Below are 144,179 nucleotides of genomic sequence, written 5' to 3' on the forward strand. Positions count from 1 at the left end.
CATATAACATACATTTTTTACATTTTATTATGCTGCTTATAAAACTTTCAGTCTGAGTTTATGTACTATATAAGACCAAACATATATTACGGTATATGTTGCCCATTTTGTGTGTAAAATAAATAGCCTTAGCGTGTTTGCATATAGTTTGATACACAAAGGGAAGGAACAAGCTATTTTCATATTCTGTTTAATTGAATTTTAGTTTGTTACTTCTTTTTGTTAATACCATTTGCAGGTGTTTCATTTTCCAGCATCCACAATACAAATGTGCCACAACTTCCATTTATATTTTGTACATTTTTTATTATGTAGCTTTTCTAGTTCTACTTAGTGGCAATTTTATGCTTTCTAATCTATATTCATCCATACAAAATCAGTTTTCTATTTGTGTGGCTTGTTTTAGCTTGTGGCATATATATATATATATATATATATATATATATATATATATATATATATATATATATATATATATGGATCGCTATCACATCACCGACACTCCACAAACCCGACACTCAAAACAACGACACCAAAAAACCGAAAATGCACAAAACCGACAACTCACAGAACCGAACACCATAACACCGATACACAAAACACAGACACAAAAAACGTAAACTACACATAACTATACATGCACTAACCCTAACCCAAACCCTAACCCTAAGGTCCGACACTACCGCACACTTACCCTACCCGCACCCTAACCCTAACTCACTTAACCCGCCACTAAACCTACATTCCTTCACTATCGCACACTTACCCTACCCGCACCCTAACCCTAACTCACTTAACCCGCCACTACACCTAAAGTCCATCACTACCGCACACTCACCTTTTCCGCACCCTAACCCTAAATCCCACACTATCTCACACTTACCTGTCCGCTCCCTAACGCTAAATCCCTCACTATCGCACACTTACCTGTCCGCTCCCTAATGCTAAATCCCTCACTAGCACACACTTACCTGTCCACTCCCTAACGCTAAATCCCTCACTAGCACACACTTACCTGTCCACTCCCTAATGCAAAATCCCTCACTAGCACACACTTACCTGTCCGCTCCCTAACGCTAAATCCCTCACTATCGCACACTTACCGACTCGCGCTCACACGTTGCCCATGTCGGTGTTTCAGCTGTCGGGATTTCACATTGTCGATCATCTGTCTCGTCGGTCTTCTTAGTGTCAGTGTTTCGGCGTGTCGATGAAGTCAAGGGGACTCATATATATATATATATATATATATATATATATATATATATATATATATATACGCACACACACATATATATATATATATATATATATATATATATATATATACATACAATGGTTCACTTTTACAAATACAAGACCCCTCTCCATAATGACTCACATTTATAAAAAAAAGACCAGCTACTGTGAGCTCTGCAGCAATAACAAATAAAGTGTGACACCATCAGAAAAACAAACAGTAAAACCCATTGGTAAGCTGTTTAAAGAATCTCTTCGGGGTGGGGGGTGCAATTTTCCTGAACTGTCAACATGGGGCTGTGTTCTGACACATTCAACTATTAATAATACTTCAAAGATGTTATACCTTGGAGTATAAAAATACTCTTGAGATACTGTAACCTCAGACTTAGCAAATACTCCTCAATACTCACTCTTAAAATCATTCCTGAGGATAGCAATTATAGATTTCTGAATTACAACGTGGACCTAAGTACGATGTTTATTTCACTTCTTACTTTTATATCCTTCTTGTTATGTTAGCCATTTAACAGCTTATTTCACAGATATTTTAACATTTGTAAAAACAAAGCACAAGCCATCTCTACACTGGTGGATGCACTAAGCATCCAAACATGCTAATGCATAATGTCTGTATGGGACTAACCCGGTGAGCTCAAGAAAGCGGGGAGCTGAATGTCACAGAAAACAGATGGACAGATGCACCATATATACAAATCCATGCTCTCATAATACACTGCATCACATAAAATACTAGAAAAAAAATTAGAAATGAGACAGACACAAGAAATTGCCATAAGCAGGCGGAGTGTGTGCTAGGTGACACACCAGCATTCACCAACACTCAAGTTACCAAAGAAACTGCTTTTTGCATTCATTGCTCATGTAAAGTGCATTGAATTATTTTGTGCCAGGATTCAGTTCAACAACACTGCTGCAAAGGTAAGGAAGTTATTAATATCAAAGACTATTTCGGTATACTGCCTCGGTAGAATCTACAAACGGCAGTGCTGACATCATTTTCTCTTCATGGTTACACTCCTAAAAAAGGGCAAGTAGTCTGCATTTCTAAGTGTGTGCTGTTTTACATTCCTCTCCACTGTCCTTCTTAACCCCTCCTAAAACCGGTCACTTTTTAAACTTAATAATGACAATGATTAGAATTACAGACTTATTTTACTTCAGAAAATGTATATGAATTCACGTTCATTTTTTCTGTCAATGTCTCAAATTAATAGTACTAGTAGTTTAAATCTGTCCATGTCTCTTATTTCTAGATTTGTCTCTGATTCGGTTGAGATTTATCCCTGATGTATTGAGAGCTATGCTGTTTTATTTATTTATTTACATTTATTTATTTTATTTTTCTTGTATATTTTTGTTTTGGGGGTGACATGCCAGCAAAGTCAAGTTAGGCATTTTCTGAAATTTTGACACGCTGAGCTAATGTTTGCCTGGTTTATCACATTACATAGCATGAGAAAACAAAAAAAATCCAGTAATCAGGATAACTGTATAATAAAAGAGGGTGGATGGACTTGGCAAAACACAATAAATGTTTATTTATTCATTCATTTATTTGTTTGTGTATTTTTATTTAGCTAGTTAGTTTGCGATTTGTTAAGCAGGAAGGTAGCACTGAGGTTAATACCTTTTACAGGGGAGGCCCATAGTAAAAGAGCTCCATATGTATATTAGTAATGAATACAAACTGTCAAAAGGAAAATACAGTGAAAAGACAACAATCTATTAGAGTATATTGCTACATAGAACCAGTATAGTACAAAGGAGGTTAGGATGAAAACATAGCAAGACACTACAGCACAGACTTTATTTTACAACACAGTGTACAGCAGGTAATGCAGTTGCATTTCCAGTGGAGGCCAGAGTCAGTAAAATGTGAATACTTCAAAATAAAAGCAAAATTCTAAGGATAAGTGGTAAAGTGAGCCCACATGTAACAATGTCCAGGAATTGGGCTATGAATAAGGACTAGACTGTAAAAATAAGAAGGAAATCATAGGATCTAAATGAAAGTCCAAAGCCTAAGTTATTGTAGACGTCTGACTGACGGAGTGGGAGATTAAATATGTCACTGACGAAAGGAAGAGAAAATAATGCCACTGACAGAAAGGATGCAAAGTGAACGAGTATACATGGGAAGCAGAGCTAAAACAGCTGAAGGAGATGTAGGAGTAGTATTGTTAGAAGAGAAATAGAGAGCTGGAGAGAGTGAACATATTCATTTATTTTGTTAAACAGGTAAATGAACAGGTCCCAACTGCAAGTAGAATGATCTAAATGAAGTCAAGGCCTTGCTGGAGAAGGAAAACCAAACCTGTGATAACGTAGTAGTAAATAATAATACAGTTGTGAATTCAAAAGTAGAAGTTAGAGTGCATCATAAAAGGAAAAGGAATACATGAACAGTAATACTAATTGTTTGTGGTAATACTATAAGGGTAGTGCTACTGTTGAGTCCAGAATTCAAAACACTCTGGGGAAAAAAGGTTGAAAGACTCTTCAGATCTTAGAAGAATAAGAAGCACGTTCCAGGTTTTAAGAATTTCAGCTGAGAAAATTCATCAAGTTCTCTCTGAGTCCAGAACATCTTACAGGGTGAGAATACTGGATTGCTGCTAGCACTATACCAGGTGATACATATGGCAAAAGGCAAGTAGTTTAAGGTGTATTTTTATGAACAATCAAATGCTGTTCATAGGATCATAGGAGGTTACTAGGCTAATGACCTTAAGGCCCTTAGAGACCTAGCCAAGTTTTACCCTTATTTCCACCGTCATCCAAGAGGGACATAGGTGGAACACCTGGGTGAACTTACAGTCACGCATCTAATCGTCCAGATTGCATTTGAAGAGGTACAATGAGGTGCTCCACTTGACATGAAGAGAGAGCCTGTTCCAAAGGTGTGGTAACACCTGGGAGACAAATCTGTCCCTCCAGCACCTTCTATTAATTTCACATACCAGGTTAAGGCCATTAGAGCGAGTAACCCGTGTACCATTTGACTTAAGGATATGCAGCATTTCCAATAAAGCAGGATCAGAGATTGCCTTATATGCAAGGCAGAGATCACCTCTGAGCACTCTGTATGAAACAGAATAAAGTGACACTGATTTCAGATGATCCTTATAGGACAGCTGCTGAAGACCTTGAATTTTCCTTGTGAGGAACATTTGTGGTCTCTCCAATTGCTGCAAGTGCTTGGAAACTTACATACCGAAAAGGGCATTGTACTTAATTACTGGCCTGATGAGGGAAGAGTACAGGGAGGTTATAACTTCTTTTTTTCTGGAGACAATGCCCTTATTTATGAGATGAACAATATAGAATGCTCTTCTTATCTCTGTGGAGACATGATGATCAAAGGTAAGTTTGCTGTCAACCTGTGTACCCAGGTGGTTTACCACCATTTAGCCGATGGCCACAATGTCGGCCGTCCGTGTATCGAATGCATGCAGCAAAGATGCAAAATACCGAACGCAAATGCATCGAACAGCAATCCCGCTCCCCCTTTTGGACCCATGTTAGCACTCGTTTTGGATGTAGAGTTGTCGAAAATGTCACGTTCAGTGTTCTTTGCATCATTTCAGCCATTCGACATGCAAAACTTCGAGATTATGACTCGAGCATTAGTGGGTTCAACCGCAGTGCATTTGCTTAAACGGTGGTAAACTTACCCAGGTCTCTCACCATTGTGCGTACATAGGGTGTTGTTATTGATGTGGTAGTTAGCAGGAGCATCACTCTTACTGAAAGGGAAGATAATACATTTTTTTGCACGGAGTTTAAGGCCATGACTTTGGCACCAGTCATTTGTTTGTGTAATACTCTCTTGTAGGATGTTAACATCATTTGGAGATTCTATGACTGCTCCTAGTTTGCAGTCATCAGAAAACTTTGTCAGCCACAGGCCTTTAGTTTGAGCTTGCACTTTAGAGAAATAGCTTGCAAACAGTAGAGGTCCCAGAACTGATCCCTGTGGAACACCACTGGTTACAGGTCTGCTGTTGCAGGTGGATTCCCCTATTTTGACTATATGGGTTCGATCAGTAAGCCAGTTAGCAACCCATCTAATGATATACAGGTTTATACCTAGCTGGGTGAGTTTGTCAATTATGCCTGAGTGAGGGACAGTGTCAAAAACCTTGGCTAAGTCTAGGTAGGCTGTGTGCGCAGATTTCTCCTCATCAAGGGCCTTGGTGACTGTCTCAAAGAAGTACACCAGGTTTAACAGGTATGATCTCCCTTTGACAAATCCAAATTGAGTAGGGTCAAGTGCTTGGAGGATACCAATGTCATTGTTGATAAGGTCCATGATGATTCTCTCCATGGCCTTAGAGATAAGCCTAGTCAGGCTAATAGGTCTATAGTTCCCAGGGTCGGTGGAAGCACCACCTTTGTGCAAGGGGATAACGGTGGCCTATTTCCATTTAGCTGGGATGAAGCCACTGCTTAAATTATGATTGAAATGAGTACCCAATGGCATTGCTATTTCTTGTCTGAGCCCATGTAGGACGCAGGCTGGGATGTTATCAGGTCCCATAGATGTTGCTTTTTGGACCTTAGAGAGGCCGTTCACAACCTGCTCTTTAGAGATGCAGGGTAGAAGACCACAACCTGCTCTTTAGAGATGCAGGGTAGAAGACAGGTGATAGGGATGTCTTGGGGTAAGTGTGGCAGGGAAGGGGGAGTGAAGTTTTCACAGAACCTGTTGGCTAACAGGTTAGCGATGTCCACAGGCTCAATACATGTGGTATCATTAAGTACCAGTTCTGCACTGTTATGTTTTGCTCCTCTTTTTGCATTCCTGGCCAGCAGTGTTTCCTAAGGTTATTACAGTGATGGGTATAGAATGTTGAATTTGTTGCAAATCTTGCAATGTGACCCTAAGTAACAACAAAATGGTGTGAAGCATGATTTGAATTTTTTTTATTTATATATTAATTTCTTCTTTAACCAGGGTAGTGATATGAACACATTGGTCACATTTTAGCCACAGCCAGGACAGCAGCAACATTTTTACAACACAAATTAGCAGTTAATAACATTTGATACCGTGAGACAGTGAGAATTATTAATTTATAAAATTTAGAACAAAGCTAAACTAGCAACAGTTATTAAAAACAGAAAAAAGTAAAAAAATGTTTGTGAAAATATAGTTGGACATTACAATAGAATAAAAGAAATGCCACAGCTTTGAGGGATAGATATAATAAACATCCATTACATAATTAAAATATATTGGTTCACATTTGATTATACTTTAGAATCTGTTTTACTGGCTAGGAAGGTATGTTTGGGAAGGTGCAGAATTATAAATATTGTGTGCATTACTGGGATGTCATCGTATTCTAACCATAGTGGATCAGATATACATAAAAACACAGATTTATTTTTGAAAATTAAATGAAGACACCTCACTTTGGCTTTGCACAATTAATCTTAAAGGCATTTATATAATTTACACAGTACCTTAGATGCAAGCTCACAGTCTATAAAGGTAAGTCCTCTAACTGTATTCCATACGGGCATACAGCCCTTCCAGCTACCAGACTTTAGGTTGCAGTTCACAGCTGTAGGCCTCAGTTAGGCTTTCATCCACTATCTGCACAAACTTTTTACATGATTTTCCCTCACATTCAGCATAGGCTCCAAATGGACCATCCAAATCCAGGAATCACAAAACTTCAGACAGAACTCCCTACTCTAACCAGCTATGATCTTCCCACTTGAGGAAGTAACTTTTTTAATTCCTGCTTTCAGGCTAAAGTCTTCTATACAACATTAATATTCATTTAGTTTTCCATTAACCTATTTAATGCAATCAATTACCTCAGTAATTAATGTGAGGCTTTTAGAGATCCAGTGGTGGAGAAGGGTAAAGCCTTTACTGTGACCCATACCCACTCACAAAGCATTCTTACACTCTAATACTTTGATCCTTTAATATAATTATGATAGGAAGAAGGTTACTTATTTAAATGTATTTCTGTAACATACAGGAGTTGGTTTTAAATCAAAGATTCACAGAAAACCCACACCCAGCAACTCATATTTGCATTACACTAGTTTTTCACAACTTTTCTTTTAAAAGAAATTTGGGAAAGGATCAAAGTATTAGAGTGGCAAGAATGACCTGCACATGTGAAGATGTAGATGAAGACATGAATAAATTAGGGTATATGTTTATTGAAAGGGGTTATCCCAGGGATATGGTGGCAGATATGGTTTATGAGCTTAAAGGATCCCAGGGAACAAAAGTTAAACCCCTTTTAAGAGTAGGATCCATTGGAATGGTGAAATTTACCCCTGAGGATGTTTGTGACCATGGTAAATTTGAAAGGGCATGTGTCGTGGGATTTAATGAATGCTCTAATGATGTAAAAATATATTACATAAAAACTGGAAGTTTATTAAGGGAAATAAGGAGATATACAGAATTTTGGGTAAATAATGTTTTCATATATAAGATTTCATTCTATTTTAAGAAATTACTAGAAACAACAAAGATGATGGGTGGTGGGGGAGAAAAGGATCAAGCACATCAAAATGCCGATATTGTAGGCAGCATTCATTCATTTTAGAGGATAGCTCCATTATTTTAAAGAATGGTTTGGATTCCAGTATATATTTTAAGGGTGGTGATTGTGTATCATTTGGACTAGTATATTTAGCAAAATGCTCAACATGTGATTGCTTCTATATAAGGAAGATAGAAAGGACTTTTAGAAAGAGAATTTATGAGGACAATTGTTACATATCTAAAAAGAATACAAATTATGCCCTTGCTAAACATGTAGGGTCATATAAATGTTTTAGTAGGTTTGAGTTTGGAATTTTGGAAATTTTAGAAAAGATTCCTAGGGGAGGGGAATGGGAGAATTTACTAGACTAGAAGGAATTGATATGACAGCTTACATTAAATGCTATAGCACCACCTAGCTTAAATGAAAGTGTTTTTATGGAGTCTGTCCTTAAAATGAGAGCAGCTAAATTGTAATTTTATGTTTATTTATAGGCTCAGTGGGTGTTAGAATTGATAATTGTATTAATTAATATTTTAATTGCATTAGTTTATAATTAAACAAACATATTTTGTGACTTTGAATTCCACAGGTGCTTATTACAGTATGAATGTATTGCATGTATGGATTTTTTACTTGAACTTTATTAATTGTATCTACACTGCTGCATTATATGACGTTATTTACCTTTACATTTTTAAAGATGTAGGTTTGGAGGCTTATTTAAAGAAGTGATGTGTAAATGGATATATATAGCCGTGGTGGTGCAGCTGTAGCATTGTCGCCTCACAGCAAGAGGTTCTCCCGTTCAATTCTCGGCTGGAGCGCCTTCTGTGTGGAGTCTGCTTGTCCTCCCTGCGATCGAGTGGCATTCGAAAGACATGCATGTATGGGCATGTCTTCGTTGAAGGATGGGCATTGGGGTGGCACCTCGGCACCGTAAAAATCTACTGCTAATCAGCAGACCGGAGTTCCGCTGTGGCGACCCTTAACCGGAAAAAGCCGAAAAGAAAGATGTGTAAATGGGTATCATTCTGATAAAGTCACCAGTGAGGGATGAAAGCTCAATGTTTGATACCTTTTTTTATTCATTATGATTGTTTTTGTGCCTTGTGGTGATTAAAAATTGATTTTTAAGATCTAGATGTTTCACCCACTCATTAACAATTTGTTAAGGTTATAGGTAGTTTTCTGAGTGCTATACCAGCAGTTTTTGTTTCATGAGTTGCTTTACTATTACCCAGACAAACCCATGTTCAGCTAGCAGCATGAGCATTGGAAGGGCCACATGGGGAGGGTGGGAATGAGACCCTGATGTCAACTTGCCCGTCCTGGAGAGATAGAAGCAGCCTAGGTACACTGCAATATCAGTAGTAAGAGTCTTGTGAGCCCTTTGATTGAAAAGTGGTTATGCTTCTGGGCCGGAGATTATGCACATGCAGACGCATGCATGTACCTACCAATGTAGGAGTTACTGTTTTGCAACGTTGCTGAAGACATACTGCAGGTTAGAACACACTTCCTATTAGCAATATAATACTAAATGAGCATCCTCAGTCTCCTCACCTACCCTGAACATGAGTTGGATTGAGCCTGAATGAGATCAAGGCAGGAGCAGTAGATCCAGTGAATGAAGAGAGAAGCTAGCTGATGGTAGATATTAGTCAGCTGCAGGAAGGAAAAAATATTGTAAGACTTTTAATGGAAAAAGTTACAGTGTAAATAAATGTAAAGACAGTTGTAGCACAGCTAGGGTGGGGCAAGAGGGGCAACTGTCCCAGCTGCAAAGTCTTTGGTGGGCTCAATCAGCCAATCCCAATATCTAATGCAATACTGGCTTGTAAAACTATTGTTGTATTTGCAGTCAAACTTGAGCACTATAGCACTCTGAGTGTAGTCTAAACTGTAGCAACTGCTTCTTATATTAAAGCAGGCAGTGTGCTACAGTTTAAAAGTAAAAAAGAAATTATTTTTTAACTACAACCTGATTGATGTAGTACTCCATTCAGCCTACTGCACCAGCTTTTTGCTATATTTGTAGCAAGCAGTTTGCTACAGCTTAAAAAAAAGAAATTTTGAAAAAAACATGAATGCTGTAGCACTCCATGCAGGCAGGATATAAACTGTAGCAAATGTTTGCTACATTTGTATCAAGTAGTTTGCTATAGTTTAAAAAGAAGATTTTTTTTTTAAGTAAAACATGAACATCATAGTGCTCTTTGCAGCCAGGGTATAAACTGCAGCAAGTGTTTGCTACATTTATAGCAAACATTTTTTTACAGTTTAAAGGAATAAAGTTGAAGGTGGGTTGGGGGAGGGGTACAGAAATGGAACTTGAATGGCTGGGGGCAGGGGGGTCATGCATCTGGCCACCTGGTTGGTGTTCCAGTATAAGGATTGTCTATATTTTTTTCTGCTTTTTGGTCTTGACTTGAAAAGCTAAGAGGGTGGGATGCTAGTTCATAGTAACAGCCCAGGGTGCTGGTTGAACCAGCTATGTTACTGAAAGATGTATTCCACAAACGACAAACAAGATGTCACAAAGTATATAGAGGAAGTGGGTAGAAGTTATACAGAGTTTGGAATGTATCTAAGATTAGCTGAAAATTGGAACAATAGAAAATCTGAATTTGATTAGGTGATGGTTGGGAGATACAGGACTAGAGGGCTGTTTCTTTGAGAAACACTGACAATTTACTTAAAAATTCAAAACCACTGTCACTGTTTCTGTGGGGAAAGGGCATCCCCAGATTTTTGGACCTAAAAAGAAAAAATATATGATCTGCAGAGATTAAGGGTACAAACTGTAGCAACTATTTGCTACATTTATAGCAAGTAGTTTGCTATGGTTTAAAAAGAAGAATCCCACCCAGTGGCCTCTGGTCTGCCAGAGTGGGCACACAACCCTCAGTGTGAGGTCAAAAAATGTTGTCAACATCAGATCCTGATGGTTCAACTGGGAAGTAATCCTCTGCTGTGCAGTCACAATGCAGTGTGATTAGGTGGAGGATTACATGGGTTATGGAAGTTGCTATCCTAGACTTGGATCAGGTACAGTCACTAATGCTGCATCTTGGGCCAATCTCTGTCTTGACTTCCCAGCATTCCCTATGGCTGCAAAGGATAGCTTAACCTGCTTCACAATTGGTTCATAATCCAGACTTATTTATTTATTTGCCTTTGATTGCCAGAAGAGTCTGCTGGCCAAAGCCCCTTTTCAATGGAGGCCCAGGGAGAAAAACTCCACATTACATACATTAATACAGGTAATTAGCATGAGCTAACATAACAAACATGCTATATAACAATCTCATCCATAGCCCCCTTTTTCCCATTTTTTTCACAAGGGGTAGGATGTCATATCAACAGTGACCGTCATCTAGATCCAGTGTTCACACTGCTGGGTGGCTTGCCTGCTGCTATATAGCAAAGAGGTCTATATAGTTTAACAGGTGATCACAATGTTAAGTATACTATATAGTATTCACAACATGCTAAAGTTACACGTATCTATAGAACAGTCAGCAGTATTTTAAAGTTTATGAATAAAGCCATATTGGCATTTAGTACATACACAGCTGATGAGGCATATGCGTTTGGCTAACAAAGGGGCTAAGAGAGAAGTTGGAATAGCAAAGAACAGGGCATCAGAGGCGCTCTACCAGATTCTGGAAAGTGACTTAGTAGATGAGACAAAAAAATATATATCAGGTCGCAAGACTGAAAGAAAGAAGATACTCAAACACTTTTCATAAGGGATGCCAGCAACAACCTGCTCACCAGTCCACAGGACATCAAATGAATTTGGAAGGAGTACTTCCAGCAGTTTCTGAATAAAGATAACTCCACAGAAGCTGTACTGCCCCAGATACAGTTTACTATGAGAGAAGAGGGGGAGCCCACCATAGAAGAAGCAAGAACAGCACTAAGGAAAATGAAGTCAGGGAAAGCATCAGGCTCAGATGCGGTTACAGCAGATATGATAAAGATGCTGAGTGAGATGGGGAGAAATGGCTCCTGAGGGTGCTTATAGCAGTGTGGAGAGAAAAACATATTACAGATAACATTCACAACTGTGGGCAGTAAACAGGTATCAAACTCCTATCACATTGCATGAAAGTTTTGGAGGGGGAGATTAATAAATGAATACAGAGTAGTAGAACCTAAGATGGGAGATGAGCAGTTCAGATTCAGATCAGTATTCAGCGCAACTAACCCAATGTTTGCAGTGAGGCAGACACTTGTGAAGAAACTAGAGCTGAGGAAATAGTCCAACAGGGCATTCCCAGACTTGGATAAAGCACATGGCATGGTTCCAAGAAAGCTAATTTGGGCAGTGCTGCAATGGTTCAAAGTCCCAGAAACATTGGTAGAATTAGTGCAGTCTGTGTACAAGGACCCAATGACTCAAGTGCAAATAGTGTTTTTTTTTTCCACAGGGGGATTCCCAGTGGGAGTGGGTGTGCATCAGGGATCAGCTCTGCTGTGCATACTGGTGATAGACTACATCGACAAACAGGTCAGAGAGGACAGATCAACAAAGTTGCTGCATGCAGATGATGTAGCATTACAGGCAAACTCTGAGCAAGAACTTCAGCAAATGATAAGGGAATGAAATGCAAAACTGAAGGCACATGGGATGAAAATGAGTACAGGTAAGACAACTGTAATGGCGGCAAATGGGAAAATCAGGAGAAGCTGAGAATTGAGATGGATGAGAAAACAGTGGAACAAGTTAACAACCTCAAGTATCTGGGGGGGGAGGCTAAAAAGGGAAATCTGAAACAGAAGGCCAAAGCTAGAATCAGAGGGATTGTAGACAAGCACAAAGCGTCAGGTATAATATATGACAGAAGAATGCCAAAGAAGGTAAAAATGAAGGTGTACAAAGCAGTGGGGCAACCAGTACTACTTTATGGTATAGAAACCTGGGCAGTAAAGACAGAGTAGTTGAGGAAGGTAGAGGAGCTGAAGATGAAGTGCCTGAGAAGGGTGGTAGGATGCACATTGGGGAACAGATGATGAAATGAGGATATAAGAGCAGAAAACAGTATAAAAGTTCAGCACTTCAAAAACTAAAGCCACCTGGATTCAAGCGCAAATGGAATAAGTAACTCGATGACCAGCGAGTGTAAAATAACAAAATTTATTATTATTGTAAGCGCTTTCGTAGGGGGTCTCTGCCCCAACTTCTTCAGACAAACGACTTTCAAGAAACCTTGCTTTTTATACAAAACCAGTAAATAATAAATCAATTATCCCAACCAATTAGCATATTAGATATAAGAGCAGAAGCCAAAGTAGCTCCAGTTTCAGAAAAGATCAAAGAGAACAGATTACAGTGGTTCAGGCATGTGCAGAAAAGTAGAAGACAATATGGTGAAGAAGATTTGGGGCAGACAGGAAGAAGGCAAGAGAAAATAAGGGCATCCAGTAAAGAGATGGATGGACTGTGTGAGAGAAGACTTGTGAGAGCAGGCCGTGAGTGTTGAAGATGGTAGGAGAGTGGCATTAGGGAGAGATGGCAACAGTTGACATGACACCCTGACCCCATGTACAAAATGGGAAAAGGGGGGTTGATGATGAATGGTGAGTCATTTCCATACTTGTTCACTTGAGACCTGTAAAAGGAGCCAAATTTTCAGGGTTTTATGATACTTATTTGATTAGGCTGCTTAAGGAGTGAACTTAGTAATTTTGTTGGTACAAGGGCATGACTGTTTCACTGACAGCTATGATTTCATTTGAACTGAAAAATATAGGTGGGATAAGACTGGAATAAGAATTGGGCTTAAAAATGTGGACATAACAAGCGCAAGACCATTTCACTAACAGCATGTTTTTAATCAAATTTTTAATTTTAGATGAGATATTTCTGATGTTTGCTGGGAGAGTATTCCACAGTTTTGCAATGTAGACAAAGTACAGGCAGTCACCAGGTTTAAGTTATCCAAGTCTTCAAGGTTTCTAATACCATGACAGGAATGGAACCCATTCCTACGTCAGGGTATGATTAAGGTTCATACAAGTAGTATTGTTTCAGTCTTTGATGTTAGCCAAAAGTGCTCTTAGCAGCAACCATGACATGCCCAGAAATGACTCCTGCAATTCATATAACGTTACATGTATTGTTAGCATATCTAAATAGATCTGTAAATTCTTTTTTTTCTTTTCTTTTTTTTGTAATGAGACTCATTGCTCCTACTACTACTGGAACTGTCTGGGTATTTTTCTTCCACATTGCTCTGGTTTCTGCTTACAAATCTTGATATTTTATGACTTTGTGCCTCTGTTTACATGAGAAACTGTAATTGCTAGGTATAGCAATTTCAATGATCAATGCTACTTTTGTTTTTTTGTTTTTTATGGACTATTATATCCGATTTTCTTGCATCTATTTTTTGAATTGTTGGCAATGGGTGAGCCCATGTGATGTAAACGTTATCATTCTCTATAATCATATCTCATTCGTTATGTCAGAATGCAAAAGAAGTGGTCTTTTGTTTCTAGGTTTGCCATAGTACATTAAAGAGTGGGTACACCAGCACACTGACTGGAGAGTGAACATTTTCCAGCAGGGTGTTAATGTACAGATAATGCCCACTGAATAACAAGTCTGCCACTTTATATCACCGTATTAATGTGTTGTGAAAATAAGACAGGAAAAATATTTACCTATTTATTTGTCTTTGCTTACCAGGAAAGTCTGACTGGGTAACATCCATTTTCAGTGGAGGCCTGGGGAAAAAAACCTTCATTTGCTTACATTGCATTATACTAAGTTCAGTCAAACACGGAGTAGCTACATTTCTATTTACACTTGTACACAAACAGTAGTTACATTTCTATTTACATTTATACACAAACAGTTGTCACATTTATACATAAACATTCTAAGATTTTACAGAGATGGGAGTAACTAAAAGGAAAGTCCAGTTGCAACTCAGTGGACTGTACATGCAGCAGTTATGTATAAAAATTGTTTTGTCATTTAAGTAAGAGGTCGAGAATTAAGGAGAATATTTGGATAGTACTGTACAATGAAAATGTTTTAACCCTGTGATGAGCATGTACAGGACCAGGATTGGTTAAGATGTTATTTAAACAATGGTTTAAAACTACTGAGTTTGCCAGCGAGTTTGATTTGCATGGGGATTCTATTCAAGAGTTTAGCAATGCACTGGGAGCACGGTGAGTCTCCTGCAACATTATTTAACTTATTTGTAAGGAATAAGAATTTGTTATTAGAACAGAATTCCCTTGCTGGACAGTAGGTAATGCATTTTGTAGTGCAGGGCATTTTTCTGGATGATGAATGAAAAAGAAGAGTGTGTGTGTGTGTGTGTGTGTGTGTGTGTGTGTGTGTGTGTGTGTGTGTGTGTGTGTGTGAGAGAGAGAGAGAGAGAGGTGCATGTGTTTGAGATTGAGAATGAGAGCGAGAGAAAAAGAGTGAGTCAGATAGGGAAGATCAATATCTTTAGACTGCAGCATGCAACCTATCAGTCAGTAAGCCTTAAAAAACAAGAAATATGAAACTCAAATGTCTACGAATATTGACTGACCTTAATCCACCATGATTTACTGTACCACCAAGACATCAAGAACTAGTCAGCAAAATCGGGGACAGTTAAGACATGAGGGAGGGGTTGCAACAAAGTGTCTGTAACTGTTGAGTGTGTGTATTTGTGTGCACATTAAATACTTATATAACTATTATTTTGGATGTAAAATACTGGCTCCCTATTGAAGAGTTGGCACTTGAAATGCCAAGTCCCGAAAAGCAGAAAAAAAAATCCCAGAAAGCCCAGAGAACAGTGAATCTTGAAAATTGCTCTTCTCCTTAAAACTTCTTTTTTTCAGATGCAGCATGCTCTCCTGCACCCTCTCCCATGTGGGCGGCAAGACCCACACAATGGCTGAACTTATATATACCAACTCCAAGATAGCCATACCTTGGAGAAAAGGGAATATTTTGAGAAATGGTATCTCAGACTTAGTATATGTAAGTCCGTTCTTTCGGCCATTTAGTCTCTGCATTTTGGAACTCATTCTAGTAAGTTTCAATATTTCAAATGTTTACCAAAACACTTTTTCTAACAATAATTAAATATACTACAGCAAGCTTGAAACATTAGGCAAAGGAATTATTTTACATCAAAAATATAACTAAAAACAGTATTTATTAAAAAATACAAAACAATTGTAATAGCTACCCCATTTTCTAAGTGCAATAATGCCTTCCAGGGTGAATGTTATCAGAGAATTAATACACTTCTGGGGGTGGTAAGGCTATTCATTTCTTGAAAACTCTCACTCTGTTGGGCATTATTGCTTGTTTGCTTTGCATTTCTCAGTACTAAATCGAAGTCCTGATATGAAAGCCCATTTAATAATGCCATTCAAATATTTCTTAATTGTGTCAAAATCCCTATAACTGCTAGCTATAAAACTATTTTTATAGTCATCAGTTCATACTTCTCAGGATAGAGAAAATCTAGGTTAAATAATACTGGACCAAGAACCAGGTCCAGTTAATGACAATATTACATCACCTGTAATCGATGATAATTTTATTTGTTTTCCTCTCCTCCGCTAAAGTCATCCGACCCTGACTTCTGGATCAAAATGGATAACTGGTCAAAATAAAGGGCAGATAGCAGGGGAGATAAAGGAGAACCTTGTTGTCTCCTGAGACAGCCATGCCAAATTTTTACTCAGTCACAGGAAGTGAAATATACATACAGATAGACAGAGAGATAGAAAGACAGATAGATTTTGTAAAGCAGTAGTATGCATTTCTCTGGGAATTACTTTTTCTGCATGACTGCAAACGACAGCCATTGCACCTGATCAAAGTCATTCTTTGCATTAAGAATAAGCAGAACAGCTCCTCAATCTAGATAAGCACGTTTAACATACTATCAAATGTCTAACACCCTCCCCACACACCCACGCTGATTCAAATGAATGAGATTTAGAAGTACTTTTGTGACCCTTGCCAGCAGAATTGCCATGAAAATTTTATAATCATGGTTCAGAACTGATCTGAGCTTGTAGGAGGATAATCGCAAAGGATCCTACCCCTCCTTAAGAATTACACAAATTATAGCTTCCAGGACATTTTAGGCAGGTTGTTTATTTGCACTAAGCATTTGTTTCATCATAACGACCCACTGAACCTATCAGTTTGCCCCACTGAGCTTCCATACCTCAGTTAGAATGCAGTTAGAGCCTAGTGATTTGTTGACTTTATGTCAGTTAAGTATAGTTTTAATATTCTCCCTCATAATAAGGGCTAGCAACAGTCAGATGTGAAGTGTTCCAAGACTCTGAAAGGGAATTTTACTTAAATACCATGATATGGTTCTTTATCTCCTAAACTTATCCCTCCAACATATATAATTTAGTTTAATGTGCTCTGCATGCTTCCAATATTCAAATTAGGAATTCAGTGAATTCCTTAGGTCATTCCTCCTTAATTTGTGCTACTCCCTTCTCACTCTGTTACTACCACACACTTAGTGTTAAACCCTTCACAAGTCCTAGAGAGCTTTTATATGTTCTGCCTGGTTGTTTTATTACTAAATATTCATGTAGTTCTTCCTTGCTTTTCTCCAGTTTATACATTTCCTGGACATTTAAGTGCCTGATCGTAACAACCCTACCTTTAACTTGCTCCAGCCTATTTTCTCTGTCCTAATTTCTATCAAGTGGTCCTGAACTTCCCTCCTTAAACACTCTCTTAGTGTCTCCCATTCAATTACTAACTCATCTGATATTAAGTCTTTTTCAAAGCCACTCTGGCACCCAGTCCTCAAATATGTATCTTTCCAATAAGGATGTAAGAACACAAGAGTGTTTTAGACTGAAGGACACCCCCTCATAGCTATATGCTAACTAAAAGAGGGATATGATCCGATGTTTCCAAGAGACCTACCATTAAATATTTTGGATTATAATATTTTTATCTTGGACCAAGCTCTGTATTTTGCAGAACAGTATATATATATATATATATATATATATATATATATATATATATATATATATAAATATAAATATGTATATCTATATATCTATGGGTCCACTTTGAAATCTCATAGCCCACAATACCGGCTTTCATATTCTCGAGACAAAAATGTCGAAAGCTGAGAATCACGAATGGCTCAAATCTCCCTGGGCAAATAAATGCTTGTCCAACAGCAAATGCAAACACATCGGCCAAAAAACAACCACCTAGGTGGGGGACCACACCCCCCCAACAATATATATATCAACTCCAGGATCGCACTACAATGGGGTGAAAGGGCATATTTCTACATGGTGGGCAAGCTTTTACTTGCCCAGGGAGATTTGAAAGCCGGTATTATGGGCTATGAGATTTCAAAATGGACCCATATATATATATATATATATATATATACATGTGTGTGTGTATATATATATATATATAAACATATATATATATATATATATATAAATATATAAATAAATATATATATATATATATATATATATATATATATATATATATATATAATATATATATATATATATATATATATATATATATATATATATATCACTAGGTGTCCTATAAATGGTAACCTTGCCTTCTTCAACCTGAAGATTTTACTATAATAAAATAAAAACCTCCTTAACACTTGTCAGGAGCAGGAGCACTGTTATTCCCACCCTGGGGATGCATTCCAAGATAGTCCATTTTTTTTGGGTGATTACCTGAAGCTGTATGCCAGCTGGCAAGATGAGAAAGAACAGCCTCTGGAGCTTCTTGGCTATGAGTCTGGCAAATTAGATGCCAAGGATTCTTTTCTCAAGGTCTCCTAACCCAACAGTGGTCTCTTTGGTTGGTTTGAGAGAAAAATGTTAAATCTCTTTTTGCCTGAGCTCAAGTCTAAAAACCTGGACACCAGCAGATGTAATTAGCATCTGCTGGGAGCTTGAGTTGGCAGGTTTGAGATATTCACGCTTAAGGCCAGCACTAGTCCTGGCACAGTCATCTCTACTGCATGGTGTCTTCAGAAGACATGCTATTGTGCATGGCATCCCTCCCACCAAATACCCAGGGGCTCACATGCTGCCCTATATGTGAGACCATGTGTGTGCAAACAACAGGAGGTAATAGAGGATGACTGCCTCATTGTCACACTTGCATAAGGATTCTGAAGATGCAGATGTGGTTATATTTGAGATGAGCAGTGACAATGAGTACTTCTTGCCCCAAGATGATCCCTTACTCACACAGACCTTGAGGCTTATGAAGTCTAGTTCAGCACACACTGGCTTAAGGCTCAGATTCCTGTTCCCTCCTCTTCTCCAAGAATTGTTTGCATGAATATCTATGCAAGAAGATGGAGTGTATCCATCACCAGGCACTCACGAACTAGCTCTTCTGTGACATTTTCAGTCCAGCACAGGTTCCAGTGGCCAATGTATTTTGCTACCTTGTTGCTAAAGAGTCTAAAGCCCAGTATAGGATGATGAGTGAATGGCTCCTCTACAACAATTGAATTAAGAACCCTCAAGTGTTTGCCTCACAAATTCCCATCCTTCTTAATTGAGAAATGTTTTTTGAAATGCTTGACCGCCAAAATTCTACGGTGTAGCTAAGGCCTTACTTATCCTAGAACTAGTTCTGACTCCTTGCAGAGGATTACCATCATAACTGGAGAGCTGCCACTCTACATTACTGTGCTGAACATAGGAAGTGCAGAATCCAGATTAAGATTTACAGCATCTTCTAAGTTTAGTGGCAACTACAGTCTTCATACTTTCATTCCCACACCATAGAATGAGGTTGTTGCAGTGGACTGTAGTTGACAGCAGCAGCTGCAGTTTCACAGTGTCACCACATGCATATAATCCTTGTTTCTGGACCAAGAGTTGGTAAACAAGTCTCATCACTGTTTTGGTGTGCCTCCTATTCCTTTAACCAAGTCCAGCACAGATCCTTCATAGATTCATAAAATGTACAAGACCACTGGGCCATGTGGTCATTTACACCTTGCCAATACCCACCCTTAGACCAATAGGCCAGACATACCAAGAGTGAATTTATGAATAGCAATCCAATTGTCTAATTCCTTCTCAAAGAAAGATAGTGTTACATTGCTTGACCTGGAGAGGGGGTTTGTTCCATAAAAGGTGTAGTCACTGCATAATTGTAAATGGCAACTTTAACTGAAGTAGTGAATATTGTAAAACAGAGAAATGAACTGAAGGTGTGATCTTTAAAAAGAAGAAAAAGTGCATTACACAGAAATAAAATAAATTTATGGGTGCAATATAAGTAGAATAATAATCACGAGAGGAGTGAGGTTTAAGGGAAGGCATATGTAATGTATAATGCATGCAAATGAAAAATTTTAATATGGTTTATTTTATTTTCTATTAATATATGTACACCTATGTCTTAAAGGATTAAAAAAAGAACAAAAGTGATGTTCAAACAAAAAACTACCATTCTAAATCAAAAAAAAAGTATATTGTCTGCAAGTGCAAATGGTGTTGTGTAGAGACCTACATCAACAATAACTAGATGAAAATGTCACAGAAGAGCTAGTTCATGAGTGCCTGGTGATGGATACACTCCATCTTCTTGGATAGATATTCACTCAAACAATTCTTGGAGAAGAGGAGGGAACAGGAATCTGAGCCTTAAGCCAGTGTGTGCTGAACTAGACTTCATAAGCCTCAAGGTATGTATGAGTAAGGTATCATCACTTCTGTGTCTCTGCTTGACAGTGGTACAGGAAAATAACTTTCTTGGGTGGCGTAAGCCATGGAACCTTGTTGGCTAGGTTTATATAGGCCCTTGGGCCGACAGCCTAGTACCTACCTATGAACCTATGAATGGGACTTCAAGATGGCTGCACACTGATTAACAGCTTGTTTCTTGCTATACCCAGTGTGAAAACAAAGTCTGAGCAGAGAAGGCCAGCAGACTTGCATTTATGGGTAAATTTCAGTAATTGTCTAGTAAGTGCAATGCCTGGATACCAAAAATAAAGAAATACAGAAGACCTGGAAAAAAATCAGCTACATAAAGTGAAGAAGAAACACTGATGGGGGAAGTTCTGCAGCTGTTCAGAAAACAGCAATACAACCTTCAGATATGACTTCCAGTAACTTACAGGAAGATATAAGACAACTGCATACAGACCTGGTTAAAATAAACAAAACACTGATGGAGTATATCAGCATAAACAATAAAAAGCTAGAAAAATGTAAGAAGATTTAAACAGATATTCAGATAAGATGATCTTTCTTTCTCCCAGCTCTAAGCTATTCTACTAAGAAATGCTCTCTCTAATCTTGTAACTATACCCTCCTCCCTATTCTACTGCTTACCTTTAAACATCCTACTGTATCCTGTCTTATTCTACCCTTTCCAATACTCAAGCTAAAGCACTACCTCCTATTATCTTTATGTACTTTCTTCACATTGTCATTATAATGCCCAAAGTATGTTCTGTGCTTAAAATTTTTTACTGTGTACATATTTTTCATGCTTTAATTTTTGATTTGTGTATTTACTTTTCCTCTCATGCATGTAATACCTTATGTATTTTGTAAAGACTGTTTGATTATCATGCTGTTAGATAGCGGAGCTTTTCTCCTCGGGCCTCCACTGAAAATGGACATGTATCCAGTTGGACTAGCCCGGTTAACAAATGTAAAATAAATAAATAAATAAAAATGATAAAGCTGCAAAAATCAGAGGTTGAAATGAAGAAAAGGCTGTCTGACTATGAAACTGCTCAGGAAGAGATGTTTAAAAAATAATAAAATTAGAGGACAGAGCATATAGGGAAAACCTGAGATTTTCAGTTATACCAGAGAAGCTGGAAGGAACAGACTGTATTAATTTTATGACAGCACAAATAAGAAACTGGACTGGTATTTCACAGCAGGAATTGTTAGCTGAAAGGGCACATTGCGGCAGAAGTACAAAAACACTAGAAGTGGCAGAGAACAGAGTGTTTGTGGAGAATGACTACTTATTTTCCACCAGGCAGAAGAGGAGTAAATTAATTCCACTATTCAGGGCATGTCAAGATGCAGGTGTAAGATTCAAACTGCTGTATCTGGTTGTCTTTACGGTATTCTTCCCTGGATAGACAAAATCATTTTTTGATGAAGTGCATGCTCAGGAGGAAATACAAAAGTCTGTCCAACAAAAAGTGAGCTGTAAAACAGAAGGAGATTCTGATTCTTGTTTTTTTGGTAATAAAGACCACAGAAAGACTGTACCTGTGAAACCTTTTCCAGTATTTCAGCAGAAAATATTGGAGAGAAGGAAGGGAGCATGGGAGTTGACTAGAAGAATCGGCAGTATGTTGGAAAAGAAGCAGAGACAAGATGGGGAAGAACAATAATAAAACCAGTAATAAAACCAGTAATTTACTGTGGGATTACAATGCAGTAATTATATTTGTGAAATATGACAGAACAAGAAAATCTGGAAATATTAGACTTTTTCAAAATTTGTTGGACTTGTGGAGGACTCTAAAGTATATGACGTACTTCATGTCATTAATGTTTGGAAGAATGCTTTGGGGAGGGGAAGAGAGGGGAGAAAGCTAGCTGTAAGTAAAGAAAACATTTTCTTTTCTTAATAGTACGGTATTTGTGGTGTATGCTTTTCTTTGCATGCTATTTGTAAGTATAATGGGAATTGTAAACAGGTGGTGTTTTTTTTTTCTCTTCGCTTCTCTCTTTCTTCTTGTACAGTTTTGAGAAATATAGGCAATGCAATGTAAAAAAAAGTGCCTGGTTAAAAAGGCACGACAAAGTAAAAAATAACGTGCCTTTTCTCATTCTTGCATGGGGAAATGACTGGATTAAGGACCTTAGTTTGATTAGTCTTAAGAGAGAACAAGTAAATGAAAAAGAATATTGAATATTATGAGTTTTTTATAGCAAAGGCATGTATGCTTAGTAGCAATTCTGCAGCTGGTCTTCATGTTTCCATGGAATTGATCCGATAAAGAGAAACTGGCTGGCTGGTTCTCATGTCTCCATATGACAATTTGCTAAAGAGAAACTGGAGACAGTCTGGTGGAAGGGGATTAGCTGAGGGAAAAAGAAAAGAGAAATTGGCTAGGACATAATGTCCTCTGAAAGCAATCAAGGATTTTCCCAGCTGGGACAGCTTTAAAGATAAGACAAAACCAATTAAGACTTGAAATAAAGTTTTCTCAGTTTTCTGTTTTTTAAATGCAATGGGGATACTAATATAAACAGGTGCTTTTTTTTTTTTTTTTTTTTTTTTTTTTTCTTTGTCTCCCTTCTCTCTTCTTCTTTGTAAAGTTTTAAGACATGTAGGCACTGTAATGTAAAAAACAAAAGGAAAGAGAGGAAGAGAAAGGGGAGAGAGGAAAAGTCTGGTTAAGAGAGCATGACAAAAGAAAAATCAGTATGTTTTTTCCCATGTTTGCATAGGAAAATTAATGGGTTAAGACCCTAGGTTTTATCCAGTAACAAGTTTATTACAAAGCATGTAAAATAAAATGAATATTGAATATTATAAGGCTTTTTTCTGGTAAACAAGATATCTTTAGCAGTTTTGTGTGTGGGTTTCTTGTCACTAGAAGACAATTTGATAAAGAGAAATGGCTTGGAGAAAGTGTTTACTAAAAGCATTCAAGTGTTTTCTCAGCTAGGACAGCTATAAAGATAGACAAAATCAAATAGCACTTACTAATAGCACAGGCTCCATGAATCTTAGCATGATTAACCTTTCTTTTTGGTTAACTCTAGCCTGTCTGTGTGGCTATTAATTTAGAACTTTTGTTTTTATTAAGAAGCAAAAACTTGAATATTTAAAGATGTACATAGTTTTGTGCATTAATATTAAAATGAAAGTTTTTTTTGGGGGGGTTGTTTGTTCTGTTTGAGGGCTTTCAAAAAACCAAAAAGTTATGTAAGTTGTGGCATAGGATCAAATGGATATGACAAGAAACAACTGTATAAAAGACCAACCTGCTGAACAGTCTATGCATGTAACATAAAAGTTGGAATTAGACATTTAACAAAAAAGCAGTTATACATAAAATGTGGTAATAATAACTATATAAGAAAATAATGCTTTCTGTAATGTCTTTCAATCTGAATGGTCTTACAGATAAATATAAAAAAGAAAGAATAATGAACTATATTAAAAAATGTAGAGTGCAAATAGGTATACTGCAGGAGATACAACTGGAAAAAACTGAACATGTGAATTTGATAAAGAAAGGTTTTCAGGATGGTTATTCAGTGGAATATCTGGAGCAAAGGAAAAGAGGAGTACTTATATTAATTGCAAGAGGAGCTCCAATAGTGATAGAAGAGGAAAAACATTGATAATGGAAGATATGTAGTACTACTGGGCTATTGATAAGGGAGAAGGATTACACTGGCATGCATTTACATTCCAACTAAAACTGCTATAATTGCGCTTAAGAAAATTCTGGGAGAAATAATTAGCTTTCAGCAAGGAATATTACTTGTAGGTAGAGACTGGAATTTGGTTTGCAACACTGAAGATGTGTCTGGGGCCCTAAAAGGGAAAATATAGCAAAGGAGGGTAGATTTTTGAAGAAATTTATGAACATGTTTGGCATGGAAAATGTACATTCAGTGCTAGGAGTTTGGAGTTAATTTACATATTATTCTCCAAGATACAAAAACTGGGCTAGGTTAGACAGAATTTATATCTCCCAGGAACATGTGCATTTAATCAAAGGTTTTGAAATGCACCCAATAACTATTTCAGATCACGTACCAATAATAACTAAAATAAAAATGCAAGATAATAAAATAAAAATGAGACGTTAGCGGTTTCTCACCTATCAGTTGAAAAGAGAGGAATTTAAGGAATGGGTTTTGAAATTAATTCACAAACTACTAGGGACGTTTGAAATTTCTTTTGCAAATGAAGCTAATGAGTGGGATAAAATTAAAGTGGAGTTTAAAACTAGGGTGGAAATAAAGGAAAGGGAGATATGGTTAAGAAGTAATGAGCATTATTTAGAGGGACTGATAAATGTTAAAGTACTACAAAATGGGGAATTTCTCAGAACAAGAAAAGGAGCAACTGTAGATGCTAAACAGAAAATAAGGGATTACCTTGATAATATACACAAATATAGAAATATTGCTGTTAAGCGACTGTTTTTTGATAATTCTACAGCACAAAACATTCAGCACAACAACTCAGGCAACAGAAAGTGAAAAGGGCTCCACCAAGCTTAGGGAGCCTATAACAAGGAAGACAACAAGAGATCCTGTTGCAGTATTAGAAATATTTCAAATATTTTATGAAAGTTTGTATAAAGTAGGGAAATCTGGAAATCAAGAAAAGGTACAAATGGAAATGTTTATGGAAAATTAAATATGCCAAGGTTAGAGGTAGATGAAGCTCAATTACTAACAGTTAGGATAAGAAGAGATGAGATAAACATGGCTATGTATAACCAATCTACAGGAAAGTTCCCAGGAATAGATGGTATTCTTGTGGGAGTTTGGAAGCTAGGAGGGAAAAAACTGATAAAGATCTGGAAGGTTTTGTTTAACAGTATTTTAAGAGGAAGAGAAGTACCAGCACCCTGGAAGAAAGTTGCGGTAATGGTAATACCTAAGGAGGGTAAAGATCCATCAGATCTAGCTTTATACAGGCCCATTTCAATATTAAACCATAATTATAAAGTGTTTATGTCTATAATGACTAAAAGAATGGCAAAAGTGATACCAAATTTGATAGATATGGATCAGTGTGCTTTTGTGGAGGGGAGGCAAACATTTGACAATATTAACAGACCACTGATGATCCAGAGGGAAGCAGAGTATAAGAAAATAATACTGTTATTGGTGGGTCTTGATGCAGAGAAAGCATTTGACAGCATAGACTGGGACTTCATGAGCATGGCAATGGAAGCATTTGTTTTCCCTGATACAATTATAAGGTTGATTAGGAGTATATATGAGGGATCAGAGGAGAAAATTAAAGTGGGTGAGGTCCTCTCTGATATGTTAAGCTTGAGTAGAGGAAACAGGCATGGTTGCCCACTTTCCCCTGTGTTGTTTGCATTATATTTAGAACCATTGGCAAACAAAAAAGGATTCAGAAATTCAAGGATGTAATTGGTATGGTAGTCAGGATAAGCTGGCCCTATTTGAGGTTGTTAGTATTTTATACATGATAAAACCAGAAAGCGACATTACAGCGTTCTGGAATATTTTAAGAACATTTCAAATCTTCTTGGGATACAAAATTAATGAACCTAAAACAAAGACAATAGCAGTAAATTATGTACTCACACATGAATTGGTCCAAAAATATCCATATTTATGGGGACATAATAAAATGAGGTATTTAGGGGTATGGATTAGAAATAACTCTGTTGTGGCAGATACGGATATATGGAAAAAGACTAAACAAAACTGAGAAACTGGAAGCTTTGTTATATGGATATGGATACTGTGACACCTGTGCACTGGCCCAGCAATCAAGGAGCTTCAATCCTCACTACTAACACCAGTGAGGTGCGTCCATATAGGGAAAAGATAATAAATGCACACACAGTAAAGTACAATTTCCCTTAAGAGCACACAGAGGTCACAGTCAGTCTGGGGCTGGTTTCTCCCTTTCTCTCCAGGTCCCCAATACGACTCCCCACTGGCACAGCTATAGGGTCAAGATCTCAGCCTAGTGGGCAAGTTAAAACCTCCAGCACCCTCTCTGTCCAACCAGTGCTTTGTGTCCCTGCCCAAGTAGCTGACACACACACACTTTAAGATAAGAGTTATATACCACCACACAGACACTCCTGAGGAAGGCTGACACAGGTTCTCCAACTGTGCCCCTTTTACCCAGACTATACAGTAGTACAACTTGCCACCACCCACTAATATTTATCAACTACCAAAAGGCCCTTATGAAAGGGTGTCAATTATACTGTGCAATATTATTATCCAAATGGTAAGTGCAACTGAGCAGTCAAGGCTTATTGGAGTACCTTGGCCAGTATCACTATATACATGCAATGTACTCTACAGCTTAAATTATCTCCACACAAAACAGCCACAGTTAAAAGGTTTAAAAATATTTGATAATAAATAATAAAAACACAAGACAATACTTCTTACTACATAGTGCTAGTCAAGAGTTTAGAGATCATAAGAAAATGCTTAAAATAATACAGTAGAATAGTTCTGACATCAATACAGAAAAACACTTAGTCTAATCTTACTTTTTCCTACCTATTTCTAAGAGAAACACAGTTCTAAGATAAACCTACATATAGAGCAAGACAGTGCTGGTGATGTTGGATGTTCTCAAGACAAATGCTCAATGCCCTCATTCTTTTTGTCTTTAAATTGATAACACAGTACCACTGATTCATTTCAGATTACATAATTTCTTAATGGTTCCCAGGCTACCAGACTCTCAGAGGTTAATAGTCCTTTTGATTGTGAAGCTGGTCAGGAAGCTAGAGCAATAAAAGAAATTATAGATGTAAATTCTAGCAATTAACTCTGGTCTCAAAACAATAGCCAGAATTCCTTCATCCAGACATCTCGGCTCCAAGGCCTGAGATCAAAGACAGTCATGACATGCTTGACTTATCAGCTTTCTTACAGCAGAGTGCACTGTTGTTACATTTTTTCCAATTCAACATCCAATACAGTCTTTTCACAGTTAAGAGAACAAGCCTGTGGCTTACATTAATATTTACAAATGACAGAATTATCTACAAAATTCTATCTAGCTAGGCTGGCAGCTTTCACCTATCTTCACACATCTCCCCCTGGAGAACTCAAGCAAGTTTTTCAAGTGACCCTTGAGAAACATTGCTTGAGAGGGTTAGGTCTATTTGAGTATACCTTACCCCATTCCCTGTCTTGAAAGCCCATCTACGTTGGCATTCCTAATCCCACTGCAGTGCTGCACTGACATATCATATGCTTGCAACCCTAGGTTCCATCTTAGCAACTTGGCATTTTGCTGGCTGGTTCTGTGTAACCATGCTAGGGGATTGTGATCTGTCACTACAGTGAATTTTCTTCCATACAGATAAGACTGACATTTTTGCAGTGCCCACACTATGGCTAGATATTCCTTTTCTACAGCTGCATAGCATTCCTCCCTGGGTTGGAGCCTATGACTGAGATAAACCACTGGCTGCTCTTCTCCCTCTGAAGAAATCTGGCTAAGTACAGTCCCCACCCCATGGTTCGAAGCATCCACCTGCACAACAATTTCTTTGCTGTAATCTGGGCTGGCTAACACAGGGGGTCCTCCCAAACCTTCTTTAAGCTTCTGGAATGTCTGCTCACATGCTGGGGTCCACACTACCTTATCTGGCCTGTTCTTCCTTGTCAGGTTTCCCAGTGAACATGTCCCCAAATTCCTGTAACACTGCTCAGATTTCTCGAACCTGGGTAGGAGATAGCTGCTGGGACATTGCTACCCCTTCCACTGAGGTGTCAGTCTGAGCCTCACTGAGGAGAGTAGACACCAGATCTCCCTCAGACTCCTCCTGCAATCCACTGCAAATGCTCAGCACAAGGGCCTCTCTGTCATGGTAAGGTTTTATCATGTTAACATGGTACAATTTATGCCCCTGTCTCCTGCCTACCAGTTCTACCATGTAGGTAACATCACTTACCTTTCTTACCACCTTGTAGGGTCCCTCCCAGGCTGCTTTCAGCTTGTTGTGTCTGACAGGAATGAGAACCATTACCTGTTGCCCTACAGCATAATCTCTAGCTCGAGCATTCCTGTCATACCATACATTTTTCTGTTGTTGGGCTTCTGCCAGGATTCCCTGGGCCAAACCCATGAGTTTCCTGATCCTTGTCCTGAGGTTTAGGACATATGCCACAACAGACTCATTGTGAGATTCACACTCATCTTCCCACTCATCTCGAATGAAATCTAGAGTTCCCCTCACCCTATGCCCATACAACAACTCAAAGGGTGAAAAACCTGTGGATTCCTGGGGAACCTCTCTGTAAGCAAACAGCAGGTGGGGCAAACCTTTGTCCAACTCCCTCTTAAACTGTTCTGGAAATGCCTGTAGCATGGACTTGAGTGTAGAGTTTAACCTCTCAACAAGACCATTAGTCTGGTGATGGTAGGGGGTGGTCTGCAGGTGCTTCACTCCACAGTACTTCCACAGACATGCCAGCAGGTCTGACATGCAATTGGCACCTCTGTCAGTCAGTATTTCTTTTGGGAAACCTACCCTGCTGAAAATCTCTAACAAAGCATTTGCCACCTTTTCTGCCTCAATGGAGGACAGAGCCACTGCCTCAGGGTATCGTGTAGCATAATCCCCTACCACTAGGATATACTTTTTCCCTGTGGAACTTGGGGTACTCAGAGGTCCCACAATATCAATAGCTACCCTCTGAAATGATTCCTCAATCACAGGCAAAGGTATCAAAAGAGCTCTCACCTTGTCTCCTGGCCTGCCTACCTTTTGGCATTGCTCACAGATCCTACAGTACCCTGTTACATCTCTGGAAATTCCAGGCCAATAGAAGTTCTGCATAATACATCTCTTTGTATGCTTTATGCCCATATGACCTGCAAAGGGAATATCATGGGCTATGGCTAGAAGCACCAGATGGTAGGCTCTAGGCACTACCAACTGCTGTACCCTCTCACCTTCTAGCCCTCCCTCAGGGGTCCACTCTCTATACAGTAACTCTTTGTCCCAGTATACAGAGCCCCCCCCTTCCCTTGAGAATCAGGTGCCTCACTAACTACCTGCCTCAGGCTTTGCAACGTAGAGTCTGAGAGCTGAGCCTGTCTCAGTTCCCTCTTTGTAACCCTTCCCAGCTCCCCTTCCACAGGAAATCTGGCATCCTCTGACAGTGGTGCCTCACTGTCAGCCTGGGTACTACTACTCACCTTTACCTTTGCAGTCTCTCTGTCCAAGGGAATATCAGTACCCACAAGCAGCTGTGGCTCACATTCAGTCTCACTGCTACAGAGTAGCTCCCTCCCTGAAGTAACCACCTCACCAGTCCTGGCTGCAAATGTACAGTCTGCCTGGATCTCTCCCAGGCTACCAGACCCACATGTTTGTCTCCTAGCCTGACTGCATGTAACTGCATAAGCACATGCTACTGCCTCATCCAAATCCCCCCTATCAGAGCATCTGCAGGATTGTAGTACAGTACCCCTGTTGCCTCAAGACAACCTATTATTGGCATTTTGTCTTAGCCACTTATTGGCTATCGCACATTTTGTTCCCCACCTTGCCTCTGTGGAAATCGGTATGGCACATGGCCCCACTGGTTGCATTCAAAACATTTAACCCTAGGTCCTGGACATGTACTTGGAATATTGGCTTCCCCTGCTACTGGCAGATTCTGTTGGGGGAATCTGTGCTGCCCACCATGGGTTCCTTTAGACCCATGAGCAGTGCTGGGGTCCCTTTCCTGTGCAGAAATACCCTGCTTGCTAGGTATAGGTCTTCTTATTCCCCAACTCATCTGAAGTAGCACACTGTCTATCAGCTAACCAGATCCTCATGTCCTCAGGCAAAGTGCTAAGGGCTTGTTCCCTCACCAAAAGGTCTGCCAGCCCATCAAAAGTGGTAACCTGACATCCACTCACCCACCTATGAAAATAAGTGCTCAGTTCAACAACATATTCACACACACTTTCATCTGCCTTGCGTCTATGCTCACACAAATTTTCCTATAAGTTTCAGATGTTAGCTTAAAAAAAAGTTCTTAACAATAGTATAATTAAAACAGTCAACATCAGACCTTTTGGACAACACAGTTACAGCTTTATCATGGAATAAGGGGGTCAGGAACCATACCCAGAGCCTTTGGTCAACATCATACTGTTTACATATCCTCTCAAACATATGAATGAAACTATCAAAATTATCACCCTCTGTAAACTGTGGAAGAAATTTACTGACCTTTTGTGCTTCTGGGGTCCAGTTACTCCCTTCCCCATTGCCTTCATGACTCTTGTGAAGAGTCAGCATCTCCTTTTCATGCTGCCTCTGCCTTTCCTTTTCCTCAGCTTCCAGGTGTAGCAGTTTCTCATTCTCCTCAGCCTGCAAACTTCACAGTTTCTCCTTGTCCTCACTCTCTAGATGCCTCAGTCTCTCAGCCACTTCTATTTCCAAATGCCTGGCCTCCAACTCAAGTCTCTTTAGCTCCAGATGGATTTTTAAGTCCTCTGCAGAAAGGTTGAGCTGTCCATTCTCTGAGTGTGGTACATCTCCACTGCCAGTCTGATCATCTTCCTGGTTGCTGTTTTCTGATGCAGCTGTGACCAAGGCTATAATCAGATCTGCCTTAGCCAGGTTTCCATGCACCAGTCCCCTAGCCTGGCACATCTCAGCCAGCTGGCTCCTTGTCAGCTTTCAATACTCCTCTGCTATTATGCTGCCTGCTCTTTCTGACTAAGCTAACAAAAGAAATAAAACAATTGTGATCTGAACTCTGAGTATTCACTGCATGGCTAATTTAGAGTACAAAAACACCTTCAGTGATCACTGAACACAAACTACAGGAATTTACACTGCCCACACCACTACAAGCCAATTAGTATTTGCCAACCAATTAATATGTGGTGTGGACATTTTATGACTTCCAAACAATTAATATGTGAAGCCCATGCACTGGCCCAGCAATCAAAAAGCCTCAATCCTCACCACTAACACCAGTGAGGGGCATCCACATAGGGAAAGGATAATAAATATACACACAGTAAAGTACAATTTCCCTTAAGAGAACACAGAGATCACAGTCAGTCTGGGGATGGTTTCTCCCTTTCTCTCCACGTCCCCAATAAGACTACACACTGGCACAGCTATAGTGTCCAGATCTCAGCCTAGTGGGCAAGCTAAAACCTCCAGCCCCCTCTCTGTCCAACCAGTGCTTTGTGCCCCTACCCAAGTAGCTGACACACACACTTTGAGATAAGAGTTATATACAATCACACAGACACTCCTGGGGAAGGCTGGCACAGGTTCTCCAACTGTGCCCGTGTTACCCAGACTATACGGTAGTACCAGTTGCCACCACCCACTAATATTTATCAGCTACCAAAAGACCCTAATGAAAGGGTATCCAATTATACTGTGCAATATTATTATCCAAATGGTAAGTGCAACTGAACAGTCAAGGCTTATTGGAGTGGCTTGGCCAATATCACTATATACATGCAATGTACTCTACAGCTTGAATCATCTCTACACAAAACAGCCACAGTTGAAAGGTTTAAAAATATTTAATAACAAATAATAAAAACACAAGACAATACTTTTTACTACACAGTACTAGTCAAGAGTTCAGAGATCACAGGGAAAAGCTTAAAATAATACAGTCGAATAGTTCTGACATCAACACAGAAAAACACAGTCTAATCTTCCTATCTCCTACCTATTTCTAAGAAAAACACAGTTCTAAGATAAACTTACATAATATAGTGCTGGTGATGTTGGATGTTCTCAAGACAAATGCTCAATGCCCTCATTCTTTCTGTCCTTAAATTGATAACACAGTACCACTGATTCATTTCAGATTACATAATTTCTTTCTGGTTCCCAGGCTGACAGGCTCTCAGAGGTTAATAGCCCTTTTGATCGTGCAGCTGGTCAGGAAGCTAGAGCAATAAAATAAATTATACATGTAAATTCTAGCAATTAACTCTGGTCTCAAAACAATAGCCAGAATTCCTTCATCCAGACATCTCGGCTCCAGCCCTGAGATCAAAGACAGTCATGACATGCTTGACATATCAGCTTTCTTACAGCAGAGTGCACTGTTGTTACATTTTTTTTCCAATTCAACATCCAATACAGTCTTTTCACAGTTAAGAGAACAAGCCTGAGGCTTACATTAATATTTACAAATTACAGAATTATCTACAAAATTCTATCTAGCTAGGCTGGCAGCATTCACCTATCTTCACAGATACTAAGAAACAAGCAATTAAAATTTTGTTAGTCCCTTTATACACAGTTCAGGCATATTTTTATCAACCAGAGGAAAAGCTGTGGATAGCAATTAAAAAAAGAGTTGAAGGATTTTATCTGGGAAGAGAAGACAGCAAGGGTCAAGTGGGATAAGCTGATTTTTCCAATAGAACAAGGCAGACTAAGATTACCCAATTTGAGGGGGTATTTTAGAACAACACAGTTAAGGCTCTTATACATAGCAGAAGCAGAAAACTATAATTCAAAGTGGAAAGGACTGATGATGATACAAGGGGAATCTCAAGAAATAAGGAGAAGTTGGTATTTTGAATGCAGGCTCCTAAGGAGAACAACAAAAACATACAGAGTATTATATTCATAAAATAGCAAGGAGTATTCTAAGAACTAAACCAGCACGAGAATGGAGGGAAGAGATTTTGCTGATAGGGATGACTGTGGTTAGGGATACAGATAATAGGCAAGATGGGGCTGAAATTCACTGGAGAAAACTGGCAAAGGAACCAAGGTACTGGGAGCAAATAACTAGAAAGGGAAAGGTAATTGAATGGGAAGAGTCCAAGAATTTATTTGTCCTGCAGGTTAGAGATTGCCTTTCCTAACAATGATCGATATCAGAGTATAGGCAAAGAGAAAGAAATAGGGGGCTCTTAAATGAAAGACCAGCACTGGTAGAATTTTTAATACAATCTAGAACAGAATCTGCCATTAAAAAAGGAATAATTAGTACAGCATATAAAATATTGCATGATAACTATAAGAATCAATCAGAGGAGCTTAGGAAGGATTGGGGAGAGAGAATGGATAAGCAATTCACAAAGAGACAATCGGGGTGATATATGTGTATTTCCCAAATATGCAACAAAGTCTAGAAGACATATGATCTTTGCCTGTAAGTGTTTATATAGATATTTTATACCCCATGTAGACTCCAAACAATTTTTCCTCACGTGGATAGCAAATGTTGGAGGTGTGATGGGCAGGAAAGAGGTGGCTGGGGATATATTTTTTTGGAAATGTAGTGATCTGGAAGACTTTAGGGATTCCCAGTGGACCGCTGTGTCAGAGATGCTGGGTGAGTGGATTGGATTGTCTGAGGAGATGATTTTTTTGCACTATGATACAGACTCAGAACTGCCTAGACATAGTAAAGCCTTGCTGAGTCTAATTATGATGTCTGCCAAAAAAGCAATTACTAGAAAATGGAAAACAAAGTCTAGACTAACTTTATTAGGAGTAGTGAATATAGTAACTGAGATAAAACAGCTGAAATTGGGATCTTTAGAAAAGGGAAGGAGCAAACTACATAGGAAAAAATGGGAATTATGGGAACAATAAATACAGAGAAGAAATGAGATTTAAGATGCAGGATTTGAATGAGCCATATAATGCTTAACTGACAATGACTGGATAGAGTATAAGTGATGTATAATAGTTGCAACTACAGTTGTTTCAGTGGTGTCTGTGATGTTATAATGCTTGCAACTAAACTGGTGTCAATGTTGTTTGTTTTTCATTTTTATAAATGTAAGATATCCTGTGTCATACATGATAATTTAATAAAAATGTTTATTGGAAAAAAAATAACTAGATGAAAATCTTTTTGGCAACAACAGCATTCCAAAGGTTGAATAAAATGCTTGTTGTCCCAAAAATAAAAGTATAAGCATAACTATTTAGGTTGTAATAAGGCATCTGTCATGCTGTCTAGTCTCTCTAGGAGACCTTACATTTGAAGGACATTAAACTTCTCTGATAGAGATATGAAATCCTTATTAATCTTGGGACTGCATCAGGAAATCAGTATATTAGGATTACCTAAAATCAACTTGTCTGCACATAACAGTCTTTCAATATTTTTTAATTTCTCCAAGGCCAGGATTCACGAAGGCTTGCACGGAGTGTAAGAGACGTGCAACACTCCATGCAAGCCTCGCGATCCAGGAACAGCCCTAAACTCCGTGTAAGAGACCAGCTAAAACGTCTCTTACACGGACTGGGCGTGGACATGCTAAATACCTCACTTGCATCTGAAAGGTATGCAAATGAGGTATATTAGCGATCCACGAAGCAGAAACCAGTCCATGTAGGAGACGTTTTAGCTGCAGAAATGTACTCAGTTGACAACTGAGTACATTTCTGCAAAATCCACAACGGAGCGATGTCAGCTCCAAAAAAAGGTTGCATATGATTCAGGCAGCATGCCAGTGGCCAAATATGTGGCCATTGGCAAGATAACCCGATGCAAAAATATTAAAAATATTATTTTTTTTTTCGGCGATCGCCCATGTTTAAACCCAGCGCAGCCCAGCAAGCGGGCTGCGCTGTATAAAACCATGAAAAAGAAGGTTATAAACCCACAAATGTGGGTTTCATGCAATACATGGAATGACAATGCAGGGACCAGCAGACTAAAACCAACATGGCCACCGTGTAGTGGTTGCTAAGGGGGGAAGCTGAGTCTAAGACATGTAACTAAGCATTAGTAGGCAATCTCATGTAAATGAGGGTTCGGATACTGAATCTCACAGTCACATACCAAATGAGCACAGTCTGAGTAGTGTAAGAGATACAAAAGGGGGAGGAATAGAGTAGGAGATAGGTGACATCACAGGGGGGAATGGTAGAAAGAAATGCAGTTCATTGGAGGCCAGTGTAACATGACAGATGACAGGCACAGATCATGGAAAGAGGTGTGCCACTAGATAAGTCATGGAAAGTCAAGAAATGGAAGGTGTGCACTGTAACCTACACCAAAGTTTCTTGCTGGCCGTGCATGCGCACGTGTGCACGCCATGAAGCACGAGTAGGACAGTGTGCGTGCGTGTAAGGCAGTGTGAGCATGTGGGAGCGTGTTGGGAGATGTTTAACACTGTTTGCACGGGTGTGCACGCGTGTAAGGCAGGCTGAGTATGTTGGAGGCTGTTGGCAGACATGTAACAGTGTTTGCGCGGGTGTACGCGTGTTTAAACCCGAATAAGTAGATTCTGAACCGTGTAAGCACGTGTGCGCGCGTGTAAGTCACTGTGAGCGTGTTTCAGATAGTATGCAAGTTGCTCCCCCCTGAGGAAACAGAGAGGAAAAAGGAAGCAACAGAATTAATAGGAAGCTAGCAGGGATAACTGCTGAAGCTAGCAGGTTAAAACAATTAGAAGCAGGCAATTACACAGGCAGAATAGTAGCCCAGCCCAGCACTTAAAACTCTGCAAACAGTAGTGCAGGATGTTTCCATTAAGATACACTGCAAGACAGGAGTAAGCTAATAGAAGTGAAAACTGAAAAAGCTTCACTCAGAGCAGAAATGTTAGGGGCTGCCATAGCTGTCATAATGAGACATAGGCGACTTGCTGAGGGTGGTGACAATGCAGATGGTGCCGGACAACCCACAGTGAGGAGACGGAGAAGAGTGCACAGGCCCAGGGTCACCTACCACGGGTTACATGAGCTGGAGATAGTAGAGCGCTATAGAGTGGACAGAGAGCTCCTGCAGCAAATTGTTGAGCTGTGCAGGCCACGCCTCACACACAGAACCAACAGAGGGGAACCCATCCCAGTGGAAACCAAGGTATGTGTTGGCCTAAGAATACTAGCAACAGGTACCTTCCAGAGACCAACTGGCGATATGATGGGGATATCACAGGCATCAGCCTCCAGGGTACTACACCAGTTCCTGGATGCCATATCAGCACATGTCGGTGATCATGTATATTTCCCCAATGCCCGTGAGGTATTGGCCAGCAATATGTGTCTCTTCCAGCAAATAGCGGAATACCCTGAGGTACTGGGTGCTATAGACTGCACACACATACGCATCAAAGCACCAGCTGGTGAGCGGGGTAGGGCCTACATTAACCGCAAGGGCTTCCCCTCCATCAACTGCCAGGTCGTGTGTGATGCCCAGGGCATAATAATGAATGTGTGTGCTGGCTGCCCTGGGAGTTATCACGATTCCCACATCTGGCATTTGACGCAGCTGTACCAGACATTTGCCAATGGGGACATCCCACACGGACACCTAGTGGGGGATGCAGGTTATGCACTGGAGCCATGGCTGATGACACCCATCAGAAATGCACACACACCTGAACAGGAACGCCATAATAAGGCACACGCACAAACACGTAATGTGATAGAGCGTGTGTTTGGGCTGCTCAAGTCACGGTTCTGGTGTCTGGACACATCTGGTGGAGCCTTGCAGTACACACCAACTACATGTACCCAAATTGTCATGGTATGCGCTATGCTACATAATATGATCTTGCGAAAACAGCTGCAGCAGGACCAGCATAGGGCCGGGCCAAACAGCCCCCCACCATTGCCAAGGCCATCACAGGCAGAGTGTGACTCGGAGGAGGAACAACCTGAGCCTGCCCCAGTAGGCAGAAGGAGGCATGCCCAGTATGCCCTGGCCTTGGCAAAGAGGCAACGCGTAGCACATACACTGGCTCAGTAGGAACCCTGGGAATGATACCCTCTCTGACTCACTCATATAGTAACAGGGATGCCTAACATGACACAACCTGCTCTCAAACATGTACAGGGAGTGTAGTATGTGCATCCGACAGAGGCAGCCCTGCAGCACCACCTGAGGCATGATTGCCATGTGTTAAGCAATGTAACACCATCTAGTATATGCAAACATGAAGACCCTGCCTAACATCTCACCCTCACCAAGCATGATGCCACACTATGAAGACAAGAAGATCAAGTACAATAATTGGCTGAAGTAATGCAGTCAGTCAAAGGGGAGCCAATGTGTTACAGGCTGGGAAGATATGCAGAGTTTGACATGATGCACCACCTGCTAGGGGTGGCATGCACCTATCATGCCATGCCCCATGGATACTGGCAAAGGCTGTCAGTACCCACAGCATGCCCTGAATAGGTAAGTCTCAAAACACAAACCCAACCTCATAGGTTCTACAAGGGATAGGAACCTAGATGTAATACTACCCCATGACAGATGTACAAACAGCAAGATGTGTGCAGTGTAAACGCACACAATAAGGAGAATGTAGATACCAGTCCTGTAATAGAGAACTGGGCAAGGCTCACATCAGCACCCTAACACTACCAGGTCACACCTCATACTGTGCTGTACAGCCGCAAAACATGGAACAAGCTACAAAAGGAGGGTGACTATCAAGAAATGGCAAGGATAACCACACCCCCATGTTGGTACCACAACAAGAAGCAGCATGGAATATCCATGGTCAAATACCAATGGCTAAAACTGCCTCGCAATATATAGCCTGCTGCAGACCACTGTCCTAATACCAGGAACAGCACCTGGCCTATGTCGGAATACATGAATATATCAAGCCCCCCAAACCACATTATATTGCTCGACTGAAAATACCCAGACATACACTGGTAGCATTGTACTAGCACCAACACAGTAGGAGAAAATTACCCAGATTCCATAAACCAAAATGCCCAGGAACAATGTACTACCCCCACAAGAGGGGTAAGCATACTGGATGTGATAATCAGCAACATGTGTACTGGATGGCAAGATGAGAAGTGTACCCCTCACTGGTAAGACCAGACCATAGAGTAAGCACACTGGATATACACACCCTGACCCCAGTCCCTGGCCAGAATACCACCGTGAAAAACATGTGTAAAGTATAGGTTGCAGCCCTCAAAACCGATGTTGAATCCACAAAAGGCCCTGTGCAAGTGCAGAATATGGGACACACCACAGAACATGTTATACAGGCATTCCATGAACACAGCCAGGAATGCTTGGAGTATGCAATCACAAATAACAACAACACACAATGCCATACACGCAGGCATCTGGCATGCTGGGCTCCAGCCATTACCAAACCATGCAAGAGAATGAGGAAGATACCACATGATAGAGCAAACATAAAAGGGAAGTAATCACTGACCAGTAGTATGGCAACAACATATGTCCACACATACAATCCACTAAGTCCAGCCACAACAAGTATAACCTATGAATCCAGAGGCAATGTGACGCCAGTACCAAGTACACAGACAACCACAACACCCCCCAATAAATACAAACATATGTGATAGATGCATCCATGTATCCAAAGCAGAGGTTGAGCTCCAACAACTCAGTACTGTCAGCACTAGTCAGGAGGAGAAGGTAACCACATACACCACAAACCCAGTCCCACATAGACCTACCACAACTGTAAACCAAACACATAAACACAGACAAATATTCCCAGAGGCCTTAATTACAAACACACCACACCAACAGACGCCTCCAAAGTAGATCACAAGCAACCACAACCATCAAACATAGCAAATGCAACGAATAGTACGCAAAGCTGGTGTGCCAAACAGTCACAGGCCCGAAGGAGAAACAACATGCCTGATACAGTCGTAATAGGTGTCTGTATAGGCAGAAACACAGCTGTCCCACTCACCAGACTGAACAAGGGAAAGGGTAGAGTAAGCTGCTTGTAGGTAGCCACAAAATGCCACTTAACACAAGTACGCAGGTCACCCCAAAGCAAGCAGACATATGATGCACTCAATGTCCATGCTGGTGTGAATTACCTGAGATGTACCTCCCTGGTCAACATCAAATGAGACATGGATGGTCCCTCTGAGTATGTACCCCAGGGCGGGATGACACTGGCTGTGTGCAGCATCCAACCCTCACCAAGAATGATGCCACAGTACAAACACAGAATGCTCATGTTTAACAGCTGGCACAGTTACAGCTGTCAGTCCAAGAGGGTGTAATGTGTGTCTGCTTGAGATGTCAAGCATGACAAGCCATGCTGCTGTTACAGGGGTGGCTGTCAGCTGTTACCCGTGTGCGTCTGGATACTGGATAAGGCCTTTGCCGCTTCCATAGAGCCGTATGTAGGCAAGGCCAAAAAGACTACCCACCACCCTAGAAAACATAAGTGGTAGGAAACATAAGGGTAATGCTGACCAATGCCAGTTGTGTAAACTGTAATATGCATGCCCCTGAGGCACTTCCCATTATGGAGAACATTGATGCCTGTCCAGTGACAGAAGCCTGCTGCAGGCCTAGTGATACCACACCAGCACTACTAGGTTATACCACATACCATGTGTTATGGCCCCAACACCTGCACCAAGACATCAAAGGAGGGGGAGTATCCATATGCAGCACAGACACCCATATAGCCAGGTAACTGACAATGCACAAAGCAGTGGACACCACCCATGTGCACATAACTGTAGTCAAAACTGCTGTACAGTCTGTAGCATGCGACAGACCACACTCTCACACACAAGAACCCCGCCCAGACATCCGAAGACACTGGACAGTATGGATGTCCCACCAAATACCAGACAAGGTACACAAAGTACCACATAGGTGTCAAACCATTATGTATGCAAGGAGTCATCAGGGACCTAGGGACACAGGTCGACATTAATCTGTCATTTGACAGCCACAATGCCAATGTGGCTATGAAGACTGTTGATACTGGACACCGTATCATGAAAGGATTCACACAAACATCAACAGAGGTCACTGTGCCGCTAAACTGTTCCCTTATCAGACCCATAATCTAGTACAATGACTCATATAGGATGTACCATACGTGACACCTGCAGCGGTTCGGAAGACCTCATAGTTACCCCACCAACAGGATAAAGGGTGTGAAATATATGTCATATGCTGCCTGGCTGTAGACACCCCAGCTGACTGCAGTCACACACTGCCTACACAGAGGCATTGCATGTCTGTTGTACCAGGCCATGTCCAACACAGGAGTAATGTACATGCTACACCACAGGAAATCAAAGCCATTGGAGCTGTGAGAGTCACAGATGTCAACCTCAACACATAATGAAATAAGATGTGCTGGAGGGACAGATACATAACCCATAGGCTCCCCACACCCAGAAACAGGATCCCAATCCATGGTAGGCAGAGCCCCTCACTGACACCCCTCAACAGGAATATTGCCAAGTGGATGGATGACCGTACATGTATACTGGGGGTCCCCACTGTGTCACGACCAGACAGAGGCACAGTGAAGAACCTCATAAATGGCCATAATTGAACATAGCAAGGGGTGGCGAAAGACACACACACTCTAGCTAGGCTTACTAATGGCCTAGGGTGTCTAGCCTACTATGAACCCATGAACCTATGAAGATACAACACGTACAGGACACTAAGGATAATCACAAGGCTTACCCAACTGATGGTAGGAACCATGTTGGGCATCCACAGATATGCTCCAAATCACACAGATATTACAAACAACATACCAAACACACACACATATTGCTAACATACAACCTGTCAGGTGCAGTGCAAACACCCCGAGTGCAAAATACCTATCCCAGCAGATGGTCCCCTGACATTGCAGATGCTGAGGTAACAGCCATCATCTGCAAAGCAGAACACACAGCAGCAAAGGTATGTGATGGTGTCCTGTGCTGAGGCCAACATGGACTCCAAGAGTAACAGAATGCAAAATCACACTACTGGCCAATGTCAGCCTTACCACAGGATATGTACCCAAAGAGCAGTGTACAACAACAGTGGTCCATCACAACAAAGGTGTTGCCTGAATGGATACTCCAAACTACCACCCCAGGATCCTGACAAGCTTGTTCTGCACAGCTATGGAAAGGATCAGTATGTACCGCAGACAGAAGGCTAATGTGGACCTACTGATACTGGAACCTACACACTGTGGCTGTTGTAACTGCAGAACCGGCCCATAAACATGTCTGACCAATTTGAAGCAGTCATAAAGGTCATTGATGAGGGCTATGTGGTCCACACAGCGTAGCTGGACCGTGCACATGCTTCTAGACAATACCGTACGTGTTCAGTATGGATATGTTCACCAGCTTAAATATACACCCCTATGTCAGTAGAGGGGTTGCAAAGCAGACCAAGGACAGAACTGACATGGTCAGACATGCCGCATCCATGTCAGACTACAAAGCGGATATGAGTGGCATCCCACAAGGCCTGGTCTTGGTCCCCCCCACCCCTGTTCTGTATACATGTCCCATAGGTATAGGCCAACATGGAAGGACTGTGACTGAGCATGTATGCAGAGGAGTACAAACAGCCCACCATATCTGACCCCCAGCTGACACAAGCAACCCACAAAAGGGCCACCTACAAACAGACAACTGTAGCCATAGCCATGTCAGCAAGCTAATCGCAGAACTGTGTATAGACAACCACCATGGATATACAGTAAGTGCCCACAAATTACCACACAGGTGTTAACCCATGAGGCACCTAACATGTAATGTGAGACCTGGGTACAAAAGGTGATAAATAACCTGCACTGGACAAACATGTGTCTGTAGTGTTTGCAGAAACATGTACCATATACCCACCCAAACATGAAGGCTGGCAGATGTAGATAAGGGGAACTCACTCTGGCTCTGCAGCCATCCTCCATCAGCATCACAACTGACTACAATAGCCCCTGTGGGATATACCACAGCAGACACCTCCAACAACTGTAAAGTCCACAACAGTACCCCATCAGGGGTAGCAAAGAGCCTGAACAGATGCCATGTGTTGCCTGAGTAAACAAACTGCAGCCCCACACACCGTCATCCTTCCCAGCTACAGGAAAGCTGTGCCTGATGTATGAAGCCATGTCCAACCTGGAATGAATGAACATGTTGCACCTTGTACAATCTGAATGGCAGTGAGCTATGTACATGAGAGACCTGAATCCCAGCACTGACATACATAGGACAAGCTGTACAGAATGATCCATAACACAGAAGGCACCCCCACACTTCAGTAAACTCCTGGTACAGGTCAGCCAGAGTGCCACATATCGACACCCCTCAAGAGGCATCCTGATGAGTGTATGGGAGATGGTAGGCTACCCTGGGTGTCACTGTTATGTCAGAGGTAGACAGAGGCACAGTATACCAACCATGACATATGTAATGGCAAACTCCAGTTACAATGTGTGTCGAAGGACAAACACACCCTGTGACTACCATCAGAAATGGCCTACGGAACATCGCTAGTGTTTGCCAATGTCCACCCATGTTGTGGAATACACTAGCAATGTTGGACGAGCCTGGTGTAGGTAGTCCATATCTGAATATATTGCAACATGGTCATATGTGCACAACTGGCCCCTACACAGTCTGTTGTGCTCACTATGAAGATGTCAAGCAGTGATAGGACTAAAGCCTAGGATACTGTCCACTAGAGTGAAAGTACCGAACCAGTACACTATACGGTACTACAGTGTTAGGTCATTATGAAAGTATGTTGAGAACTGTCTGCAAAGTATCCCATGCAATTCCTGCAGGCACAGTATAATCCCTGTTGTGGCAGACACGAAGCAGTTGGCCAGTTAGTACACAACATGACACCCAGCACACAATCATAAATGTGTGATAATGTCGAAGGTCACACACACCCAAATATGTGTTGGACTTCAGAGTACAAAATATGGAAAGCTCACACTTGGCATGCTCGCACACTTTGATAAATGAGGCATATGTCAGACAACAAGCCATGGAAAGACTGAACTGGGCATGCTCACACACTTAGGCCATACCTCCGTGTAGCAGTTGGCCACACATATCTGGCATTTGTACGTGTCAGTCCAGGAACCAACCACAACACAGCAATCAGCCCAGTGCACACAGTAAATGACCACAGAGACATAAGTGATATAGTGGATCGCCGTCATATGCAAACATCTGCCACAGATACACAAGTTGGTCATAGGAACAGGGAATGCTATGGCAATAAAGACCTGCAAACAGTAGAACAGCACAATAAATATTGTGCATCCGACAATTGAACATATGGGTGTAGAGGTCAATACTAGGCTTCTTGCCCCAGGGAATGGCAGCTCAGCCAGAGTGTGCTTGGCATCTGCATCCCCAGGATAGTAGGCTACCATGCCACTGTAAAGTAGGTCACAGAAGGCAACATGTGAGGCTAGTGAGCTGTACCTCTGTCAAGCAGGGGCACCGTGGAGGTCTCAGGGATTGAATGTGCTAAGCCACAGCATTGTTGTCAGTGTGTGCTGTGAGAGGGTTGCTGAGGATCTCTGACAGTAGGTGTCCGTCAATAACAGACTGAGGGGAGCCCTATCTGCATTCTCTGGACGATTCCACTGTCAACACTGTGTTGTAATGAGTATGTGTGAATGAAGTGCCGTGCTGGAACCATCCACATATGTCCTCCCTCTGTGGGCTACAGCTCTTCAATGTATTAGGTCGCTCTGTCTGTTGAACGGCGCATATATGGCCGGTGTACAGCTGACAGGTGTCTTGTTGTGGAGCAGTCATGGGTATATGTGGGATAGCATGACCAATGCAAACTGTACACATGCTCATAGGATGCAAGTGTCAAGGATTATGCTGAGTGGCCAGTATAGTCCACCAGCATGGGTCCTCTGAAGTCATCCACCTCAGTCTACACAAGTGTAGAGTCTGCTTGTGCTAAACACAGTTTGTGTGCAGTGACAACCTTGCCTGGGGGTGGAGATGAGATATGGATGTCCAGGGAAAGGTGGTCATGGTCAGATATCAACAATGGTGGTCTACCTCTGGTGTGGAACAGTGAGTACCCACGTTGCAGATGGACAGGTGCAATATGTATTCACCCATGTGGCTGTGGTGTGTGGTTCTGCCATAGCACATGGACCCACAAATTGTAGTGGCGGTAGGGTAAAGTGGTAGAGGCCTGAGTAGTTCTCACACACAATATGCCTGTACCTTATGTTAACAACTGGAATGGTGTATGTGAATACCTGCATATCCTGGCACTGTTCCCAGGGAAGCTAAGTGTGTGTCCTGGATGTGGGTGTGGTGTTCTGGACTGGTTGTGTTGTGTGTTACAGGTCCTGTGGTCCCAAAGCATGGTATAGAACATAACCTGCCAGTGCGATGTGCATATCTGACACTGACGTAGGTGGCTGCAAATGCATATATATGCTATCCCCCACCTGACAGGTAGTACTACATCTACATACCTCTGTGGAAATAAAGATGTCAGCACCCTAGAAATACTACAGGTGCAGAACAGATGCCCAGTAATTCGGATAGTGCACTCTGCTAATGCGTCTCCCTCAAGTGTCATAATATAGTTAGGTAGGGGTTCGAATGCTCAGTGTGTGTGTGTGTGTGTGTGTGTGTGTGTGTGTGTGTGTGTGTGTGTGTGTGTGTGTGTGTGTGTGGGTGAGTGGGGTTTGTGTGTGTGAAAGGCTGTGAGAGGGAAATGTCCCTTTTGGCAACTGGGAAAACACACTACAGGATGCACACACTGATGATGTCAGCACCCTATAAGTACAGCAGGAGAAGGAAAACCTCCCAGTATTGCGAATAGCGTGCTCCGCTAATGCGTCCGTCTCGAGTGTCATACCTGATGTCAGCACCCTATAAGTACAGCAGGAGAAGGAAAACCTCCCAGTATTGCGAATAGCGTGCTCCGCTAATGCGGCCGTCTCGAGTGTCATACCATAGTTAGGTAGTGGTTTGAATCCTGCAAATGGCAAGTGTGTGTGTTTGGCAAGTGGGAAAACACACTACAGGATGCACACACTGATGATGTCAGCACCCTATAAGTACAGCAGAAGAAGGGAAACCTCCCAGTATTGCGAATAGCGCGCTCCGCTAATGCGTCCGTCTCGAGTGTCATACCATAGTTAGGTAGTGGTTTGAATCCTGCAAATGGCAAGTGTGTGTGTTTGAATGAGGGGGGTTACTGTGTGTGTGCAAATATGTGTGAAGGAAATGTCCCTTTTGGCAACTGGGAGAACACACTACAGGATGCACACTCCCCTTTCTAAACACAGATGATGTCAGCACCCTATACGTACAGCAGGAGAAGGGAAGCCTCCCAGTAATGCGAATAGCGCGCTCTGCTAATGCGTCCGTCTCGAGTGTCATAACATAGTTAGATAGTGGTTTGAATCCTGCAAGTGGCAAGTGTGCGTGTTTGGATGAGGGGGGTTATTGTGTGTGTGCAAATATGTATGAGGAAAATGTCCCTTTTGGCAACTGGGAGAACACACTACAGGATGCACACTCCCCTTTCTAAACACAGATGATGTCAGCACCCTATAAGTACAGCAGGAGAAGGGAAACCTCCCAGTAATGCGAATAGCGTGCTCTGCTAATGCGTCCGTCTCGAGTGTTATAACATAGTTAGGCAGTGGTTTGAATCCTGCAAATGGCAAGTGTGTGTGTGTTTGAATGAGGGGGGTTACTGTGTGTATGCAAATATGTGTGAGGGAAATGTCCCTTTTGGCAACTGGGAGAACACACTACAGGATGCACACTCCCCTTTCTAAACACAGATGATGTCAGCACCCTATAAGTACAGCAGGAGAAGAGCAGCCTCTCAGTAATGCGAATAGCTCGTTCTACTAATGCGTCCGTCTCGAGTGTCATAACATAATTAAGTAGTGGTTTGAATCCTGCAAATGGCAAGTGTGTGTGTTTGGATGAGGGGGGTTGCTGTGTGTGTACAAATTTGTGTGAGGGAAATCCCCCTTTTGGCAACTGGGAGAACACACTACAGGATGCACACTCCCCTTTCTAAACACAGATGATGTCAGCACCCTATAAGTACAGCAGGAGAAAGAAAGCCTCCCAGTAATGTGAATAGCGCACCCCACTAATGCGTTTCTCCTGCGTATCGTAATGTAGTTAGGTAGGAGTTTGAAACCTGTAAATGACATGTGTGTGTGCTTGGATGTGGGGAGTTTGTGTGTGTGCATTTCCGTATGAAAAACATGTTAGTTTTGGCAATCAGGAGATCACACTACCTGATGCACATTACCCTTTCAAAATACTGATGTTGTCAGCACCCTATAAGTATAGCCAGAGAAGATGAACTACCTAGTAAACCGAATAGTGCACTTTGCTAATGCGTCCCTCTCACGTGTCATGACTTAGTTAGGTAGGGGAATGAATCCTGCAAATGGCAAGTGTGCATGTGTGTGGGGGTAGTAGGGTGTGTAAATGCAAGTGTGAGGGAACAGATCCTTTTGGCAAATACTACAATACACCAGATGCTGCATACTCCCCCAGTAAACACAGGGGATGTCACCACACTATCAGCACAGCCAAACAGGGCTAGTTGGCTAGTAATGCCAATAGTGTGCTCTGCTACTGTGTCTATTACCATTGTCAGAGTACAGATAGGTATGTTTTGGTAACCCACAACTGTCACGTGTGGTTGTGTCACACAGTATGACCTTGTGTGGGTGTTTGTACATAACAATGCATGCCATTGCCTAAACCAGCAATGGCATTGCACACATGATGTATGTGTGTGACACATACACATAAATACCTGTGACCTGCAGTAGTTACCATGTCTGGCACATGCTTCATGTGGATAAATGGTATTTGCAATGTATACCAATATGACTGTGTCTTACTGTGCAGGGTCCGCACGTGGTATGTCCCTATGCAGTGTGGGTGTCTATGGTGAAAGACCTACAGCAGGGGATACACATCTGGTCTGGGCCATATAGTGTACATGTAGTCGATGTACAGGTGCTGCATGTTCCCACCTGTTGTGGTAGTGGTAACATGTCATTCCACTGCAATTCGGTGACTACATGCTGTGAACTCTTCAACTAGAGTGTTGTAGCTACAGTAATGCTCACACACAATGTTTGGCTGGATGCAGTACGGCCTTATAAACACAGTTCATGAGACTGTCATATTGCCGGTGTTGTTATGGAGGATAGGTGGTCTTCCTGTGTATGTGAGGGTTGTGTGTGCCAGGCTATGAACCAGATGGCAGTCCGACACACTGTCAGCTGCACATGAGTAGGCCCTGATGGTTTGTGCTGTGCCAACAACCTGGAGGTGTGTGTATCTGTGTTACCTTGGGATACCACCCCCCAATCCATGTGTGTTACATGTGTAGGGGACGACAGGCATGGCATGGGGCATAACCTGTCAGTGATGGGTAACACCTGTGAGCCATGAATCATGAATCTGGTACTGCACAGACATTGCAGTTCACCGTGCTGAGGGCAGTGTCTGATGCATGCATCTTCCGGTGTACACTGCTGTTGTTGTGTAGCAGCACTGTTAGTGTCCTAACCTGTGTGATACCCATGGAGGTCACTATGTAAACCATGTCCTGCAGCATAAGGCAGTATGTGTGTACCAAGGAGCTTTGCCATTATACATCGGGCCATGGGTGTCACGTGCAAGATGACCCATGCACATCATTGTGGCTTGCTAGCATGTAAGCACGTTGACAGCCAGTGGATACCCTATGAATGACAGTGGAGACTGAGTATAATGTAGACATACAACACCCTTCCCACATATAGTGGTAGAATACCTGGTGAGGGTATGTTGGCAACCAACATCAGGCTCATACTGGCCTGTACCACATGCTGAGAGATCCATTCTATGTTCCCTATCATGTAGTCCAGGGAGGTATGTCTCAGGCAGTCACACTGGCATGGTCAATGAGTGAGTCATATCTGTCCATGCCTCTGACTGACCTGTATGCATGTGTGCTGTGGTGGACCATAGTGCCCCTGAGTCATATCACTATGACCTTCACCAGATACAGCCTGTTGAGCGGGACCCCAGTGCAGCACACAAGACAGGTGCCTGACACGTCTGCAGCAGGTGTGTTGTGTAGCCCTACAGGCTGTGTGTGGCACAGGGGATGTGCGTGGCATGTGCTCTGTTCCGACGGAACATATGCCTGTGTGCCAGCTGCGGAGGTGTGTGATGCCCAGGCAGGCTGCTAGTCTGAGTCCCCACGTATGCCCCAGTGTGTTCAGCATGCTGTCAGTGTGTGTCAATGTCTGACTGGTATTGTCGTCACTGTAATATATTGTATTGATTTATTTATTTATCCTACATTTGTTGACTGGGATAGCCCGACTGGATGCATGTCCATTTCCAGGGGAGGCCCGTGGAGACAAGCTACGAGGGTAGCAGATACAGCATTACATAATACTAGCATTACATATTACAAACAGATTATTTACAGAGATTACATAAGTAAGCAAGTCAAACATGTTCCACAGGTTAATGTTAGACCTGAGCACAAGTCAGGATTAAATTAAAATTACACAGTAAAGTGGTTCACAGAAGTTACACATTCGAGTTAGCCAGGCTTGATACATTGACATAGCCAGTTAAGTGACAAATGTTGTTTGAGTCTTCTGTTAAATTGACCTAAGGTGGACAGTAGGGTAATATCAGCTGGAAGTGAGTTCCAGGATCTACTTACAGGGTTTGCAAAGAGAGAATCACCGGCTGTGTTATTAAACTTGCTAGTCTGAAGTAGTACTTTGTTAGAGGATTGAAGCGGTCTAGGATTGTTATAGGGGGTGATAATATTTGAAGTGCAGGAGTATTGTCTGGATTATAGAGGATTTTATAGGCCATAATCAGTTGGTTATACTGTATTAGGCTGGGTATTGCAAGCCAACCAAGCTGATTTAGATTGATGCAATGATGTGTCCTAAAAGGCAGCCCAGTGGCAAACCTGGCAATGTGGTTGTAGCAAATTGAGTGTTTGTTAAGGACAGTCTTGTTCATATTCGAGAGTAGAGGGGATGCATACAGAAGGGTTGAAACAAGGTGTGAGCGAGCTATGACACCTTTAGCTGGAGGGGCTAGGAAGGCTTTAATTCTGTAAAGTGACCCTAGTTTTCTATTGATGGCTTTGCTAATCTGGTTAACATGTATGTCACATTTGAGATTATTGTCTATGATGACACCTAATAGTTTCGGAGATGGGTCAGGGGAGATTATTGTGCCATCAGTTGATGTTATGGTAACGGTGAAAGTGGTAGACCTACGTGTTGGTGAAATAACAGCAGTTTAGTTTGATTGGGATTTAGGATCAGATGATGTTCAGAAAGCCAGTTTGCTATTGTATTAAAGGTGGTCTGGGTAGCTGACCATAATTCTACTGGAGATGTGGCTGAGCAGATCAGAGTAGAGTATTCAGCATATTGGATACAGCTGACTTTTGGGATGACAGTATAACGGTCGTTAATGAAGATGGAGGACAGCAAGGGCCCTAGTATAGAGCCTTGTGGTACTCTGAGGGTGTTAGGTAGAAGGTTAGAGGGTTTGTTCTGCCAGAGGCCAGCCTGCTGTTGACCATGCAGGTAGGATTGACACCATTGGAAGGCTCCAGTATCTAGACAGGGTGTGGAGTACAAGTTGGTGATCAACCATATCGTATGCCTTTGAATTATCCAAAAAGAGGGCTGCGGATATATAATTATTGTTGCAAGTATGGCTTATGGTGTTAGTAAAGGCTAGGAGGCCTGATGTAGTGCTGTGATGAGGACGTAAGCCATGCTGAGTGTCTGCCATAATGCGAGTTTGGATTAGGTGGTGCATGACTTGTCTATGATGAAAGTTTCCATAATCTCTGCAAGTGGAGAGAGTATAGCTATTGGCCTATAATTGGAGACTTCAGTAGAGCTGCCTCCTGTGTGAAGTGGGATTACATATGACATTTTCCAGATGGTGGGAAAGTTAGATTCTAACATGGTTCCTTTGATTACCTTTGAGACGGGGTAAGCAATAGCATCATCTGGTTTTGATAGGTACTCGGCAGGGAGTTGATCAGCAGAAAGTGTAGTGGGTTTCACTGTTACAATCAAGGTTTGGAGAAGTGAAGTGGCGACTGGTTGGCAGCTGGACGCAAGTAGTTTTCTAGGGGTGCTACTTTCAGGACCAGGGGAGCTAGGAGGTAGATGGCTAGCTAGGGCCTGAAATGTCTCAGTAAAGGACTGGTCAAAACTATCAGGAACATCTTCAGGGGTATTATCAATAGTAGCAGCAGGGATTGGGGTTGACATTTGTCCTGGACGTAGTATATATGACATGCCACCTGACAGGGTATGGCATTACTGGGTTCAGAGAGACCAGTCCCCAGATTGGCTGTGTGGTGGCATCCCACACATGTGTTGTACGTTCCTGGCCAAGGGTGATGGTTGACTGCATACATGTGGCAGCTGTGACAATGACACATGACTCACATAAACCACAACTGGACCATAGAGGCAATTCACAGGTTACCTTTGCACATGCTACCCTAGTAGTGTGATTGCCATGGTGAGTACCAACACATAGGGCCAATGGGGAACAACATACTGAAGGTGTGTATGTGTGGGTGTACCGCTACTGTTTCATAGCACTGACATATATGACTGCACACGTGGGTAAATGCCAGGTAAGACGTGTGCAATGTGTCACAGGCAACGTACATGCGTACAGGACAGACAGTGATGTTCTGTCATGTGTAAAGTTGACATACGTATCGTACGCTATGCAGATGTCACTAGAAGTCTACAGAAGCACTGTAACTCTGCATTGCAGGTGTAAGCAGTGTTCCAGGGGACCCCAAGTGAACATGCATGCAAACAAAGCTACAGTAAACAGGGCTGGAAGTAGTGCATTATACAACAAAGAAGGGGTAACAATAACAGTAAGTAACAATGCAAATATGTAGGCACTATCAACTTGTACCCAGGAATACGCAGCACAGATGCCCATGGTAGAACCGATATTATGTCATACTTATTTGTGATTTGGATTACATTGGTACTGCACACATATCTACATGCGTGAACATCCACATGGCATAGTCGTTGTGGGCAACTTGACACCATTACTGTACATGTCCACCATTGCATATCACTACTTGCGTTAGCTTTCCCCCTGTGCTACCCATGTATGCGGCTATCTGTTGACAACCTTACCACCGGCATGCAGCTGTTATACTTTGGTATGTACTATGGGTGCAGATAACAATTCAGGACATTCATACAGTTACTGCAGCAGGCATGCTGGGATAAACACACAGTCATAGCAGCACACTGTACTGTTACCAACATGATACTACTAATACACTTCTATGTAGTCACCCTGTGCATCAGCAACGTGTTTACCTGTTCCCACAATGATGTTGGAGATTGCAGGAGGTGGCACAGTGTCATCATATGCACAGGGTGTGGATTAGGTATGCCTGAGTCAGCCACTGATACCACCAATTGACATGTGTGTGTATGTGTGTTGGTGAGGGGCAGAAGTACAGGGTGGGGCAGTGTGTGCGTGTATGTGGTTGCCCTAAGTGTTAACATTTCACATGTGTGTATGCACGCACACAGTTCCACCTCATGGCTGCCATATACAGGGGTTTGTGGACAGCCACAGACTGCACCTGGCAGGCCATACAGATCAGTGTCTGTGTGCACGGACATGGTACCTGTGCCTGGCAGGGGTGCTACGGACCGTATACAGTACAAAGCCAGACTGGGTACTGTCATCAGAAGTGGGAGTGTGTTGACTGGACACAAGTCCCTGTTGGGACTGTCCAGAGCCACATGCACGTGGTCTCCTGGGGCGTTCCGATGACAGCACAGACCCAGCATTGCTGGGGCTGCTGCTGGCACTATGGGGGCGTGCACGAGCCTGTTGTTGTCCGTGCCGACTGCCAGCTGCTGCTGCTGCCGGCATACAGCCACGTCGACGCCGCAAACGCCCACCATTGCCCTGGCTCATGGACATCTGGTTGTGGAACTGCTGCAATATGTCCCAACAACGTCTGTCTATGACATCGGTGACGTTACGGATAGCATCCGCAATGTCACGCATACTGTCTGTCATGGCTGTGCGACATGCTCTGAGCTCCCTCAGACCCTGTCTGGTGTACCTTTCCATACGTGACTGTGCCTGCATGACAGTCCGAAACATAGCTGAGGTTGACAGACCTCTTTGGGCACGTCGGCCAGAGGCAGTATGCCCACGGATGCTCCCACGAGAACCCATGGGCAACTGTCTGTGTGGTACCATCGGAGGACCCTGCCCATGGCTGCTGTGTGGGGACGCATGTGCCACAGGTACCACATTACCCTGGACTATGCCCGCTGTATCCTGTCCATCACCTAGGGACAATGGTGACAAAGGATGTACAGGCAGGATGACTGTGCGCAATGATGGGGTTGACAGCTGTGTACTGTCAATTGGCTGACCAATGGCAGACCCTGACACACCTTCCTGTACCATTACACAAATATCATCATTACCAGTAGCCGTGGCACAGGATTCAGGTTCCCTGCTGCAGGTCACCAGAGCAGCCCCAGAACCTGTGGGATGAAGACAGGAAACACAGTTTACAGTCTCCAGACATTGTTACCAGTGATGCACTTATACACACATGCACACATGCACACATGGACACATGCACACAGGCACACATGCACACATGCACACATGCACACAGGCACACATGCACACATGCACACGTGGACACATGCACACGTGGACACATGCACATATGCATACATGCACACGTGGTCACATGCACACATGGGCACATGCACACATGCACACATGCACACGTGGTCACATGTATACATGCACACATGCACACATGCACACGTGGACATAGGCACACATGCACACATGCACATGTGGACACAGGCACACATGCACAGATGCACACGTGGACACAGGCACACCTGCACACATGCACATATGGGCACAGGCACACCTGCGCACATGCACACCCCGCAGTATACACACAGAGCACTACTGAGTTACACTACTGTTACTAGCATTATCAGGACTATTATAGGTTATGTTAAACACACTCACCAGCATGGATGGCCTGTCTCGCTGTAACCCTTGAGGGACCTGCAGAAATGATGAGATTAATGTCAGTGGGCACAACTGTGCCATTGATATTGCATATGATACAGTGTACAGAACAGTCAGGTGTACATATGGCATATTACCTGCACGCTCCATGTCGTGCTGCTGTGTGGAACCAGCCTCCATCATAATGCAGGTGTACTGCTGTTGGTGTTCCGGGGCTGGAGCCACAACACTTAGGAGTAGCCCCTCCAGTCTGGTGAGGGGGGGATGTGTGGCCACCCCACCTCCTGTGGCGACCTGTTGCCTGTGGATATCTGATGCACGCTGCCGGACACTTCGGATTAAATAACTGCAGTGATGTCGTACCTGCTCATATGTCCTGTTATGCGTGCCAATATCATTTACCCTACGGACAAGGTCTTGCCACAGTGCGGCCCTCTCCTGCTGATTCTGACTGGTGCGGGAAAACAGGATGTCATACTCCCACAACAGGCTCTGGTTGATCTCCTCATCTTCCACCACAGAGTAGGCAGGGTTACGCTGTCACGCCATCTCCCTGGAAGAGAACAAAGACAGGATATCAGCAGACCATGTCAGCAATATATGGCACACATACTATACATGATACCCATGTGTAGTAATATACTACTACTCCCATATGTTGCACGTGTGTGTGTCGTGGTGGATGCACAGGTACATGGCCAGATATCAGTGCTCAGCCAACACCTGTGCAACAATACCTGCCACATTCCACACAACATAGTAGCATGCCCCATCGGTCAGCACACACTGACAGGTGCAATGCACAACCTCACTCTGGGGGTTCATCCCAAGGCACTGTATGTGGGACACCGTCCACTACTGTGATGTGGACAGACGTTACTCGGCCTGGATATACATATCCCACCACCACCACCAGCACAGTAGACTACTTTGATATGTATGTGATTAGACAGTTATTCACTTGTTGGGACTGAGATGGTATCCATGCAGCACACTGGGCCAGTGGAAGCCACAAGCCACACTGCTGACCCCTTTGCAAATGCTTACCACGGACATGCCACGGATTGCATAGAACTTGCACACACATGTCTAACCCAGACCCTATGCACAAAGGTTAGGCATCCTGTCCGGTGGACCCCAGACAGAGGCAGATTGTATAACAATAGCAGGAGGCTACTGCAGGACAGAGCACATTCACATTAAGGGAAGGCATCTGTGGTCAGCACTGGTACTACGCTACGGTCAGTCATAACAACAGCCACGGCCTACTCTGGGAGGGAAATGGACACAAACACTATGGATGACAACAAGGCCTTCTTCAGTTATGTTACACATATGGACCACATGCCTCAGATATGGTCTGTGTTAATCCACACCTACTTAACATTCACCAAACACACGGATATTGGCAACAATCCTGCAGACATGTTCGGTGCACATATCCCCCCTCCTTCTCCCCCACCTTTGAAATATTTATCCCAGCTGGATGTAACCTCCCTATCATCTCACATGTCCAGGTGAGGGCCGCCCTCAGCAGAGGAGAACACACAGCATCACTGTGACCTCGTGGTACCCCTGGATGTGTGCTACCGGCACTCTGAGAGGACATACCACCGCATATAACACTGATAGTTTATCTTGGCCATGCTACAGGATATGTACCTGGACAGTGGCATACAGCAACAGTGGTCCCACACCACTAAGGGGGCTCCTCGACTGACCCTGGGAATTACCACATCATATGCATAATGGGCCTGGTCTGCTAAGCTATGGAATTATGCAGTATGGGATGCATATGCAGTGACATCGGGTACCTGCAGACACTTGTTCCCAGCCAGTGTGCCTTTGGGATGGGCTGATCCTGACTTTTGAGCCTGGCTGACATTTCAAAGCAGTCACTACAGCCATTGCTGGGCCAACGCACAGACAAATGCTGCCAGGATCCTGGCCTATGACTGATTGACATGTGATGTATGGTCATCCCCTTGGTGGAACTACGTACACACAACATATCCCATGGACATACCTATGGATACAGACCTATGACACATTTGGAGGGTTCACAGTATGCACACTATTAACCTGCTACTTTGCATTACCTCTGTTTGTCGCAGCTGGTTGCGTTACCACAGCTTCTGCTTGCTGCTGCTACTGTCAGTGCTGACAGCTTCGGGTGACAGAGTCACAGTGTCTGATTTTTTTTTGTTCTCTCTCTCTCTCTCTCACTTCTCGCTCTCCCTCTGTCTGCTTACAGACAATGCAATGAATGTATTGCATGTGGAGAGTGTTAGCACTGGATGCTTTTGTAGGTATCTGCATAGGTCCATGTGATGGCCTCTGCACCAATTGTAAGCCAGCATTTGCTAATTGCATACAGCCAGTTGTGTACTGATTGCAGTTCTCACTGTGATTTCAGGTCAGTGCTATAAAAGGCTATGTGGGATAGGCATTGCCCTTTCAGATTGTGAGGGCGGGGACCATGCTGGTATGCTGTGGACAGTGTTCTGTGAGTGTAAAGGTTAGTATCTCTCTCATGCTTCAGGCTGTGTTGTATATTCACAATTCTCCATTCCTCTCTCATGTTCCCTGTAGCAAGTGTGTATGCACATTGACTCCTACAACTATATATATATATTTATATATATATATATATATATATGTACATATGCATACATATATCTATGTACTTTAACTGACCTTATTATCTACAAGCTGCCAACTAGCATGGCTGTTTCTGTTCACACACTACTATTATGGAAATCCAGTAGTTTTGACAGTAATTTTAAATGACATGCTTTGTGTACTACACATCCTATATTCCCTTTACATTCATCCCTACTATTACATGTTATATTTATTTTAGCATAATGTTTTTGTATAAGAGTCATGGCTTAGTGGTCGGTCATACAGACTAGTGTTTCCAAGGTCCTGGGTTCGGGACTGACAGTGGGATTTTATTTTTCTTTTGAACTGAGTACAGGACCTGTCAATCAAAGTGACTAAGGCACTTTTAAGCAGTTGTAACCGGGTTAGCGCTGGTTTGCGTGGAGCTCACGCATGCGCACTGGCAGTTAGCTCCGCGCACACCCGCTTACAACCGCTTAACTGTGCTTACTCTGGCGCACACCCACGCTATTTTCTTTGAAAGAAAAGAAAATGGGGAGACAGGAAAGTGGTGAAAAGGGGTCACAAAGAGGGTAAGACAGTAGGGAAACAAGCTTGGGATGTGCAGGAGGGATGTAGGTAAGGCCCATAGCTGCCCATTTCTTCATCAGCAACAGCTGTGCATATGTATGTAATTTGGTGTGACATTTGAAACCTTCCACCCCTGAGAGAGGTGTCAGGACAACAATAATACTTGTTGTACAGCCAATTGTAATTGATAGGTTCCATGTCCAGCAGACATGTGTGCGGAATGGGCAGCTATGTATGGGGCGTAATTTTTTTGTGGGTACAGAGTGCCCTTTTTTTTTTTTTTTTTTTTTCAGGTGAGAGTGGTATGTCAGGTGAAGGAAGTCGGTACAGCTGGGGAGGTAGGTTGGGTAGGTAAACAGACAAGACAAACAAGACGCATACAGGGGCGGTGTATGACACGTGTGGGGGGGTTACACAATTGACGGGGACGGAGGTTTGGATATCCAGAGCCCATGAGCCCACAGATGGCAACAGTGGAACTGATATCCCCAACCATAGGCAGTTGCCACTGTTCCTTCACTGCCCAGGACGGGGCTGTGCTGGGGGCTGTGTAGGCGGGGCAACAGGCATGCCCGTTAGTTGCGCCACCCGTGCCTCGAGCTGGCATAGGGGCTCAAGAACAGAGTCCTGAATCTCCCTACGCACCACAGTCCGGACGCTACGGAGGGTGAGTGGTGGTTCTCCTCCGGCCACACTTGCAGAGGGGGGGTGAGCCCCATCCCCTGCAGTGCTTCCACCCGCAGGTGGCACAGGGCCACCGGAGGAGGGTCTGGACTCGGCACTAGTGCCAGGTGCACTCGCCAGCTGAGGTGGGAGAGGTGGGTCCGCTGGAACCCTCCTTCCCTGTCGTCCTATGTTTTGCATTATGTCATGACAGTTTGGGTTAGTGACATATAATACCATTCACAATTAGTTGTAACAGCATGCATTAGTATTCCCATTAACCAAACACCCAGATATTCACATCATTGAACAGCGTGCATAACACATGCATAATTTGAACAGAAATACATAGTCCAACAACATGCAGGGTTAATTGATGGCAACAGGCCATCAGGTGCGGATGTATGAACAGGGCAGATGCATCAACAGACATGCAGATATATATGACCCAACAGGACAAACGTCCAGAGGTGTTAATTGTGATTGCACATACCATTTTCACGTGGAATGGGTTATATGTGGTTATAGGGTGGGGTAAAGAAAGTAATATTAACACCTTCGAATAACAATACATATGCTGTACATTTCTAATAGCTACAGTTATATACACACTACTGTTCTAACTACAGTTTCCTATATGATAACTATTTCACCTTGGTGATAGGACTGTTACTGCAACATCAATATACATTTTAGTGTTCTTCATACACATTCATATCTAGCTTTGTTCAGCTACATCATCTTGCTACATTTGTTTTATATAGCTGTAGACAAGTGTGGATGTTTGGTATATCAGACAATCATCCTATCTGCGTATTTCAGACTGAGAGCAACATATCCAGATTTTGGGATACACATTCCACATGCAGCAACACTTTGAACAGATTTTGCTGTTTGGTTTTGAATCTCACATGCATTTCATTCTGTCTTGACTGCAGTATACTTTATTCAGGGGTTATTACTACTGTATTGCTGGATTCATGACACTTTCTCACACTCTCTCACTTGCTTTCATTTTACTATTCAGGATGGTACTTACTTCTAAGCTTTATTGACATGTTTTACCTGTAGTTATTACAATCCTTTCCAGCAGTCTCACTTCTGTCATGTTTCAGTATTTCCACAGGGATATATTTCACACATGTGATTTCATCATCTTCTGCAGCTATACTTCTCAGCCTGCTGCAGGTTGTGTACTATTTTCTTACAGGTAGGGCATTTTTATTTCAGAATATATGTCAGACAGTTTCATTTGTCGGTTTAACTTACAGGCTGAAATACACTTTTGTAATCAAGCATGACTTGCAGACACTTTCACACTGTTACTTGCAGATTTTATTCCTTACTGACTACACTGCACTCTTTTGCTGACTGTCATACTTTTATATTTCTTTACGGTTACTGGTAGTGGATTACTGACCTGCCTGGTGGCGCAACCACACCAGCCTATCGCCATAGGCTTTGCGGTTCGCAGAACGGACACCTGCAGCTGTAATATAAATGAAGTAATATTGGAATACACATCTCCATAATATCAGCTAGTTTAATTTCTTACATACATAATTAAATGTTACTTACTCAGTAGTGGGGCGTTGGGTGTTTGCCAGGCCTCCTGGATCCAAAGGTTCAGTTGGTCCTGCTTGCATCTCTTCAGGTCTGCATGGTGGTGACGGACCTGCTCACCAGTCCTTGGAATCCCTGTGGCACTGGTGAGATCATGAGCCAACCGGTCCCACGCCTCAGCCCTGTATGCTCCCCAGAGGACCTGGCCCTGCATGAGTTGGGCCTCATGATTATGGACTAGGAGCCAGACCATGTACCTGGTCTCCTCAACACCCCACCTCTGTGCTCGGAAGCAACTACCCTCTCCTACTCCTGTCATTCTGCCTGCAGGTCAGTTCTACAATCGTTTATGTTGTGTATTCCCGCCTATGGGGCTTATATAGTCCGTTTTTCCCTCACATATCTGTGATTGGCCATTTTGGAATTGTATCAACTTCAGTAAACCTGCATTGTCATGCTGTAGTTTGTATTCATTCCTATATATTAGCTATTACTGCATTTCTAGGTACTGCTGTCATGGCTTAGTGGTTCTGTACCTTGACTATGGTGTATAGTATCCTGGGTTCGAACCTGGCCACTGCTTTTTATTTTTCATGACTGTCTAGACATGCTGAGGGGTGTGTCTGTGTAAAGGCAGTTTTGATACGGCTTGCTCAACGTTGCCCGTCGGTTAGCTTGTTTGCGCGGTGCGCAGCTCCGCGCAAACGGGGTACGCTGGTTTAAGCCTCATTTGGCTATCGGCACGCATATTATGCTCAGCTCAGTTAGGGGCACATAGATTTAGCGTGTTAGACCACTGCTCAGCTATGGGCACTCATTTTGCACCAGTTAAACCACTGCTCATCTACGGGCAGATGCACTCACTCTGTTAAACTGTAGCTCAGCTATGAGCACATCTGGCATTTTTTATTCTTTTGTTACCTCACATGTCTTCAATATAAATGGGCTATTTCATTACATTTTACATAAATTGTGGTTTTATGTGTACATATTTGTCAGGGACTTGTTTCCTGCTTATTTTGCAAAAAAAAAAATTGGTGTTGTGGGGGCTCGAACCATGAATGCCTGCTCTTCAGCCAACATCTCTAGCGCTACGCTATTGCTTCCTGGCTTATTTTGCATATTTAGTTCTTATATGCTTTCCCACTGACTGCTAACTCTAGCTGTGCTATGGGCACGCCCGCGCAAACGAGCGCACTCACGGTTAAACATTTTTACAATTTAAAAAAAAATATAAAACATGTTTATTTATATGTTTTCTGTTCATAGTCTGTGGGGGCATGTGTTGTGTTCTGTTTATTCACATTTCCGTGGACTCTGTCGGGGGTGTTTACTTTGGGTACTTTTCCTCTTCTGGGGGCATGTCCGCTTACAGGGCTCGGCCTATGGACACGCCCCCTACTGTCTTACACGGACCATGTTGGCCTTAAGTGTGATTCAGCATGCTCTCATTAATATGCAGAGCATGCTGACATCACTCCGTTTAACTGCAGCCTCCGTGTATGAGTTATAACTCTTACACGGAGGCTTCGTGAATCCTGCCCCAAATCTTTTGGGTTTCTAACACCATGACAGGAATGGACCCCATTCCTAAGTCAAAGTATGATTAAAATTCATGAAATTAGTATTGTTTCACTCTTTGATGTCATCCAAAATTGCTCTTTGCAGCACCTGCAATGTGCCCAGTAATGACCCCTTCTGCAATTTGTATGGAGTTACATGTATTGGTAGTGTATTTAAATAGGATTGTAGACTCTTTTTTTTAAGACTTGTTGTTCCTACTACTATTGGAACTATCTGTGGGGGGGTCTTTCTTCCACGTTGCTCTCATTTCTGCTTGAAAATCCTGATATTTTATGACTTTGTGTCTCTCTGTATGCAGGACACTGTAGTCACTGTGTGTGGCAATTGCAATGATCAATGCTACTTTTGCCTTCTTTTCCTGGACCACTATATCTGGTTTTCAAGCATCTGTCTTTTGAACTGTTGGTAATGGGTGATCCCATGTGATTTTCTATGATGCTTTGTAGCTCATATTTCCAGTGTTTTTCAGCCACTTCAGTAGCATAATGTTTCCACAATACCCAGTGCAACAGTCTCACCACATTATTATGCCTTTCAGTATACAGTCCTTCTGCCATTAGTATGTCACAACCAGCAATGAGGTACGCAACTCTTTCCAATTCTGTTTTACAAAACCTACATTTATACATTTCTTCCATATGTTCAATGGACTTTGTAAACCAAGGTGTACATAGCTCACTTTCTTGGGCCACCAATATTAACTTTTCATCTCTTGGTTTAGATTCACCTCTCCTTAGCCATTCCTGCATGCATTCATGATCAACATGATGTTCTTCCAGATATTTTCTATACTTGCAACTATATTTATGCTTTTTCCACATTTCTTGCCTTCTCATCTGGTCCTTCACCTTATATTCTTTCTTTTGTTTTTTTGGCACATTCAGTTGCTGCCTGATTTTTATCTACTTGTGGTTTGATTTCCATTCCTGCTTGACACTAATATGCTTCTGCTAGCCTAAGCAGGGAAGTCATCTTAGATTTATTCTCCTCATGTTTCAAAACTTTCACTACATTTGGGTCTTGTGAGGTCAGCAGATATGTGTGGAGCCCCACAATTGCAGATCTATACATGTAGTCAATTACAAGGAGGCCCATCCCTCCTTCAGAATGGGGAATATATAATTTTGGTACGCACTGATTTTTATAAATCATTTGGTGAGCATGAAGCATCCTTCTTGTTTTCCTATCTAATCTATCCAGCACGTTTTGGGGCCAGTCAATCACTCCAAAACTGTAAGTTAGGACAGGAAGAGCAAATTGGTTTATAGCTTGGATTTTGTTCCTAGATCTTAAAGCTGTTTTTAGGATTAATTTAAGTCTTCAGAAGTACTCCTTACTAAGTTTTATGCACATTTGTTCATGTTTTATTGTTGATATTTCATCAATATCACATTCTTGTCCCAAACTGTTTTCTTGGTACTGCAGTTTTCCTGCTTTAAAGGTTGCTTTTGCACATTTATCAAGACCAAATGACATTCTTATATCATCTGAAAAAGTTTTGACAACTTACAGTTGTGCTTTTCGTTCCTCATGTAATGAGCTAGCTATACAGTTTCAAATTGATGACAAACAGAAGATGAGAAGTCTTTGCACTTTGTTGTCTTCTAGAAGCCAAATTATAGCCATGACCTAAGCTGTTAAGTAGACAATTTAATGGATTAAGGGCAAGGCACAATAGCAGTGGTGACAGAGAGTCACCCTGGAATATCCCCCTTTGGATTTTTATCCCTGAAATAATAAGTTGCTCTTTATCATGCCTTAATTGCAAAGTGGTCTGCCACTGTTTCATGATCACTGTATTGTAATCGATCAGTGTAGGGTGTTTATTATACATTTTTAAGCACTCTTTTATCCATGAAAATGGGATAGTATCAAATGCTTTTTTGTAGTCAATCCAGGACATACTTAAATTCTTTCCCTTTTTACAGTTCTCCACCATGACTTTATTTAACAACAAATGATCCTTTGTTCTGTATGACTTCCTTTTATTGCCATTTTGTTCTGTTGCCATAATTGAGTTTCTTCTAAATGACTATAAACTCTATCGGCATCAATTCCAGTGTATAGTTTATATGTCGTCGGAAGACAAGTTATTGGTCTATAATTTTTAGGGTAGCTTGCAGGTTCACTCTTAAGTAGGAGCATTGTTTTTCCTGTTGTTAGCCAGATTGGTGTCTGTTTTGGAGTGTGCATATAAATAATTCTTACTCATGGCTAAATCCTTGTGCAAAGATGTTAATACTTTTAACCAGAAGTTAGGTACTGCATCTGGGCCTGGGGTTTTCCAATTAGAGGCTTTTCGTAACTTTGTTTCAATCTTTCTAGTTACTTTATCCATTTCATATCCTGTACCTTTAGACTTTTATTCTTTCTTTTACTTTTTCTATCCATTTATCATCTTTGTTATATTCCACAGGATCTTCATAGATACTTCTCCAAAATGTATCTATTTCTTCTTTTTTTGGTGGTCTTTCAATTCCTTTTACCTTATTTCCCAATTCTCTACAAAACATTTTTGGGTCATCAATAAATTGCTTATCTTCTACGTTTTTCCACCTGTGCTGAGATTTTTAGTTTATTATTTGCAATGGTGCATGATAGATCCTGATCTGTTCTAATACTGCGCATTGCTTTTATCACGTCTATCTTTGAGTATTTTTGTTTATCTGTCTTCTATACTCTTCTAATAGTGGTACTTCTTGTCCTAGTTACTTTATAGTTTTTTCTATACGATACTTCCATGATGATATTTGATTTCTCCCCTTCCTCTCCTTCACTACCCTGTGTTCTTGTGGTAGAACTTTATCAGTCATTAATTTAGCTGCACAGTAATATATCCTGTTTACTTCTGTTATATCACATGAATCTGTATGGACAGTCATAATTACTGTGTTCATTTGTTTTATCAGACTTCTGACTTTTTGGGGTTAATTGACCTTCTGCAGTTTATTTCTTTCATTGATCTTAATATGTCTATCTATTAAGTCAAGCAACTCTTCTCTTAGCTCAGTTTCTGCTAGACCGAGGGCGCATTTTTTTTGTTTTTCATTTCCTGAGGGCATTCTATAGAAAGTTCTATTACATCTCCCTGTGGCACATTCTCTTCAATTTCATCCTGTGCCATCCATTGCTCTGTCATATGAGAACTCGCTGACCTATCACTCCTCAACAATAACTGCATCAGAGTTTCCACAGTCTCCTGTTCCTTTCCTTGCTGTCCAGCTTCAAGTGAATGCTTATACTGGTTTTCTGTGGATGGCTCCAAAATAGCTTCATATGGCACCTGACCAATTGCTTCCCATTCCATTAGTTTCCCCTTAATTTGGAGTTCCATCGCTCTGTCCTGTTGTGGTGTTTTCTGAATTAGATTTTCCACACTGAATCCTTCACTTAGGTGCTTCATGACCTCAGTTTCTATTTCATTAACTTTAAATAAATAAGGTAACCTGGTCACCAACACGATAAACAACCTTGAAATTAGACAGTATGATGACCCAGAAGGTAAAACAATAAAGCATAGAACCGAAGCTGTCACAGGAAACAGAAGTTTAATCCACAAGCCACAAACAGTTCACATAAACGCCTCCAAATACACAGTACGTTTTCGTTTCTTCTACTTCATCAGATGTGGGCTGCTTCCAAAGCTAACACCTTTTATAGAGCACATTGTTTCAATTAACAAATCAGCTTTGCTAAGCAATCAACTTGTAATTGAGAAAAAGAGAAAAAAGTGCTTTTGTGCTTTTAACCTGATGTTAACATGTTATGTTTTATATGATAAAAATTTAAAGGTGTGTATCAATACATTACTAAATCACATACTCTTATTATAAATAACCATTCACTTTTAAAACTGTGTTAAATTTTGGTAAAATGCATGAATGAATTAAAAATACTAAATAAGTAAAAAATGAAATGAAACTTTCCTTTGATGAAAGAAATACTTCTGCAAAAACTAATCCATTTAGCACCATCTAGTGGCCATACAAAGATTTTGCAGGGAACAACAAAACAAACCATTCCCTTTTCCTTAAAACATAACTTACATAAAGTGAGTTCTAAAAATGCCTACTTTAATATATGCTTGGTCTATAAATACATACATATGTTAAAATTAATTTATTACTGTTTGATTAAAAAACTTATTAAAAAACATGTTATTAAAATTGCATTCAAATGAACATTAAATAAAAATTACTTAACAAAAAAGATGTTTAGTAAAAAGTATGTAGAGAGTTTATAAAGCATTTAGGACTCTTTATAAGTAAGGTTTGAGCAACTTTCTTGAAATTCCTATTAGACACATATTACAATTTGGCTGATCTTATTTTCAAAAGGGGGGCTATGGAAATATTTTCGTTAAGACCAGGGGCTTTGTTTGCCTCTAGTAATAGTTGCCAGAACAGCTCCCTATATTCTATTCTTTCTTCCCACAGCCCTCCCCTTTTATCTATGTCTACTCTCTCAATAACATAAAATGTAAATTGTGCCTCCGGGCATTCCTTAGTATGCTTATATAGTGCATGTGTTTCCTTTTTTACCTGTATGTCATATATATGTTCGTATATTCTCCTTCTTAGTTTCCTTTCTGTTTTTCCAACATAAAAACCTTGGCATGTCTTACACAATGCCAGGTATACCAAGCCTTTAGAATCACAATTATTAAAGTCCCTACTTTCTAGCTTTATGTTTCTACTTTCTATAAAAACTTCATCGTTGTTTATAACATATGTGCATTGCGAACAATGACCACATTTAAATGTACCTTTCTTTATTCTCCTATTAGGATATCGGGTATCTGTATTACCTTCCAATAGTTTTTTGAGGTTATTGGAATTTTTGTATACTACTTTTAAATTACTTTTCGAAATGTTGTCCAAATCAGTGAAAGCTATGAATCTATTCCATTCATTTTCAACTATTTCTCTCACTATCCTTGAACTGGCATTGTACTCTAATACTCTAATTACAAGTTGATTGCTTAGCAAAGCTGATTTGTTAATTGAAACAATGTGCTCTATAAAAGGTGTTAGCTTTGGAAGCAGCCCACATCTGATGAAGTAGGAGAAACGAAAACGTACTGTGTATTTGGAGGCGTTTATGTGAACTGTTTGTGGCTTGTGGATTAAACTTCTGTTTCCTGTGACTGTCTAATTTCAAGGCTATTTCATTAACTTCTCAGTTACTGATTTCCTTTTCTACTTTTCCTCTGTCTTCTTATTTTTTGTATTGTAAAGTTTTCTATGTCTGGATTCTTTTGCCTGTATTTCTCTTCAAATATCTTTGGTGCTGCTCTTTTTGTAATGATTAGTTTTGCTTTCTACTTTGCATAGATTTTACACCATATTAAATCTCTTTTTCTTTCCCATGTCCATATTTCTTCTTTAGATGTATCCTGATCTTCCTGTTTCTCCTTACTTAGGGGACTTGTTCCATCATGCTGTGATGTGATCTACGTTAGACCTTCTACATCAAATCCTTCACTTTGCAGGCATTCCATAACTTCAACTTCTATTTTTTTAACTTCTACTTTATGAATTTCTTTTCTACATTCCCTCTTTGTGATATTATTTCTTAATGTGAAATTTTCCATATCTGGATGCCTTTACCTGTATTTCTCTTTGAATATCTTTGGGGCTGCCTTCATTATGTTGATTAATTTGGCTTTGGTCTTTGTATAAATATTGCACCATATAAAGTCTATCTTTCTTTCTTATATCCATATTTCTTTTTTATGCTTTTCAAAAATATCTAGGTTTTGTTTTAACATTTTTGTACGTCAGATGCTTCTTTTTCCAAACAGATCAAAGTTTATTGATCTATATACTATTTTTCAAAAATATGTTATATTAATGACCCCACATTTCAATTTGAAGCTTCTGACAGTTTTTCTTGCAGAAGTATTTTTCTTCCCTCTAACTTATCTCTTAATCTTTTTGTATATCTTGTGTCTGGAAATTCTGGGCTTTTTGCATAATAGTAACAGTACATAACTTTTTTCTTATCCTCAATAGTCCACTCTATCGTCTTTATGGCTCTTCTTTGGCCTATCAATTTCTGTGATTTATGTGGACTGCTACTTCCTTCTACAACAGGGAGCCATCCTGCACTGGGCCTGACCTGGTCCCATTATATGAATGTTTCTGTATTTTGAGGATTCTACACTGTCATTTTTTTCTAGTCCTGGCACCAGTGCGCCTACCAGGATTGGGCACTTTTTTATCCTGGGTCTTGTGCACTCAGCTATCTTTTTTTAGCTTTTGACCTACATCTGTCCATGATATATGCTAGATAAATGCAGTTTATATGTCAGTGTCCCCTTGGTGAGATTTTGTGAAAAACAGGGTCCACTTCATGAAGGTACCCATCAAGACTAGAGGATGAACTCAATTTCAGCACTACTTGCTGACTTTTCATCTCTCCAGTCAGACCCCAAATTGTTTTTGCTCATGATCATATAAGTTTGGGTTGGTGGTATTTAATTGGTTGTCAAACTATTAACAAGTAATTCCCACAGAGATGTCAGTTCCTTTAATGCTTATACATCAGAGTGTGTATTTACCTTTAAGAAGCTTTCCATGGGCTTGCACATGTGTATAAATACTGAGCATGTGTAATCTTGACTGCCATTTTGTAGAGAGCTGTTGAAATGTAAGCATGCATGTATGTGTTTTCTGTCAGGTAATCAGTTTGTTTACATTTTGTGTTGCTGCTATCCATCCTGATGTGTTTCTGTGTAATAAAGCATAAAAATGAACTCCCCCACCTATTTGTCTTGTATGATAACAGAGGATGAGCAACATGGTGTCAGAAATGGGATCTAGAATAAAGACCAAGGCACTCAGTTAATGTTGGAGGAATATAGAGGAATGGATCATCCCTACTGCATATACGACTTACAAAACAGGTCAGAAATGAATTCCAAATATTAAAACTTGCTTAAATGATTTTTTACTCAAAGAATATAAAACAAAGCACTCAGAATGCTCAAAATGAATTTCTAGTTAAATGAAATGTCCGAAACTGCGACATATTGATAAAAATATTTGAAATAGTAAAATGTTTGAAACAATGTCCGAATCCCATAAAATGTATAAAACAAGGAAAACGACCACATTTTTTCACTATGTGCTACTTTTTTGCATTAATTAAAGCTATTCAAAATATCTGAAGTGTATCAAGTGTTTGGAAGTTTGTGTAATACTACAGTACAGTTATTTCACAAAATACAGCCATTTCAAAGTATATTTTGCAAAGAACAGTATTTTATTTTTATTGTGCATTTGAATATTATTTCAAGTACCTGGTGTATGTGCATATTTGTACATAATTACAAGGGCCATTATGCAGTATGTTTAAGCATAATTTGTAGGCATGGCAGAAGGCATTCGCAGACCAGCTCCACTTGTATTTGATAATAATACTGCAGGGAATTGGAGAGTGAGCAAGAGTATGATATTTTCATACAAGCAACATTTTCTGATAAAAATGCACAAACAAAGGCATTTATTCTGCTTAATTTAGCTGGTTCAGAAGGCATAGAAAGAGAGTGTTCATTTGTATATACACCTGCTGTGTATGCAGGGGAGGGGGGAAACAGCCATATAGTGGTACTGGCTGAAACAAGGTAAGACCCTGAGTGCTTAAAATGTAAATTTAGAGAAATGTGTAACCCTCAAATGAATATTAGAATGGAAAGGCACTTATTTTACACAAGGGGTCAAAAGCCTGGTGCAACTTTTACAGCATATATAACTGACTTGAGAAATAAGGCTAAAACATGCAGATTTAGTGATTTAAGGGATGAGTTGATAAAAGACAGATGTGTGGTATTAAAGCTGATGCTGTGAGAAAGATTGAGACAGTTATTTAACTTTGGATACAGCCATAGAGATTTGTCAGATACATGAGCTTACAGAAAAGCACACAAATATGATTATAACTGAGAAATGCATGCTTCCAGTATCTTCTAAAGCTAATGTTGATAGTATGGAGCACATGGTTAAAAGAAATAGGTCCAAGCACATAGCAGCTACTGTGAGTAAGCATTCCCTGGGAAACCCATAGCTTTCTAACAAATTCCAGAGTGTGCACAATCTCAGTAAAGCACAAGGGAGAGTCAGCAAACTCAAAGCATGTGCCATCACCTAGCCTCATAGTAAACTGTCATATTTGTGGTGGCAATCATGTATATAAAAAGAAAAAGTGCTTAGCTTTTGGACAGCAGTGCCACAGATATAAAGAGTGGAATCATTTCCAAAGATTTTTGTAAATCAAAAGGGGCACATTCTTTTATTAAAAGAGAACATTCAAAGAAACAATTGATCAATTAGAAAGCTGTGAGCCTACTTTTTATGTTGATGGTGTGTCTGTGCTTAATGAAACAGTCAATGCAGTAGATTTGCGGGCAAAGAATAAAGTATTTTGTACTGTTTAGATTAATAGGAGACCCATAGAGCTCAAACTTGATACAGGATCAAAGTACAATATTATGTCAGCAGAAACATTTGCTAGAGTATGTGCTGGCTTGATTTGGCAAAGTCTGCTAAGCCTGTTGCTTATGGTGGTGAAGAAATTCAAACTGAAGGCTCAGTAGCGATTTTATGTTACTCTGCTGGGAACAGTTATGACTTACAGTTTTACATAGTCAAAAGGTATGTACAGTCATCATTAGGCCTCAGAGACACTTTGAAAATGGGAATACTTTCATTTATTAAGGAAGTCCACCATGTAAGCCTAAAAGACAACTGTTCTAATTTTGCCCAGACTATTTTTTCTATCTATGCTGATCTTTTAGAAGTTACAGTAGGCAAACTCCCAGTTGTGTACTCCATGAAATTAGACCCTGAAGTCAGCTCAGTTGTCAGACCAGCCCAGAAAGTTCCAGTTTCTATACAGAACAGTTAAAGCCAAGATGGACAAAATGGTGCAGCAAGGTGTGATTTGTCCATTAGGTTCTTCTACCTCTACTGAATGGGTATCTTCCATGGTAGAAGTTCATTAAGAAAAGCTCAGATGATATCAGAATATTTTCTGATCCATGAGATTTGAACTAAGTACTAAAATGACCTCATCATCCAATGTGTACAGTTGAAAAAGTTGCTGTTATTAAGCCAAATGCCACTGTTTTTTTTTTCTGTCTTGGATGCAAAAAAGTTCATTTTGGCAAATTTTGCTTGACTGAAAATCTTCATTGCTAACCACTTTCAGTGTTCCTTTTGGCAGGTACACATTTTTGAGAATGCCATTTGGGATAAATTCTGCTAGTGAAGTCTTCCAGTGTGCGATGGAACAAATTTTTTTGGTTATATGCATGCTATTATAGTAGATAATATTCTTGTAGGAGGTAATGGTGAAGTTGAACATGATAGAAACCTCAAAAAAGTTCTGGAAAGAGCATGTGAAGTGAATCTTAAGCTGAAACCTCAGAAGTTCAAATTTGGGCCACAAGAAGTTACTTATGTTGGTCATTTGTTTACCAGTGTAGGCTTATGATCAGATCCTTCCAAGCAATCAGCAATTCTTGAGATGGCAGCTCCAGACAATGTTCAAGCCCTACAAAGTTTTCTTGGCATGGTTAACTATCTAGGCAAGTTCATTCCAGACTTGAGCCAACTTTCAGCACTGCTCAGAGAGTTGACACACAAAAATGTATCCTGGCCCTGATTAGAACAACATCAAAGAGCGTTTGATGTCCTGAAAGAGAGTATTGCCAGTCCACCTACTTTAATATACTATAATGCTCACAAACCAGTAACTCTTTCTTGTGATGCTTCAAAGTTTGGTTTTGGTGCAGTCATCCTACAAGAGGGTAGACCAATAATCTATGCATCCAGAACTCTACCTCAAACCAAGATGCAGTATGTGCAGATAGAGAAAGAACTCTTGGCAATTGTGTTTGCATGTTCGAAGTTCAATGATTATAGTCATGGTCGACCTATTCCGATCGAAACTGACCACCAACCTCTAGTCACTATTTTCAGAAAGCCTATGCATACAGCTCCTGTCAGATTGCAATGCATGATGTTGACATTGCAAAAGTATAATTTCAATCTTGTCTACACAAAAGGCAAACTTCTTTATCTTGCTGCTACTTTACCCCGTTTGCCCAGAAATACCACTGAACAGCATAAACATGAGAAACTTGATTTTGAAGTAATGGAAGTGAGAAATTTTTTCTTCCAGACATTGTGATGAGCTTATAAGTCACACAGCTTCAGATCCAGTTCTTCAGAAGTTCAACCACTTTATCAGTCAAGGATGGCCATCAAAGCAATCTTGTTTACCACAAGAACTACAACCATATTTTCCTTACAGAGATGAGATTTTGATTGAGAATGGTGTCACCATGAAAGGTCCAAAAGTGATCATTCCAAAATTCTTGTAATAAGAGTATATTACCATCTTGCATTGTGGCCACCCAGGAATTGAGTCTACCAAAAGGGTGAGAGGACTAGTATTTTGGCCTTCTATGTCAAAGGATATTGAGAGAGTACTTTCATCTTGTTCTATATGTAAGCAACAGAAAGAACCACTTCAACTAAACCAGATTTCTGAACTACCTTGACTGACAGTAGCTACAGACATTTTTGAATGGAATAGTCAACATTACTTGGTGTTAGTAGACTCTTATTCAAACTGATAAAACAGCTAGGATTCGAATGAAGTACAAACCGCTCAGTGGAAAATGTATTTAATTCTAGCGCCGCGGTGAAAACACCTTCTCAGAATACAAATTACACAAAACATTTCACTTATATACAAAATATATACTAATTAACACATAATTAATTCATTAAAAAATCATTGCCTTAAAGCAAACTTCTCCAGTTTAGCTCCCCATTAAGTCCCATAGGGACCAATGTATTAAACTTCAAAATATAAATGCTCTCTTTGTATAAAAGTTTCTCCTTCAATACATTATCACTCACAAAAAAACAATTTATTTGTTCCAAAATACTCCCCTTCAGCAATGAATAGTCATTATTATGTAACTTCATAAAATGTGCAGCAATCGTTTTTTTCTTGTTTGCAGTTTTTTATGTCCCTAATATGTTCCATAAATCTTACACGGAACATCCTCTTGGTTTCCCCTACATAAAACATATTATAGGGGCAGCGTAAAATATAGACTACCCCCTTAGATTCACATGTAAATCTATCTCTGGATGTAAAAGTAACATTGTTAATACACCCGAAACAGTTACTGTGTGGGCAAACCGGGCACCTCCCACATTTAAATGTGCCCGTTTGTACCGGGAATCTAGGTATCACTAAATCTGGTAGAGCAAATAATCCATGGACTAACATGTCCTTTATACTCCTACCTCTAACATAAGACCAAGAAGGATGCCTTGGTAGCACTTTTGCCAAAAATTTGTCCTATTAAAAATTTCCAATAATGCTCCAGCATTTTGATTATCTCTTTACTTTTGATGTTATACATAGAGACAAAATAAATCGGTTGTATTTGATATATATTGGAAATATCTATATCAGAAACTTCTTTGTTTCTTTTTACTCTGATGTTTCCCGTCTTATTATACACCTTATGTATCGCCTCTTCTACCATATCAGGGCTATAGCCTCTTTTTATAAACATGTCTGCCGATTTACATATTCCATTTTTTAAAATATGTTGACAATCTCAAAAATTAATTGTAAGGAAGGGCAGCTATTGTATAGGGTGGATGGCAACTAGATGCATGTAAAAACTGATTACCATCAACAAATTTTCTATGTATCCCCATCACAATTGTGCCATCCTCCCTACCTTCCAAATCTAAATCTAAAAAATTCACTTTACTACCCTGTTGTATACCATCAAAACAAAGATCAAATGGATTGTAGTGCATATCTGACACAAATTTATTAACCTTCTCTGACCCTCCTTTACATATGAAAATTAAATCGTCTATGTAACGAAAAAAAGAAGTTATGTTCTTACCATAACGTTCCATGTGGAGTGTTCATCTCGCCTTTGTTCTTACACACGGGTTCGGAGCCAATCCTCGGCTCTGAGTCAGCCGCATAGCAAAGCTTTGCATCTTAGAGGAGCTCGAGACCAGGCTATATCCCACAATCCTCCCTGCCATTACTCAGATCTAGTTTGCAAGCAAACCAGACCAACCATAAACCTCAGGTGCTAAGGCTACACACAGCCATAAAAAATCAGAGACACTATCTCACTGACAAATTAACTAAAGGGTAGCGAAATATACCCCATGAGGTAAGAGACAATATACCCGGAAGAGGTTAAGGCATGAGGACCAGACTCTAGTCCTACTCGTTCTTCCAAACACGTGAGGGAGGGAAGGGAGGGAATGTAAGAACAAAGGCGAGATGAACACTCCACATGGAACGTTATGGTAAGAACATAACTTCTTTATGTGAGAGTGTTCAATCTCACCATTTGTTCTTAGACACAGGTAGCGTCCCTAGCTCCGTCACCCCGAGTGACTCATGGAAGAACGTTCCTAAGCACAGTGGAACCAAAAGATGTCCTGTCTTTGGAGGCTTTGTCAACTCTATAATGAGCGATGAAAGTATGTGGTTTAGACCACGTGGCTGCTGCACAAATCGTGTCCAAAGGCAGGCGAGCTGCATGAGCCAAGGAAGTGGAAATGGATCTAGTAGAATGGCCCTTAGGTTTGGTGGGCAAGGCCTGATTCGACTTAGAATATACAAAAGCTATACAATCAGTAAGCCATTTAGAAAGTGTACGTTTTGTAACTGCCATGCCCTTTTTATTGTCTGCAAACGTGACAAAAAGTTGATCTGTTTTTCTGTAACCTTTAGTCCTGTCCAAATAAAATCTTAGCTGTCTGTGGACATCTAACTTGTGCAGCATATATTCCAACTTGCTGGTATGGTTTTTGAAAAAGGTAGGGAGTTCAATGGACTGATTAATATTTATGACAGAACATACCTTAGGAAGGAAAGACGGGTTTGTTCGTAAGGAAACTCTATCTGGGTGGAAAATTAAGTAAGGTGGTTTGACTGATAGTGCTTGCAGCTCTGAAACTCTTCGAGCTGAAGTAACCGCTACAAGAAAAATTGTCTTCCACGACAAAAACTTCAGAAGGCAAGAAGAGGCTGGTTCGAAGGGTGGCAACATTAGTTGTGACAATAACAAATTTAAATTCCATGGGAATAAAGGGTCCCTGACGGGCGGTCGAAGATGGAAGGAACCTTTCATAAAAGCCTTACAAAGCCTGTGGGACATAATAGAAGAACCGTGCTCACCAACATGGAAGTTGGATATGGCCGCCAACTGTACTCTTAGTGTGGAAGTAGAGGCTCCTTTGTGAAAAAGGATGGATAGAAATTCTAGAACTTTATGTAAAGGAGCTACCAGGGGGTCCAAGTGTTGGCTAGATGCCCAGTACACAAAGCGTTTCCATTTACTCCTGTAGAGTTTTGTAGTGGAAGCCTTATGAGAGGCAACCAAAATGCGTTGAACTGCCGGAGAAAGTAGATCAGACCTGGCTAGGCGGGGAAGTGGAGCAGCAAGCTGCTAGTTTGAGGGATAGAAGAGACGGGTGAGGAACTCCCGACGAATGTGTCAGTAGATCTGGTACTGGGTCCAGGATCCACGGTTCCTCTGTTTGATGGGCTCAAAGAAAGGGGAACCATATCTGTCGAGGCCAGAATGGGGCTATGAGTATAATTGTCCTTTCCAGGTTCCTGGCTTTCTGAAGAAATTTGGGAATCAAGGGGGTAGGTGGAAATGCATATAGGAGACCCGGGGGCCAATCGTGTATCAGTGCGTCCCTGGGGACATCCCCTGGAGGGGGTAGAAGGGCAAAATAGCTTCTGCATTTGGTATTCATCGGGGAGGCAAATAGATCGCAGCAAGGCTGGCCCCATCTGCGGAAATTTTTTTCCGCCACCTGTAGCTTGAGGGACCACTCGTGAGGTAACAGGACGGCTCTGCTCAACCTGTCCGCAATGACGTTGGATGACCCCGGGATGTGCGTTGCTATCAGAAAGTGACCCGTGAACTCTGCCCATTGCCAAATTCTCATGGCCTCTCTGCATAATGGGTAAGATCTGGTTCCCCCTTGTTTGTTTATGTACCAGACTACAGACATGCTGTCTGTCTGAACTGCTACTGTTCCTAGAGGTAGGAGGGTTTGAAGGTGTTGCAACGCCAAGAACACCGCTCTCATTTCCAGAACATTTATGTGCAGGTTGTACTCCATGTTGGACCATTCCCCTTGGACTGTTCTTCCCTGAAATAGTCCCCCCCACCCTATCAGGGAAGCGTCCGTGGTTATCGTGGCTGTCGGATTCGGTAGAACAAATGGACGACCCATAGTGAGATCCTGACTGTACACCCACCATGAGAGGTCTCGCTTGCAAGAATCTGTTATCAGAATCTCGTGCATTAGGAGTAACTGCTGGAATGACCACTGCGTGAACAGCAGCCATTGGAGGAGCCTCATGTGCAATCTCCCCATAGGAACTGCAATCAAGGACGCTGCCATGAGTCCCAAAACCTTCAACACTAGTTTGGCCGGGGCTTTCCTGCTTTGCAGTAGAAGAAGAACCTGTTCCTTGAGGGATGAAGCCCTTATTGGAGGGAGCTTTACCAGTGTTAAGCGCGTATCTAGGTCTGCTCCGATGAATGAAATATGCTGTGAGGGCAGTAAGGCAGATTTTTCGAAGTTTATGGAAATCCCTAGGTGGGAACAAAGGTTGACTGTATAGTCTCTGGCTTGTATGAGGCGACGCTCGGTGGTGGCGGTGAGGAGCCAGTCGTCCAGATAGGGAAACACCCGGAATCCTAGACATCTCAAGTGAGACGCTACCACTGCCATGCATTTGGTGAATACCCTGGGGGCTGAGGTGAGCCCAAAGGGCAGGGCTCGAAATTGAATGTGACTGGCTCCCAGCCGGAAGCACAGGTGATCTCTGGATGGTCTGGCCATCTTGATGTGGTAGTATGCGTCCTTGAGATCTATCGAGCACATCCAGTCGTCCTTCTGCAAAAATGGAAGGATCGATTGAAGCGTGACCATCCGGAACTTTTCCTTCTTCACGAAGGTATTGAGATTGCTGAGATCCAAAATGGGTCTCCAGTCCCCTGTCTTTTTTGGAACTAAAAAGAACCTTGAGTAAGTTCTGGATCCTTTTTGGTCCGCCGGGACTGGCTGAATGACTCTTTTTTCGAGCAGCTTTGAAATTTCTATTGCTGCTGGGCCTCGCAGATGGGGTGGCACATCTGGAAACCTTCTTTGTTGGGGTGGAGTTGACCTGAAGGGGATTTTGTATCCTCTGGTTACAATGCTTTTTACCCAGGAGTCTGAGGTGAGAGTTAGCCAGGCCTGTGGGTATAAAGCCAAGCGACCCCTGACTGCCTCCAGAGCAGGACAGTCGGGCCCCCGTTCAGGAGTGCTGGAAAGGCTTACCAAGGGATAGGATCCCTGTCGCCTTGGTTCTGCAGACCCCCTCTGCCGCCGGGGCGACGTCTTCCATTTCTGTCCCCCCTGCCTCTGGGGGGGGGGGGTCACTCTGTGTGGCCTGGAAAGATCCCTGAGTTTTATGGAACCACATTTTTCTGCCTTGTTGCCCTTTGGGGTACGGTCTAGATGGAGCGGAAAAATGGACTCCGACAGCAGACAGAGTCTTTCCTTCTTGCTCACACCGAGTTAGTGTCTCTTTCACTTTGGGCCCAAAAAGAGTGGCACCATCAAAGGGGGCGTTGGCGAAGGAAGACTTGAAAGCTTCCGCAAATGAGCACAGCCGCATCCAGGATTGTCTTCGTAGAGCAATCGCTGAAGCTGCGGCTCTACTCGATCCTTCAGCCGCATACGAGATGAGCCTCATGGACGAGTTCACTATGGAGGTAAGGGTGTTAAGCTGTGCTGTTACCTTATCTGAAACAGCAGCATCTGTGTTACCCTGGAGGGTATCTCTCAGCTCCTTGATGAGATCCCTCTGTAGACGTGTAAAGTGTGTCAAATAGTTTAGCTTAACGCATGGAAAAAGTCGCTGAACTAAAACGCTTCCCATATCTGTCCATAGTCCTAGAATCCTTATTAGGAGGATGAACAGAAGAGGAAGACTCAGACATCTCCTTTTTAGTGGCTGCAGCCACCACCATAGCGTCAACCGGGACTCCTTTGGTGAGATAAGTCTTGTCCTGGGAGCGTGATAAACTTGCTTGGTTTTCGAGGGACCGGTTCCACTGTGTCCGGTGTCTCCGCCCTTCGAGCAATTAAATCCATTAATTCATCGAAGGGCGGAGTAACCCAGGAGGTAGAAGGTTGAGCACCAAAAGCCTTCAGCAACACCGACTCGTCCTCAGTGGGGGTTAGGGACTGCCAATCACCCCTCTGTTTTAAAATCTCCAAGATGTCCGCAAATGAGACATCCTCAGAGGGGGATTTTGGGGACCCCTCTGCCTCATCCAAGTCAGTGTCAGATGTTAGAGATTCCTGCGGGGAATCCAAGTGCCTCCTCTTGCACAGTCTTTTCCTCGGAACCTAATTGGAGGGGGCTTCCGGTGAGGCCTCCGAGGAACAGGGGGCACCCTCTGGGGGTGGCTGAGGAAATGGTGCTCTACGCTTTGGATGTGTCGTGGGAACAGAAACAGAGAGCGGCTCCTTAGGGGAGGGAGAAGATGCCTCCGATGAAGTGGTTGTCTGTGTAGACAAAACCTTCCTCATAAGGTCAAAAACCCCTGAACCTCGGGTCGAGGACTCCCCCGGTTCTGAAGAACATGGAAGAATCCCAGACACGGGGCCCGTGGGCCTCGACCCCGAGGACGGAGCCGAGCCAATCTGCGCCGAGGCCCCGAGAGGGAGAGTCGGCACCGAAAGGTCGGTACAACTCTCGGTCCCGGAACCGAGGAGAGATCGTCAACTCCGCGACTCACCTATAGGTTCCGAAGGAGTCGAGGTCAATGGTGTCGATCGTGCAATGGACGGTTTCAGCACTGAGGGCTCCACTATCATCGGCTCATCCTCTCCCGGCTCCGAAGACTGGATGGGTCTCGAAGGAGGACCTGTTGGAGATAAAGGGAGGCCTTCTAGTTTCGACACCAATTGGGAGGAAACTGCAATCAACTTGGAAAGGGCCGTGTTCTCCATAAGTTTCTGCATGACACGATCCACATCTGTATTGGATAACGGTCTGGAAGATCGGGTCGAAGGGGCTGAAGATGGCACCGACCGAAGAATGGAAGGTGGCGGTAGCTCTGACACTGGTTTCAAGACCTGGGGCTCAGTGAAAGATAAACGTTCGATGCTCGGCCCCGAAGTCTGTGGAACCGGCGAACGAACTTTCGAAGATGAACTCGGAGCCGATGACATGGGCTCCGACATCTTCGACCCCTTCGAGGACTTAGAAGCCTGGTCCAACTTGTCCAAAGACTCCTGGAAAGCAGGCTTAAGAAGTCCCCTATCTATAAGTTTCCTGCATCTATCTGTCATGACCCTCCCACTGAAGGAATGGCATATAGAGCAATCCTCTTGCAAGTGGAGAGGGCCAAGACAGTAGACGCAGGAAGTGTGGTTGTCAGTGATGGACATTTTCTGCCCACACTGACATCTTTTAAAATCGAATTTGGCTTTTTCAGACATAACCAGCAGTAAGACACTTTTACTGTGAAAAAGTTTAAACACTAGCTATAAGTAAAAGAAAAAAAAAAAAATATATATATATATATATATATATAAATATATATTGCTATAAGTGATAGAAGAGGTAGGCCCAAAGGGAAACCTATGAAAAAATGACAGGACTAACTACAATAACACACACACACACTATAGTATGATCAAAAACTAAATTCCCAATAACTATAAGAACTTTTTAAGTAAAAATATATAACTATCATATCTGAACAACAAAATTTTTTCTGGTCCGAGCTCTCTTTCGATGTGATCCGTTGCAGCGGCAAACTAGATCTGAGTAATGGCAGGGAGGATCGTGGGATATAGCCTGGTCTCGAGCTTCTCTAAGATGCAAAGCTTTGCTATGCGGCCGACTCGGAGCCGAGGATTGGCTCCGAACCCATGTGTAAGAACAAAAGGCGAGATTGAACACTCTCACATTAATGTTTAACATGTTGTTTCATAAACTTGTTTAAACAAAAACGTTTCAAAAAATGACATGAAAAGATTGGCATACATTGGGGCAAATGGCACCCCCATGGCTGTACCGTGCTTCTGTCTATATATTTGATTGTTGTAGAGAAAAAAAATTGTTTTGTAGACAAAAATCCACCATCTCTGCTATAAAGGCAGAAAGGGGATTATCACCCATGAAATGTGCAACAGCAAATTGGCTTGAGATTGACCTAATTAATTCCTAATCTAGCATCCAGTATTTATTTATTTATTTATTTGCATTTGTTTAAAGGGGTGGTCCAGCTGGGCCAGAAGTGCCCATTTTCAGTGGAGTCCTGGGGAGAAAAGCTCCACAAATAAGACATTTCACATACAATACAGAATCATGCTGTCATTACTGTTGAAGCATCATTTTGCAGTCCATGGCAGGCCGCTCAAAGTCATTTCTGACAATGGTACACAGTTTACAAGCCATTAAGTTCAAGAGATTTGTGAAGAGTGGGACTTTATTCATATTACAAGTAGCTCTGAGTACCTACAATCAAATGGTTTAGCAGAACATGCAGTTCAAAATGTGAAACATTTATTAGAGAAGTCAAAACAAGACAATAGCAATGTTTTTCTAAATCTCCTGAAACTCAGAAATGTTCCTCGTGATAAACATCTTGGTTCACCTGCTCAGAGACTTTTGTTGAGACAAGCCAGAGCCACACTACCAGTCAGTAGCAATCTGTTGGTTTCCTGTGCTAAGAACAACAACGCAGTGAAAGCTCAACTTATGAAAAGGCATTTGTCCCAGAAGTCTTATTATGATAAGACCAGCAAACTGCTCAGTCCATTACAAGAAGGGGAGATAGTGAGGATGCAGACAGGAAAAGGTTTTGATCAGCTTGGAGTCATGAAAAGTGTATGTCCAGAGCCAAGATTGTCCACTGTGGAATCACAAGGAGCTGAATTTAGGAGGAATCAGAAACATTTAGTACTGGTGTCTGAGTCAGTATTGTGGCATCTTGCCTGTGATAAAAACAATAGCTCTCAGAGTGAGTCATCCAGTGTTCCAGTTCCAGAGGACATTCCAGTAAATATCCCTGTTCCTGAGAAGATTCCAGAGAGTCCTCAAGCAGATTATTCACAAATGACTGTCCCTGTTGCTAAACCCAGTCCCAAATACCACATTACTAGATCCGGTCAATTTCCAGACTATGTTCCAGATACACAGCAACTTGGACATGAATATTGTCTTTATTTCTTAATGTCTGTATAACTGCATGCCTATTCAAATGTCATTGCAACTGTAAGACAATTCACTAAAGAGGGAGGATGTAGATCAGAGTGTGTATGTACCTCTAAGAAGCTTTCCATGGGCTTGCACATGTTTATAAATACTGAGCACGTGCAAGCTGGACTGCCATTTTGTAGAGAGCTGTTGAGATGTAAGCATTCATGTATGTGTTAGTCTGTCAATCAGTTTGTTTATATTTTGTGTTGCTGCTATCCATCCTGATGTGCTTATGTGTAATAAAGCAGGTAAACGAACTACCCTGCCTGTTCGTCTTGTATGATAACAGAGGATGAGAGACAATGTTAATAAAATAAAGAAATAAAATTTGTCTGTTTAGCTCTAAATCGATGGATTTACTGATAGGACTAATGCTGCTGGTGCTGGAACTGCTCTACTCACAAAATATTCCAGGCTGCAAATGCAGCTCCCACAATTTATTTTGTTTATTTTATATTTGTTTACCGGGAAAGTCTGACTGGACAAGTCCATTTTCAGTGGAGGCCTGGGAAGAAAAGCTCCAAAACATACAATGCATGAGAAACTCAAGATGTATTCTGCAAGGAGACAGGGGCTCATTCAGGTTAGAGCTGATAGGTTTAACATCTCCTTTTAACCAATTCAGTAACTTTTGCAATTTCTCACCGACATTCTTTTACAGTTATATTGTCAGGTTTTCAGTGCTTAAGCTTTTTCCTCAGTTTGGCTTCTCCAGATAACTATCCCGTGACAAGTAAATCATCCCTCTAGAAAACTATCTCAAATGTTAATATCATGAATGGTCCCTAAACACAGCAATATGGTATGTTGTGTAAAGGAGAGTTAATAAAATTATTGAGGGTACCATCAAAAGGCCTTCACAAACTATTTGATGGCAGAGAGCATAAAGGAACTGAAGCCAAAACATTCCACTTCCAGGACTGAATTTTCTTCTAGATAAGCTCCTTCTGGAAAAACCTCATGGTATCACTGACACACTTCTAGTAATGGTATGACATCATGAAAGAATGAAAGGGTAAAACTGCTATAGCTTTGAAGCCTCATATGCAGACAACATATTCCCAAGTGGGTTCTTTCCCACACCCAGAGCTGGATCATGGTCAAATGAGTCCCTGGGCAGGGTAATGGATTATGGCAGCATCCCTCATTCTATTATCCCATTACTTGGCTATTTCTCCCCAGTTACTATAAACACTTTTCAAAAGTGTCAGTTTGCATGCTATTTTCTACATTACTTCTACAAGGACTACAGATATTTAGATTTAATTTAAAACTTTTATTTAAATTTTAACCGCAAACACTAACAGACATTTGCTAAACAAAACAATACAGTCACACAACAGTAACAGACTTTGCATTAACAGTAATTTTTTTCTGCCCATGAAACCCACATTCAAAGAAAATGCATCTGGCCAGTGGTAGATTAAGTTTACCTTTGGGCTGTTTTCAAACCATAGGCCCATTGCACATATTTTTAGGACCATGCATATTATTATTAATTTATATTACTTGTATAATACAGCCCCACTTCTTAGAGTATGCTTTGAATGTGCAGTTTGGAACACTTTTTTCCACCAAGCAATGGAACAAAACATACAAATCAATAATGACAAAAATGCCCATTTCAGAACATTTCAACCATAAAAGGCCACTCAAACCTCTGTCATTACAATCCACCAGTATCAGTCAATATGCACAATCTCTGTGGAAGTAAAAGTCATCTGAATAATTCCACATTAAAGAGATCTGTAACTAATGAAGAGGTCACTCCTGGTAAAAAAAAAAAAAAAAAAAAAACCTTTATATTTCACTGTTTCATCTAAAAATTCAGTTCCTGCTGCCCTTGAAGAATACATTTCCTATGTTACATTAAAAAATTAAACTGGTAATAGTGCAATAAGGAAATGGATGGCAAACTGATAACAGGTTAATAGTTACTAGGCATTTAATCCAAAGGAAGACGCACACAGGACTGCAGCACCCCCAGCTCCCCTTAAAGTACAACTCAGTATCAGCAATCCATCTATATGACATGGGATTAGAACCCAAAGCCTTCTGCATCAAATGCAAGTATACTACCTGTTGTGCTACTAAGACTGCTTTCAAATTTTATAGCACAAACAGTGATGACCATTTGCTAAACAAAGCAATTGTACATTGAAAACAGACTTAGCATGAGCAGCAGCAAACTTCTCTTCCACTGAAGCTCACAATTCCTTGCAAATGCAATGAAACGTAATTCCTAGGAAATCCACTGAAACTCATTTTTTTGAATAGTTTGGTACTTGGTGTAGAGGATTCAGACTCTTGTCTCCTGTAACCAAGGTACAGGATTTGAGTGTGAGCAAATTAATTAACTTGCCATCCCTAACCAGTACATTTATATATATATATATATATATATATATATATATATATATATATATACACACACACACACACACACACTTACACTTACTAATGGAACACTCTTTTCATCTATGCATTATTTCACTGACAGAAGAAGCAGACAGCAGGAACATCTTGTGTGTTTAAATTCCATGTGCTTATGCAGAAAAGAAGCAAGCAACAGCAGAGGTGTGTGTGTGTGTGTGTGTGTGTGTGAGTGGATGCAGGGATGTAAATCTGCATTGCACACAAAGAGACAGAGGGCATTCTTAAAGATCACGCATAAAGAAGATATGCAATTTGTTTATTTTTTAATTAAAAAGTAAATTTTATGGCAGCCCATCCTGGACATGGGCCACTCCCAGCGAGTGGGCCCTAGCTGATTGCCTAGGTCTCCTAGCGCTGGATCCAGCTCTTCCCACACCCACCTTTGTTTTGTTGAAACCTCATGATCAAGTCCAGGACTACGATGTAATTCTGTTTTTCACTGCTGGGAGGCCTAAGCCTGGTTTTCCTGTGCCTTCATCCTCATCTTCTTTGGCTCAGCAAAAACCACCTAACTTTGTTATGCAATGTTACTCTCTGATCTGATGCATGATTACTTCTTTTTGGTGCAGCTCAAATGTGACCAGTTGTCAGCAGCCAATGAATGTCTAGCTTCTGGGCATTGAACAAACATCACCATCTGACTGCCACCAATCCCACCTCTTTCACCTGGTGCTAATCCCCTTGTCATGTGCTAGATAGGAAGATCCACAGACACTGTCACCCTGGCACCATACCTTCTGATACTGATGTTACTGGTGCCCACCAAACATCAGTGTCCGTGACATAACAAGACTGTGAGTCAGACAGTACCCATGGCATCAGTGTGCTAAATATCTGCTTCCCCAGCATTTGTCTGTGTGCATCCATGCTTAGCTTCCATTAAATTCCTCAACATACTTCTAGTTTGTACAAGGTACTTCTTCCTCACTTCCTAACAGAAATAAGGGAGTGGATTACATTCCACTGTGTTCTTCATTCAAATCTTTTCACCCTTTTATTGTATTGTCATGGACGACTGACTCCTACCTAGCTCATTCTCACACAGTCCCCAATCCAATTTTCTTATACTCAGTAAGCGGACACTCTTATGCCTTAGAACTTCTGCTGGCTGCTTTGCCTCAAAAAATTATTGTGGTGACTATCTGGCAAGCAAAAATGCAAACATTCATCCAGCACTAAGCAGATGGAGCAGTAGAAGGACTACAATGACATTTCTAAGAATATGGATGAGAGAGAAGATGCAGAGTGTGCTGCTCCACCATCACCTGAGATAATACCAGATTTGCAGATGTTGTGAAGTTGTTTTAGGAATGAGAGAAGATATTACTGCAAACCTGTCACATGATGTTGCAGTCACCTTGGGTGGATCGACTTATAGTGTATAACTTTAAGGACTTGCTCCAACAAAACTAGGAAACCCAGACACCATGGCCTCATTACTTGGAAACTAGTCAGTATATTCAGTCTCCCAGAGATTGGTCATTTTAGACAGAAAAGCTTATATCATATGTGTTTATCTCAGCTGTGGTTGTACAGAGAAACCATTCTCAGCTACCAGTAGTCCATCCCATTATATAGGGAGTCCACAGCTCTGAACATGCTAGATAAGTGTGTATTCATATTCCCACATTATTTATCAGGGCAGTGAATTATATGACATATATTTTACTTCTGAGGTATCTGTTAGATGAAGCACTACAGTCTGTTGATGGCATGCCTGATGGTATGTTTAAGGAGAAGCGCAATACTCAAGCTAACACTGAATTCATAGCCAGGAGCTTTTATTTTTAGTTGCCGGTATTCTTTGCACTTATTCTCATCTGTCAAAGCATCCCTCGCATATTGCCCTTTTGGGGAACCTACTTTACAGAGCAGAAATCATAGATTTCCTCAGAGATTTAAAGGAAAAAAGGGCAAATGCTTATGATGATCAGTGTCATGTTTCACCTTCCACAGTTAATCTTCAATTGGGCATGGAGGAGCTTTTCAAGGTATTACATTAGCCAGAATGCCTGAAAAGGATGCAGCAGCCTTGTCCTACTTGTTTAAATCAAGGATGCTGGTCCAGAGGATAAGGCCCTCATCAATTTTAGAGCAGCCACATAACACCTCAAGGTGATCTGCAGAGTTTTGACTCTTAGACTTACCACCACTGGATGGCAGTGGTTCCATCCATGCATCAGAGAGTTAAATCTCAACATTAGATATGCAAATAAGGGAAGTGATTTCCAATGGATGTCAAATGAAACTCTTTCGTCTTGTTCCTTGGTCACTTATGTTGCTGGTCATGCAATCACATTAGCAAAGACTGGATGGAAAAAAGAGATAGAGCTGCAAAAGTTTATGTTAAACACAGCCATCAAGCCAGTCCCACTAGACAAGGGCATAGTTGGATAATATTCCAGATATTTATTTCCTACGTACACAAGGGTCCTGTGGCTAGTTTAAGTTTTCAGTGTCCTAAATACCTTTATCCCAAATGAGTTCCTCTTCATAGCCACACTGTAGTCTGTTCCCTGCTGTTGTCAAGAAGATGGGTTTCTACTGACAGAAAGTCAAAAACACAATGCAATTTCTATCCAGTTGAGGCCACCACTGTGTTCAGTCTAAAAATTGCTAAAATATTCAAAGCATCAGAGTTTTCTCCAGTTTCAGCTACTTATTTTGCCTAAGGATCCAGTGAAATCTTTCTTCTGTTAATGTCAAATGGTGGAAGATATGGATGTTGCACTGAAATTACAGAAATTAATTTATTTTGTAATGTCTTAAAATATTTTCATTAAATATTTTATATTTATTTTTGCCACCAAGTTCCATTTTATTCTGTCATTTAATGCAAATACATTTTGTCCATTACTGTAACTCTGCCAGTCCTGTGGTGCGGATTTTAGAGTTCCCAACAATTTGCTCAAATTTAATTCAGTCAGTAAAATTACCACCCACAAACATCTTTGAAAAAGGACCATAGTTTTCTTAGTCTATAAATGTTCAACAAAATGACATCTGTATATAATTTACTAGAAAGAGAAAACAGGCAGCCATATATGCAGAAAATTGCCTTTTTTACAGACACACAGACAAGCATAATAATACATATTGTGGTCATGCTGATCTGAATTAGATCAGCAGAAGTCTTTTATGCCCGTTCCTTTCATAAGGAGACAAAGAACATGCCTTTCTGTTATCTATTGTTCATTAAAGATCCATATTTAGACTATAGATTATTCAACAGTTTACTACTCACTCAGCCTGTACTTTGAAGTTAAAAGACAGTTATGCAAGTTACTTTATTTCACTAAATATATGAAATGACAGTTGACAAAATTAGATTTTTCACAGATACTTCAGAATGGTAATTGCTATCCAAAGATATACTATATTTTATCATTTCCTTGAAAGGTATGCAATATATATCTAGACATCTTTAATTAACATTATATTTCAGTAGCAGCTTACTTGTAGATGATGCCACATTTTTTTCTATGAAACTAGAAGCATTTTCTGTAAAGACACAACATCAGAATAAGTTATTTTCTCTGATGTGAAACCATTGATTTATGTTGTAGTTTCATTACTACATCTCAATCTTATAAAGTCAGCATCATATTGTAAGTTCCATTTGCACTTAATAGCTGCCTAGATAGCATTAGACAGAGCATGAAGTTTTCTGTGACTAGACATGGCGCAGAAATAGTGGTGACTGTACTATTATAGAGGTTGATGTGTCTGTGTGCAGATGATATATGTCCATTTTTTCTGTTCTGTGCCTCATTTCATGTTACAAGAGGTAAACTGCAATTCTAGCAGTTGTAAGAGGGGCTGTCCTTGCCAACAAAACAAAGCACACACATATTTTTCTGTACTTAAGAGAACAGAGTGATGATATGTATAGTAAAGGAGCAATTCCCAACTCTGTGAGGTTCTTACTTAAATTTATTACAAAATGTCAAAAAGCACAGCTTGGCAAAAGTACAGTTGTGTCCCATTTACCATAATTGTTAGTGTTTGAGATATCAGTGCTGCAGCACTGATTCTTGAGGTCTTCCTCTCATGCAGAAGCCATTGACTGGCCCAATTTTCAGAGTCTTTACATCATCTCTAGCCAAAGGAGATCCGAAGACCGACATCTGGATGTCAGGGTATAACAAGGGCATCCATTGGTGCCATCTTCAGGTCTTTCTAAGCAGTGAACTAGCAGTCTGATGCCCGAGGACAGTGCAACCTCCCTAGTTGTCTGAATTTAAGTGTGAAGAAGGGAAAACATAGGAGACGATGGAGATAAGATGACTATCTGCAGCACAAAGAAATCCTGTACCTCTTACACCCACCAAAGGGGAGTCAAGTGGTCAGCAGATAGAGGGGTTGGAGGGGGAGAGTATGGACAGCAACATTGATCTACTCAAACATCTACAATTATGGTACATGGGACACAACTGTAATATGTTTTTCATAGTCAGTGTTGCAGTACTGATTCTTGGGAGGACTCTCAAAGCTAAAGGTTGGGTTGCAGGTCATCTGCATAAGTCTAGCAGATAAGATTCTGTAGGATGGCAGAGATTATAGTGTTTTGTAAAAGTGTGCACTGAGTTCCAAGTAGCTGCCTTTCTGATGGCCTAGGTAGGTACTCTTTTGAGGAAAACTGTGGTAGTTGCCTTATGCCTGGTAGTGGGCTTTAATATGCACAGGTAAGTCTCTTCCATGATGTGACTAACAGAACTTAATGCAGTCAGCCATCTATTTTCAATTGTTTTGTTTGGAGACAGGTTTGCCATGTTTATCATCTGCAAAAGCCACCAGTGCTCTAAAAGTGTTTTTGTCTGGTCTAGATACTACCTGACCTGCCTGTGCACATCCAGGGAGTGAAGGACTTGTTCTGTCCTGTACTACTGATTTGGATAGCCTGGATTAAAGTTCTGATACCACCTTAGGCATAAAAGATGTTTTTTTTTTTTTCTCGGAGGATTGCCCATTCCCGGTGAAAAACAGTGAAAGGTTCTTTACACATGAGGGCTTGTAGCTCAGAAATTTTCGTAGCTGATTTAACAAATATAAGAAAGGTAGTCTTCCAGTTGAGCATTTTTAGAGAAGTAGTGGCAACAGGTTCAAATAGGGGCACTGCTAAATTTTCTAAAACATAATTTAGATCCCATGCCAGAATAGGGTTCCTTCTGGATGGTCTCAAGTGAATTATCACTTTTAGAAAAAGTTTCACGTGGAGGTGCAAGAAGAAGATAGGTGGAGTATAGTGCAGACAAGCTGATATGGCACATGCATGTACCTTAATGTTGGAAGAGGAAAGCTCTTGTCTGCCTGAGAAGGGTTAGTGCTTTTGCTGTGACATCAGGTAGAAAATCTTTTCCAGTTTGATAGGTATAGTATTGGGTTTCCTTGCTTCCCTTGTCCTTGAGATAGGATGCAGTCCTTGGTATCAAAACCCCATACTTCAGGCTGTGAACCTGAGGGTGGCTAGATGGGGGTGGAAGACTGATCCCTTGGTTTGGCTGAGGACATATACTTCCTGTGGTAGGGTGTAGAATCGCCCCCTCACTGAGTGTCAGGAGGAGGGAGAATCAATGTTGCATTAGCCAGAAGGGGTGATTGGGATCATGCTGAGTCTATCTTCTCTGATTTTGGTCAGCACCCTGGAGATGAGTGGTAAGGGTGGGAATGCATACAGGAACCAGTTTGTTCATGTCGAGGAGAATGCATACACTTTCCAAACTCCTCTCTATTGTGTTCTGGAGCTGAACTTTTGTAGTTGCTTGTTGTGGTGAGAGAAAAACAGGTCTATTGAGGGGATCCCCCACCATACGGTTAGGTCCAGGAAGAACTCTCTCTTCAGCATCCATTCATTGGGACACAGAAGATCCCTGCTTAGAAAATCTGCCAGGGAATTACTTTTCTGAACTGGAATATAAGAAGCTACGAGGATTAGCCCTGCATATTGAGCCAGCATCCAAATTCTCATGGAAAGGCTGCACAGAGGGCAAGCACATTTACTTCTTGCTTGTTGATGTAGCACATCACTGTGGTGCTGTCCAGATTTTCAGGGTCTGTGGGCTTCAGTTGCGATGAAAAGCTTTTATGGCCAGTTACACTTAGTAGTTCCTTCTGATTTATGTTCGACTTTCTCTGCTGACGAGGATCAGCTACCCTACACTTTCAGGAAACCTAACTTGGCTCCACAAGCTCTGTCTGAACTGCCTGTGGTGATGGTCTTGTCTGCTACTGGTAAAGAGAAATTCACCTGTAGGTTCCTCTGTATGGAGCTCTTCCACCATAGGAGCTCCTTTTTCAGATGTTATAAATCTTTTTATACAACCTATAATTCTATAAGTATCATTAAACAATTGGTTGATCTGAACAGAAAAACTCAAAGCTGGAACTACCCATATACCCAGGTCTTTAAATGAATCTACAGTTTTAATCACTGTATACTATATTAACTGTTCACCTTTCAATTTATGTCTCCCAAATCTCATATGCTTAGTTTTTGATGTATTATCAGCATATTATTCTCCTGTGTCCAAATGTTCAATTCAGTCAAGTTATTTTGCAGACATGCCCTATCTGTAGCACATATAATTTGTTTACCCAATTTCAAGTCATCTGCACACAATCAAAAGAACCCCTCAGAAGAAAAATACAGATATAAAATATATAATCTAAACAACCATGGGCCTAGGTAGAACCATGTGGAACACCCTAACTATATACTCGAATTTCACCTGACCAGTTGCTGTATGATACTTACCATGTCCTATTTGTAAGCCATGCAGCTATCTATCTTATCAAGAGTACATCAATACCTAGTTGTTCTAATTTATTGATCAGTGTTTTGTGCATGACACTATCAAATGCTAAAGTTTAATCTATATAAATTACATCACAGCACAATTTTTCATTCATAGCTATTATGTTGTTATAGAACATCATGTTACAGATGTTAATACATCTACTTTCAGCAAATGCAAGCTGATATATGGTTTAAAGCCCCAACCTTTCCATGTATAACAATAACTTATCCAATATTGCCTTCTCCATTATTTTTCCACAACATGAAAGTAGATTTAAGGATCTGTATGTGTCTGGGTTTGTCCTACTCCCCTTTCCCTTAAGACAGGTTTAATAAGTGCATGTCTCCAATCTTGAGGGAGTTCCCCATATTTAAATGGCCTCGTAAATAATGTATATAATTGTACTGTAAGTTCGTGCTGAAGTGTTCTCAGGTCATTATTACTAATTCCATCTCTTCCCTGTGCTTTGTTTGGATCCAGTTCTTTTTCAATATAATCTATTTTTCATTTCAGTATCTGAGGTTACCAGGATGTCACTAGGACCATTTATCACCCCTTTGTAGAGCTAAACTGTTTTGTGTAAGATTTTGTAAATGTATGTATAATCTGTTGTCTGAGAATACATTTTGCAATCTCCACACAGCTTGTCAATTTATACGCCTTTACTCCTTCCACATCTTATCCATCCATCCTCAATCCCTTTCCCATTTTTTTCACATGGGTTCTGGGTGTAATTTCAACAGTGACAATCATCTTGAGTCAAGGTTTACACTGCTGGGTGGCTAGCCCTGCTGCAGTCCTTCCACATCTTATGTATCTATAACATTATGGTCAATATCTTTACATACATTTTCTTGATCTTGTCTCACACTATGCTCAGTTTGTTTGTCCAACTTGCTTATTTCAGTTTTCAAAACTGTAGTTTGACCTATTTTCCATTTTTTATATATTTTCTTTGTCTCTCAACTTAATATCTCATTCTTGTCAAGATATATCCTCCTGATGCCATTTGCCTAGATCCTTATATTAAACATTGTTTGAATGCAAAAAAAAAAAAATTCTTTCAAAGCTTTCCACATTCCTTCTGCAGTTTTTCTACTAAACACATCACTCCACTTAGTTTTACATAGTGATTGCTTTGCTTCTGTTGTTGCGTCTTTCGGCTTTTCCCGGTTAGGTGTCGCCACAGCAGAACTCCGGTCCGCTAATGATTTGCAGTAGATTTTTACGTGCCGAGTTGCCAGCTCTGACGCACAACCTTCAACGAAGGTACACCCATTCACGCATGTCTCCACACAGAAGACGCTCTAGCTGAGAATCGAACAGGACAACGTCTTACTGTGAGGCGACAATGCTACCGCAGCACCACCACCACTTTGTTTCTGTATAAACTGTTATTAATCTTCTGTGCATTGGTTTAGATTTCAGTTTAACAGAATTATCTAGCAACAACTTAACCTTTATAACCTGACGATCACTGTATGTCAACCATGGTAGAAAGTACAGTTGTGTTCACTTACCATAAATGTAGATGTTCGAGTGTCTTCATTGTTGCAGTCATGACTGTAGGGTTCTCCCCTGCCGGCAGGCAGTCCTCGGTCAGCCAGAATCCCAAAGTCTGGGTCCAGCATCGGCTGTTCAGCCATGCTCCCTGACGTCAGAGCACCAGGAGTACAAAGCTGACAGCCGACGCCATGTTCTCCAGTTTTTCTTGCCCCAGATGTCAGAAGTTCCAAAATGAGTAAGGTCCCATACCTTTTGCAAATACATCTGAGAAGAAGGGTGAAAAAAGGAACCACACAAAAGAAAAAATAAGAGGGGACAGGAGGGAGGGAAACCCAGACTGCAACAGTGAAGACACTCAACATCTACATTTATGGTAAGTGTACACAACTGTACTATGTTCATCGTGTTTCACTGTTGCAGTCATGACTGTAGGGTAGAATCCCAAAGCAGAAAGAAAGGGAGGTGGTCATAAAGTAGAGGGGGCGGCTATAAGGCCCTGCAAGACTGCAGAAGCAAAGCCTGCCCTAGACTTAGAGTAGAGAGGTAGATTGTAGTGCTTGGAAAAAGTATGCACTGAACTCCAAGTTGCAGCTTCCAAAATGTCTTTGGTAGGAACTCCCCTGAGGAAGGCAGCTGAAGTGGCAGCAGCTCTGGTAGAGTGAGTCCTTATACTCCCTGGGATTTGCTTTCCATGGTGTGAATAGCAAAATCTGATTCCATGAGCAATCCATTTAGAAGTGGTCTGTTTTGAAATGGCTTTACCTTGGGAACTTGAAGCATAAGAAACAAACAATTGCTCTGATTTCTTGATGTCCTTGGTTCTGTCCAGGTAAAAACGTAGTTGTCTGTGTACACCCAAGGAATGTAAGATCCTTTCCCCTTTATTTTGAGGAGTGGGGAAAAAAGTTGGCAAGTGAATAGTTTGATTTAAAGCCACTTTGGAAACCACCTTAGGCATGAAAGTAGGATTAGTCCTTAAAGACACCCTGTCTTGATGAAAAATAATATAAGGTTCTACAGCCATAAGAGCTTGCAACTCTGAAACCCTCCTGGCAGAGGTCAGAGCTAACAGGATGGCTGTCTTCCAAGATAAAAACTTGATGTCAGATGAGGCAGCAGGCTCAAAAGGAGGTAAGGTGAGCTTTTCCAAAACATAGTTGAGATCCCAAGCAGGAATGGGAGGAGATCTAGGGGGCCTTAAGTTCTTAGCTCCTCTGAGAAATTGTCTCATGAGCTGACGGGAAAAGATAGGAGGGTCTGTATTATAATGAGCAGAAATAGCAGAGGCGTGTATCTTTATGGAAGAGAAAGAGAGACCCTTATGTAAGAGGTCTGACAGGTAAAGTAAAATCTGAGGAATGTTAGGAATAAGAGGATCAGAATCCTGAGCCTGCATCCAGGAACAAAATCTTTTCCATTTTCCTGCATAAAATTTTCTAGTGCTAGGACGTCTGGCTTCGAAAATGACATCCATAACCTGCTTGGGTAGGAGAGAATGAATCAAAGATCCTGGATTAACCAGGCCGCCAGGCTGAGAGTTTTGACATGGGAGTGTAGAATCTGACCCTGGTGTTGGGACAGAAGGTTCGGAATCTGTGGTAAAACCCAGGGTGGCTCTAGACAAAGGTTTCTCAGTGTTGGGTACCAAAACTGTCGAGGCCAATTTGGGGCCAGCAAGATTATCATCTTGGGCTTGTCCTGCTTGATCTTTAGTAATACCTGTGGAAGAAGAGGAAGAGGCAGAAAGGCATATCCCGAGAGGTTTCTCCAACTGAATGATAGAGCATCCACTTTCCAAGGTTGATCATGGAAAGACCTGGTGCAAAAAATTTGTAGTTGATGATTGAAGTGGGATGCAAAGAGGTTTGTGTGAGGACATCCCCAGACTGCTGTAATCATCTTGAATATTTCGGAGTTCAACATCCATTCGTGTGGATCTGAAAGGTTTCTGCTCAGCCTGTCTGCCAGGAAGTTTTGCTTCCCTGGTAGAAACTGTGCTTGAAGGTCCAGATTGCAAGCTAGAGCTGTGTTCCAAAGATCCATGGCTAGTCTGCAAAGGGGATAGGAATGAGATCCCCCTTGCTTGTTTATGTACCACATAACTGTGGTGTTGTCTGTCCATATCAGTAGTTGTCCTGGTTGTAGAAGATTCCTGAAGACCAATAGAGCTTTCTGAATGGCTAACATTTCCTTTAAATTGATATGGAGGTGCTTCTGATCCTTTGTCCAAAGGCCCTGCAGACAGTTGCCCCAAAAATGGGCTCCCCATGCATAATCTGAGGCGTCCGTGGTTAGAATCTGAGTGGCAGGAGGCAGACAGAAGGGTTTTCCTTTGTTTAGAGTACATGCCTTGGACCACCAAAGGAATTCCTTTTGAAGACAAGGCAGGACGGAGATCAGTATGTCTAGACTGTGACAATGCTGAGACCATACACTTTTTAGGTACCACTGTATTTTCCTCATATGTAGTCTTGCATATGGTACGAGAAGGATGCAGGAGGCCATGTAACCCAGAGCCTGCAGGAATCTCCTTGCAGATAGCTGAGTTGTAGTTGCCAAGGTTTTGTAAGTTGAAGCCAGCTGTAACTGTTTTTCGTATGTCAGAAATGCCATCTGGGTTGTTGTGTTTAGAGAAGCGCCCAGAAAAATTATCTGTTGTGAGGGTGTCAAATTTGACTTTTTTATGTTTACAGTGAATCCCAGGAACTTGAGAAGATTCTGAACAAACTGTAAATGCTGGAGTAAGACATCCTTGCTGTCTGCCTGAATAAGACAGTCGTCCAGATAAGGGTAAATTTGAATTCCCTTGAGTCTGCAATAAGCTACTACTGGAGCCAGGCACTTGGTAAAGACCCTGGGCACAGTAGACAATCCAAAGGGCAGCGCAGAGAATTGGTAGTGCCTCGATCCTGCCTTGAACCTGAGGTATTTACTACGTTCCTGTCTGATGGGAATGTGTAAATATGCTTCTTTTAAATCCAAAGTTACCATACATGCATTTTTGGTCAGCATTGGCAGTAGCTGCTGTAGAGTAAGCATCTTGAATTTTGGTATCTCTAGAAAAGTGTTCAAGACTGACAGATCCAGAATGGGTCTCCATGAATTTTGCTTCCTGGGGACTAGAAAGAGCCTTGAGTAAAAACCTTGTCCCATCTCTGAAAGTGGAACTAGTTCTATGGCTTTCATAGCCAAGAGAGCTTCCACCTGGTTTAATGCCTCTGACCATTGATGTCTTGGAAGATCTGGCCATCCGCTTGGCCTTGGTGGGGTATGAAAATGGAATTTGTAACCTCTTGAAACCACATCCAGAACCCACTTGTCTTGGGTTATATGAGTCCAATTTAGATGAAAAAGAGAAAGTTTTCCTCCGAGAGGGGCTTCCAGGCAAGAAGTTCCTGCAGCCCAGCAGAGGGAGTCATTGAGTCTGTTTTCTATGAGCTTGCGACCTGTCTTCTTCTCCCCTAGGGGTGGAAGCAGTCCACTGTCTTGGTCTATAAGAGGCTTGTGTTTGAGGCCTACCTCGGGGGCGTCTATATCTACCCCTCTGAGGCCTGCCTGAATAGGGAAAGGACCAATTTTTTGTAGGCCAATTCCTGCTAAATCTGGGTGGCTGTACTTGTAAGAAATCTTTAACTGTTTGCATGGACTTTGCCTTGTCCTCCATCTTTTTTATCACATCTTCAGCTTTAGATCCAAATAAAACATTATGCTGAACAGGAGCATCCAATAATTTAGCCTTTACCTGATCTGGCAAATTTTGTTCCTTTAACCATGCATGCCTTCTAATTACTGTGCTAGAGGCAGCAGCCCTACAAGAAGCCTCCAAGGCATCAAATCCACAGTGTAAACCATGCTTCCCAACTTGTTCAGTGGCATGCAATAAGTCATGTAGTTCCTTATCATCTGCACAGGCGGAAATGGAAGTTAGCTTTTGCTTTAAAACAGACAGTAGAAATTGCTGGTATTTCAGCATATGAAACTGACAGTTTAAAGCCCTAATAGATAAAGTAGCAGAAGTGTACACTTTTTTGCCCCATCTTTCTAAAGATCTAGAATCCTTCTCAGTGGGAATGGGGTTTTTAGCAGAAGCGGCCTTAATGCCCTTAGGACCCTGAGAAATGGTTTCAGGGTCAGCAGTAGGGTTCTTGAATAAAAAACTGGTGGGAATCAGGAACCCTATAGTATCTGTCTGGCTTAACAGGAGCTGGAGGAAAAGAACCAGGAGTTAAGTTAGCCTCCGAAAAAGCATCATCCACAATATCCAAAATAGGGGGGATAGCTAGGGGTCTATGTTGGGGAAGAAGAAGAAAATCCCTTAGTCTTTTCTTAGATTCCGAGTACTCCTGTCCTTCCCAGTGGAAATGTTCCCTCATTTCATGCAAAGTTTCCCCAAAACGGAAATCCTCAGGGGGAGAAGCTGAAGGAATGGATTCCTCAGCATCAGAATCCTCATAAGGAGGAAAAGAATATTCCTGGTCAGAAGAAGAAACAGAAGCCTGATCAGAGGAGTCATAATAAACTTCCTGCCTTGGCCTTTTATCTGGAGGGGGATGTGAACCCCTAATCATAGTAAGTCCTCCGCCATTTTAAGTAACTGTTTCTGAGACTTGGGAGCTGGATCAGAAGAGGCCTGGGTTGCAGTCTTTGATTTGGAAGGAGTCTTTGCCTTTGTCTTTGGCTTTGCCTTTATAAGAAGCTGAGTAGGCCTGAAAACCCCTTCGGAAGCTGATACCAGCACAGCGGCTCCGGACCCATCCGAAGGAGCATTGTCCGAAGGTCCAACTGAAATATTCAAAGGCCTAGTTGGCTTCTCGTGGGAGTCCGTTTCGGTTATCGGTTCCGAAATGGCCGACGACAGGGGCTGCAAAAGCGCCTCACTGACGACGGCTGAACCTGAAGCTGGCTCCGCTTGTGTGATATCGTCTGATTTGGACCTCGGAGGGCTGTCTTTGTCCTTGCGTCGTTTGTGAACTCCGGTAGCCGGAACCGTATCCGACGACATTTTGTAATTAAAACGCCTACTGAAGTAATGAAAAGCAAAATCGTACCTACATTTAATAGTACGTTGATTGAATCTAGCACAAAACCAACAACTAGCTACGTCGTGGTCAGGGCCTAAGCAAGGAATACAGTAAGAATGAAAATCCTTATGAGGTATTTGCTTCCCACATGAAATAAAATTATTAACTTTTTCTGACATCGGACTGGAGCAAGAAAAAGTTTCCCCAACGGAGTACTTAGCTTTGAGTAGGAGAAGAAAGTCTTCGGACTGAAGTTTGATTAGAAAAAATTGTCAGGAGTCAGCCGACCGGCACTTGCGAACTGCTATCACCACACGGCAAGAAAGACTGAAGAACATGGTGTTGGCTGTCAGCTTTGTACTCCTGGCGCTCTGACGTCAGGGAGCATGGCTGAACAGCCGACGCCGGACCCAAACTTTGGGATTCTGGCCGACCGAGGACTGACTGCCTGCCGGCAGGGGAGAACCCTACAGTCATGACTGCAACAGTGAAACACGATGAACATCTTGACATGATGCAAAAGTAATTTCTTTAGGAACACCACATCTAGTATGTTCAGTTCCATGGCAGTTTTTTTTTTTTTTTTTTAACAATCTGCAGCAACTGCTGTTCCTGAACATAAGTTATGAATAATTTAATTCCTTACTAATGTTGTTGAATCAATATTATTTCAGTCAGTTTCTGGTAAATTTAAGTCACCAGCCACTATTATTCTTCCCTTTTGTGTTTCATGCAAGAAATATATGAATTCCTCTAGGTCATCAGCACTTAACTTTAATGGTCTATACACTCCAGCAATTGTTATATGTTCCAGGGTTGCCTGTACTGTCACAGATACACAGTCTATACTGATGTTATCACTGAACATGTAATAAACACAGGTCTCATACTCATCTTCAACCCCTATCATAACATCTCTACCTGATTTTTTGTTGGAATGTCTGTTACAGTAAAAAAATGTATACTTTGGCAGAACTGGTTCCAGTCATTGTTCTTTAGACATGTTTTGCAAACAATAACATTAATCTTGTGGAAACAGAACAAATTTTTCAATTAAAAAAAACTTTATTAATGCTCCTAGCATTAACAACCATTAGAGGTGCATCAAATGTTGCTATCTGTGAAATGTTACATTTTCAGTCTGGCAAAAATCCTGCCTTGTATTTGTCAAATATTGCAAGATACCCCTGCTGCAAAAATTCTTTTACTTGATCTTGACAAGTGCACGCCATCCTATCTAAACACATCTGACCAAAATTAGGATCAGATGCTCTACACACTTCCATTTTTTAAAACAGAACATTTTTGCATGTAGATATTTACCCAGAAATATTTTCATTCATAGTGACATTACTCTCCTTTCTATATGTGATTTGTGAAACATGTGTCCTAACATCTGCACAAGCTATGCTAAGACAGCTGTAAGTTCCCTGCTAACAGTCATTCAGTCCTTGTGGATGAGATCATTTGTACCAACATGATTAAAAACAGTCCTGTACTTCCTTACATTAAGGCAATCTAAGGCCTGTCTCATGTCCTCAATTTTTGCTCTTGGCAAGCATAACACTATTCAACGTTCATTGTCTTCTCTGCAAATATTAAGTAGCAATTATTCTAATAATGTAATATCTGCTTTATCAATTGTCACAAAAGAATGGTCTTCATCACCATTAGTGTTATTAATACCACTGTTTTCATTGTTTATTACATTTGCAAGTGTACAATTCTCATCCACCTGGCTTTGTACATACACAGCTTGAGCCATTCTGTCAATGTATGTCCTTCCATTCTTTTTTCTTACAGTAATGTTCTTCAATCCTTCCACATTCAGTTTTGATTTCTCCCTTTTCACCTGCCCCTTGCATCTTTTTTCTACCCTCTTTTGAAAAGTGATGCCTTTATCTGTCGACTGAAGCTTTCTGATAGAAAAGAATATAATCCCCTGTAATGTGTGTTATATAACAAAGCAGTGTCATTTTTACCATGTATTCTTCTTGCTTTACAGACATTTATCAGTTTTTTTTCATTTGTAGTGAACTTCTTCCTTTCTTTATTTTTTTTATTTCTTTCTATATACTCTGAATCCTTAGCTTGCTGAATACTTGTATCCAGAATTCCAAATTTGTCAGCGGCATTGTTTCATAGGGGTTGGGTGATCTTTACAGACAACAGACACATCCTTTGCTAAATGTGTTCTATTTGCTCTTTGCCAAACATTACTTATCTCATCAGTCCAGCCGTTAATATATGTAACAACAGTTCTCCAAGCCGTGCCAAATGCACAAGCGCAATCGTCATCAGTAAGTTTAGATTTACTACAAATAATGGTAATCAAATCATCCAGCTTTTGATATGAAAAATGCAGATCACCAGGTGTTACCTTTACATAGCATTTATTACACCGTACAAGATATTTGTGCTTTAGCAAATCATTAATGGCATACTCAATAAAGTAATCCTAACAGAAAAGAATAATCAAATCAGTTACCACAGAATTCAGAGAGAACATAAATCAATTTATAACAGAAGTCACACAAACAATATACAACTAAAATTAAGTGTAGTAAAGTTGTTGCTTTGACCATACAAGTTGTGTAAGTCAATCAAAAGCTGGAATTCCTTTACATCTTGTGCGAAAGTGCACAGTAGCTTCTTCTCACTATCGCTCGCAGTTGGACCTCTTTGTAACAAATCACAAACCAAGACAGGATTGTTTAGAAAGTTCTAGATTGTCCTCTCTGCAGTCTGTGAGAATTTATAGCTAACTAGGTCCCTTGGGATGGCTAGAGTTTGTCTTTCTAAAGCATATCCCATTCTAACAACTAACAAAATTAAAGGTAAAACAATAAAATATACATCAAAGTAAATTTTCTTGCTTATGAGCTATCCCTTCCTTCCTACCAACAGTGTGTAAAAAAATAAAATATAAATTCAAATAAAAACTTCTCTTACTAAGCTACTGCACAATCAATCACAAATCAATACAGGATTGTTTAAATAAGCTCTGGTCAAAATGCCTGTCAAGGAAGCTATCTTGTCTTGGTAAAGGCGGCATTCTGTTGAACCAAATCTATGAGGGCACCCAAAAAGAGGATCCTTGGTTGAGGAAGAGTTTCAGATTTTTGAAGATTTAAGGTGAGACCTACCTTCTGAAAGCAATCTATGATGATCTGCAAGGTGTCTGGGATCTTCGATGTGGATCTTATCTGAATGAGACAAGTCAACTAATCTGAGGTAAATACAAACCCCTAGAGTTCTGTAATGTGCTATTAGAGGAGCTTCATTTTGTGAAAACTCAGAGAAGGAGACAGCCCAATTGGTAAAGCACAGAACTGGAAGTGGGAGCATATTGCTACAAATTGTAGGTACTTTCTCTGTGTTTCTGCTATGGGGATCAGAGCCGGATCCAGAACTAAGCAACCTAGGCAGTTGCCAACTGGCCAGGTTGGTTGTCACATTAATTTTTAATTAAAAAAATTTAAATTATGTGCTGCTTTTTTAACGGCATTCTTCTTTACGAATGCCGACTGTCTGTGCGTGTGTCAACACACACGTGCACATCTACATTCCTGCTGCTTTTATGTGTGCATCAGTGCACACACATTTTAAATATTCCTGCTACTGCTGCTGCTAGTTTTACGTGTGCAGAATTTAAATGTGCTTGAGTTTCTCCAAATGAGACATTCATTCTGGAGACATATCTTCCTTGTGTGTGTGTGTGTATGAAATGCCCTAGTTAGGGGGTGCATGTTAATTAACTGGTTCAGGCTCAAATCCTGTACCTTGATGACAAGAGCCTGAATCCTCTACACCAACTATCGGACTACTAAAGAGTTTCATTACATTTTCAAGGAATTGTGAGTTTCAAGGGAAGAGATGTTTACTGTTGCTTATGCCACATATGCTTTCAATGTACGGCTGTTTTCTTTAGCAAGTGGCCCTGTGTTTGTGTAATTGAATTTGAAAGTAGTGTTAGTAGCACAATAGGTAGCATATTTGCCTTTGACGTAGAAGGCTGTGGATTCTACTCCCACACCATGTAGATGGATTGCTGATACTGTGGTGTACTTTGGGGGGGGGGGGGGTGCTACATTTCTCTGAGTGTGTCCTCCTTTGGATGAGATGCCTAATAACTATGAACCTGTTGTCGGTTTGCCAACCAATTCCTATTGCAATATTACCAGCTTACCATTTTTTAAGAAACATAAGTAATTTATTCTTCAAGGGCAGCAGGCACTGAATGTGTAGATGAAACACTGAAATGTAAAGTAGTTCACCAGCAGCAACCTCTTTGTTAGTTACAGATCTCTTTAATGTGGAATAAGTACTCAGACGACCTCTACAGAGATTGTGCATATTGACTGATATTAGTGGATTGTAATGAAGTCTGAGTAGCCTTTTATGGTTGAAATGTTCAGAAATGGGTAGCTTTTGTCATTACTGGTTCATAAGTTTTGTTTCATTGCTTACTGAACAATATGTTCAAAACTACAATTTTAAAATACACTGACAAGGGGTGCTGTATTATGCAAGGACTATAATCAGAAAGGTGAATCAGAATGTATGCATGATCATAAAATGTGTGCAAGGGGTCTATGGTTTGAAAACAGCACAAAGTAAACTTAACCAACCACTGGCCAGATGTATTCTTTATGAATGTGGGTGAAATGCTGTTTCAAGGGTACAGAAGTTTACTATTCTTGCTAAGTCTGTTTTCATTCTGAGACTGTATTGTTTTGTTTAGCAAATGGCTATCAGTGTTTGTGCTATAAAATTTGAAATACAAGTTTTAAATTAAATCCAAATATCTGTAATCATTGCAGAAGTTAAGGAAATAGTATGCACACTCACACTGTATGGTGCCCAGGAAGAAATAGTCAAGTAATAGGACATTGGAATGTCTGCTGGGGGCATCCCAATCCATTACCCTGCCTAGGGCCCCATTTTACTATGATCTGGTTCTGCTGAGGACATGGATGTAAGCATCTTTTAGGCCTAAGGTGACCTTGGAGGCATCTCAGATCATCACCTGCAGTAGTTTTTGAAACATAAGCATATTGAATTTTGGAGTTGAGAAACTTTTTTAGCTTTGAGAGGTCTAAGATGGGCTTCCAGGTCCCCCTTTTCTTGGAATTTAAAACATCCTTGAGTAGAAACCTTTTCCCACTTGTCCTGGAGGGACAGGCTGGATGGACCCTTGGAGAAGTATCCCCAAGGATAGGTGGTAAATGGCTTTCTTGCTCTTTTTTAATGGTTTTGGAATGCCCAAGAAGGGTGATATTTCTCTGAACTGGATATAGTATCCCTTATCTATGATGCCGAGGACCCATTGGTCCTTGGTGATGGTTTTCCATTGGTTTAGCAAGGAGGAGTGTATTCCTGCCAGGTGTTTGTAGAGGAGGGTAGTAAGAGATACAAGAAGCTGAGATAGAATATATTCATAGTTATTCTCTTGTTTTGGGTGGGGTCCTTGGAGATCCCTGCTCTGCAGGATTGTTCTGGTTGCCATTTCCTGGATTGTCTTGGTCTTTTTCCATGGGGAGGCCTACCCTTGTCCTCCTCTGTCTAGGTGTAAAGGCCCAAGATTTAGAAGTGCAATTCCTGCTGTACCTTGGGGCTGGAGATGTGTACAATTCCTTTACAGTTTTTAATTTGCTTTCCATTTTTAACAGGTTCTCAAAAACTTGTTCATCTGGAGGGCCAAAAAGAAGTTCTTGTCTAATGGAGCATCCAGTAGTTCAGCCATTACCTGATCTGACAGGGGCTGGGTCCTAAGCCATGCATGTCTACAGATGAAGGAACTTGTGGCAGGTGCTCTGCAAGAAGCAGCTAAGGTGTTACAAACATATTTTAGGGAGTGTCCAGAGACTTTTAAAGCTTCTCTGTTGGAGTCCTCAATTTCCTTAAAGTTCTAGCTGCAATAAAGTCTATTTTAGCTAGAATTTTGTCCTGAAGTGATTAACAGTATTGGATTTGACAATTCAATGCTCTCTTTGCCAGAATGGCAGAGGTATAAGCTTTCTTCTCAAATCTGTCTAATAATCTACTTTCCCTGCCATTAGGTAAGGGATGTCTTGCTAGTCCCTTAGGTATACCTTTTGTGGATTCAGTGGAGACTACAGAAGCTTCAGCTTTTGGGTTTTTGTACAGATGCTTGTGAGATTCAAGCACTCTGCAAAACTTATCTGGCTTCCTAGGAACAAAGGCTACAGAATCTGCGTGTAAAGAAATGTCTTCGAAGATATCATACAGTACAACTTGTGCAGGAGAAATAGACAGTGATCTGGGTGAAGACAAGCTCAGCAGTTCCCCATAGTAGGTAATATTCACTTGTGAGAACTGCTTACTTTCCCAACTGAAATCCTCCTTCATTCTATGCAGGGATTTCTTGAAGGAAAGGTCCTCAGGGAGGGATGCACAGGAGGGGGTGTCATCTGAGTCTGGGTAAGTTTACAGTGGCAAGTGACTCAAATAAGACAATTCCTCCTCATCCGCAGAGCTAGAGGAATCTCTCTCTTCCTCTAAAGCTACTTCCTTGCTTCTTTTAGATGGGGAGGCCTCAGTAGTGGAAGCATGAGGGGGCTCTCTAGATTTCATAAAGGCAATAAACTTGCATGCTATTTTAAGGAGGCCTTGTGCTTCAGTCTGAAAAGTAGACAGAAATGGTGGCAATAAAAAAGTGGTTCACTTTGGTTTGGGTGTCCACTTTAAAAGGGTGACCTGAGGATGTGGTCATCCAACAGTGACTTTGGTTGTAGCTTTGTTAGTTGAGAAAGACATAGAGTCTACCTTGAGATGTTAGAAGGTGATGCCTACTAAGACATCACAAACCTGACTGCCATGTGTGCTGTGGTAGTATCTGTAGGTAGGTCAAAGAACATGGTGGGCCCTTAGGGGTTGCACCAGAGGATTTGGGCCTAGGAGGTGCCAGACCAGAGGGGTGCAAAGGTACCTCACCTGGGTTGTTGGCTGACTTATGATCTAGAGTTGCAGCTTGCATGGTAACATCAGGGTTCTTTGCCTTTTTGTCTTTCTGTTGTTTTGGAATGATGTTAGCCAATGCCAGAGTCTGTAGAGGCCCTGTGGTAGCAGTGGAATGCAACACCACTGGAGAAGCAGAAGAGGAGGACTCCATATAGGTGGCTTGTATTTCAGTCCCTTGGACTTTGTTTTAAAGTTTTGACATGAAATTTTGCACAATCAGGACAGCTGGAGATGTGCTGCCCACATGCAGAATAGACACAAAATGAGTGAAAATCTTTATGTAGGATTTGCTCCCCACACTTCAATCAATTGTTGAATTTTTTTGAACATTAAATTAGTAAAGAAAATTCCCCAGTGGGTATTTATCTGACTGGGAAAAGGTGGTTCTCTGGAAAAATGATCTATCTGATGGAATGTGAGTACACTGAGCACACAATAATTGCATTGGACTGCACGACTAGAAGGAACTGAAGATGGTGGCGATGGACACTGTTCTTATACCTGACATCCAGATGCTGGTCTTCAGATAACCATCTACTAGGGATGATGTAAAGACTAGAAATCATGCTGGTCATGGTCTTCTGCATGGCAAGAAGACCACAAGTACTGCAACACTCGCTATGAAAAGATCCTCTGCTGCTGTATGTTGCAAAGAAAGCTGTAGTTAAAAGCATTTTGAAAAACGGGCATGTATGTAAATTACAGATACCATGCCCTGCCTTTTTCCATTGCAGTCTTGACCTTTCTAGTTACTTTTATATTTCATTTGCTCTGTTATACCAACTATTTATATTGCATGTTGCTGTTGGTACTGCATCATATGTAAATTTTTAAATATGTTTACTAAATCACATTTTAAGCAAAAACACGTACATGTATATGAATCAAAAGGAAAACAAACTATAGTGACACTATTTTATACAGTATATGTTTTCTTTTTAACAATCATTCATGCCAACATTACATAAATTACTCAATTTCTACCTTCTGTTAAAACTCAATCTTCTGCATTTATTGTTCCTTTAAATTCCATTTACTTCTATGTAATTTGCCCCTTCCTTTTTTCCATATATCTCATCTCCAGTTCTTTTTACCTCATTTTCAATTTTCATACGGTTTAGATGTTGATTTCCAAGTTCTAGTAACTGTTTTTTTTTGGCATCAAACAGTATTAAACTTAGTAAGGCCTTACTATATCTAGGCAATTCAGTTTCTATATCCCATCTCAAAAAAAAAAATCACTAAGTTAAAATAATGTATTCCCCCAAAATTTCTGACAAAATACTCTATAGGGAATTTCTAAAATCTATCAATAATTTGCATTCCCAAACAAACGTAACCAGTTAGACCCTTCTCTTTCCTATCACGTCTCCAGTAACTGTAGTCTACCTGTGGAAAATTTATCTGAAATCTACTTGTGGTATAAAAACAGCTAAGTAAACACTTCCATGCAAAAATCCTAAACCTTCTAGATTTTGTTGCAAACTTGGGAGCCACAAATATATCCTTTCATTGTTTCTTTGTTTATTGCCTTTTCATTCTCATTTGCCAGTCTTGTCTATCATCGTCTGATTGATTATTTTATCATGAAATTATTTTATATGCCCTAATAACTATCTTTTCTTTTTTACTGCAACTTCTGTTGTAGACTCTACTAAAAACTGAACCAGAGAGGTGGTCTTTCATTTAACACTACTCTATCCCTTTCTCTATCATATACCCTATGCTGTTATCAATCCCCATTAGGAAAGGCACTCTCTCCAACCCACAGTCCAAACGTCTGTTTATCATTACCCCACTCTAAGATTTTGTTTCCTCCCTAGTTATTTTTGCCCCCCAATACCTTGGTTTCTTCAATAATTTTCTCCAGTAAATTACTGCCTAGTCCCTCTTGCCTATTTTCTGAGCCATTATTTAAAGTCATCCATACTGGTAAAAATATTTCTCCATTCTTGAACTGTTTTACTTCTCAAAATATGTTATGCTACTTTGCAGATGTAAAATTTTGTATGGTTGATAATGTTCTTGTGTGTCTGCATCCAAAATCAGGGTCTCTCCTTATTTCATGAACTCCGCCCATTTCAATATCATCTCTTTCCATTTTTGATTTGTAGTCTTCTGGTTGCACTCTTCCACAATATAACAGAATATATTATATGTATACATATATATGAGCCTTATGATTGTAGCTATCAAATCAGGCAAATAAATCCCTTCAATTTCTTTATTAATTATGGTCCACAACTTTTCCTCTGGTTGATAAAAATATGCCTGACCTGTATACAATACTAAAGGAACTAGAAACATTTCACTGCTTGTACCTTACCATCTATATCCATCATCAAGAGCTTCCAACTTCTCACTTTTTGTATTAGTTTCTATCCTCCATATCTTTAGCCACCATAATAGAATCACTTTTAATCCAAGCCACTAAAAACTTCATCTTATCATGTCCCCATAAATGTGGATATTACTGAATCAGTTTATGTGTGGGAGCATATCTTATTGGTGTTGTATCCTCATTTAATTTTATATCCTGGAAAAAAAAATATCTGAAGATATTCTACAACAGTGAATTATCCTTTTCTGTATTTATCGAGTACAAAATAATATCTTAGTACAAAGCTATTTTTTCTTGGGCACCATACTGCTTACACCCTTAAATTTGTGACCCACATTTTCTTTGCCAATAGCTCTGAACATAAGACAAAGGAAAAAGGGGATGACCCACCTTATTCCTCTATTCAAGCCCAGCTTGTCAGATTGGAACCCTCTCAACCTTGATTCTTGCCTCTGACCCTTTTTATATGTTCCTAGTTAACTCCTGTATTATATCAGGAAATGCAAATGCTGCCATTGCCCTAATAAAATCACAGCTATCAATTGCCTTCTTTGCATCAAGACATAGCAAGGTTTGTGACATAATTAATAATTGGCATTTCCTGATAACTGATAAGGAAACAGAAAATGTTATAGGTAGAGCACCCATTTTTGCATATAAGAACAAGAGTAAATTAAAACAGTTACTTTGTAATGATCGGCTAAAGAACATTGTGTCCACACTGAAGTTTGGAACATATCCTTGCAATAAGTGCAAAATGTGTCAATATGTTTCTTCTGTACAGGAATTTAAACACCCTGTTTTGTCCTTCATATTTCAGCCTGGATTCTATGCTACCTATAGAACAACTAGCTTAATATATATGGCAGAGTGAACAGGGTGTATATGTTTCTATATAGGTAAAACAAAGAAAAGGCTCAGAGACAGAATCTATCAGCATATGCATTATGTAAAAAAATAAGAACAAATTAAATGCTTTAGCTAAGCATATAATGGAATTCCCCTTCACATAATTTTAGGTTTAGAGTCCTACAAAATGTTAACCATGACAAGAGAGGGGGTAATTTAAACAATTTAATTGAAATAATTGAATTAAAGTGGATATTAAAGCTGCAGGCTCATGTATATCCTGGGTTGAACAACTGTCTGCATTAAACCTTAGCTAGAAGCTTGCTCACTTAAATAAGATGTAACATTAGCTGAAGACTTAATTGATGTATTTTAAGGGTTGATTTTATTTTAATGGTGTATTTAATTGATTAATTGATAATGCATTTTGATATAAAATGTGCATGGATTTTTACTGTTTTACTGAAGACTTGAGAAAGTGTGGCTTGTTCTACGTGAAAGTACTTGTCTAAATAAACCTGTTTTAGCCATGGTGGTCATCTGGATTTTTTTGCTTCATTGACTTTTCATTTTTGGATGATCTTTGGACTACTGCTAGTAATTTGTGTTTGTGCTTTTTGGCTGATTGTGTACCAGCAGAGCCACATGGCTGATAATACATCTATTAATCTAGACCATGTTCCAAATGTGAATGAAATGCAGTCTAAATAGGAGAACATTTTAACAAGAGGAGATAATCCACTTTTAACCATGAGTTTTGAAGGGAAGGGAATCCTGCAACTCGTGACTACAGCAGACCAGATAGATATCAGTTGTTCATGCAGAAGGTAAAAGATTTAGAGAATGCCATTTTTAAATGTAAGCGCCTTACTTGGCAGAGACAACATTTGGAAGCTTGCCTTCACTTTAATGTGGTTCCAAGGGGTATGAGGGTTTTATGTATACCTACTTACGGTGAAACCCACCCTGAATTATTGAAGCAGTGGCAGCAATTGAACTTGGAACCGAGTAGAAAATACATGCAGCTGCTTATAGATTATTTTGATCCGTTTAAACTGAGCCTATGCACTAGTATACAACAAAAATACTGTGCATTGTAGAGCAGTTTGAAGGGGAGACCTATACTAGTGCTTTGAATAACATATACATTAATGTTGCACTGTATGAGAATAGACTAAGGCAAACTAAACAACATAAAATACAAAGAGATTTTATGGACTTTAGCCTTGGTTATGTGTTTACATGGCCTCGAAACATTTCTAATTTTGCAAGCCCTAATAATAATGATGGTAGAGTGGAGGATGTAGCAGCACCTACATCAAGCACAATAGACATGCCTTCACCAGTTCTGCTTACCAAAACGCAGGAGGAGTGTCAGAATGTTACTTCTCAACAAATTAGTGTGTCCCAAACACCCTCTGAAATCAGTACAACTCCTTTGCCTAACCAGTAAGCTAATAATCAGGTCTTACAGGGAGCAAGACCTAAACAGTTTATTCCATCAACTCTTGATTGTTTTTTACTATTACCAACAAAGTAGAATGTGGAGAGACAACAGCAGCGTTCAATGAACTGAGGAAGAAGAAAAAGGAAGTTCTCAGGAGAGAGAACAACTCCGAACAGGAGACAAAGGCAGTAAATGAACTTGTAATTAATTTGTCGGACTATAGACTAACTAAAGCTGTGTTAAACAGGGGCCAGACTTTCATACCCTCTGCATGTACTGAAGTAAGTGAATTGCTGACTGATTTAAGAGTATTTGGTAGAAATGTGGCATTTAAATTGTTTTTAAAAATGATGATAGACAGAGCAGTACTAGATTTTGTAAAAAAAAGTTATTTTACACCTGCCATGCCTAATCATATAGAATATTTTATTACAGCTTGTGAAAATGATATTTATAATAGTTTCTATACTAGTAATAGAGGCTCTTTTTACAATCTTACACAAGATGAGAGACATGCCCTGCACTCTCTGCAGAACAATCAAGCCCTAAGTATAAGACCTGCAAATGAAGGAGGGACTGTTGTTGTTCTGAATAGGGGTGATTATGTTTGTTCTATGAAGGAAATGTGTGTTACTGATACATATGTCCCAATAACACATGTTCAGCATTTGAAAATTGTTAAAAATATTAATGAATGTTTATGATTTGTTAATGTGCAGACAAACAGATGAGCAGCTATATAAGTTTTTCACAATTGATTACCCTGGAATACTTTACATCAAAGGGTTGCCCAAAATACATAAATGCTTGGAAAAAAACACCATTAAGACCAACTGTAGATGGAGGGGGGTGGGTTACAGAACCCCTTTTGATATATGTGGAGAGTAAATTAGGACCTATAGTAAGGCAGATTCCCACCATTTTGAAAGATACGTCCCATTTTTGAAGAGATCTGAGGGGATTAAATGAAACACCAGGGCTAAGTAGTTGCTATATGGTCACCCTTGATGTACAAAGTCTGTTCACTTGTATACCCTAAGAGTATGGGGTTGAGGCAATAAGTGAACTAAAAGAAATGGGGAGCAGCGATACAAATAAAATTATGTTGATTTGCACATTATTAGATTTAATATTATCTAACAATATCTTTGTATATCATAGCAATATATATTTACAAAAATGGGGGGTTGCCATGGGCACCCCCTGTGCAAATTCATATGTGAACGTGGTAGTTTATCACTGGGAGAAACAGTATTTATTCAACAGTGTGTACAGTAAATACATTAAGATGTATAGACGTTTTGTCGATGACACCTTTATGCTGTGGGAGGGGCAGCCATCACTACTGTTGGATTTCATTAAGTACTTGGAATCTACAACGGACTTTTTGAGATTTACTTCTTTTTTGCTCATAGAAATAGACTTTTTAGATGTCTCTATGTATAGAGACAGTTTGGGTGAAATCAACACCAGGCTCTTTAGAAATGCCTGTTGGAAAAATAGTCTCTTAGTTTGTAATAGTATGCATCCTAAGCACATATTCCCAAATATTATCAGAGGGCAATTAATTAGAGCTAGCAATATATGCAATGTGCAAACTGATAAAGAGAAAGAAGTTAACTACCTGGAACAACTATTTCTGGAGAGGGGGTATGATAAAAAAAGAAGTTATGTCTTACCATAACGTTCCATCTGTATTGTTGATCCTCGTTTAGTCATTATGCATGGGTATCGGCTCCAACCTCGGAATCGAGCTGGCCATTTTCCAAGCTCATGTCAGCTACAAACTCTTGAGCTAAACTCTTACCCATAATCCCCCTCTTCCTATTACCTCAGATTGAGTTTGCAAGTCAAAAGAAGGTAGAGGCTACCTCTGGTCAAATGACCTAAGAGAACCGGATAGTGAGATCCACTAGAAGCCACAGGAGGGGGAAGGAGGGAGGGTTGTAATGACTGAACGAGGATCAACAATACAGATGAAACGTTATGGTAAGACATAACTTCTTTATCTGACATTGTTAATCCTCGTTCATTCCTTATGCATGGGACAGAGTCCCCAGCTACCTCTATTCCTGGGAGGCTCTCATGGAAGGACATTCCTGAGCACCATAGAACAAAAAGATGCTCTTCCCCTGGAGGCCAAATCCAATTTGTAATGATTGATGAAGGTATGAGGCGTAGCCCAAGATGCAGCTGCACAGATGTCATGTAAAGAAGCTCTGGCATGGAAGGCAGCAGAAGTTGCCACCAACCTTGTCGAATGAGCTTTCACGGTAATAGGCAATGGGATATTACACTGTGTATAAATGAAGGTCACAAAGTCCTTCAACCATCTAGCTAATGTGACCTTAGCAACAGCAGATCCTGATCTAGGTCCAGAATAGGCCAAAAATAACTGGTCAGATTTACGAAAGGACCTAGTCCTGTTTAAGTAAAAACAGATTTGCCTGTGGATATCTAGGGTATGTAGGCAATACTCTCCTCTGTTTGAATGATTGGGAAAGAAAACTGGCAATTCAATGGTTTGATTAATAGACATTTCAGAGATCACTTTTGGCAGAAATGAAGGATTAGTTCTCAAAGACACTCTATCTCTATGAAAAATCAAGTATGGACTCTTGATACATAGAGCTTGAAGTTTAGAGATACGTCTGGCAGAAGTAATGGCGACCAAAAACAAGGTTTTTCATGACAAATACTTGAGGTCGCAAGAAGAAGCTGGTTTGAAGGGTGGCATTGTCAGTGCTTGTAGAACTAATGATAGATCCCATGGTTGAAAAGGTTCTCTAAAAGGTGGCTTCAGATGATTCACACCTTTTATGAAGGTCTTGCACAATTTGTGAGACATAAGAGAGGAATCTTGGACACCCTCATGGAAATTAGAAATTGCAGCCAAATGAACCCTAATGATAGAGGCCAATAGACCCAATTGGAAAAGGTTGGCCAGATAGTCTAGTATTATCAACACTGGTACTGAGAAGGGATCTACTTGTTTATCTTTCAGCCAACAGGTAAATCTTTTCCACTTGCTTAGATAAGTAATTCTAGTGGAAGACTTATGAGATGCAATGAGAATGTCATGTACTGGTAAAGAAAGATCATTCTGCCTGGCAATCAAGGGAATTGGAAAAGCCAAGCTGTGAGCTTCAGGCTTTTCAAGTTGGGATGAATCAGGTTCTGTGGGTGTGAGATCAACTCCAGGGTTGGATGGAGAATCCATGGTCGATCTAGTAGGTGAGGCCAAAGGAAGGGGAACCAAATCTGACGAGGCCAATATGGTGCTATGGGGATCACCTTGCTCTTCAACAGACGGGCTTTCTTCAGAAACTGGGGAATGAGGGGAAAAGGTGGGAATGCATAAAGAAGACCTGAGGGCCAATCATGGACTAGAGCATCCCTGGGTGACTGTCCCGGAGGGGGAATCAGGGGGAAGTAGTTGCTGCATTTGTAGTTGGTTGGGGATGCAAAGAGGTCGCAGCAAGGATGGCCCCAGCGATGGAAGATCTCCGCCCCTATCAAGGAATTCAGGGACCACTCGTGAGGTTGTAGAATGCACCTCCTTTGTCTGTCTGCTATCACGTTGGAACTCCCGGGAATGAGCATTGCTAGAAGAAAACGGTTGGTAGCCATCGTCCATTGCCATATTGCAATATCCTCATGGCCTCTCGACAAAGGGGGTAAGATTTGGTTCCACCTTGCTTGTTGATGTACCAGACCACCACCATGTTGTCTGATTGACTTGCAATCATCCCAGACGGCAGCAGGGGATGGAATGCTTGCAACGCCAGAAGCACCGCCCTCAGCTCTAGAACATTTATATGCAGATGGGCCTCCAGTTCGGACCAAGTGCTTTGGACTGTCTGTCCCTGTCATAGCCCCCCACTACATCAGGGAGGCATCTGTGGTCACTGTGGCCTTAGGTTGCTGGGGGGAGAAGGGGCGAGACCATTGTGACAGATTGTGTCATCCACCAATTTAAATCCTGTTTGCACCTGTGGGTTACTCGAATCTTGGCTGAAAGAGGATGCTGAAAAGGATACCATTGGGTGAGCTGTAGCCATTGTAGAAGCCTCATATGAAACCTGGCCAGGAGGACAATGGTGATGGAGGCTGCCATGGAACTCAACAGCTGTAGTACAGAGTAGCTGTGGATTTCTCCCTTGAAAGGATTGGAATCAGTTGTTGCTTTATCCTTAAAATTCTGTGCTCTGGAATGGCAGCTCTGCAGTTCTTTGTATCCAAGATAACCCCTATGAATTCTGTCGACTGAGATGGGGTGAGATTGGATTTTTGCCAGTTTATGGTTATGCCTAGCCTTTGTGCAGTGAGGAGAGAGTATGCCAGGGCTTCTTCCAGTAGATGTCTGGTGGGGGCGGAAATTAGCCAGTTGCCTAGGTATGAAAACACCTGGAATCCTTGAAGTCGTAAATGAGCTGTGATGACTGCCATGCACTTTGTGAACACTCTGGGGGCTGCAGAAAGTCCGAAGGGCAGTACTCTGAACTGGTAGTGACTGGCTCTCGCACGGAAGTGCAGAAATCTTTTTGATGTCCTGTCCATGTTTATGTGGTAGTACGCATCTTGAAGATCTATCAAACACATCCAATCGTCTTTTTCCAAAAGCGGGAGGATAGACTGTATTGTGACCATCCAGAATTTATGTACTCTCACAAACTTGTTCAATACACCGAGATCCAAAATTGGTCTCCAGTCTCCGGTTTTCTTTGGCACCAAAAATAGTCTTGAGTAGAATCCGGATCCTATCTGGTCTGGAGGGACTATTTGGATGACTCTCTTTCTTAGTAGCTTTTCTCTCTCTCATGCTGCTTCTTCCCTTTGACTGGGTGGAACGTCGGGAAGGTTTTTTGAAGGGACAGGACAAATATCAAAGGAGATATGATAACCTCTGGTTATAATCCTTTGTATCCAAGAATCGGTGGTGATGGTTAGCCAGGCAGAAGGGTACAAGGAGAAACGACCGCCAACCACCTCCACAGGAAAGGAGTTGGGCCGCTCTTCAGGAGCGTTGGTAGGATTGACAAGGGAAAGTGTCCCTGGAACCCTGGTTACACGGACCCCCTCTGCCCCAAAAGGAGAGTCTTCCTTGTGAGTTTCCCCCTCTACCTCTAGGGGAGAACTTGGCCTGTGTGTCATGGAAAGGACCCTGAGATTTCTTGAACAATATCTTCCCACTCTTGGTTTCGGGAAAAAGCATGTTGAGGGGAAGAATAATGGACACCTACGGCAGAAAGGGTCTTACCGTCCTGTTCAAATCTGGCCAGTGTGCTTTTAACTTTGGGTCCAAACAACAAAGAGGTCTCAATGGGAGCATTAAGAAAGGAAGTCTTAAAGGGTTCTGTGAAATTGCACAAGCGCATCCAGGCATGTCATCTCAAGGCGCCACAGCTGAACCTGCCTCTCTAGCTGCTCCTTCTGATGCGTGACATATCAGTCACATAGAGGAGTTAGATACTGACTCAATGGTGGCCAGCTGAGAGGCCACTTTGTCACGGACCTCATCAGACAAGGCCCCAGCCAAGGTTTCAGAGAGCTCGGAAATCAGATCCCTTTAAAGCCTGGTAAAGTGTGCCATATAATTCAGGGACCTGATAGTAAAGGTCGCTGATGCAAAGGTGCGCTTCCCTATCCTGTCCAGGGCCCGGGACTCTTTGTTAGGCGGATGGACAGTCTGGCTTTCTTCTTCTGCCAGATCCTTTTTTGTTGTAGCGGCCACCACCAGAGCAGGAGGGGACAAAATCTTATCTAGCCTCTGGGGAATAGCCTCGATGGTGTCAGGAGCATTCCACGCATGCTGTGCGATGAGCCGGACAAGTTCATCGGCAGGTGGAGTAACCCAGGAGGTAGGGGGCTGGGCCTGAAAAGCCTGCAGGAACACAGACTCCTCAGAGGTTGGATTAGAGGGCTGCCAGTCACCTCTCTGTTCATGGATTTCGAGGGTATCACCAAAGGATACCTCAGAGGATGACTGAGGGGATCCTTCCCCCTCATCAAAGTCTGTGTCTTCAGTGAAGGACTCCTCTGTGGAGTTCATGTGCCTCCTCTTACATGAACTTTTCCAGTGGACTTCCTCAGAGGGAGAAGCTGGGGAAGACAGCGGAAAAGGGGTTTCCTGTGGGAATATGTCCTGAGGCCCTTGCACCCGGTGTCTGCTAGGTGCGACTTGTGAAACCAGTGTACCAGAGGAGGGTGGGGGGATAGACAGCCCAGTATCACTAGCAGAAGTGAAAGCCTTCGCCATCAGTTGAAAGACTGGTCCACCTGAAGAGGAGTGAGTGTCCAGGACAGGGGTCACCCCTCCTCTAAGTGTCTCAGACTGCCAACTTGGAGTCCCCGAATGGCTGTGGAGCAGCAAATTATGCATGTCACAACTGTCATCCTGGGTCATAGCAAAACTTTCCTGCCACAAAGGCAACTGCGTTTCCTTAGTGAGATCCATAAAAGGAACCACAGAGGGGGAAGTCTGTGCTATATAAATGGACTTCAAAGGCAATGAAGGAGGAGAATTAGCAGCGGTCTTTGGAGATGGGTGATCACCTCCCAAGGAAGGATAGGTCCTGGGGGGGGGGTGGGATACCTCTGGCCAAAAGCACTTGATCAACAAGATGCAACACATTGTGTTCAGAAAGGCTTCTAGTGGACCTCACGGAGTCTGAGGGAGAAACAGGCCTGTCCACAGAAGAGACAAACTCGGTGCCCACCTCACCAGTCCGCACTGAGAACAACGGTGCCAAGAGAGACTGGACTGTGTGTGTCTGCACCGAGGAAGTCATCAGTGCCGAGGTCACAATCTGCACTGACACAAGGTTCGGTGCCAAAGTGGTTGTCGTTACCGAAGCTGGAACCGACAAAACTGGAGCCAACAACTGAGGCGTCGGTTCCGAGTAAGATGTCAGAGCCGACATGGTCAAGGTCTGCAATGACTGAGCGGTCGGTGCCAATACAGTAGTCGTAATAGTCTGAACCGAGGAGCCCATCGGTGCCGATATAGTGAAGGCTGCAGGAAAAGATGGAGCCGAAGGCCTCTGTGCCAAAAGTCTAGGCACCAAAAGCACTGGGGCTGACTGAGTGAGCTCCGGAGTGGAAACTTTAGCCTTTTTGGGTTTTGGTTGGCAGGAGTCCCCTGCCGGGGATGAAGGCAAAGACTTGGCCTTAGTAGGAACATCCAAAATTTTCTTATGGGCTCTAGGAGGGGTTGAGACTTCCGACCCAGAAATAGTCTCTGAAAAGGGAGATTTAAGAAGTAACTTCAGCAACAACTTGTTTTTCCTTTCTAACAAGGTTCTGTTAGAAAAATTTTCACAGATAGTACAGGGCGGGTTAACAGATAAATGGGACGCCCCCAAACAATAAATGCACAAAGAGTGTGCATCAAATGTAGGTAATTTGTGTCCACAATCAGAACACCTTTTAAAACCCGGACTACCTTTCTTATCTGCCATGATAGAAAAAAGGGATAGTAGGAAGGGTACCAGCAATAGTACAAAAGAATACCCGAAGGTATGAAAAAAGGAAGATTACCAACGATGGTAGGGGAGAAATACCTTGCGGTAAAAAGTGTAGAGAAAAGAGAAGGAAAACTCAAGAAAATATGGTTGCTAGATGCAATAGGGTAAGAGACAACACAATAAAAACTTTTCTGACAGAAAAAGTTATATAAATGACTATTCTGACAACAAATAACTATACTTAGCTCAAGAGAAGCAGCTTGAAATGACCGAATGGCAATGCGGCAAACGAAATCTGGGGTAACAGGTAGAGGGGGATTATGGGTAAGAGTTTAGCTCGAGAGTTTGTAGCTGACGCGAGCTTGGAAAACGACCGGCTTGGTTCCGAGGTCGGAACCGATACCAATGCGTAAGGAATGAACGAGGATCAACAATATCAGATCGATGTTTCAAACTGTAAAGAATGAAACTGCTGCTAACAGTAAAGGAATTCATTCTGTCAATGTAAAGCCAGCAATGAATGCAACTGTAAAAAGGAACTTCAAGCATAATGATAAAGTACGTTTTGTTACTAAGTATGCTAGTGATACTAGCATGGTTTGTGACATAATTAGGAACAACTGGCATTTCTTGATAACTGATAAGGAAACAGAAAATGTTATAGGTAGAGCACCCAGTTTTGCATATAAGAACAAGAGTAAATTAAAACAGTTACTTTGTAATGATCGGCTAAAGAATACCATGTCCCCACTGAAGCTTGGAACATATCCTTGCAATAACTGCAAAATGTGTCAATATGTTTCTTCTGTACAGGAATTTAAACACCCTATTTTGTCCTTCATATTTCAGCCTAGATTCTATGCTGCCTGTAGAACAACTAGCTTAATATATATGGCAGAGTGCACAGGATGTACATGTTTCTATATAGGGAAATCACAGAAAAGGCTCAGCAACAGAATCTATCAGCATATGTATGATGTAAAAAAATAAGAACAAATTAAATGCTTTAGCTAAGCATACAATGGAATTCCCTTCATATAATTTTAAGTGTAGAGTCCTACAAAATGTTAATAATGACAAGAGGGGGTAATTTAAACAACTTAATTGAAAGAATTGAATTAAAGCTGCAATCTCTTGTATACCCTGGGTTGAACAACTATGTCTGCATTAAACCTGAGCTAGAAGCTTGCTCACTTAAATAAGATGTAACATTAGCTGAAGACTTAATTGATGTATTTTAAGGGTTGAATTTATTTTAATGATGTATTTAATTGATTAATTGATAGTGCTTTTTGATATAAAATGTGTATGGATTTTTACTGAAGACTTGAGAAAGCGTGGCTTGTTCTACGTGAAAGCTCTTGTCTAAATAAACCTGTTTCGGCCGTGGCGGTCATCTGGATTTTTTTTGCTTTATATCAGGAAATCCAAATGCTGCCATTGCCCTAATAAAATCCCAGCTATCAATTGCCTTCTTTGCATCAAGACCCACCAGCAACACCAGGGTCTTTTTGCACTCTGTTTCCCTTTGAATCATCATTTTGTTAATATCAAATGTTTGCACACACTCCACAAAACCACATTGATCCATATCTGTTTTGCTAGCATCTTACCCGTTCTCTTAATTATTAGCACAGCTATTTATAATCATGGTTCAAATTAAAAATGGACTAAATGATGTTGCATTTAAATTGTCTTTGCCATCTTTGAGTTGTATAGCCACCACATTTCTTCCAATATACTTGGTACAGTTCCTCCTTTTAAAAATATTGTTAAAACAAAACCTTCCAGACTTTTACCAATGTTTTATTTCCTAAGAATCCCATCTGTTTCTGGAGACTTTACCATTGATAGAGTATACATCACCTTTTTATCCAGTTCTGTCCCAACTTTGCTGATAAATATGCCAAGATTAGAGGAGGATGAGAAAAAAATTAGGTTTTCCATAAAGGTTTCCATTAGTGTTCTTCCAGTCATCTGATCTATGCAGTTTTTTTATACAATTTCTGAAATATCTATACTATATCTATAGGGTCTCTGGTAATTTTTCTATTTATGAGCTCCATTAACTTGGCAACACCCTTTTCTGGTTTCACTTATCTAAGTCATTGTGGTAATAATTCTTGTGCTCTGGGATTATCTAAGACATACTTGCTTAACAATGACATTTCTATACTTATGCATGTTATATAAATACTCCATCACTTTTCCTTTAGTAATCAACAATTGCGCCTCCTCTTCTTGTGCCATAAGATTCCCCTTTATCTGAAAAGCTTTAGGCTTTGATAATCTATCTAAATAATTGTTACCGCTTCCTCATTTCTACCATATTTTTAAATTTCATCTTCATGCCGCGGGGGTACGGCAGTAGCATTGTTACCTCACAGCAAGAGGTAATCCCGTTCAATTCTCGGCGTGGCTTGGGAGTGCCTTCTGTGTGGAGTCTGCATGTCCTCCCCGCAGTTGGGTAGCGTTCGAAAGACATGCGTGCGTAAATGGGCATGCCTTCATTGAAGGTTGGGCATCGAGCTGGCACCTCGGCGTTTCGTAAAAATCTACTGCCAATCATTAGCGGACCGGAGTTCTGCTGTGGTGACCCCTTAACAGGAAAATGCCGAAAGGCAAACAAACAACATCTTCATTTTATCCCACTCCTCAGCTATCCCTGCTGAAGTTTGTACATTCCTTAGGAATTCTTGAATAGTTTTCAAAACCCATATGTTAAAATCTCTCTATTTAATGTTCAAGTAGGAAAGCATCAATATCTCATTTTTTTACTCAATTACTATGGATCTTTTAGTCTTTATTGGTGCACTGTCTGAAATAGTTATTGGATGTGTTTCAACATCATCAATTAAATACCCATACTCTTGTAAAATATATTTTAACACCTCTGTTGAGTTATCACTTAAGACATAGGCAAACATACATTTAAATAAAATAAAACACTTTAGAATCTAATGCATATCTTGTACATTACTCTCTGCTTGATTGCCCATTGCACTATCCTTGTTTACTGAAATGTATATACATTTTTTCTGTTCAAGTAGTCTGAACTATACCATTAATGCTTGCATTTCTGCATTTTTTTGTTTGGAAAATGTTTTGTATTTTACCTGGACTGAGCCTGAAATTGGTCAGTATTGAGCAGTGCACTATCTTGGTAAACAAGTAAATACATAAAACCATACCAACACATTCCCAGTTACAAACATAACACACCACATATATTGTTTTGCATGACTATCATCAATCCAACATTAAATAACTTGCCCAATTCCTGGCTTCACTTAAACCTCATTCCTCCTCCTCCAAAACATTACTCTGCATGTTTTGCTCCACAATTTCTATTTTTTCTATGTAATTTGCACCTACCCTTTTCGAAAGATTCCAATTCCAGTCCTTTTTTCTCTGTTACAATATTCAGTATTTGAAATACACTTGGTTTAGATTTGATTTCCGTTTTCTAATAATTGTCAGTCACCAGAATTAAATTAAACAAGGTCTATGCCTAGGCAATTCAGATACTGTATTCTAGCTCAAAAAATAACTTCCTTAGATTCATTTTCTTACACAATATTTCTGACAGACTACTCTGCACAGAAGTTTTAAAGTTTGCCAACTCATTACACTCCCAAAAAAGTATGTTCCAGTCACCTCTTTCTTCTCCATCTCCACTCCAACATTTGACATCTACCTGAGGAAATATTTTTTGGAGTCTCCTTGAGGTATAAAAATACTTATGTAAATACTTCCGAGCAAAAATTGTAAATCTTCTAGACTTTGTTGCATATTTGGGAGCCATACACATGTACTCCCATTGTCTCCTTGTGAATCGCTTATCCAATCCCTCTTCCAACGTTTTTCTAACCTCGCTGATAAATGAAAATAAACTGCTGGCTCGTAGTTCATCCACAAAAACTTTTTATTAAAATGAGCAAAGTAGAGTGAACGCTTTCATCTTACTCTAGTAAGACTTCTTCAGAAAATATATTTTCATATTTTCAATATGCTTCATAGGAACTAGAATTATTTAAATACTTATTTACATATAGTGATACTATTTATGATAAGTATTTAGTATATTTATTTATACATATATCTATTTATGTAATTATCTGTTTCAGTTAGTCCCACTTCCTTCAATGAATACTTAATGAGTTTTATAATGTATTTTAATAGGGTCAGTACACCTTTTAGAAGTTGATTTGTGTATTTTAATACCATGTGATGAATTATAAAGTGTATATAGGGCAGTTAATTAATTCTTTCATTGTCTGAAGAAGTCTTACTTACTAGAGTAAGATGAAAGCGCTCACTCTACTTTGTTTGTTTTAATAAAAAGTTTTTTGTGGATGAACTACGAACCAGCAGTTTATTTTCGTTTATCAGCATAGTTTGGAACCCTTCATAAGTTTGTTTTTCTAACCTCCTCTGATTGATTCCTAGTTATTATGCAATATTTTATATGCTGTACTAATTATCCCCTTTTTATCAGCAGCTTTTGTTCTAGATTCCAATTAAAACTCTACTAGAGCAGGTCTTCCACTTAGAATTCCCCTATCCTTTTCTCTTTGCCTATACACTATCAATCCCTGACAGGGAAGACAGTCTCTAGCCTGCAGTCCAAATGTCTTCTTGGTCTCTTCCCATTATATTATCTTTCCCTCTACTTATTTTTGCACAATACCTTGGTTCCTTTGCCAGTTTTCTGCAGTACAATCCAGTCCCCCCCGTGCCTATTCTCTGTACCCCTAAATGCAGTTATCCCTATTGGCAAAATGTTTCTCTATTCTTGTGTTAACTTAGTTCTTAGAATACTTTCTGCTACTTTATGAATATAATATTCTGCATGGCTGTTATTCCCTTTAAGGATCTGCATCCAATATACCACTGTCTTCTTACTTCTTGAATTTACCCCATGCACCATCATCCCTTTCCACTTTGATTTATATCTTTCTGCCTGTGTTAAGCAAATGAGCCTTCACTGTGTAGCTCAAAAATATTCAATCAAATCAGTTAATTCTAAACCACCTTGTTCTATTGGGTAGAACAACTTACCCCACTTGAGACTCACCTCTTCCCCTCTCAGATAAATTCCTTCAACTGTTTAATTACTGTCTACGACAATTCTTCCTAAAGTATACATAAAACTAAAAGGACCAAAACATTTTCACTGCTTGTATCTTACTATCTATATCCAGGAACAACGTTTCTCAGTTTTTGTATTATCTTTTTAGTCTCTTCCCCTCATATCCTTAGCTGCCATAACAGAATCCTTTTTAATCCATACTCCTAAACACTTCATTTTATCATGCCCCATAAATATGGGGATTGCTGAACCAATCCATATATGGGTACATGGTTTACACAGAGAACACTTTTTAATCCATACCACTAAATACTTCATTTTTCCACATCCCATAAATATGGAGATTGCTGAATCAATTAATTTGTGGGTACATGGTTTATACTTATAACCGTTTTTCATCGTCATTAATTTTATATCCTGAAAAGACTTGAAACGGTCTCAAAATTTTTCATAACAGTGAGATGTCATTTTCCATTTTATCAGGAACAAAATAATATCTGGAAATAAAATCAACTTTTCTTGATTACCATACCAATTGTATCCCTACATTTCTATGTCCTTTATTTTCTTTGCCAATGCACCTCTACATAGAGTAAATAACAATGGGGAAAGAGGGTGCCCCCACCTGGTTTCTCTGTTCAGACACAACTTCTCAGAGAGGAACCTTCCCACTTAAATTTTTGCCTCAGATCCCTCATATATCCTCCTAACTGATCTCATTGCTGTATCAGAGAATGCAAATGGTTCCACTGCCCTATTCATAAAATCCCAGCTTACTCTGTTGAATGCTTTCTCTGCTTCAAGACCCACAAAAAATAACTATTTTCTTACATTCCATTTCCCTCTGGGTTGTCATTGTTCTATTAATGTTGCCAAATGTTTGCCTCCTTTAAAAAAAAAAAAAAAAAAAACAGACTGATCCATATCTATCAATTTTGGCAACACCTGTGCCATTCATTTAGCTACTGGAGACAAACACTTTATAATCATGGCTTAAAACTGAAATGGGCCTTCGTTGTGTCTAGGTATTATAGCCACCAAATACTTCTTTCAGGATGTTGGTGCTACCCCTCCTTTTAAAATACTGTTAAACAAAACCTTCCAGACCCTTATTAATTTCGTTCCTCATAGCTTCCAAACTTCCACAGGACACTGTTCCTGGAGACTTTCCTGCAGATTGATTATACATCACCATTTTTATCTCATCTCCTGCTATCTAAACTGTTAATTGTTGAGCCTCTCCTTCTTCTAACCTTAGCATACTTAAGTTTTCTATAAATGTTTCCATTTGTGCTCTTTCTTGATTTCCACGTTGCTTTGCTTTACACAAATTTACATAAAACTTCCAAAATATCTCTTATTACCTCTACAAGATCTCTGGTTATTTTTCTTGTTATAGGCTCCCCAAGTCTGGTTAAAGACTCTTCCTACTTTAAGTCATTGTGATAAATATTTTTGTGCTCTGGAGTCATTATCAAAAACAGTTACTTAACAACAATCTTACTAAACTCATGCATATTATCCAGATACTCCCTTATATTCTCTTTAGCAGTCTGCATTTGCATTTCTTGTTCTGAGAGATTCCCCTTATTCTGCAATAGTATAACAATTGTTAGCCCCTCTAAATACTTCCTAGTTCTTCTTAACCATATCTATTTTTCTTTTATTTCCACATTATATTGAAATCCTCTTTCATTTTATCCCACTCACCGGCTATAACTTCTGAAATTGACATCTTCCCTAATAACTCTTGAATAATTTCCACTACCCATTCCTTAAATTCCTCTCTTTTTAACGGGTAGGTGGGCGAGCACCAGTCTATCATTTTTCTTCATTATTCTGCATTTTATCAAACTAGTTGCTACTGGCATGAGATCTAAAATAGTTATTGGATGTGTGTCAAAGCTTTTAATTAATGCACATGTTCCTGCAAAATAAATTTTCTGTCCAGTCTAGCCCAGTTTTTGCACCTTGGGGAATAATATGTAAATTCGCCCAGAGTTCCTACTACTGAAATCACATCTTCCATATCAAATATTTTCATAAAGCTCTTTAGAAATCTACCTGTGTTATATTTTCCCTTCTGGGCCCCCTAGATACATCCTTCACTACCACAAATCAAGTTCCAGTCCCTACCTACAAGCTGATTGTTCCTCCCAAAATATTCTTAAGCTCCATGATAGCAGTATTAGGTGGAACCTAAATACATGACAGTATAATCCTCCTCCTTCTTCGGTGGCCCCATACTACCACAAATGTACCCACCATTATCTTTGTTTTGTTTTTCCTCTTCTGTCACTATTGGAGCTCTGCTAGCAATTAGTACTGCCATTTTATTTGTCCCTGAAATTCTGCTGAGCATCAATCTAGAAATCCTTTACCAAATTCACATGCTCACTTCTTTCCAAATATGTTACCTGTAGCATTGTTATTTGGCTCTGCATTTCTTAATACAATTCAATACTCTTACCTTTTGTCTACACACGATGGCATTCATGCTCCAAAACAGACAGTGCAGGCATTATGATAAGTTATTCCCACCTATTATATATAACAGCTTTTTCAAATGTCTGTTTTCAGCCATTGTGTTATATGAAAAAAAAGTTATGTCTTACCATAAGGTTCCATCTGTACTGTTGATCCTCGTTCAGTCATTACGCATGGGTATCAGTTCCAACCTCGGAACCGAGCCGGCCATGTTCCAAGCTCGCATCAGCTTCAAACTCTCGAGCTAAACTCTTACCCACAATCCCCCCTCTCCATTACCTCAGATTGAGTTTGCAAGTCAAAGAAGGTAGAGGCTACCTCTGGTCAAATAACCTAAGAGAATCGGATGGTGAGATCCACTAGAAACCACAAGAGGGGGAAGGAGGGAGGGTCGTAATGACTGAACCAGGATCAACAATAAAGATGGAACATTATGGTAAGACATAACTTCTTTATCTGATATTGTTAGTCCTCGTTCATTCCTTATGCATGGGACAGAGTCACCAGCTACCTCTATTCCTGGGAGGCTCTCATGGAAGGACATTCCTGAGCACCATAGAACTGAAAGACGGTCTTCCCCTGGAGGCCAAATCCAATTTGTAATGATTGATGAAGGTATGAGGTGTAGCCCAAGTTGCAGCTGCACAGATGTCATGTAAAGAAGCTCTGGCATGGAAGACAGCAGAAGTTGCCACTGACCTTGTTTAATGAGCTTTCATGGTATTAGGCAACGAGATATTACGTTGTGTATAAATAAAGGTCACACAGTCCTTCAACCATCTAGCTAATGTGACCTTGGCAACAGCCGATCCTAATTTAGGTCCAGAAAAGGCCAAAAATAACTGGTCAGATTTATGAAAGGGTTTAGTCCTGTTTAAGTAAAAATGAATTTGCCTGTGGATTTCTAGGGTATGTAGGTAATACTCTCCTCTGTTTGAATGCCTGGGAAAAAAAACTGGCAATTCAATGGCTTGATTAATGGACATTTCAGAGATCACTTTAGGCAGAAATGACGGATTAGTTCTCAGAGACACTCTATCTCTATGAAAAATCAGTTATGGACTCTTGATACATAAAGTTTGAAGCTCAGAAATATGTCTGGCAGACGTAATGGCGACCAAAAACAAGGTTTTCCATGACAAATACTTGAGGTTGCAAGAAGAGGCTGGTTCGAAAGGTGACATTGTCAAAGCTTGTAGAACTAATGATAAATCCCATGGTTGAATAGGTTCTCTAAAAGGTGGCTTCAGATGATTCACACCTTTTATGAAGGTCTTGCACAATTTATGGGACATAAGAGAGGAATCTTGCACACCCTCATGAAAATTAGAAATTGCAGCCAAATGAACTCTAATGGTAGAGGCCGATAGACCCGATTGAAAAAGGTCAGCCAGAGAGTCTAGTATTATCGACACTGGTGCTGAAAAGGGGTCTACTTGTTTATCTTTCAGCCAACAGGTAAATTTCTTCCACTTGCTCAGATAAGTAATTTTAGTGGAAGACTTATGAGAAGTAATGAGAATATCACGTACTGGTAAAGAGAGATCATTCTGCCTGGCAATCAAGGGAATTGGAGTAGCCAAGCCATTAGCTTCAGGCTGTTCAAGTTGGGATGAATCAGGTTCAGTGGGTGTGAGATCAACTCTGGGGTTGGATGGAGAATCCGTGGTCGATCTAGTAGGTGAGGCCAAAGGAAGGGGAACCAAATCTGTCGAGGCCAATATGGTGCTATGAGGATCACCTTGCTCTTCAACCGATGGGCTTTCTTCAGAAACTGGGGAATGAGAGGAAAGGGTGGAAATGCGTAAAGAAGACCTGAGGGCCAATCGTGGACTAAAGCATCCCTGGGTGACTGTCCCGGAGGGGGACTCAGGGCAAAGTAGTTGCTGCATTTGTAGATGGTCGGGGATGCAAAGAGGTCACAGCAAGGACGGCCCCAGCGGTGGAAGATCTTCGCCGCTATCAAGGGATTCAGGGACCACTCGTGAGGTTGAAGAATGCACCTGCTGAGTCTGTCTGCTATCAAGTTGGAACTCCCAGGAATGTACGTTGCAAGAAAATGGTTGGTAGCCATCGCCCATTGCCATATCCTCATGGCCTCTTGACAAAGGGGGTAAGATTTGGTTCCACCTTGCTTGTTGATGTACCAGATCACTGCCATGTTGTCTGACTGAATCACAATTGTCCCAGATGGCAGCAGGGGATGGAATGCTTGCAATGCCAGAAGCACCGCCCTCAGCTCTAGAACATTTATATGCAGATGGGCCTCCAGTTCGGACCAAGTGCCTTGGACTGTCTGTCCCTGACATAGTCCCTCCACCCCATCAGGAAGGTGTCCGTGGTCACTGTGGCCTTGGGTTGCTGGGGGAGAAGGGGCGAGACCATTGTGAGAGATTGTGTCATCCACCAATTTAAATCCTGTTTGCACCTGTGGGTTACTCGAATCATGGCTGAAAAAGGATGTTGAAAAGGATACCATTGGGTGAGCAGTAGCCATTGTAGAAGCCTCATGTGAAACCTGGCCAAGGGAACAATGGTGATGAAGGCTGCCATGAAACCCAACAGCTGTTGAACTGAGTGAGCCGTGGATTTTTCCGTTGAAAGGATTGGAATTAGTTGTTGCTTTATCCTTAGAATTCTGTGCTCTGGAATAGCAGCTCTGCAGTTTTTTGTGTTCAAGATAACCCCTATGAATTCTGTCGACTGAGATGGGGTGAGATTGGATTTTTGCCAGTTTATGGTTATGCCTAGCCTTTGAGCAGCAAGGAGAGAGTATGCCAGGGCTTTTTCCAGTAGATGTCTGGTGGGGGCGGAAATGAGCCACTCGTTTAGGTATGGAAACACCTGGAATCCTTGAAGTCGCAAGTGAGCTGTGACAACTGCCATGCACTTTGTGAACACTCTGGGGGCTGTAGAGAGTCCAAAGGGCAGTACTCTGAACTGGTAGTGACTGGCTCCTCCACAGAAATCTTCTTGATGGCCTATCCTCCTTTATGTGGTAGTACGCATCTTGAAGATCTATAGAGCACATCCAATCTCTTTTTCCAAAAATGGGAGGATAGACTGTATTGTGACCATCTGGAATTTTTGTACTCTCACAAACTTGTTCAATACACTGAGAACCAAAACTGGTCTCCAGTCCCCAGTTTTCTTTGGCACCAAACATAGTCTTGAGTAGAATCCGGATCCTATCTGGTCTGGAGGGAATATTTGGATAACTCTCTTTCTTAGCAGCTTTTCAGTCTCTAGTGCTGCTTCTTCCCTTTGATTGGGTGGAACGTCGGGAAGATTTTTTTGAAGGGACAGGAGAAAGATCAAAGGGGATATTATAACCTCTGGTTATAATCCTTTGTACCCAAGATTTGGTGGTGGTGATGGTTAACCAGGCAGAAAGGTACAAGGAGAAACATCCCCCAACCACCTCCAGAGGAAAGGAGTTGGGCCGCTCTTCAGGAGCGCCGGTAGGATTGACCAGGGAATCCCTGGAACCCTGGTTACACAGACCCCCTCTGCCCTGAAAGGAGCGTCTTCCCTGTGAGTTTCACCCCCTGCCTCTGGGGGAGAACACGGCCTGTGTGTCCTGAACCATATCTTCCCACTCTTTTGGTTTCAGGAGAAAGCACGTTGAGGGGAAGAATAACGGACATCTAGGGCAGAAAGGGCCTTACTCTCCTGTTCACATCTGGCCAGTGTGCTTTTAACTTTGGGCATAAACAATGAGGAGGCCTCAATGGGGGCATTAAGAAAAGAAGACAAAGGGTTCCGCGAAGTTGCACAAGCGCATCCAGGCATGTCATCTAAAGACCGCAGCTGAACCTGCTGCTCTAGTTGCTCCTTCTGATGCGTGAGATATCAGTCGCATAGAGGAGTTAGATATAGATTTAATGGTGGCCAGCTGAGAGGCCACTTTGTCACGGACCTCATCAGACATGGCACCAGCCAAGATTTCAGAGAGCTCAGAAAACAGATCCCTTTGAAGCCTGGTAAAATGTGCCATACAATTCAGGGACCTGATAGCAAAGGTCACTGAAACAAAAGTGCGCTTCCCTATCCTGTCCAGGGCCCGGGACTCTGTTTGGCGGATGGACAGTCTAGCTTTCTTCTTCTGCCAGATCCTTTTTTGTTGTGGCCGCCATCATCAAAGCATCCACAGGAAGATCTTTGGACCAATGGGGATCGAAAGCAGGAGAGGACAAGATCTTATCTGGCCTCTGGGGAATAGATTAGATGGTATCAGGAGGCCTTCCAAGCACACTGCAAGATGAGCCGGACAAGTTCATTGGCAGGTGGAGTAACCCAGGAGGTAGGAGTCTGGGCGCGAAAGGCCTGCAGAAACACAGATTCCTCTGAGGTTGGATTAGAGGACTGCCAGTCACCTCTCTGTTTCAGGATTTTGAGGATATCACCAAAGGATATCTCAGAGGGTGACCGAGGGGATCCTTCCCCCTCATCAAAATCTGTGACTTTGGTGAGGGACTCCTCTGTGGAGTCCATGTGCTTCCTCTTACACGAACTTTTCTGGTGGACCTCCTCAGCGGGAGAAGCTGGAGAAGACAGCGGAAAAGGGGATTCCTGAGGGAATATGTCCTTCGGCCCTTGCACCCGGTGTCCGCTAGGTGCGACTTGTGAAACCAGTGTACCAGAGGAGGGCGGAGGTATAGACAATCCGGTATTGCCAGCAGCAGCGAAAGCCTTCTCCATCAGTTGGAAGGCTGGTTCACCTGAAGAGGAGTGCATGTCTAGGGCAGGGGTCACCCCTCCCCTAAGTGGCTCAGCCTGCCAACTCTGAGTCCCTGGATGGCTGTGGAGCAGCAAACTATGCATGTCACAACTGACTTCCTGGGTCACAGCAAAACTTTCCTGCCATGAAGGCAACTGCGGTTCCTTAGTGAGATCCATAAAGGGGACCACAGAAGGGGAAGACTGTGCTATATCCATGGACTTCAAAGGCAATGAAGGAGGAGAATAAGAAGGGGTCTTTGGAGATGGGTGATCACCTCCCAAGGAAGGATAGTTCCTGAGGGGTGGGATACCTCTGGCCAAGAGTACCTGGTCCACAAGACGCAACACATCATGTTTGGAAAGTCTTCTAGTGGACATCACATAGACTGAGGGAGAAACAGGCCTGTCCACAGAAGAGGCAGACTCGGTGCCCATCTCATCTGTCCACACCGAGGACAATGATGCAGAGAGAGATTGGACTACTGTTGTCTGCACCAAAGAAGTCATCGGTGCCGAGGTCATGGTCTGCACCGACACAGGGATCGGTGCTGAAGTGGTTGTCGGTGCCGTAGCTGGAACTGACAAAACTGGAGTCAACAATAAAGGCGTTGGTTCTGAGGAAGATCTCGGAGCTGACGCAGTCAAGGTCTGCGCCGACTGAACGGTTGGTGCCAATACAGTGGTAATAGTCTGAACCGAGGAGCCCCTCGGTGCCGATATATAGAAGGCTGCAGGAGAAGACGGAGCCGAAATCACTAATGGAGCCAAAGGTCTAGGCACCGAAAGCACTGAGGCTGACTGAGTGAGCTCCGGAGCCGAAACTTTAGCCTTTTTAGGTTTTGGTTGGCGGGAGTCCTCAGCCAGGGATGAAGGCAAAAATTTTGCCTTAGTAGGAACATCCAAGGTTTTCTTATAGGCTCTAGTAGGGGTTGAGGCCTCCGACCCAGAAATAGCCTCTGAAAAGGGAGATTTTAGAAGTCCCTTCAGTAACAGCTTTTTTTTTCCTTTCCAACAAAGTTCTATTAGAAATGTTCTCACAAATAGTATAGGGTGGGTCAACAGACAAATGGGAAGCTCCCAAACAACAAACATACACAGAGTGTGCATCAGAAGTAGGCAGTTTGTGTCCACAATCAGAACACCACTTAAACCCCGGACTACCTTTCTTATCTGCCATGACAGCAAATTAATTAATAGAAAAGATACCAGCAATGGTACAAGAGAATAACCGAAGGTATGAGAGAAAAAGGAAAAGGATTACCAACAATGGTAAAGATAAAATACCTTGCAGTAAAAGTAGTAAAGAAAGAAGCAGAAAAACCTGAAAAAATTATGTACACTAGATGCGATAGGGTAAGAGACAATAAAATATGAACTTTTCTGACAGAAAAGTAATCTGTAAAACTATTAAACAACAAATGACTGTACTTAGCGCAAGAGAAGTAGCTTGACACGACCGAATGGCAACGCGGCAAACAAAATCTGGGGTAACAGGGAGAGGGGGATTGTGGGTAAGAGTTTAGCTCGAGAGTTTGAAGCTGATGCGAGCTTAGAAAATGCCCGGTTCGGTTCCGAGGTCGGAACCGATACTCATGCGTAAGGAATGAACGAGGATTAACAATATCAGATCAAATGTTTGGCAGGTTGATCTTTTGTGTAGTTTATCTCCATTTGAACCTGTCACATTTTATAAGACTATTTTAATGAAAATTCTAATTTTAATGTTTCTTCATACAGACCTCACAGTTCACCCATTTCATAATTTCTGAACTATACCTGTAGGCATTTTCACTGCTCTGCTGGCAGATGAAAAAAAGAACCATTCAGCCCTCGGATCTGACTTAGCCATTGTAAAAGCTCATGGCAACCTTGAACTCTCAAGCTTTCCCTTACACAAACTACACCATCCCCATTACCTCAGATCTTGTTTGCAGATTATAGCCAAAGACCAACCTTTTACTCATACAGAATGAATTTTAAGCAGATAACAGAAGCACAAAGCTATATCTGGACTCATAAAAGGCAAGAGAAAGAACCCAATGCTGGCTCTATCCACTCGCTCTTCAGACAACATTGAACGGAGGTTGGTGGGTGGCGAGTCGAGCTGGAATGAAAATGGACAACACAGATGGAACGTTATGGTAAGTTCATAACTTCCTTATCTGATGATGTCAATTTTCATTCCATCCTCGTCTGATGGGACAGAGTCCCCAGCTACTATAATCCCAGGTTGGCAAAGGAAGGGTATTCGAGCACCACTGAGCCAAAGAATGCTCTACTTATAGAAACTAAGTCTAGTTTGTAATGAGATCTGAAGATGTGAGGTGAAGCACAAGTTGCTGCACAAATATCCATGGAGGCTCTTGAATGAAATGTTGAAGCTGCTATTATGGATTGTGTAGAATGAGCACATAATTGCTTAGTTAAAGGCAAATTAAATTTATTGTAAATGAAAAAAAATGCAATTAGTGAACCATTTGACTAGGGAAACTCTAGAAATTGGCTTGCCCCAATTTCTTCTCTGCAAAGGAAACAAATAACAGATCTAATTTTCTGAAGTCCTTTGTTCTGTGTAAGTAAAAACAATTGCCTATGCACATCTAGTGAATGCAACAAATATTCACCTTTGCTTGTACAATTTGGGAAGAACACTGGAAGGTTGATAGATTGGTAAATGTTGGATTGTGGTACAACTTTGGGCAAGGAGCTTGCATTAATTCACAATGTAACTATCTTATTAGGTATGGAGGTTTCATCAATAAAGCCTGAATTTCTGAAATTCGTCTGGCTGAAGTAATGGTCACCAAAACCAAAGTCTTCCACAACAAAAATTTGGGATTGCAAATATTTGCAGGTTCAAAAAGCAGAAGTACCAAAGCTTGCAGTAAGAGAGTTAAATCCCACAGTGGAGTAGGATCTTTAACTGGAGGTCTCAACAGGTGTTCCACACAGAAAGGTCTTACAAAGTTAATGAAAAGCAAGGGAACAGCCATCAAGACCAACATGGAAATTGCTGCTAATTGAACTTTTACTGTAGAAGAACTGGCTCCTTCATCAAAAAGCAAAGACAAAAAATCCATAATAGTGTGAATCTGTGCAGAAAAAGGATCCACATCATTTTCAAGTGCCCAATGCATACATCTTTGCCATTTACTAGGACAAGTTTTTCTCGTAGATGGTTTGAGGAAAGATAACAGAATTCTGCAGACTGGGAAGGAGAGCATAGCTTGTCTGGCTATTATTGGAAATGGAGAAACCAAGCCATCAGCTTTGAGCTTTTGAACATCCAGATGAACCATTTCTATCAGGTGAGATAACAGGTCTGGAAGGGGATCCAGAATCCAGGGTTGATGAATCAAATGAAGCCACAGGAAGGGGAACCGAATTTGTCGTGGCCTAAAGGAAGCAATGAAAATTATCTTGCTCTTGAAGGAATTTTGATATCAGAGGATAAGCATACAGTAACCCTGGGGGCCAATCGTGAAGTAGAACATCCCTTGGTGATCCCCTCAAGGGGGGTAAAGGCAAAGTAGCGTCTGCACTTGTTTAAGGTAGATGCAGAGAGATCACAGCAAGGCTGGCCCCATTTGCAGAAAATCATGTCCTCTACTTTCTGGTTGAGGGACCATTCGTGAGGTAACAAAATGCACCTGCTCATTTTGTCTACTAGTACATTGGTCTTCCCCAGAATATGGGTTACTAAGAGAAAGGAGTTTGAAGAGACTGCCCATTGCCACACTCCTAGTGCTTAACACGGTGGTATGGTTTGGTTTCCCCTTGTTTGCTGATGTACCAAACCACTGACATGTCTGCCTGTATCGCAATTGTTGCAGGCTTGCAATGCTAGAAACACTGTTGTCAACTCCAGAATACTGATATGCAAATTGGCCTCTTTGGGTGAACACATGCCTTGGACGGTCTTTCCTGGGTAATGTCACCACGCCCCAGCTGGGAAGCACCCATGGTCACTATAGCCTTGGGCTGAGAAGGGACGACAGCCTTATAGTAGTTGTGCTCTCTGGGTCCACATCAGGTCTTTTTTGCACAAGTTGGTGATCCAAATTAGGGCTGATAGGGGAAGTTAAAGTATCAACCATTGAAACATCAACAACCATTAAAGAATCCTCATATAAAATCTGGCCAATGGAACAAGGGGTATCACTGCCACCATTGACCCTAGTGCTTGCAGGACCAGAGAAGCAGGGATTGTGGTACTACAAAGTATCTTGTTGAGTTGCGACTTTAAAGTCTGAACTCTGGAAATGGGAAGATAAGCAACTGTTGACCTTGTGTTGAGTTGCACCCCTATGAAATCTATAGTTGGAGATGGTTGCAGCTGTGACTTTTTGAAATTTATGGTTACACCTGAACACAAATTTGGATTATTTTTTTCCTCTTGCCATGATGAGTTGATGTCTGGTTGGGGCGGAGATGAGCCAGTCATCAAAGTAAGGAAACACTCTGAATCCGGGCAGTCTCAAGTGAGCTTGCTACCACTGCCATACATTTGGTGAACACCCTGGAGGCTGTGATGAGACCGAAGGGCAGTGTTCTGAACTGGTAATGAATGGCCCCTAGACAGAAGCGCAAGAATATCCTGGATTACCTGTTCAATTTTATGTGATAGTACGCATCCTGGAGATCAAGCACATCCAGTCATCTTTCTCCAAAAATAGAAGAATCGATTGTACAGTGACCATTTGGAACTTTGTTTTCTGAACAAAGTTGTTCAGACTGCTGACACCCAGAATTTGTCCCCAGTCCCCTGTTTTCTTTGGCACTAAAAAGAATCTTGAGTAAGTTCTGGATCCTTTCTGGTCTGGGCAGACCACTTGGATGACTCCTGTTTAGCAGCTTTTATATTTGAATTGCTGCTTAGTCCCTCCGACTGGGTGGAACATCAGGGATTTTCTCAGAATTTAGCAGGAAAAAGGGAAAATCAAATTATATAACCACTGGATATGATCCTCTGTACCCAAGTGTCTTATTTCTACCCAGGCTCTCCGATGTAGGAACAAACAACCCCCCGATTGCCTCCAGAGGGGTCAATTGGAAGTCCTTTTCAGGAGCTGGAAGGGTTTGCCAAAGAAAGGTTCTCTGGACCCCTGATGCTGCAGACATACTCTGCCACTAGGGCAGCATCTAGCATTTGAACTTCCCCCTCTGCCTCCGGAGGAAGACCCTCTACATATGTCTTGGAAAGAACTTTGTGATTTTCTGAACCACATCTTTCCACCACCTCAATGATTCCATGTCCACTGCGAGACCAACTCCAGAAGCTCATTAGCAGGTGGGACAACCCATGTAGTAGATGGGCCAGTATCACAAGCCTACAGTAGTACAGATTTGTCCAGTGAAGGGTTGCTGGGCTTTCAGCCACTTCTGTTTCAGGATTTCCAGGATGTCTCCAAATGAGACATCCTCAGAAGGTGACCATGGGGACCCTTTGCCCTCATCAAAATCTGTGTCTTTGGTGACTGATTTAGAGGAATCGACATACGTCTTCTTGCATGTTCTCTTCTTAGGGACTTCCTCAGTGGGGTACTCCAGGAAGGTATCAAAAGAGGAGGGGATACCCTATTGGGAAGCCTGAGGTTTTGGTATTGGCTGTCCCTGTAAAGAGGATAGCTGAGACTACATGTGCAGAGGTGGAACAGAAGAGGACATAGGATCTGAAGAGGGAGGCATCATCTGGGTCCGAGTTGCAGTCAGAGCTCTCTCCAAAACCCTAAAAGCAGACTGCCCCATAAAAGGATAAGGACACAGACCTGAAAGGACAAGCTTCTGATTTGTATTACCACCATACCCTGAGGACAGCCACCCAGAGGCCAAAGTCCAAACCAAACTGACCAACATAGAGGCTCCCAGATACAGAGATGGCTCCCAAAACCTCAGTTGACTGCAGTACCTCAGACCCAATGGGGTAGAATCAACAGCTCTCCAGATCAGACTGAAGAGCTCAGAGCAAGTCTCGGATCTGGGTATGTCAGAATCCTTAGATCCAAGAGGTGGTGCTGAATAATTTGGATCCAAGAACTCTGAAACCTGGACAAGAGTCAAAGGAGGAATCAGTAAGAGAAGTAGTGGATGCATGGGCTAGGAACTGAGGAAGGGGTAGACCAGCTCAAGATCTTTCTCATTAGCCTCTCTACATCTTCAGTGAGACTTCTGGATGAACAGGTGGATAGAGCTGATGGAGACTTTGGTGTTTCTAAAAAGGGAGAAGGCACTCTGGATAGAACCGGGTCCATCAAAGAAGGGTACCTTGTTTTAAGCAGAATACGTATCTGATTCGAGGTCTTCAGATCTGATGAATCTTTGCATGTCAGAGACTTCTCTAGCAATAAAACACTCACTGGTAAAACTTCCACCTCACATTTAAAATACCTATACATTATTAATAACTGCAATGTAACTTGCAGTCAGTTTCAAGCAATTTGCTGTTCCTATATTACTAAGAGAACAAAAAACTTTACTTATAGCTTATATATATATACCATTAAGAATTATTTTTACTTAGTTTCTTTACTTCCTTCATTCTCCTTCTAAACATTACTGACAATGAAAACAAAAGTTATGTTTTTACCATAACGTTCCATCTGTGTTGTTGATCTTCATCCATTCTTGACTGTTGGGTCTTGGTTCCATCCTCGGAACCAGCGTGGCCATTATATGAAGCTTGCTCCACCAAGAAATTCTCAAACTAAGGCTACCATACTGCCTCTCTTCCCTTCCCCTCAGATACACTTTTTACTGTGGAATAGAAAATGTGTGGAAGCTTTGCCTGAGCAACTGCCCTATTAGAAACCCAGGACTAGTTCTGTACCTCCAGGAGTCTTTGGAGGGGGGTAGGAGGGTGGGATGTCAAGAATGAATGAAGATCAACACAGATGGAACGTTATGGTCAGAACATAACTTCTTTATCTCATGTTGTCAATCTTCATTCTTGACTGTTGGGATAGAGTCCCTAGCTACTTTAGACCTTAGGAGACCATAGGGAAGGATATTCCTGAGCACCATACAGCCAAAGGATGCTCCTCCCCTGGAGACCACATCCAATTTGTAATGAGTGATAAAGGTATGGGGGTAGACCAAGTTGCCATTGCACATGCCATCCATAGAAGCTCTGGAACTAAAGGCTACTGAAGTGGAAATTGATCTTGTAGAATGAGCCTTAACTTTTGTTGATAAATTCAGCTTATTTTGGTCATAAATAAAGGTGATGCAATCTCTTAACCATTTCGACAGAGTAACTCTGGAAACTGGTTTGCTCAGTTGAGTACCTGAAAAGGATAGGAACAATTGGTCTGATTTCCTAAACGGTTTCATTCTATCCAAATAAAGACAATTGTTTATATACATCCAACAAAGGCAAACAATATTCTCCCTTGTTTCAATAGTTAGGGAACAACACTGGCAGGTCTATAGACTGACTAATATTGGAGTCTGATTTTACCTTAGGCAGAAAAGAGAGGGATTGGTGGGAAAGCATAAAGTAGTCCCGGGGGGCCAGTCGTGAAGGACAGCATATCTTGGGGACTCTCCCTGGGGGGGGGGGGTAGCTGCTGTATTTGTGGTTTATGGGAGATGTTAACAGATCACAGCAAGGCTGACACCATTGACAAAAGATCTTCATCACTACATTGGGATTGAAAGACCACACATGAGGGCAGGTGTATGCATCTGCTCAGTTTCTCTGCAATCACGCTGGAATTCCCCGGAATGTGTGTTGCTATCAGAAAACAGTTGGAGGTGATCACCCATTGCCAAACTCTTAATCTTCCCGACAAAGGATAGGATCTGGCTCCTCCCTGTTTGTTGATGTATCAGATGAATGACTTGTTATCGGACTGAATAGCAATTGTCCTTGAAGGGAGGGCAGATTGAAATGCTTGCAACGCTAAAAGCACTGCCCTCAATTCTAGGGCATTGATATGCAAATTGGCCTCTTGAGAGGACTAAGTACACTGGACTGTCTTTCCCTGAAAATGCCCCCCCCCATCAGGGATGCATCCGTGGTAACTATGGCCTAGGGCTAAGATAGTGATAAGGGGTGGCTCCATAATTCCTCATCTGGCTTCATCCACCAATATAAATCCTGCTTGCACTGGTTGGTTATAAGGAGTTAGGTCTAAGTGATATTCTCTCTCTGTGAAAATCATATGGATGTTTCACACACACAAAGCCTGCAATTCTGATATTCTTCTGGCGGATGTGATGGCTATCAGGAATAGAGTTTTTCAAGATAAATATCTGATATCATAGGTGGCTGCTGGCTCAAAGGGCTTATGGACGAAACTTTGTAAGACCAAGGTTCAATGGGTTCTTTAAAAAGTAGTTTCAAATGTAAACCGCCCTTTAGACAGGTTTTGCAAAGGTGATGAGACATCAAGGAAAGGTCATCAAAACCATTATGAAAATTTGAAATAGCAGCTAAATAAACTAGTAGAAGCAGAAGCTCCTGATTGGAACAAGGTTGATAAATATTATAATACGTTATTAAATGAGGCTGAAAAGGGGTAATTTCCTTTTTCTGAGACCAAGAGACAAATCTGTTTCATTTACTAAGGTAATGTTTCCTGGTGGAAGGTTTATGAGAAACCAGAAGTATCTTTTGTACTGGGGAAGTCAGATTATTCCACCTGGCAATTAGTGGAAGTGGAGGAACCAAGCTGTCAGCTTGAGACTTTGTAGGTTGGGATGGACCAGTCCCTGCGGATGAGGCAACAGGTCTGGAGTTGAATCCAGAGTCCATGGACGGTGAACTAGGTGAGGCCAGAGAAAGGGGGAACCAGACTTGACAGGGCCAATAAGGTGCAATGAGGATCACTTTGCTTCCCAACCGTTGGGTTTTCTTCAAAAATTGGGGAATAAGAGTTAGAGACAAATTTTAAGTAAAGATGTATGTGAAAGAAATAGCAGTTAGCTGAGAGCATGGCTGATACATCCTAAAACTCTAAGCAGCAAACAAGATCTGAGGGGAAGGGAAGAGAGGCACTATGGGTAGCCTTAGTTTGAGAGTCTGGCTAGCACAAGCTTAATATAACGGCCAAGCCGGTTAAGAGGATGGAACCCAGATGCAACAGTCAAGAATGAATGAAGATTGACATCAGATTAATACTTAGCAGTCCACTAACAGTTTACAATAATGCACAAATTCATTTTCTATCCTCTCTCCATTTCTTGTGGAAGCAAAGTTCTGGGTTCAAACAACAACTTACAGGAACACACCTTTACAGTTTGTGTTTATTGCCTACTTTCTGACTTTTGTTGTTCCTCTACTCAGTCACCCTACACCTGTGTCTGGTTCAAATCCAATGTACTCCTTGTTTCTCTCATCAGCTCCTATGTTTTTTTTCTGTCACTCATTTTCCTTTGAAACAGTGGGAAAGGTTTTAATGGCATGTTCAGCCTCTGGACTGTGCCATTGTCAGGGGAATGAGAAGCAGAATACTTTTTAAGTTACTGGCTCATATTCTGTAGGATAATTTTTCCACCTCCTTCACCTGTTCTGCATATAAGAATGTGTCTGCATTTTCCAAAAATATTCTGAAGACAGCTGGATATAGCAACTTTAATCTCACCCCTGCCTCCAAACACCCTCTGATGGGCAGGGATAAAAGGGCAGTTGTGTACATGTACCAAAAATGTAGATGTTTGAGTGTATTCACGGTTGCAGTCATCACACTTGGGTTATCTGCCTGCAGATAGCCCTCAGTTGGCCCGAATACCAGAGTCTTGGGATTTCTGCGTCGGATGCTGTTGCCTCTTCCATGACGTCAGGTCGTCACGGGTATAAAACATGCAGCTGATGCCATTACATCAGTTTTTCTTGCCCCAGATGTCAGGAGCCCCCAAAATAGGAAGCAATGTGGAACACCTCTAGTAAAAAGTAAATACCATTGCCATAAAATATGGCCAAAAAGAGGATAGGTAGAAAGTACAGAAATGTCAGGTGGCTGGAGGGAGGATAACCAGGACTGCAACAGTGAATACACTCCATCTACATTTATGGTAAGTGTACACAACTGTGCTATGTTCTTCATGTTTCACTGTTGATTCCCAAAGCTGAGGTAGGGTGGAGGCAGTCAAGAAGTATTAGGGCTGGCTCGCAGGCCTTGTAAGACTGCTGTGGCAAATCCAGCTCTGGATTTAGAAAAGATAGGTAAGTGTTAATGCTTGGTGAAGGTGTATACAGAACTCCAGGTTGCAGCTTCCAGGATGTACCTTGTAGGGATTCCCCTGAGACATGCTGTAGAGGTAGCCCTAGTGGAATGAGTTCTGATCCATTGTGGGGTAGATTTTCCATGATTTTTGTTACAGAAATGGATGCAATGTGCTATCCATTTGGAAATGGTTTGCTTTGAAATGGCCTTGCCCTCTGCCTCTGTAGCAAAACTGACTAGCAGCTGGTCAGATTTTCTGAAAGGTTTAGTCCTGTCAAGGTAGAACCTGAGCAGTCTGTGCACATCAAGGAGTGCAGGATCCTTTCCCCTTTATTCTGAGGATTAGGGAAAAGGTTGGTAAATGGATGGATTGGTTTAAAGCCACACTGGATACCACCTTGGGCATAAATGATGGGTTAGTCCTGAGGGAAACTCTGTCCGCATGGAAGATAATGAAGGGTTCCACAGCCATAAGGGCCTGTAACTCAGACACTCTCCTTGCTTAAGTGATGGCTAGAAGTAAGGCTGTTTTCCAAGAGAGGAATTTTAACTCTGCTGAAGCTGCAGGCACAAAAGGGGGAAGCGTGAGCTTCTTCAGTACAAAGTTAAGGTTCCACGCAAGAGCGGGAGCTCTCCTTGGGGGTCTTAAATTGTTAGCTCCTCTCAGGAACTGTTTGATCAGAGGGTGAGAGAAGAGAGGTGGCTCAGTATTGTAATGAGCTAAGATGGCAGAGGCATGAATCTTAATGGATGAGAAGGATAGGCCTTTGTGGAGCAGCTCTGCTAGATAATCTGGGATTTGAGGTAAAGAGGGCACGGCTGTGTTCTTTCCTTGAGTCTGGCTCCAAGAACATCATCTTTTCCACTTTCCTGAATAGGATTTCCTAGTACTAGGCCTCCTGGCCTCAATGATGACATCCAGCACCTGTTTGCTGAGGGTTGCTAATGATGTATTCAGGGAATAAGCCAGGCTGCCAGGTTCAGGGTTTGCAGCTGAGGATGCAAAATCTGTCCCTCCTGCTGGGACAGCAGAGAGGGGGTCTGATGTAAGTGCCAGGGTGGCACTGCTGCTAGGCTGCGTAGCAGTGGGTACCAGTGCTGGCATGGCCAGTCTGGTGCAATAAGGATTGTCCTTGGCCTGTCCTGTTTGATCTTGAGTAGTACTTTTGAGAGGAGGGGCAGAGGGGGAAAGGCATATATTGAGACGTTTTCTCATGTGAAGGATAGGGCATCCACTTTCCATGCTTGTCTGTGAGGAGTTCTGGTGCAAAATTTGCTCAGTTGATGGTTTTGGGGGGAAGCAAAGAGGTCCACCTCTGGTATCCCCCACCTGTGGATTAGAAGTTTGAATGAGTTGGGTTCCACTTTCCACTCATGTGGGTCCATAAGATGTCTGCTTAAGTTGTCTGCCAGTGAATTTTGTTTGCCTGGCAGGAATTGAGCTTGCAGGTGCACTTGATTGCTCAAGGCTGTGTTCCACAGAGCCATGGCTAACCAACCTGCAGAGTGGGTAGGAATGAGTTCCACCCTGCTTGTTTATGTACCACATAACTGTGGTGTTGTCTGTCTTTATCAAGAGTTGTCTTTGAAGGGTAAGGTATTTGAAGGCTGTCAGTGCATTCTGTACAGCTAACATTTCTTTTTGATTGATATGCAGGTGAATTTGTCCTGGGCTCCATTTGCTCTGAATGCATTTGCCTGCCATGTGAGCCCCCAATGCATAGTCTGATGCGTCTGTTGTCAGGGTTTGGGCGGCGGGCGTTGAGTGACAGGGAGCCCCTTGTGTTCGCAAGCCTCTGCCCACCAAAGTAACTCTGCCCTTAGGCAAGGAATGATAGGAATCACTGTTTCCAGGTCCTGAGAATGTTGACACCAGAGACTCCAAGTACCACTGAAGTTTCCTCATATGCAGTCTTGCATATGGAATTAGGAGAATGCATGAGGCCATGAACCTAAGGGCTTGCAGTATTTTTCTTGCAGATAGCTGGGTTTGGGTGGCCAGTAGTTTGAAGTAATTTGTCAAATAAACCTGCTTTTCTGGAGTGAGGAATGCCATCTGGGAAGTTGTGTTCAAGCTTGCACCCAGGAATACAATCTTTTGGCTGGGCACCAGTTGTGATTTATTTTCATTGATGGTATACTCCAGATAAGTTAGGAGTCTCTTTACAAACCATCAGGTGCTGAAGTAGCAATTCCTGACTGTCCACCTGAATCAGGCAATTGTCTAAGTATGGGTAGATTTGAATATTTCTCTGCCTGCAGTATGCAATGGCTGGAGCCATGCACTTTGTGAATACCCTGGGTGCAATAGATAAGCCAAAGGGAAGTGCAGAGAACTGATAGTGCATAGAGCCTGCCCTGAAACGTAGATATTTCCTGCAAGATTCCCTTATGGGGATGTGCAGATAAGCTTCTTTTAAGTCTAGGGTGACCAGCCAGGAGTCCTTGGCTAGCATAGGAAGCAGCTGCTGGAGAGTAAGCATTTTGAATTTTGGTACCAACAGAAAGGTGTTGAGAACTGCCAGATCCAGAATAGGGCACCATTAGTTCTCTTTTCTGGGCACCATGAACAGTCTGGAGTAGAAACCCTGTCCCCTTTGCTCTGTTGGGACAGGTTAAATAGCTCTGATACTGAGAAGAGAAATACTTACTTTTGGGCCTCTGCCCACTGGTTTGGAGGAAGGTCTGGCAATCCGCTTGGGGTTGGCAGTGAGTGGAAGTAGAATCTGTATCCCTGGGATACAATGTTTAAGACCCATTGGTCCTGGGTAATATACTCCTAGTTTTTTGCATGCAGGGCAAGTTTGCCTCCTATGGGTGCAAGTACTTGGGCATGGCTGGGAAGGATGAAGGACAATTCATTGTGAACTTTTTCCATAAAGGGGTGGCTTACCACTCCCTGATTTTGAGGTGGGAGCATTCCATTGTTTAGATCTGTGCATACCCTGAGACTGTAGTCTTTGTGGTCTGTTGCCCCTGGGTTTGGGTTGAGAAGGTCTGGGAGGGAATGGAAAGGACCAGTTCTTTGAAGGCCAATGCCTACTGAATCTAGGTGGCTGTACCTGTAAGAAATCTTTTAACAGTTTGCATAGATTTAGCTTTTTCCTCTATCTTTTTAAGAACTTCTGCTTTTGTGCGAAACATTCTTGGTTTAATGGAACATCTAGTAATTTTGCTTTGACATGGTCTGGCAAGATTTGTTTCTTCAGCCAAGCATGCCTTCTCAGAACAGACTCAGTGACAGCAGCCCTGCAAGATGCTTCGAAGGCATCAAAACCACACTGCAAAATATATTTACCAACCTGGTTTGCAGAATGCATTAACTCTTGTAAATCTTTGTTTTCTGCACAATCCGGAATCAACAAAATTTTTTGTTTAATTAGTTCCATAATATGCTGCTGGTACTTCAACATGTGAAACTGGCAATTCAAAGCCCTGATGGCAAGAGTTGAAGAGGTATATACCTTCTTACCCCATCTGTCTAAAGCCCTAGAATCCCTGTCCAAAGGGGTAGGGATTTTGGCTGTAGTAGCCTTAATACCTTTAGGTCCCTGGGAAATGGTCTCTGGAACTGCAGCGGGATTTTTAAAGAGAAATTTGTGAGAGTCAGGTCCTCTGTAGTATCTATCATGCTTTCTTGGAGCTGGTGGTAAAGTATCAGAGGTAAGACTGGATTCCATGAAGACATCTACAATATCCAGGACAGGTGGTATAACTAGAGGCCTGTGCTGAGGCAAGTCTAAGAATTCCCTAAGTCTCTTTTTGGACTGTGGGCAGTCCTGGCATTCAAAGCGGAAATGCTCTCTTTGGGTATCCAAGGTTTCACCAAAAGAAAAGTCCTCTGGGGGGAGGCAGAGGGAATAGAATCCTCTGCATCTGAATCTTCATAGGTAGATAAGGGTATGTCCTGGTAATCAGAGGGGTCAGAGTCATCGGACGCATGGTCTGTGGAATCAGAAGGAAAATCAATTGTCTTTTAGAGGGGGAAGGCTGGCTTCCCCTAATTAAAGTAATGATGTCTTCAGCCATTCTAAGCATTTGTTTCTGAGGCATGGGAGCTTGAGAATGTGTTTTGGTCGTCTGTTTCCTAGGCGTAGTGCGAACCCTGGGGCTGAGAAATTCGGTAGTTTTAGTAAGAAATGTAGTCAGTTTAATACAAATATTGGTAGGTCTGAATACACCCTCAGAAGCCGGTGCCTGCACAGCAGCTCCGGACCCATTCAAGGTAGAGACATCCGCAGGTTCCATAGTCGAAGCATCTCGCGGCATACCAGACTCTGAAAGGGTCTCAGTAGAGGCCTGCGAATCTGTAGAAGTGGGTATCAGGGGCTGCAAAAGCACCTCACTGACTACCGGCGGACTGGCAACTAGCTTAACGGAAGCGTTGTTGGCAGTTTTGGACCTATGCGGTCTGTCTCTGTCTTTATCCTTATGTTTTTTCGGAAGATTGGTAGTTGGATGGCTTATCGAAGCCATGTTGGAATATGGAGAACGAGAGTGAAAGAATTTAGTGACAAAGATAGCCTGACAATGAATAGTTTGGGCGCTGAACAAGGCACAAAACCGGCAGCGAGGAACGTCATGGTCTGGGTCTAAACACATGATGCAGTAAGAATGAAAATCTCTGAAGTATTGCTTTCCACAGGCAAGACAATTGTTAACTTTTTCTGACATCGGTTAGAGCAAGAAAAAAGGATCCCCAACAGGGTACTTAGCATTAGAAGACTTCAGGCTTGAAAAACAAAAATTTCAGGTAGCGGCTGACCGGCACTTCTGAACTGCTTCTGCTTCGGGCTCCCGTGCGGCAAGAAAAGCTGATGTAATGGCATCAGCTGCATGTTTTACACCCCTGACATCATGGAAGAGGTGACAGCATCTGAGACAGAAATCCTAAGAATCTGGTATTTGGGCCGACTGAGGGCTACCTGCAGGCAGACAACCCTAGTGTGATGACTGCAACAGCGAAACATGAAGAACATCTCCTTTTAGAAAAAGCTTGACCTCCAGTCTGGATGCCAGAGGGGGTGTAATGGGCAGAGATGGCAGACAAGTGCAGTCTGACTGAAGAATAAGTTAATCCTGAGTGGAGTAGCTCACACAAATAGGACAGGACCATCGGTATTGGAGTAGTGAGGGGGTCCTGGTTATTCCTTTGACACCACTTGCAGAATCTGCGCCACTTAAATACAAAGTTTCTCCTAGTGCTAGGTTTTCTGGCCTCCCGCAGAACATTAAGTACGTCCTCTGAATACAGGTATCTGTAAGGGATTAGAATCCTATCACCCATAAGGTGAATTTCAGGCTGTTCACTTGTGGGTGGATTAGAGATCCCTTGCCCTGTGTGAGTAGGTCTAATCGGTGGGGTAACCTGTGGTGACTGCCCTTGGCTAGTAAGTGTAGGAGGGGGAACCAATTCTGTCTTGGCAAATACTGAGTCACCAGTAGGATTTTGGGTTTGTCCTGAATTTTCAGGAGGACTTTCTGAATTAGTGTCGGGGGGGGGGGGAGGCGTAAAGGTACATTCCCTTCCAAGAAAGGGAGAATGCATCCACTTTCCAAACTTGTGGATGTGGATCCCTTGTGCAGAATTTGGGCACCTGCTTGTTCTGGGGGAGGCAAAGATCTGCTTGTGGAATACCCCCCCATCTGTGTATTAGGTCCAGGAAGACCTCTCTCTGAAGCATCCATTCATGAGAGGGAAACAAGGTTCTGCTGAGTTTGTCTGCCATAACATTCTCTGTTGAGGGGATATACATTGCTAGCAGGTGAACCTAGAGGGAAGCAGCTGCTAAGTTCCAAATCTGGATGGCCAGGCTGCATAGGGGGTAGGACCTGGTCCCCCCTTGCTTGTTGATGTACCACAGGACAGTCATATTGTCTGTGATTACTTTCAGGGTTCCTGGCAGGATAGTGGGTTTGAAAGTTAGAAGGGCTAGTAGCAATGCCTTCATTTCCTTGATGTTGATGTGGTCCTTTTGCCTTTGAGTGGACCATTTGCCTTGAACTGAGAATTTTTGTTGGTTTGTTAACAGCACTGCACCCCACCCCAGGTATGACACATCTGTTGAAACTTGTTGTTGTGGAGCTGGAAGTTGAAGGTGGGTTCCTAGTTTGAGTTGCAGTGCTGAGAGCCACCAATGGATTTCCTTTTTTAAGCACAAGAGCAGTGGAAGAGGAGAGTCCATGGGTTGGGAATGTTGGCTCCATAGGTTTTTCAAAACCTACTGGATTTTGCGCTTGTGGAGTCTTGCAGAGGTAATATGGGTATGAGGGAAGCCATGTGGCCTAGCATTCCCAGAAATTCCTGAGCTGTCAAGGAGGAGTGGGTAAGGATCTGACTCCGGTATGTGCAAAGCTCATTGATCCTTTGGTCTGGGATGAAGGCTTTCATGCAGTCTGTTCTGAACCTGCATCCCAATAAAACCAAATCTTGAGGGTCAGGTGTGATTTTTTTAGATTTAGGGTGAATCCTGAGTTAGGGTGGGAGACACCTGGTAGTCTTGATGAAGGATGAGCAGGTCATCTAGGTATGGGTATATCTGTATACCCTGGGTCCTGCAGTGGGCAATGAAGGGGGCTAGGCAATTTGTAAACACTCGAGGAGCAGTGGAGAGACCAAAGGGCAAGGCAGAGAATTGAAAATGACAGGAGCCTATTGCAAATCAGAGGAATTTTCTGTAATTTGGATGGATAGGAATGTGGAAATAGGCATCCTTCAGGTCCAGGGCTACCATGAATGCCTGGGGGGGATTAGTGGTAAGAGAAGGGGTAAAGTGATCATTTTGAAGCTGGAAACATGGAGGAAGTGGTTTAAGAAGGATAGATCTAGGATTGGCCTCCAAGGGCCATCTTTCGTCGGTACAAGAAAAATTCTGGAGTAAAAGCCTGTTTCTTTGTGGGGTAGGCACCTGTTCTATGGTGCCCTGAGTTAGGGGCTGTTGAATGATGGTTGGGAGTAAGTGGATTTGGTCTCTTGGTTGAGGGATACCTAGAAAAGGTGGGAGCATCCACCAGGTCATGAAATATCCTCTCTGAATGATGGAGAGAACCCATTGTTCTGCTGTTATTCTCCACTAGGAGGGTAGGGAGAGGGTGAGTCCAAGGGATAAAGGTGTTTCTGGATGCAGCCGGGGTGAGTC

Source organism: Protopterus annectens, chromosome 6.part1 (assembly GCF_019279795.1).
Source record: "Protopterus annectens isolate FY-2018-M chromosome 6.part1, PAN1.0, whole genome shotgun sequence".
NCBI classification, from domain to species: Eukaryota; Metazoa; Chordata; order Ceratodontiformes; family Protopteridae; genus Protopterus; species Protopterus annectens.